Source organism: Polyodon spathula, chromosome 18 (genome assembly GCF_017654505.1).
Source record: "Polyodon spathula isolate WHYD16114869_AA chromosome 18, ASM1765450v1, whole genome shotgun sequence".
Lineage (NCBI taxonomy): Eukaryota > Metazoa > Chordata > Actinopteri > Acipenseriformes > Polyodontidae > Polyodon > Polyodon spathula.
The window spans coordinates 3,233,759-3,377,937 of NC_054551.1; positions in this window are offsets into that span (position 1 = coordinate 3,233,759).

Genomic DNA, 144,179 nt, shown 5'->3' on the forward strand with positions numbered 1-144,179 from the left:
GCTTGCACAGTGTTGGTGATGGATTCTCCTGCCTGTAGACACGGGCTGCCTGTAAGAAATGGAGAGTGACCCTGGTCTTCCATAGCACTCATTAGACCTAATGGTAATAACCAGAGAGTTTTTGGTTATAGTGTCTGCAGGCTTTGAGATGTGACACCTGAGCCTCGGAGACAAGATTATATAGGAGGAAAATAACCCTTTTTATATCTACCAGCTGTGTGGGAGTGCAAGACGAAGAATCAATCTTAAGGAACGCCTGTTTTAATAGAAGCAGGGTAGGCTAACCTAAATATGTAGGTGCCATTTAAGCATTGGTTTGGGCTGTTTGGAGGAATGACCTATGCATAGACTATAGATTTTATGCATAAAGTAATACAAAAATTACTCAATTCTGTGCTTTTCAAGCAACTTTTTAGATCAGAAGCTTCATGAAATAAGTTGTGTGTCAGTTTTCTGTGAACTTTGCCTAATAAAAGTGCTTGGGTTTTAAAGCAAGACCAGGTAAGATAGACGAACCAGTTGAAGTTGTTACATATATTATTGCAACTTAAATGCAAATGAGGCACATGACTTTAATTTCTGGTTTTTAAAAGCCTTTGGAAAGCCATTTTGTATTTATTCATTTATTTATTTATTTTATTTATTTATTTATTTCATTTTGAAAAACCCCCTCTGAATTTGAAATAAGATAGGAATAGTGCAGTGCAGTGTTTAACCCTTTCAGGACCAAGCATTTTTCAATGAAATGCTCCCCCAGGACCAGACGTTTTTTGGCTGTAGTTGACTCCCTTCCTATACAAATTCACTAAAAATCTATTTTTTTTATAGTAGCATCTTATAAATGGTGTCCTTTTTTTCAGAACACTCTGGGGAACATTTTAGAGTACTTCAGAAACCATATAAACTTTTTGCTTTTTTTCAACATAATATTTTGTTTTTTATTAGATTTCTTTCTTTTTAAGTTAAGTACTTTTTATTATGTATTCTTCTAGGAGATACATGTATAAAAATGTGTTCTTCTATGACCCAAGGGACCTTACCTTACTTCCTGAAAGTTTTGTTGAAAAATATTGATGTTTGGGCAAATTACAAGACACTGTTTCAACTGAGTGACTGCAATGACATAATCCATGTTTATTCTCAGGGTGTTTATAAGAAACAATGGACACTACTCTCGATTTATTTTCTCAAAATAAATATTTATAAATAATATAACAGTTATTAATTCCATTATTATCAGTAATAAGGAAAAAAAAAACATCTGATTACATTTTGTTCATGAAAGAGTATATGCTTATATCAACTTGTTTCTTGATATTTATAAATGTTGTAAAAACATATTAAAACACATGAAACAGAATAAATGTTCTAATATTACTGTACGTCAAATACGTCAGATTTATAATGTTTCCCCTATTTTATTATCTTTAAACAAGTTTCTGTGATGTTTTGTTTCTGCTTTTGTCTCTTCCTGCTGTAAACAGTCTCCGCCCTTTAGACACTAAATACCCCTCCTAGTGATGTCACACACACACACACACACACACACACACACACACACACAAAACTATCAGAAAGCGAACGTCAGTCCCTCCCCTATCTATTGATGTTTGTTTCAAGCCTGTACTGCAAAATAGGACGGCACTGTAAGTCATCAAAACAAGGGCTTTTTTTTATCGTGTTTACACGATTGCGGTCCTAGAAGGCAACTTCAGTATGATCATGTTAACACTGTGATGCAGTGTTTAGTTAAAATGGAACAAGCATTTTATCAAGAGAGTTGCTTTACAGAATGCAATTTTTCAACTCCTGTCTTGAGGGACACGTTTTTATTATCTGAAATAATATTTTATATTATTTAATAGTATTTTAAGTAAAACTCTTTCTGATTTATTGTACTGAGTGGTAGTTACTCCAGAATGCTAGATCATGCAATTATCTAATACTACATATTTAACATGACAAAATATGTAACTGATGCCAGAAATGTCAGCCCATTGTTTTTATTATCTGAGCAGTTTTTACATATCCCTTGCAAAATATGTAACAGTCTGTATGTGTCACACCTCTACTTTTGTTCACTTTAATAGTAATAATAATAATAAACTTTATTTTGTATAGCGCCCTTAAAAGCAGTCATCTCAGAGTTATTAGTACCGCAATAAATAAAAAGATTATGCATAAAAAAACCAAAATGTTTAGTTTTGCCTAAATTATGTTTTAATTAGCAAACTCCTGTATGCTCGAGTTATTTAAAATCTGAATGACCTCCAATAAGTTAGACCAGACTTTTGTGTTTGTTTATTTATTTAGAACTGGTGCTCCTTGAAAACAGGAAAAACATTTAAAAAAACCCCCCCAAAAACCACACACACATTGCTTTAATAGACATCTCTGTAACTTAATGGCTCTTGAAACTCTGTTTTTTGTACTCATGGGATTTAGAAGTCAAGAAATGATGGCTTGTGAAGTCTTGTTTACCCAGAATCTTGAGTCATATTTAAATTAGACACAGAAAATTGTGGAGAGTGAATGGCCAATATACAATCTGCTTGACATCAGGGGGTTGTTTAAGGTAGAACTACTAATTAAAAAGAACCTGTTGCCTTGTGCAAGTAAGTCCTGGTTAACAAAAATTATGAAAGGATTTTGTAGGTCACAGAAGTAATGAAAGAGATTTCTTGAACACAAAGATATTTCTGTTTTGAAGTATAAGGTGAACAGATATCGACACACATTGTGCTAAGTGAGTCTTGGGGGAGCTTTCAATCACATGGGCTGTCTTCAGTACTGTACATAAATAAGAATTGCATTGGCATGTAATTTTTCAACAAATTTTTGTTCTGAACATGCACAGTTGCAGTTTGATTTTAATGTTTCAGTAGATGGCAAAGTTATTTGCAAACTCAACATTTTGAATGATTTGAGCAGCTCTGTGCAACAGTTAAGATTTTTTGGAATGTTTTATACATGGTTTTATTTACTGTGTATTGCAAACTGTATTGTTTCATTAAGCAGTTAGGATTCTATTACGCTATACAGCTAGTGTTTAAGTTGTGAAGCCATGCCAGTGTCTTGGACTGTGGTCTGCTTCATCTTCTTTGTTCTGCTACATTTGTTGTACATGGCTGTTGTAAAGAGCAACAATGTGTCTGTTTCATTCCGTGGGGGTTTGATCACTGGTCTGACCTGATTTCTGGAATTTGACAGGCGCTTTGGAATTGATAATTACGAGTATGGGGTGGAGGGGTGGGAGAGAAAAAAGAAAGAAAAAACAGCTATATTTTGGACTGCTCAAGTGAAGAAAATGAGGTCTTCCTAATTCCTGTTTGATTTATTGTTTGATTTCCATCATTAGGAAAGAGTCAGTCATACCTTTTCTAATGTAAATTTCTAAAGAGTCCTGTTTGTATTCACACCAGTGTTTTATAAACCTCATATGCACCAATTGCCTCTAATTGTGTGCACAGTACACATACTACTTTTGTTTGTTTTGTTTTCAGATTTTCACGTTACAGATTTTGAAACCAGATTGTTTTCCCCCAAAGCATCCCAAACGGCACCCACGGTCTGTAAGCATAATCACTTGTGCCCAACTGTTACCCTAACGATTGTTTGTGCTTTCACTATTTTGAGGGAGGAGTGACCTGACTCAAGCAGGGGGTTTGCACTTGTCCATGGACGAACAAAATGGAAGTTTTATACAATTACATGCATGTGTGTGTTACATGTATTCATTGCCACGGACACTGATAACTCTTGCCATCTCTGTCCATGTATGGACAAGTTGCTGACAGCTGGACTTAAATATTCTGGAGACACTTGTACACTGCTGTAGTAATGATTGTATGTCCTATGGTATGTTTTAGGTGTCTGATTGGCTTCAAAGTGGATAAAGTGAAAGGACAAACCTGATCAGCTGCAATTTGACAATAAATTATTGTACAACTTTAAGAAAATGATAACCCCCAAACCATATTTAAGTAGTGACTGCCCTTGTTCAAGACATTTTGAATTCAGATACTTTTAACCTTGTTTGCAGCCAACTGCTGGTAAAAAAAAAAAAATAAATAAATAAATTAAGGTATTGAGGCTTTAAATGTCAGCTTGTCTGCAGCCAGCTTGTTAGCAGACAGATTCATCATATTTTATTTCCAGAGTTTTGCACTTCAGGAGTTTTTTGTAACTGGTGTTCTACTTGATCAAAATTCTTGATCAAGTCAGCCCTTATTAGTTGAACCCTGGCATGTGGTGTCTTCCAGACCTTCTACATTGATTTCTTTGAAATGTATAATGTTGTTAGTCAATAATAATTAATAAAAAAAAAATGTATATGTTTATATGAAAAGGTGGCTGGAACAGTAAGCTTGTTATTGCAGTGCTAGAAAATTGCGGAAGTGAAGAGGTTGCCAGGAATTAAAGAAACGATAGCGTCTGTGCACGTATGATCCACTCTCTACATGGCATTTCTTTATTCTTCAATAAGCTTTAAACAACAAACCTCAAAGCAAGAGGACTGCTTCCTTAAACCGCCCCTAGCTGGGTGTGCAGCAGAGGTATAATACTGTTTCACTGAGATAGTGGTGTTTTTTTTTTATTGCCTTGGCATGACTTTAAGCTGATTGATCAATGTCTAATAACCGGCTGTTATTTTCTGATTTATTCATTTTATGGCAATTTGGTGGCACTGAAAGTGATCCATCCTTAATAGAAGCAGACTTGGTGAAGTTTTGTGGTTATGAAGAATGTTGAAAAGCAAGGCTTGCATGTAAATGTTTTTGACTTCAAAAATTATGAAGTCCCTGAAGCATGTTTACCCAGGAAACCTGGAGGTAAAATGTCTTTCCTAATATATTCAATTGGAATAGGTTTGTCAGAAATGTTTAGAATGACTGCAACTGATCCACAAGTAAGGTAGACTTCTCTTAAGGAAAAGCAGTCAAACCTTAAAATTAAGCATTTTCATTTTAATTGCATATACAAAATAGATTAAGTCAGTAAAGGCTAATCTCATTAATATATACAGTTCAATGCAATTTAGATGGGCAGGACTATTACATATTCATGGAAAGCCTGTTTTGCATTTAAAGGATTGTTGGGTGTCTCACTTAATAATGTATGAAATGAACTATCACTGAACCAAGAATAATCCCCAGCTATTTTTGTTTATAAATTTTTTATGTAATCATATCATATAAAGCTAATCCCCCATTCGAATACAGTTTGCTTTTTATATAGTTTTAAACGATTTTGAACTTTTACAGTAGGTCTCATCACTTCTGAAATATACTTGGTACTGAAGTCAGCAAATTAATAGTAAAAAGGCGAACAAGAAATGTAATCCTAATTTTTTTTCTCGTTGACAGCAATTTGTCATTCCTTTTATAAAAATCAGTTCTTAATGATCAAAAAGCAAACATGTAATCCTATTGCTACAAAATTAACAAACTGCTGGCTAAAACAGAACAGATCAGCAAAAGTTGCAAACTTTGGAATTCCAAGGTGATTTTGAGAAGGCTTTCGTACCACAAGTTTAAATTTAGTTATGTCTAATACCAGTAAGTAAACAGCAGGCAGTTGCAGGGCCTGGGGTGCTTTCATCTAGAGCAAATCTAATGGGAACCATTTACTTAGTTACCAGTCTTGTACTTTGACTCATAAGGGGTTAACTTGTTGGAGACTCAGTTTTATAGTGGTCAATATTTAGCCATCAGATTCCATACATTTAATCTCAATTAGTGTTATTTGTCATTCCAGATCTGCTGGGGACAGCTGGAGAATTATATTATGCTCTTAACTAATCCTGTCTGCTTTCATTTCTCCTATTTTTAAAATGTATTTTTAATTTACAGAAAAAGGGTTATTTCTTTGCCTTCCGGTATTTCTTTATTTAAATTTGGTAAATAAATAAATAAATAAATAACAATAAAAATGCTGTTAAGACCAAATTCCCATTGGGCTTTTTATTTTTTATAGATTCTATTCATTTAGAAGTATTACTATGCCTGACAGCCGCTATAAGATTGTTAACTTTTATAAAAAATGTGGATGGATTGAATCTACCTATTAATCAACTAATGTCCCTAGATTAACTGATCAAAAATTTTAATATTGGGCTCCCGAGAGGCGCATCCTGTAAAGGTGCTCCACGTGGAGTGCAGAATGTGCCCTGTAGCCTGGACATCGCCGGTTCGAGTCCAGGGTATTCCATTGCCGACCATGGATGGGATTTCCCTGGGGGCGGCGCACAGTTGGCCGAGCGCCGCCTGGGGAGGAAGGTTTAGGGTGTCCTCGGCTCACCGCACACCAGCGACCCTTGTAGTCTGGCCAGTCACCTGAGGACTTGCCTGTAAGCTGCCCAGAGCTGTGTTGTCCTTCGATGCTGTAGCTCTGGGCTGGCTGCATGGCGGGCTTACAGAGTGAAAAGAAGTGGTCGGCTGATGGAACACGCTTCGGAGGACAGCGTGTGTTCATCTTCGCCGCTCCCGAGTCAGCGCATGGGTGGTAGAGGTGAGCCGAGCTTAAATAATAATTCGATATCCTAAATTCGGAGAAAATAATAAAAAATAATTGGCGACTACTAAATAAATACATTTTAATGGTGACAGCCCTTTATAAAAATAAAAACAATGGTGGACACTTTTTTTTTTACAGTTTTCGTCCTGCTTTGAGAAGTTCACACTTTTTTTTGGGGGTGTCCTGACAGTAAATACCCCAGTGCTTCTTGCAGCAGTGTTTAGGTGTTTTAATTTTATTTTTTAAATTCTTCTAGTAGACCTAGTATAACATAGCCAGACTAATGTACGATTTTGACTGAGTGTCTTTGCTGAAACCTAATTGAGGAATAATAAGTGGTGAAAATAATATTTAAAAACATTAAGGTGAAACTAAATGTCAAGATGGATAGTTTACTCCTGATTTATAACCACAGAAGTTATCTGGCCTAAGAACTCACAGTAAATCCATGTCTGTCTGGCTTAAGCTCTCTCCATGCACACAAGCATATTTTGAATGACACAAAAAAAAAAAAAAAATGAGAAGAATTAGAAGCTTAGAGAGTGGTTTTTCGCACCTGCTTTATACTTATAGCAAAAACTTTTCTTAGTTGAATCTTCCAGGGATTTTTAGGAGAAACCCAGAAAGTTGTTGTCAAAGTTTTTGTGGTTTCCCTTTTTAATTAAAATTGTTAAATAAAATTAAAAAGATGCCACGAAACAAACCAAAAAAAATGTAGATGATATTAAACTGATTAGTATTTGTCACTTGATATATCTACCTGTGGTGGTCCAGCCAAGGCAGAATGACTTTTGGTACACAATAGCTTACAGTAAGTCTGGGAGAATAACATAATGAACGTGATCGCCCATATTTGAATTCATTTCTACAACTTACATGAATTGACCTTATTTGCTGATTCGATTGCAGGATTGAGTGGGACTATGATTGAGTCCCAAGTTGCCAGTCTGTGTCAATATATTTATTGTTCTGATGAGGGATGCATAAATCAATGAATAATGAAATAGGAATAACAACGTTTATTAACTGTCTGTAGAGTATCGTATAGTATGTGATATTGAATGCTCTATCAAACACAAAGCTACACTAGAATTGGAAGTGTCACTTATTCTGGCATAGTAATTAATCAAGCAATACAGTATCAAGCTATATAGAAATAAAGTAAAGCAGGCCTTGCTGAAAAGACTTTATAATTGCCATTGCTTCTAAAAAGTTTTGAATCAATGGCTTTTTATTGTTTTCCAGGACCCCCTTGTAAATGAGGCCTTTGTCTCAATGGGTTAAATAAATATATATGGACTTATGATTGAAAAAGAAGGTGGTGAAAACCAAATACAGTACAAGGGAATGCAAGCTAATTACATTTTGGGCGCTGATTTTAGAACTGGTTTATTCTGGTTTATTTATTACAAATAAAAGGACTGATCACTTTAAACTGAGAGGCAATTTCCCAATTTTAACGAACTAACACATGCATTTTCCATTTTAAGTGCTTGTGCTCTTGAAACACATACATATATATATATATATATATATATATATATATATATATATATATATATATATATAATGTGTATATTAATGTGTGTGGTAAATTGAAAAAAAAGAAAGTGTTTCTAGATGCTAAAGACATTTTCTTATAGTATTTTTATAGAAATGAAGAATGAAAACAGAATTATGTATTGGAAAAGAAGTTCTGTAATTCCACCCCCCACCGCACTCAAACGTTTTGCAATGTACTGTAATGTACAGAATCTCTTTATCAGCCTCTAATTTTGTGGAATGATGGTCATTTCTGATCAGATTTCATTCTATCTTGACTTTAAGCCGAATGCTCAGTTTGATAAATCAGAAGAATTACTCCAATATAAATGTTTATCAGATTGTTTGTGCATATGTTGAATGTTATTTGACTGTGAAATTTGCAGGGTTTTTTTTTTTAGTCTAATGTACGCTCTTTTCTGCTGCCACAGGTTTTGTGCCTGTAGGGAGGTACCCCATTCTATGTAGCTCTGATGTCTATGAGGTTGATTTAAAGGGTACATTTTGCATTGGTTTTTATTATTTCTTTTTTTAAACCGCATCTGATCAAATTTGACTCGCACCACAAGCACATTTTATTCTCACTTCCCAAGGTCAAAAATGAGACATCTCTCCTAACTCAGTATCTATTTATCTCCAAATACAAATAGAATGCTCTGTTTGCATTGAAGGGAACAGAATAACTGGGTTTGCTTTCAAGGTTAGACAAGGAGAAGCAGGACTCTTCTTTTATACAACCATTTTTTTTCCTTTTTCCTAATTTTACCATTTTATTTGGAAGACCTCAGAATGATCACGCAATCTTTTTGAAAACCAAGTTTTTTTTTTTGTATTCTGTCTTGGCTAATTGTGGATTCCAAATGTTCCTGGTAGACCTGGGTTTCTTGAGACATGTTAGTTTCAGCATGGTAACACACATCCGCGCTTGTCAGTTTTTAGGACTGTCATGTTAATGAGCTCATTTAAAAGAAGGTAGTCAACCTTAACTGGCACTCTGTTCTTGACCCTGATGAAGATCAATGTAATAAAGTAAGGGGTTGGAATGGAGGGCAATGGAAGAGCCAGTCACCATACTTTGAGGAATGGGGGGCAGTTGGTTAGTTCAGTTCATGCAGTGTTAATCAGAAGTAACAAACCCTACAGAAAGGTTATTTTTGAAAGATTTGGATATTTCTGTACTGTGGTTTTTACATTTTGGACATATTGATTGTATCCACTAAAATAAGTTGGCATTTTGGGTCGAGTGAAAGGACGATTTTACATAATCAATTAAACGCTATGTTTGGGAAGAGAGTGAACATGTATACCTTTTAACATTAGAAGATAGCCATGCTGCGTGGACACTAAGGTGTAAAATATTGGTAATTTGGTATAAATAACATATGCAGATTGATAAAAACCGAGAAAAAAAAGCTTTTCAGTGATTGTTTGACAACAAAAAACTGCAATCATTTTTATGTACTGTATAGGTGAATACATTTGAAAATGCTCAGTGCACTTTCAGTTGAGCAATTAGTTTAATAGGAATGTTTAGGTCTGGAAGGAAAAGTCAACTTGGATCATATGTGTTTGAAGACATATTTTCTGAGGGTTCTGTAATTTCTATAGAAAGAGAATGAATTAAAGTTTTAAGCTTTGCAGGTTTTTTTGCGTTTCAGTTATCCCTCCCCCTCGTCAGTCTGATTTGAATTAGTCCATGGACAACAATTGTTGCTTTTTATAATGTTTGTTTTTCAGTCAACCTAGAAAGAAGTCAATATTTGAAAATACAAGGGCGATGGAAACAATTAAATTATTTCACAATTCATTATTTTATAAAGAAGGTTACACATTTTGCAAATTACAATTATAAACTATTCCACACACGTCTTTTATCTGCAAAACACCTTTTGGCTCAGGTTACAGCATTGCTTTATCGGGTGTCATAGTAGTTTGTGAGAGGAATATTTATGTGCTGTGGCCTCTGAAACCATCTCATGGCCCCTCCAGTGATCCACGACACCTATTTTGGGAACCAGAGATATGTCCTTTTCCCTTTCCAAGGGATAGTGTGCTTCTTTATATTCATAACACAGGTCTGTGAAAAGCAACCAAACACGTGTGAAATGTAGAATGGTTAAGTATGATTGTCGTTATGTGGCTTCATTCCAAAGCAAACCTCACAATGTGAAGTTTGAAGCTTTTCCCTGGTCAATTTCTGTACTGTTGATCTTAATTAAACAATTTAACCGGGGAATGTGACAGCTTGTTGTCGCTTGTTGACATCTTGTGAAAATCAATGCAGCCATATGTGATGCATAAATGTTTTGTTTATTTTTGTGGGGAGGGGGTAGTTCGCTTTGAAATCATGACTAACACTTTATTCACTTTCCTTGGTCTCTGTATGTGCCCTTCTTTCAATTGAAACACATTTCTAACACACACTCTACAGATTGATGTTCGTTGTTGCAGGTTTAAAGACTGTATTACTTTTTGTCTGTCAGTGTTACATGACAAATCTACAAGGTGCCGGGGGTTGAGACAATACTCAGGAGTGTGCCATCTGAACAGAAACCAGACACACTGGTCGGTTTTAGTGGGGAAAAAAATAGGTCACATACGCAAGAGATATCTCTGGTGAAATCCTTATAGGGGTTGGGGGTACATTACGAATGTCATTGAGACGCCTAATCATGCCAGGGGACCACTTTATCACCTGGGGTGTCCAAACGCAAACAGAGATGTATATTCTCAGGGGGAATTTGATGGGTCTCCAAAGCCTTGTCATAAATCAATGGAAGTGCTTCAACAGTCAGTCCCCTTCCAAGGTTTCTGTATCCAAAGCTGCCATTGAAGAATTTAGCAGACGGCTTCTTGTCACCAAAATAACTCCTAATGTCTGTGGCTTTCTGAGCAAACCCAAAGCCTGTGGGGGGAAAAAAAAAGAAAAGGCATTACATTTCTGGTACTGAGGTGTCAGTAACACAAATCTCTGGAAAGCTATCTCACTGGAATCACTGCGATGCCCCTGTAATTACCTTTTTTTGTTGTTGTATGGGGTATTGCACCGTGCACTCATCATATTCCTCAGATTTTATGCCATTTATACTTGTTGAGTTCTGCAAGCAACGTAGGAGCAAATTGAGTGGCTCACATCTTAAAGTATGCAGCTTCATATTATTATCATTACACTGTGTAACAAAAAAAATCACTATTTCCAATGGGAAAATGGGCAAATGTGTGTCTTTTCGTTCACATAAAGTCAGAAAAAAACAACATATGAATCCAAATTAACATGTATTTATACTAAAGTAATACAAAGATGACTACAAAAGATTTAGAAGTGAGTAGTTTTTTGAGATTTACAATGATACTGTAAGTATCATTGTAAATCTCGAAAAACTATTCACTTCTAAATCTTTTGTAGTGTAGAAGTGAGTAGTTTTTCGAGATTTACAATTATACTGTAAGTATAATTGTAAATCTCGAAAAACTATTCACTTCTAAATCTTTTGTAACTCATTCTAAATCTTTTGTATTACTTTAGTATAAATACATGTTAATTTGGATTCATATGTTGTTTTTTTTCTGACTTTATGTGAACGAAAAGACATACATTTGCCCATTTTCCCATTGGAAATAGTGATATTTTGAAATATCACTGTCCTGGTCACAAAAGCAAAGTTTGTGGGGAATAATAGCCATTTTCTATACTTTTGAGGCATAAGCAATTAGGAAATAACACTTACTACCCAGGAACAAAAATTGTGTTACATAGTGTATTATTATTATTATTATTATTATTATTATTATTATTATTATTATTATTATTATTATTATTATTATACTGTGCCTTTTACTTTATGATATTTGTGATAATTCGTTGTGGTTCTTTTTACAGCATCCCAATATTCTCTATATAAAAACTACTCAGAATGATGATTTCCAACATCATAAAAAGATCAAATGGACAACAATAAAACAATTAATTGTATGACAGAAACAGTATGTGCTGAAAAGAGAGGCCTTGGACTTAACTCCTCTTTTTCTAATTTTTTTTTTTCAATGGCCTCTTCCCTGAGATTAGTCCCCGTCAATCTGCATCGCCTTTAGAAAGACTGCATTACTATTCCTAGTCTTAAGCAACCTTTATAGAGTCTTGCATATCTAGCAAAACATTTTATATATGGGTTTGGATGACAAACCAGCATGTTTGATACAGTAGCAGTCAAAAATGTTCAGGCACTAGCTGAATCACAGCGTGCGTTTTCTCCAAAACAATTTCACCATTGTAGTCCAAAGAGACACTAAATCAAATATTACAGCAAGCTTGTTGTGCACTAAATTATTTTCTTTTTATATATAAATTGTCTTCAGGCAAGGCTATACCAATCAACTCCTTAAAGGCCATATATCAAAAGTATATAATTCAGCAACTATTGCAAAGAAGTTGTGGTGGGTGGAGGGGGGAGGTAGAAACAAATACGAAGAAGCCTTCTGGCCAAGTCCCACTGTGATAGTAGAATACATTTTTGGGTGTCTTGAGTTAAACATTTTGAAAGTTTTTAATGTATTGCCAGTGTTTGACAGGAGCCAAGAAGTGCCTTGCACTCTATGTAAGAGTGATCAGTGTTGGAGGAGTGTGCTTAAGTGACGGAAACAATCAATCACGTTGAGAGCAGAGACCTGTTGGAAATTAAGCTATCAAGTCTGTATGTTTGTTGATTATAACATAGGTATCCAGGAGACACAGCTCTTTTGGAAGTTGTGGCATGTGTGTAGAATTGTAACAATTTCACTGCAATATTTGGTTCACCCAGTAACAAGGGTTGTGGGGGTGTGGCTTCCAAGGCCGAGGAGGGTTTGTTTAACATTTTGGGTGGATATTTATGAAACAACCTTGTTGTAGTATGATAACTGGGGGGAGGGGGGTGGGGGGGGTCATGTTTTAATATGTAGGTGTTTTTTTTTTGTTTTTTTTTCTTCAAAATGCTTCGTTTTAACGGAAGTGAATGTTTTAAACTGGCTTACCATCAGCTTAAATGGTAGCACCACCACCCCATAAGACTTTCATACTGTCTGGTGGTAAAGGAGATTTATTTAACGCTAAACTGTCTCATGCAGTATATGTTATTTCCAAGTTGGAGTACTGCAGATCTCCATTTCTTAATGTGCTGAAAATGGTTTATATTTGTAGAAAAACAGTTTATTCTGAAAGAAAAATAATGTGTTCTCTTTCGCCCTGGGTATTATTGTATAAATGAAGTGGATGTTTTTGGTCAGCACACAGAGCTATCTGTAGCTTTTCATATCTTAGTGCTAGATTTAGTAATAATGGAATAAGCCCTTTTTATTTGAAATACATTTTAATGGTTCTGGGGGAATGAACTGACCCCCCCCCCCCCATTATATTATCTGCTAAAGGCCACAAATAATGGAATCTAATAGTTTTTTTTTTTTTAAATCTTGCCTAAATTCCAAGATTTTTATTAAGATAAAAAGCTGCAGTGAATTTCATTCATGGAAGAAAAAAAAAAAAACTTAAATGGCTTAAGGCAGCAGTTTTGAAAAACAAAACTCTGTGACCTTTACATGAAATGAGCATCACAAGCAAAAACATTGACAGTCTATGATGGGGGAGGGGGGGTCCAAAATAGGTATTTTAATATCAATGAGAAGGAGCCATGTCTTGGGCTCAAGTTTTAAAAAACTGTTTATTCAGAGTGAAAACCTCTTGCAATGACTTGAAACACAGTGACACCTTTCTGCTTTTTCTTTGCTAATGTGAATCTCGGCTCGCACAAAGATTAACTTACTTGCATTTAGGTGTTTTAAACTGGCCTTGTAGATTGGGATTCATTGCAGCCTGTACATCTTGGAAGCTGCGTGGACAGCTCAGATTTGTCCTTATTCAACTTGTGAGTTATGCTCTCTGGTTTCCGATAGGGTTACTGTGAAAAGGCTGTGGAGCTGCGTGTAGCAGACTGTCGGAACAGACTGCGTTGCGGGTTTAAAGTGGATTAATGTTAATTAAAGGGATGTTCAAACCCAGGGATCCACTTGCTATTTACATGCTAATGTACAACAGTCTGAGGAAAAGCGAGAAGGGTGACAGCCTCAGACATTATAATAATGGGGAATTGTAGAGTATGATAAGATGAGTAATTTAAAAAGAAAGTATCAAACTGAACATACACAGTGTCTTTCTGTTGCCTTTTCTGCCATCTGTGTGATAAAATAGAAGAAATTCAGCTTATTGTAGGTTATTAGAAAGCCCTGTATAATATGGCAGTATAAGCAGTTTACACATGTAGCTGAAATTGAACATGTACAGCAGTCTGCTCTGCATATGCTTAGCTACTGATAAGGTTATCCTGTCCATAAGTTATTATATATATATATATATATATATATAATATATATATATATATAATTATATTATATATATATATATATATATGTGTGTATGTAATGCAAATCAAAGTGAATTCTGTAACAACAATATTGTCCTCAGGGAAAGCACTGACATATGCTTTCATATTTTTCACTGTTAGGTGTTTTAATTTGATGTTCCAGTGTTCAAAAAATATGCACAAGCCTCACTAAAATAGTTATGTCGACTTGCTATTTAATACCACCTAAAAAGGTTTAAAATTGTAATTGTTCTGTTCTAGAAATGAGTTTACTTTATAGACAGCACTATACAGTATAACCTCCTACTGCTGCCTGAGGAAATCTGTTTGTCTCATGGTTTTGCTTTAATATAGTGCACACTGATGGCTAAACTAATTGAAGGATTGTACTTTGGAAAAAATGAACATTGTAGTTTAATCATGTTCTTTACTGCTTTTAAAGCATTTGCATTCCTAAGTGGGCCTAGCAGAGCTCCAAAGTTATGTTGTCACATGATTGGAAATTAATGGGGAGATTTCAGTAAAGGCAGATTTGGAGAACAATAATAACTTCAGGCAGAACCTAGAGCCACTCATAATGATTCTTAACACCATAAAAGCTACTTACTCTTTTAAAATGGGACATCCTATGGCACCTTTATTTAATAATTTTTAAATGATGAATTGAACTTATCATACAATAATGGTGTACAGTTATTGTAAAATCAAATGTACACGTTATAAAGCATATAGCAGAAGCTGCTACACATACTTACTTATAAAACGTTTCTCATAGTAAAAGAATAGCAGTGTAGCAAAGCACAATGAAAACACGTTAAAGCATTATAAAGTCCAACGAGGTATGGCAAAGCGTATTAATAAACCGGACAAACCAGGGTAAAATATGTTAAATGCACAGTATAATCAGGAGAAAAACACAGTAAACATACTGTGGTCAAGTTTTGTGAGTGCTGAAGCCTGCTTAGCTAAGGCAGGGGGTGTCAAGCATACAGCCCAAGTTCACATACCATCTACGATGGTTGCGTGTACGATAAGCCCTCCCATTAAAAAAAAAATAATAATATTGATGCAAATTTCAAGCTTCTTGGGCAATAACATATTCTCACATAATCCGAAGAAATGCTGGAAAAAGGCATACTTTCTATAAACTATGCAGGGCTGATTTTTAACTGTAGGAACAAGAAAGGTGTTTGTGTTAAGCACGAGATATCACAAAAACACCTAAAAGCCAGTGACGCTCAGAAAACCAGTGCTTTAATAACTTTAGTTGCCAAAGGAGATCAAGAAAGTTACACCTTTGCGTGTGACTAGTTAAACAAATCTGTAGTAGACGTGTTCCCAGGCTCACAAATTCTTAATATAGACGTTTCTATCACAATTTCAGCATCAACATTGCTTTAGAAATTCAGATTGATTTACTGTTTATATACAGTACTAGTGTGCTCATTTCAAATAAAAGAGAGTTGACAATTAAATGTTACTGACAGTGGTGTTATTGATTCGCCAGTGTAATGAATAACGTTGCAATACTGCACCGTGTGTTTTGCCTTTTTTATTTTAATGATGACTTATTGAATTTAGAGTTGTTTTTCTTGTTGTAAAGTATGTGTCATAGCTTGAACTTTTAAGTTTTTTGTGTGATGAAAGTAACAAAGCCAACTGTTCATGTTTGCTTGTTTTTCTGCTTTGATTATAAAGTAATAAAGTGGAATAGTTGTATGCCTTTGTCTTTATGGAGGTATTCACTTCAATGCAGGCCACTAAGATTTCAGTTTGCAAAAGCTCCCTTATTTTGAAAACTCAGTGATGACGGGTATGGGATACAGGTAAATTACAATTGCAAAAGAATCACGAAATATAAGTAGATACGGATCCAGTTTTTTATTTAACACTCTCCAAAAGGTAAAGACAAATAATATTAGTGACTGCTCCTGCTGCTTCCTGATACCTGGGACCTTTGCTTGAACCAGTGCATCAACATCTGGAGCAAATGGTTGGGCTGAGGATATCTTGAGAATTGAGTTACGTTGAGAAGAAAATTGAGATTTGTTGATATTCATGACGGAGAATGCTTGCTGCTTCTCAGGACACACTATTTCAGCAGCTTTTAGCAGCATTTTTTCAAAAACTCTCCATCTGAAAATGGTTTTGAAGAACCAGCTATTTCATGGGCAATCACAGAGCTCACCTTAACAGCAGCATCACTTATGTTACAAGCATTCGTAAACACTGATTGAAGCTTTTTCAATGATTGCTAATTCATAGTATTTATCTTCATGTAACTTTCCTGTATATTTATCCGATTTCTTGCCATGGTTTGCTTCATAGTGGCTTTTAATGTTGTATTCTTTCAAAACAGCCACGTTGCTGACAAATTAAACATGTTTGCTTTCCATTCCTGTCCACAAAGAAATGCAAAATTCCCCATTTCTCTTGAAACACACAGCACTCTTGGTCCAACTTTCTCTTCACTGATAAGATATGATGTCACTACAGAAATTACAAATCAGAACTAAAAACCTTTTTCTGGAATCACTGGCCTTGTAACTTGAACCATGATCATGGTCGCCGATGACAATGCTCATGCAGAGGAACTTGCTGGGGGCATGTTTGCACACGTGTTCTAAGTGGTTACGGTGAGTGAAATAAACAAAATGATGTACTATTTGTTGTTAAATACAATCATTTTGAGGTTTTGTGTTCATCTTGATATTTTTATAACTGTTACTTGGCCTGTGCCAGGGTATCAGATCAGGTCCATGATATAAAATGAGTTTGACACCTCTGAGCTAAGGGATCCATCAGGTTTAGTGACTTGCAAAGCCATAACATTAATTCTCCTTTGCATCTTATACACATGCTGCATTCAATTGGTTTTGAAAGTTGAAAATGGAGAAGCTGATTTGTCATAACTGTTTAATCTGTTTCACTTGGCTGACCCGTGAAAGCTGAATGTATTTATTTTCCCACTGTAAAATGCCAGGCAGTCTGACTGAGCCAGGAGAAAACTTTTTTGTATTTTTTTTTTTATTGATTGTGTACACTTGCACGATGGGTCAAAAACTGGTTTGTCATGGCTGTCCGTAAGATTCTTTCTGGATGCAATGTCCGTATAAACTAAGCTTGCTGCAGAGCCCATTGCTAACACAACATGCACGTGTATACCTGACAATTTTGCCTGTACACTGACGTCTATCCGTTAAACTTTTATTATCGTGAATCCTTAAATTGTCTAAAAAGAGAGAACAAAAGATAAAGTGGAGATCTATAATCCTCAAGGTAGAAACAGTTGATTAGATTTCTGTTTTGTAAAGTTAAGTGTTTTGCACAGGTTATTTTTCAATGGCATAATACAATAGCAGAAACTTCATGATTTCTCAATGTTTCATTTAATGCTGAAGCCGGGGAGAGTCAGCCTCAACCTGTTTGTGTATTACAGTTGCTCTCCTTTTGAATTCACACCAGTAAATTGCCACTGGATTTACAGTAAATAGTCACGGGTAGAAATCCAGTCTTTCTCTCCATAGTGTAGTTTTAATTTCATAGTTCATCAGTGTTTGCTCCATGGATGCTAACCGATTTTAATTCCCAGCCATTCAAGTCTGCAATTAAAGGCCAATTTGCTTTTAAAAAAAAAGTTAATTCATTACCTTCCCTAGACTTCCAAACACTATACCCAGGGAAGCTACCGTCCCAGTCTGGCCGTTCTGACTGTGATTGTCATTCATCTCGGCCCGGGGACAGGAACCCCTGAACACAGAGAGGCTAATTGAGTAATTCTGTCTTCTAAATGGAATATGCAAATGAACAGGTAAGTGTTAGAAATGAGAAATACAATCTAAGCATTCATATGAAGCAAACCATGCAGCTGTGAAGTATTGTTAGCGGAGCCTTCTATCCCCAAGGATTACCACAGCAATATTTCAATCAAAGAAACAATCATGCTTCTCTTTATGTGAAAATTGTTTTGAATAACAGGTCATCTGCCGATACAGAAACATGACGTAGCCTTGTCGAATCCGCAGCAGTCTATTGCATGTGAATTACTACTCAGGGTGGAGCAGCTCAAAATGACAAATCATCTTTTTCTTTTTCTTCTTCTTCTTCTTCAATTGTTTTGGAATTTACAGTAGCAAGCATCCATCTTTCTGTAGACAAAGAACTATAATTGAAGATATAAAGTAAAGCGGTTATTACTGTCCAATAGACTGAGCCCATGATTTGTGTAAACAGAAGGCTAGGTCACAGCACATTTCACAGCACCCATTCCGCTGCTGTTTTATCTGTTTTAGAATAACTTGCTGAATAACCATTTTTTCCCTGTTGGTCAAATGGCGAATATATTCTCCAAAATATTAACAAATACCAAGTGTTAAAATGAAATTTCAGTAGTGTTCAAGCATGAAAATCTATCTTGCTTCAGTATGTATGAACCTGGATCTTGTTAGGAAAATAGTTTGCAGACTTTAATTTTCCTTGTGGAATCCTAGACAATATTTACAAATTAGTGTGCTGAATTGCACTCCATGTTGAAGTGTAGACGAGTTACAGAGATGTATTCAATAAAGTGTTAACATGGACATTTAGAAATTCTTATAAGAACACAAAGCTTGCAGGTAGGTTTAGAATATTATTGCACAGTGTAATAATCTATTGGGTACTCTATGTTTGTTTTAATATTGTTGACTTCAGAGCGACTTATAACTTTTTTATTACTCATTTCGTTGGATTGTTTTTTTTTTTAATCTATTTTTTAAAAAGACCTCTGGTTAGAGCAAAACATTGCAGTCACTCTTCAAGACGTTTTATGGTGTTTCTGTAGCCTTTGGGTGGAAATTGAGACCTGGCTGGGTTTGAGCTAGAAAAATGATTTTAATCAAACTTGAGGATATTTCAAGTCTTAAAATAATTGGACAAAATACCTACACTTTCAAAAGTGTTTCTTTGGCTTTACCGTATTTTCTTAATGGCTTGTATCACAGGGTGTGCCTGCTCACTAACAGTTGTGGGTAATATCACATCTGTGAATTGCATTGCTGTGTCCATCCCTCCAAACCCACTAAATAAAGTTAAATTACCAATCTACATATAAAAAGATTTGTGCTGCATTTTCAATTGATTTCATAGGAGCCCTGTACATGAGAAGGGAGCAGGGCTAATCTCTGCTCCTATAAAGTATATTTGTTTTATATTATTATTATTATTGTTATTGTTATAATGATTATTATTATGATTTATTATGTATATAAAGGACGGCAAATAGCAAGTGTGTTATTGTTGATTTGAGTGGATGTTGTGTTATTTCAAAATACAATGCTTTCTTTGTTATTGTTTGGTTTGGATATGGTTTGGCAGATGGTAGCAGCTCCTATCTGCCAGATGTCTCGTGAGAATGTGGCTGGTGCCATTTATTAAATTATTGTTTAGTGTTTGTAATTATTTTGTTAAAATCACCTGCATGAAAGCCTGCAGCTCTCTGCACTCTGGGTGTGTGTTCAGAGGAGTGAAAGAGACTGCTAGAAGAGGAGAAAAATCAAAGATAAAAATAAGGAGGATCAGTGAAGTTTACTGCCCAGCCTGATCGTATTATTTTGTGTTTGCAATTTTGTTATGTCAGTGGCTTTTGTTTAAACCTTTTATTTTATTGTTGACTTTAATAAAAACAGCGACGCAGCGCTTGGCACTGCTGTTGCTTGTTTGTTTTTCTTACTGCTGCCAGCCTGACGTCACCACTGCGCCAACCCTGTCACATACCCACACCAATGTTATAGCCTTTTTAGAATATGTTGGTCTGTAATAAGCTGGCATTATACATGGAACTAAAAACCATGAACATCATTCAGAATGGCCAAAATATATATATTGTGTGTGTGTGTGTGTGTATATCTCCAGACTTTGATAGTTATTAAACGCATCCTAAAAGAATCATTTTTAAATATACACAAACAAATAATAAAATCCTTTGTGACGTCACATTTTGTCTTATCTCGTCCTTTTTTTAATTGCATGTCTAGATGTTTAAACTGTTCTTGGTCTGAAATTAATGTAGTTGTAGCTTTAAGAACTGTCCAATGGTTAGTCATGAAGTCCTAAGAAAGTGTTCTTGTGGATCATTTAACTTGAGTCAATATCTTTAATTGCTGTGTTACCAAGATAATGATCCTAAAAGCAATATCGGACTACTCTGGTTAGGATCAGGTGGCATTACATGCAAGTAAAATATATGTATTTATTAATTGTCTTAGGTTGGATATTTATCAGTAGGTCTGAGATGCCAAGCTATTTTTATCCAGTTTTGTCTTTCCTTTTAGGAATCCCCAGTAGTTTCATTAATGGTTATTTTCTAGGCCTATTCATTTGAATGGTGATTAAAATGTCACAGTCACTGTTTTCTAACTCGACAATGTAAACAGATATGATGGCTGGGACATAAACTGGATTATGCAGCAGTCGGCAAGCCCCACCAAAAAACTTTTATAATTGCTGTATGCAGTGTGAACTTCAAAGTCATTTTCTGTTATTTATTTATGTTATTTAAGTAGTTATACTGTATCAGTTATATTTAAACAAAATATATAAAGTCGGATTTACTATCCAACCTTGCCTCACTTATTTTCTTTACTGATTCATATCTTAAATATGTACTGCAGACTGCCACAGTGGAAAATGAAATGCCCCTGGGGAAGACTGTTGGTAACAATAGTCTCGGGTCAATAATTTTCTACTATAGCCCTCTTCTCTAGTCCTACTATACAGACAGACAGTTAGGAAATGTACAAAATTAGGTAAAATGTTAGTGTTTAAAAACAAATATATATTAAACATTTTCTAGAATGCAAATATACTGTAAATATGATTATTTTTATTTATTTTTAATTTAATCAAGCAATTTGAAAAAAAAGCACCCCCCCCCTCCCCTCCCCCCTTGAATTGCAAGAGATCATTATTCATTATCAAAAAAACACTATGATATTGTTCACCCTCATTTTGTCGGTTTAGCTGATTTTGTTTCATGTAGAATTCATGTCTAAATTATTCAGACTTGTCATAAAAATGATCAACAGTAATATCCCCAGAATCCTCACATTTCATAAACTGTCTCAGCTATATACATATATATACACACACATATATATTCTGTTCACTACTTTAAAGGTTAGGGAAATGGAGGACTCCGTTTCCTGAATCCCCACAGCTGAGAACTGTAATAACGAAAAGCATTTTGATCATTTTTAATTGAAGACTTTTGGCTCATGTGAGCTTTTCTGAAATTATGAGAAACAAAAATACTGGATTTAATAGAGTAAATGTGAACTCCTAAGAAAGCAGCTTTGTCATGCGTAGTGATGCTGAAAGCGTCAACAATAAAAGGAATTCTCTTACGGCCCAATAACGTTGATATCTTCATGTTCAAAGTTATGAAAACCATAAGCAAGTTTCCACATTTTATTTTTGTTTATTTTTTCATAAAAAGCTAATAACTTGTAACTGACAGAATATCGTGCCCCATTTGGCTGTCACGGAACTATTGACAGTTTTCATCTGATTTTTAATTAAAAGTATGTTCCCATTGGATTGCAGCTTCTCCATTAAGTCATATTCTAATGTGCTTTTACTGTAACAATATCAGGCACTGATTAATAGCCTACAGGTATGTGGCCCAGATTAACAAGTTGTATTGAATTACATGGATAATTAATTTAGATCTTGCACCCCCCCACCCATTCGTAACACACATGTACAGTATTTAATGCAAACAAGTAGGCTTACAACTAAAATAATAATGCAAGTGGTATTGCTGAAGGCAAAGCTGTTATACAGTCAACACTCGTATATACGACCCAATAAAATATTGACTTCAATGATGGTTAAACGTGTGTGACGCATATCTGATTATTTCGTTTTGGCCTGTTCCAAGCCTTGTCAAGGTTCGGCAACAGACAGACAAAAAAATTAGGGACCCCCCCCCCCCCCCCCCCCCCCCCCCCCCCCCCCCCCCCCCCCCCCACAAAAGAAACGACTGCGTTTTCAAAATAAGTAGGCTTCCATTTAGATGTACTGTATTGGTTTTGTTGGTACAGTGCTATACAACAGAATAAGTATTTTAATTCAGAACAATATGATTCTGAAAATATCCCTTGCCAAAACTAGAAACGACATGTTAACTGAAATACGGTACATACTTTTAAATCTTTTAAAAAAAAAAAGTTTCCAGAATTAAAACAGTATCCATTCATGATTCAGAATTGCAGAATGTAGTGCTCAATAGGCCCTAATGTTACAGTTCACTAGAAAGTGAAAATGCACAAAATCAACTGAAGATCAGACAAAAAATATAAAACATCACAGATATATATATATATATATATATATATATATATATATATACACATATATATAAAATGAAGATTGATTTTATTCTTGATGCAATGGCGGGAGAACGCGACTGACATGCATCTGGTTAATGGATAACTGAGTGCTGACTGTATTCTCATTGGAATAATTTTGATTCAAGAGACATGACTGTCTGTCGAAGTCGGTGGCAGGCTATGCAAAGTGCAAACTGTGATTGCTCAAGTGCCGCACCTACATGCCTCAGCCTTTTCTCTGTTCTCTATGAAGCACCATGAGTACTGTAATTATCTGCATGTACTACACACCCTGCAGATAATGAGTGATCTGCCTTGAATGACATCTGGCAAATGACATTTAATAGAGAAAAGTGTAAGGTACTGCATGCAGGCAATAAAAATGTGCATTATAAATCCTGTATGATAGATACTGCAATTGAAGAAGGAATCTAAGAGTTTTGTTGACTCCTAGACAATTTGGGCAAGCTATAAAAAAAGGCCAACAAGATGCTCAGATAGTCAAAAAAAGTCACTTTACTTTGAACTGAGTAGAGTGAGGCAACAGAAAACAGATCTGAAGGCACTCTAAGTGCAATATCCTCAAGATTCTTGGCTTTTATTCCCAGCGGGAGATGCAGGGTTAGAGTGGAGCCCCCTGTACCCTCGGTTGATTCCTCTTGTCTCCTTTGTTCAGAACCGTGATGGTATGAGTGCTATCCTGAAGTCTGACAGCCTCCAAGTATCCCCCCCAGCCGAGTTGACGAGTCCGGGAGGCTGAGAAAATGCTTCAGAAGGTTCAGGTTCACAATTCAGAGATGTACAAGTCTCTCCGTAGCTGAAAACACTTTACTTATACCCTGAGAATTTGCATTATATTTGATTTGTATCTATTTATTATCTCAAAGCGTTCTGTGTCATTATTTATTATTGTTTCAACACCCATTGACATTTTGGCACGTTTTAACAAACTTTACCCAGAGCTACTGCAGGTGCAGTTTGCAGTACAGAAGGCAAGCCCTGAGAATATACCTTATTCTGTGTCCTCTTCCTTCCACTGCTTTTAGCCGAATGTGAGCAAAAGGACATCCTTTCTCCCTTTGTATAGTAACTTAAAAACCTAATTGTTTTCTCCTCTGTCAAAATTGAAAAAAAATAGAAATATATAACATAATTTTACACTTATGGGTTTTATATAAAGCCTTAGTTGTGCAGTACATGCTTTAATAAAGATTATAAAATAATCAAATATTTTGATGTATTCATATGAATCTCAGAAATCCAAACCAGGCATTTACCAAGGCTTAAAGATGTCTGTCTGATTTTTGTTTTGTTGCGTTTTTTTTTTTTTTTTTTTTTTTTTTTTTTGTGCGACTGATCTGTGACCTTGCAAGCTCATTGGTGAGAAGAGTTAAAAGAATGGATTCAAAGTGCATGTGCATCAGTCTATAAAAAAAAGTTTCTTGTGAACGAGGCAGATATTCCTGTCATCAAAAAAAAAAAAAAAAAAAACCTGCTGGCTTTTATGTCTGAATTTCAGCTGTACTCTAGGGGGAATATTTACATTTCATACACTTTTTAAAAATTTCATGTAGCGCATTTATATTTGATCTGTTAAAAAAAAAAAAAAAAAAATCAAACCATCACTGTCATTCAGAGCTTATTTAAAGACTTTCTATGTATGATATTGTCATACCTCACTGGTCTTACCCAGTGCTTGCTATTAAAATATCCAAGTCATGTGGCAAAATGAAATTGCTGATGATATAAATGTTAGTTTCAAGATGTTGTTCCTCATGCTCTCAATGCAGGTACCACATAAACCTGTTTTGCAATCACAGCTGAGGCATGTTAGGAACAACAAGGCATTGGTGTTTTTGTTATATAGATAACCACCAACCCTAACGACTACTTTGAAGCACTACAGCTTTAAGTTTGTATGTATTTATTTATTTTGTTGTCGTTTCCTAGCAGCATTGACAGTTAAAATGAAAGACCGTCAGTGATGAGAGTTTAATAAAAGAAACAATGAAACAAATTCAAGCAAGTATTCTCTTTTTATATATGATTTGATAAACAGGAATACGCAATCTTTCAAACCAATCAGTCATCCTGATTAAATGCGCAAGAAACTGTTTAGCGTTTGCAAACTAGAATGCTAATATGGCCCCTTAATGTCATCTGTGCTGTAGTACAAAGCAATTTCCTTTTTAAAAATGAATGTTTACTTTAAGTTTCCTTTGATGCTAAAGCAATCAGCAGATTTACTGTCAATCAGAACATTTAAGTGTGATATGCATTAATAAAAAAAAAAAAAAAAAACTCATCTAGGGTTTTGGTAACAATAGGACCATGGGAATAACCCTAATCCTTAAAGCAAGATCAGGAAAGCAGATGCATAGTACCCCATATCTTAAAAAAAAGAAACAAAACAAATCAAAATACTTTTATCCATCAATACTAATGATGGAGTTTCTGACCGTTGTCACTCTAGGGGTACACTAGATCTGCTTTTTAACCATTAAAGCCTGTCAGCTGACAGCTGTGTCCTTCTTAGAATGTCAAGCGCTGGCTGTCTGTTGACTCAATGATGCTTTAAGACATAGAGTAGATGGTGATATGGGCACAAGCAGGCATTCTAAGTGGGATGCTAAGTAGCATTCCTGGAGCTAAAGTGTTAACTTTATCAGAATGGTGTTTGTTTGTATATATTGTGAGACAAGGAGCAGAGAAAGGGTAGTTCTGGGGAACACTGGACTACATCTCTTAGAAGGACAAGAGGCTGAAATGCTAATTTGCTTATTGTTTTATTGTTTAATTACATTTAATTGTCATATTAGTAATTATCCCATGCACCTGGCCGTCATTGTAAATTAGAGCCAGGTGCAGGGTATTTAAAGAGAGTAGCCAGGATGTTCTATGCTGCTGTAGTGTGAAAAGTCTGACTGTCATGAAAGGAAAGGAAAGATTTGCTTTTTGTGCAACGTGCATTTGTGATTGGAAAGCGTGGTTTTGTTTTAAATCAGTAAGCAGAGTAGGTTAAGGTTCCTGTGAGAGTTTAGTTTAGTGCTCCATATGGAGTTAGGTTTTGTTTTTGTTTGTTATTTTTCTGTGAAAATAAAAATAGCACAACCACGCTTTGAAAAACCTAATGTTTTGTGTGTGGCTGGGTCATTAAAAAGTGCTGCAAAAGAACCCGAAGGACTGAAATCCTTTACAATATATATAAACACACAGTTATTAATATTTCACACTCTTGGTGCAGAGAGGTAGGCAGAGGATCCTAATGACAAATGAAGCGTTCAAGTTCATTGCATTGAGATCCTGGGATTGTGGTGCCCATGGAGGATTTCTGGTCTCAGTCATACTCTTTTAAACCATTGACGCTCAATTCTGGCACAGTCAGGTATTGAATTTGTATATATAAATTGTATTTCTGACACATCTACAGTTATGGCCAAAGGTTTTGCATTACCCAATAGAATCAACTCATTTTGTTTCATCAAGTTGAATGAAAACCTGCATAATGTTATGTTAACATACTGAATTACATACTGCTTTGCAGTTTTCCATAAACTTAATGAAAAACTGTCAATTGAAAAAAAACGTGACATTTTGCAATCTAACATGAAACACTGTACTACTATTATGGCTTTCGGTAGACTTTTGCGGTATTAGTTTCTTTGATTACATGATTTTAAATAAGAGTAACATTAAGTTCACAGTCTCTTTGTTTGTTCTCAATCCTAAATTTCTAGGTAATGCAGAACTTTTGGTCATAGCAGTATATGTTATGGACACTTTCTAGGTTATTGTTGGAAGAAAAATAGCGCTGATGGTGGGTTAATAAAAGTTGGATTCCCTTCACAGCAAGAACCTTTAGCTTTAAAAAATGTTGTTTACCTCAGTCGTCGCTTTGGGGGCTTTTATGTCCTCTTTTCCAATAAATGCAGTATTTCAATAGAAAGCTGTAATTAACTGCAGTAGATTTAAAGATCTCTGAGGAATAATAAAAAAGTTTGGCACAGAGGATCTTCTTGGCAGTAGTGCAGGGTAATAGACCTTGCCTCTCCTGTTAATATAATTGGCCTACAAAGGTGTGTATCTACTGTGTTAGATCCCATTTAATTTCAACTTAATTGTCCCAATGCCCTAAAACTTTTTTTTTTTTTTACGGATTCATGTACAATTCTTTGGTCCTGTTGAGCAGTTTAAAGGTAAGATGGTTCCTCAGACTGCTGTCTTCTTCTTTCCTGTCAGCTTTTCTCCTTCGGTCTCTAGCTTTTTTCTCCTTTTTTTTCCCAGCTGGCTCAGCAGGCACAATGCATAAAATAACATAAGCATGGGAGAAAAAAAAAAGCAAGTCCTTCGACAGCCCCTTTTGTATCCCTTCTGTTCCATTTTAACAATGCAAGTGCAAAGGCCTAATTGCTTTTCTGTCCACTAGACACCTTTTAATTTTTTAATGTCTATACACACTTACATTTTTTTTTTCCCTCCACATTTCAAAGGTTCAGCTTTCCAAGTCATAAGAGGAGGCAGGGACTTTCAAACTCCAAGCTCAAACAGTAAGTACAAATAAATAAATAACATCAATAGTCATTGCTTCAGCGGCATAGCTTTTTATAATAATAAAACAGAAACACAAGGTTATTTTTGTGTGATGGTTTATCCTCAAGTTTCTGGGTTGTTTTTTTGGGGGGTTTTATGGCTTTACAGCATGAAATGACTGAGACTTGCTGTGTGAAAATAACACCGTAACACTCTGAGAAGTCAGTGGTTCATCTTTATAATGGGTGTTGATGGAAAAATAAACAAAAATTAATCTTTAATCCTAACCACATTTTGGGACTTGAGGATGCGGTACCATTTATGTGAAAGGAAATCTCTCCAGTTGTAACTATTGTAAGACTTAGATTCACTTCAGTTAAACTAGTTGTTTCTTGTTCTGTACATTGCTGGAAAATGGTGCACAGTGAAGTAAAACTCTTTGATAAATAGGGACCCTTCGGTACAGTATTAGATACAGTCCATTTCTTTAAACAGAAGAGACTGCTATTGTTTAAAATGTTGCTTAATACAGTACAACAAAATACATAGTGATCAGGTTTTTGTATTCCCAATATACAGAATACTGTTTTGTTACTAAAGACACTTAATTATTCAGAACATAGTTAAGTGTCACAATTAAGTGTCTATAGTAACAAAAAAGTATTCTGTATATTGGGAATACAAAAACCTGATGACCCTGTTCACCACATTTTTGTTAAGAATTTTACTGTAATATTCATCTAAAGTCTTATGTTTTAATGAAAGTCTATGCAGCTGTGTCTGTTTATTATCTGCTAGTGCATAACCGGGCAATTGCTTCTGAAAGAGTGGATAATTTATATGCTAATTCTTCTTTTTTTTTTTCATCTGATCTGATGTATGATTGTGAGCTACCCATTAAAAACAAACCCTCAATGTTTCCTTTTTCTTTTCCAATCTTGTATGTTCCCAGTTTGGTTTAGGAAATGTAATTTCTGTGAGCCGGGAATGCATTGTTTTGGTAACGTGAAATACATTCGGCACGCCTTGGCCTTGTTCAGGAAATATCCCAGCACCCCCCCCCCCCCCCCCCCCCCCCCCCCCCCCCCCCCCCCCCCCCCCCCACCCCCCCCCCCCCCCCCCAAATTTCATAGGTTATGGTTATTTTAATATTGCATAACATCTATGGAATTGCTATAGTATATAGGAAGTATCCATATGTGGATAAGGAGTCATTCTGTACAAGCTTTGAGACAAATCACCATTTGTAAGATTTGCATGGTCTTATCACAAAATCATACTGTCTGTATATCACTTTCAATTGGGAGACAATCTGAAGATCTCCCTCTCGTGACCAGTTCTCTCTTAATAGAGTTTTAGCTGGTCCCCTGTATTTACTATTGTGTGGTCTGTTTGCGGCAATTGACGATCTTCCTTCCTGGTTTCTCCTGTTACTATTCTGACTAGCTGCAGGTAACTTTGTTTAAAGCCAGTTTGTAACTCAGACCAGTTTAAAGTTAAAATTAGTGTCAATTAGTGAATTGCATACAAAGTGACAGGCAGGCACAATCTGACTCCAGCATTAATTAGTGCACTCAGGACTGATGGGTCTACCTCTCTGTTGTGGTCCTTGATCACTTCCCAAAAGTAATTAGTATCACACCAACTTGGGCTGGCTTGGTGCTGAGCTAGTGCCTCATTAACACACTTTCCGTAATTAGACGCAGCTAGAATTAGAGGAAAAGGGAAAAGGTTTTGATTACTGCCATAAAGAAGCACTTATCGTTTGAACCACACCAGAGACTTCATTTTGTTTTAATTTAATGATTTAAGAAGGAGGAAGACAGTCATGCATGGGATGTGATTACAGAAATTGAAAGTTTTGAGATTTTGATTGCCAGATAGCATGTGTTATTACTTTATGATTTAAATAAAAGGCTCAGGATTAAACTTTTTTTTTTTTTTTGTCTAACCCTATGGAAGCCAAATTGGCCTGACATAGATTTAATTTGACTGATTCTAACCCCTTAGATTAAGCTTTCTGCCTAAACAGTACCCTGTAGGCATCTGGGGAAAGTGTGACTATAGATGTCCTTTGCAAGATTATGAAAAATAAAATAAATCAAATGAAGAAATCCCACCAACATGAAATCTCATAAATTTATGCAACTCCCGAATCTACTCTGTGTACAATCTCTTCTGACCTGAGGATAATTCTTCCGGTAATAACACTGTAAATTTTCATGTGTAGCATACTTCTAAAAATAATAATAAAAACAAAACCATGCATATGAATATTAAGTTGTCCTAAAGAGGCCAGCAAGTGAAGGTTCATTGAGTAGAATTGCTGTTAAAAAAAAAAAAAAAAAAAAAAAAAGTTTGCATTAAAATTGCATAGGGCTCAGACATGTAATTGATATTCCACAAGGTAATATGTAAACGCCTTGGTGAAATGTTATTGCTGAAAGAAGCCTAGAAGTTACATTTTAGATCGGTGTTTAATAGATTATGAATGAAATGGTTTATGTAAATCTATACATTACATGGACGGCTGAGAAGCTTCAACCATGTATATATTGCCTTCTCTGTATGTCAGCCTAATGATAGCGATAGCCACCTTTTGATAGCTTGTTTTAATGCACTGTGATTCAGCTCAACTGGAATTAAACTTGTAATGCTCCTTTTTTTAAACATAGCATTAAATGTGCACAATGAATAATGAATTATGAATGATCAACTAATTTACAGAAAAGCTACCTATACAACGGTATACCATTATAAAATAATTGCTATACCAGCCTCTCCATGAAAATCACTCAGCCAGCATCTTTCTATTGGGCGACGATCTAAACAGCTCAAACCATTCAGATTTTTAGATGTGTGCTTGTATATTTGACTATTAAATGTCAAGAATATTATTATTATTATTATTATTATTATTATTATTATTATTATTATTATTATTATTGCATTTTTCTTCTAACTAGTTAGTCAAAATGGAAATTATATATACAAAAAAAAATACATAGGCCATGCTTCCTGCAAACAGGTTATTGGGGATGTCAATGCATTAACCTACCAAGAATCTGCTGCATTAGCTGAGAGAGAGCTGCTGAATATCAAATTAGTTTCAAGGTTTGGAGGAAAAGTAGGTCGGTCACACATGATCTAAGTACTGCTACTGAATATAGATTTGTTTTAAAAGCTGTACATTTGCTCTGTTGCATCACAAATGGCAGGACTATTAAATACAAAGGCTGAAGTAAATACAGCAAATCTTTTTGCCAGGAATACAGCATATTTCATATTTCAGTAGTGGTGTGCAATGAAAATGACACTGACTGTTTATTTATTTATTGATTTAGTTATTTATTTATTTTTAAGCTTTCAAACAACCACATATTAAGTCATAAATTGCATTTGTATATCTGGTACAGGTTTGGTCCCTTCCATTTGTTTCAAATATAAATTAAGTTTATTTCCCAATAATCTCAAACATGGGCCTCTGTATCTGGTTGGATAATGCTTTGGGTGGCCATATCATTTGTCATGCACAGGGCTGTATACTGTTGACCAACGATGTTGTCTCAATACAGTGACTCTCAAAAGTATTCACCCCCCCTTGGACTTTTCCACATTTTATTGTGTTACAACATGGAATCAAAATGGATTTAATTAGGAGTTTTTGCCACTGATCAACACAAAGTCCATAATGTCAAAGTGAAAAATAAAATCTACAAATTGTTCTAAATGAATTATAAATATAAAACAGAAAATAATTGATTGCATAAGTATTCACCCCCTTTGCTATGACACACCTAAATAAGCTCTGTTGCAACCAATTGTCTTTAGATGTCACAATTAGTTGAATGGAGTCCACCTATGTGCAATTAAGGTGTTTCACATGATTTCAGGTTTAATTTTGAGAGCCACTGTATGTACATCCTCAATTGGATAGGGAATAATCCATTGTCTCTTTACATTTGCATTGTAGCTATTGCAAAGCCTAGGCACTGGTTCTTGAGTCTTCTTGAGTTTGTTACTGTATGTAATACAGACAGACAGAGTGCGGTTGTGTCCTGCCAAGTTTTTTTTTTTTTTTTTTTACTTGGTGGTAAGTTTCATAATATCGTAAGACCATTTTTTCCCATCTGTTTTCAGTAAGTACCCTTGTTAAAGTGTCAGATTGCTGTCATTTGAATTCTCCTGGTGTGGTGCAGATGCTGTACATTTAGATTTTTTGCCATTGCAGGGTAGGCTATCAAAGTGTAGGGGAATAAACAAAATGAGATGCTATACATGAATAGTTTTTGCCCTGGATAAGGTTTGATATTATAAATGTAATAATGATTATTATCTATACACAATATGCAAAACAACAATTTCTTGGTTATTTCTGTTTAGTTTTAAGAAATTTGTGCATGGAAACTAATTAAGCAAGTCTATTCATTGATTTCAGACAGTGCCAGCTAAACAGGCTTGAATCCACAGTTTGTATCCTTGGTCTGGGGCCTTGAAAAATCATATGATAGCATGACATTACAATTCTGTTGGATTCACCTAGTTTGTGGTTCAGTGGCAGCCTGTTGGCAATTGACAAAAATGGAGCTGCAGAATCCGGAACCATTTAGATAATTGAAAACATCATAAAAGGTATGTTTTTCATATGAACAGGAGCCGGTTTATTTAAAAGGGAATTGCTTGCCACATGTACTAATACAAAATCAAGGCACTTCATCTCAGCCTTTTATTAGTCAAGTCTAAATTTAGCCTTGATAGTCTTTATCTGCTAGCTATTCAAGGATAGAAAAAAAAGTTAGAATGCAATAGCTCAGCTCATTTGGGATTGGAATCTACATTACAAAAGCATCACCTCTGTCTCTTAATTTTTAGCTTCTTCTGGTGTTAAAGGCATGGGGGTGTGCTTTGAATTTGAAGTGGATACAATGTAGGGTGCTCTTCAAGGTTGCTGTTGAGTTCAGCATTAAAGGCTGGCTTGTCATTGCATTGCAACATGCTTCATGGTGAGGGTTGATTTGATTCCCTACACGGAACAAAGCATGCAATGAAATTGTTGTGTTTTTTTTTTTTTTTTTTTTTTTTTTTTTTTTGCATTATGAAACCTATCTCTGAGATTCACTCATGATTCGTTGGATATTTTCACAATAATCACCTTGAATTTTATTGTATTTATGTAATATAAAAACAATATGAGATTTGTAACCTGGCTTGCATTTAAGGGGTTAAACTGCAGAATATAAGTGTGCTCAGTGACGAGCAAGAATTAATCTTCTATGTTTCATTTTAATGTCCTTTGTGGGGATGTCACCCACCCAGTGAAATACAGAATATATATTACAAATGGACAGTTGACTGCAAACTTGTAACCAAAGCGTCCTCTGAGGTTCAGGCTGGCTCGAGCCGACGACAGCCCATTTTCTCTCTCTCCTATAGCCTTTCTCAAGTAGTGCTCTGAGTAATTACGCCTCTTAAATTATGAGACCAGAGAAGGGATGCGCATATAAATCTGTGCATTAACTCTGGAGCTGGAAGGTGGAGCATGGAGCGTTCACTCTTCTACTCTCAATCTTTGAAGATTATGTTTTGAAATGAAATGGAATGACATTCAGTTTAAAGTCTAAGAAAAAAATGCCTGACTAAATAATATGTGTGTGGAGAAGTGCATCAGATGAGAAATAAAGTGGAGCGTGTCTACCAATACAGAGACACTACCATACATAGCCTTGAAAACCTGCCAAGATAGTGCTGCTCATTGAAACAGTGCCTGAATAACTACAATGATATGACCAATGCTGTACTGGCAAGCACCCCAGAAGTATCATCCCTGCTTGACATTTACAACAGCAACCAAAGATTTTTAAATTGGTAGCATTGGATGCATTGCACTGGATCCAGAACAAATGTCTGTATACACACAACAAGTCTTGCACATCATTATGTACGTTTACTGCATACATTACACATGGCAGGCTTTTGTCTTATTTTATTTTTTTAATTAAGTGTTAGGTAGGCTTGGAAATGGTATTAATAAGAAATTCTTGCATGCATTGCATCATGGGTAACCGGTAGAGCAGTGTTCAATCATCCTTGAAACTTTGCATGAATTTTGTAAGCATGGGTTGACTTATCCAGATATTTTATCTGAAAAATACAATAATGAAAGAAATACACTTTACAGTCTTTCTCTCTCTAGGTTTGCTTGGACGTAAAATAAGCTACTTGCGTCAAGTACATAAACTGTTTTAGTACTCTATTACGTTTTCAAGCTCTGTTCATTGTTTTGCTCCCAGGCTTGTTCCTAATGTTCTTGTGATGAAATGTGATTTTTCTCTCCTGGTTCCCTGTCTGCTGACATTTTACACTGGGCTTTTTGGATGAGACCAAAACAATGTTAATAGAAGATATTAAATGAATAACAAACAGGTTTTGCAACTCGTTTATGATTGTTTTTGCTCACAGAAAGGCCGTTACGAAGGGTATATAACAAAACGACTACATTACCCAAGGTCCTCGGATCCAGAAGACCTGAGGACCTTGGGTACGGAGGGAGAATATTAAGTTATAAAGGCTGCTGGGTTTATCTTTGACTCAATTCACCCTTAGAATGTAAACATTTGGGAATAAAAAATAGTTTTAAGTTGAATCTAATTGTTGACGTCTGTTCCTTTATATAAACAAATAGTATAGAACGACAGGTTTGGAATTAACCTCTGTATGATGTATAGACAAATTACACTGAAATATGTTATTCAGGCCAGATTAGAACCACAGTCCCAGAGCTGAAGGAGGTGGGTGGCAAAAACACACAAACCAGCTTATTTCTCACACCAGCCCGCCAACTCCCCACTACATCTTAATTTTTTGTTGGAGTAAGTATTCAAGGCAGATGATATGTAGGTGATCCAGAGAGACCTTCTGGCTCTTGCAAATTCATCTTGTCATGTCAGAGTGCAGTCAGGAGGCTGTACTTGCGGCAAAAGTTGTGATGATCTTGATGAATGAGACATCAAACATCACCAGCACTATACATGGGTAAAAGAAACAGACCTGGGCTGCAGCACATGAAAAACGGATGATAAATCTATATAAGATTAGTTAAATTAATGTTTCAAATTATGTCTCTATTTCCCCGAGCACTGGTGTAGAGGTCTCAAAACAATTTTGCTATTTAATGGGATAATTTGCAAAATAGAAGGACCAGAGATCCTATCATATTAATTGAATTTACAATTTTCGTTTTAACATTCTTCGTAGCTAGCTTAAAATATTATTTAAGGGAATGTTGGAGTGTAAAAGGCATATCAGTTATTGTAATGTCTTAATTCCCGGTTGTTAATTTTGATTTGTCTAACGCAGCATACAATCTAATCAACTTTTTTAAAAATATTTTATTTCCTGAATTGTTCCTGCTACTCCAGACATATCAGCAGTCATCTACCAGAGAGGGCCACTCCAACTGATGTAATTCGCACACATTCAGTGACTCGCCATTGGATAGCTCTGTTGCTGTACATACTGTATTGATTCACTGTTGATGAACTTTTTTAATGAAACCCCTGGAATGAGTCACAGCGTCTCCCGAGACCTGAGTTTATGATCCTCCTGCCATGCTAGAGAATTTCTTCTGTAACCCTGTCCCTCTATTTTCACATTTCATATTCTTAGTGCTCATGAAACCCCACTTTCTGAACCTTGATTGCTGGCTTTCTCTTACTTATTTGTAAATGTCAGCCTTTTGTGGTGCTCCTGTGTACTTCCCAATTCCAGTGTTTTAATTGGCAGAATATACAGAAAATATACATAAATACCTACCACATGGATGCAGCAGGGGTTTAAAAAGACCCTAAATTAATTTGAGTGATTGTACACATATACTGCATTTGTATAAAAAGAATAAGTCTATATAAATTGAACACCTCTCCAAATATCTAACTAGTGCTAAGAAGTTGTAAAGATGAAGGAAAACGTTTTTGGGATAACATTGGGGTGTGCAGTTTTCCTGATTTTGATGAATTTTGGAGGAAGTTTGATGCCTTGTTAGAAAACAGCACAATTTTATTTCAAATGTTTTAAAATACTGGTTTATACACTAGAAAGTGTACTTTATATTCAGTATATACACATTTTTTTTTAATGTTGTATTTCAGTTGATTTAATAGAAAACATGCACAGATGGCAATGCTGGCATAATACTGATACTAATAATAAAACCATATGGGGAGCTCTATACCTTTACATGACTGGCTGCTGTATAATATACTGCTGCGAAACAATAACACTCCTCTTCAGTCAATCAGTTTTGACCCAACATGACTCTACTTTGGATTTAAGTGAACAGTTTAGAGGTCTTGTCTGAAACTCACATTAGTACTCTATTAGAGAGGGAACAACTGGAAAGATAAGTAATTGCTGGCTTTTGGATCGCCTCCAGGCTTCCGTCTCCTAGTAGGCGTATCTACAAAATAAATGTTGCCTTCATTAGACTTGAGACCTATTGGAGGCAGATGATTAAAATTAGTCTGTGTATCTAGGATGGTATCCCAGCACATTGTAATAGTCTGTGTATCTAGGATGGTATCCCAGCACATTGTAATAGCCTGTGTATCTAGGATGGTATCCCAGCACATTGTAATAGTCTGTGTATCTAGGATGGTATCCCAGCACATTGTAATAGCCTGTGTATCTAGGATGGTATCCCAGCACATTGTAATAGTCTGTGTATCTAGGATGGTATCCCAGCACATTGTAATTGCCTGTGTATCTAGGATGGTATCCCAGCACATTGTAATAGTCTGTGTATCTAGGATGGTATCCCTGTACATTGTAATAGTTTGTGTATCTAAAATGATATCCCTGCACATTGTAATAGTCTGTATCTTATGATTGACCTTCATCAGAAACCGTCCATTGAAGATTCTGATTAAACCAACACATCTACACCTGTGGTCTTGATGAACTGATTTGTATGCCCGGATGCTAATTACCTGAACATACTGATAAACGTTTATTCTTGCACCTTGGTGGTTTATTGTTCTGCAGGAGGTCAGCATTTTTGTTCCTATAGTAGCAAAAGATGCAGGTGCATAAAAATGTAATGAGTGTGCATTTTGTGTGTGTGTGTGTGTGTGTGTTTTTTTTTTAAATTGTAGATATTTAAAAAAAAAAAAAAAAAAAAAGCTTTTGTACTTCAACATAATAAATGGTTTGGATACTTTCAAATAATACTCGATTATCCAACAGATTCAATTATTAAATGCATAGATTGGATAGTTGAATGCCTACAGATAATAATAATAATAATAATAATAATAATAATAATAATAATAATAAATACAAAGACAATGGTTACCTTCTGAAATAATTTGAAAAAATCTTTAATGTATTCCTTTTATCCAGTTTAATAGTAAACAGTAGCTCCAGGTTATTTGTATTATTCCAGACAAATACCTCAATTTTCAAGAGTACTGTAGAAGCCTAACATAGGGCACAATTGACTCTGTGTTAATGTCACTGTATGCTAAAATAAGTTAACCTCAAAATGTAAACAAACCTGTATGTTTCACTTAGTTTTGTTTTAATCTTGATTCCTATATTTTGGTTTTGTTTGTTTTTTAAACTTAAAACAGTAAATGCTTCAATAGATTTCTGTTCTTTCAGATGGGAGCAGAGTTTAATATTGTGAGATTGTGAGCGCCTCTGTGAATGGTGAGGAAGTAAACTCCCTCAGGCAAGAACCCTTTGTGTGCGACGTAAAGAAGCTTGTGTGAACCCAGTTAAATTTCTCCTTTGCCCTGTGAATGTTGGTTATCCTGTTACAGTTGGTTCTGTTGCTTAGGACCTGTTGGGAACATTATATATTTACAAGGCTCAAGTTAGTAAGACCATTCCAGTACAGTAAGTTCAGCAATGCCAGAGAAAGTGGGGATAGCATATTTATTTTACTATAGAACAGAGTACATCGCTCCCTCGCTATCAGGCTCTCGGTTATAATGCTCATGTCCCCCAATTCCATATGCTAGTGACTCATGTAATACTTCTACAGTAAATACAGTACTAGTGTTGTTCAAACTATAAACTTCTCAGTCTAACTTCCGTTTCTGTCTCTTTCTTTTGATACAGTATTTGAACTAAAGAAAAGCTGCACTGGCACTTTATAAGACATCTTATTCAGCATTCGTTTTATAACTAAATAAATATTAGGCCTATTGCGTGGTTATCTTACCTAATGTATTTACTTTTTTTGCTGCGAGAGGAGCTGCAGCTTTCTCCAGGAGATGAGATGCTTCAGCTTCACTCAGGCAGCCGAACCTGGGGTGATCCCATTCCCTCTTCCCCTCACCTGACCTGCTCTCTTTCTCGCACTTGGTTTGCTAGTCAGTCGCTTCGAATTGAACTCCCAAAAGCCGTTTAGCCAGGCTATTTATAGTTTAAAAACTACTAATTAAAATGATCCACGAGTGGGAATATTACAATTTTTTTTGTAAAAATATACTGTTGATTACATAGTGATTTATGCATGGTTAATTCACGGAGAGTTACATTTTCGCTTCACTATATGTGCATCATAGAGAGGGAGTTATTTTATTTTGTATTTTAATTAGGTGTGTGTTGTGTCCTGTGGCGCCCCACACCCCCCCCCCCCCCCCCCTCCCCCCCTTTGGTTATAATGCTCATATTGTGTGTGTCCCGAGACCCGTGTTATAGCGAGGGAGCATTGTACTTTAAAACTTTACTTTTTATAGGCACTTGTTAAAGAATTATGTCGGTAGTGGACCCTTGACTAAACACCTTTACATTGCATTAAGGAATTTAATGCCTTCACCATAGAGGACATTAATACAATTTACTTCAGCGTTCAGTGTTAAAATCGGCTTGACCATGTAGTACCTAAACTTTAGGAATTGAGTATAAACCACATGAAAGGATTCATCAGAAGAAAACATAACTTTTTTTTTTTTTTTTGCACAGCATTTTGTTGTTTCTGACCAACATTGATTTGAAATGATAGCCATGTACTGTCTAGATCCCTGTTTAAGAAGTCAAGCCTAGATGTTCAGTCAGCTATGAGATAACCGTACAGGTATAAAAGAAGAATGGGAGTGAGATCTATGTTAATGATCACATGGAGGCTAGGCTTTCTTTAGAGAAATAGACAGCAGCTCTGGAACTTGAAATTAGAGACTTCAAATGTAATATTATAGACTGTTTTGTAACCACATGTTCTTCCTCATCATACTGATAATAAAGCAACCATAAGTAAACTTTCTTAAGTGAATATACAGTAATTATGCAAGCAAATATGAATTTCCCTTATCTCTGTAGCCTGCTTTGTGTCGTCTTTACTTGCAGCTCAAATAATTAATGAGTGAATGCTTTAGCTGCGCATCAGTATTTAAACTAAATAGATTATCAACACGACTTCTAGTGATTGGGGACAAGCTAGATGGTACTGGTATTGCGCCACTTTGTATTGAATACAAAAGAAACTTGGCACCCATGATGAAGCATCTTCAGAATGATAACATTTCCAGACTTCTGAGAAGTACAGCAAAAAGCTATTATTCTTTTGGGCGTTCTCACCAAATCTTCTCAATACTGGAAAAGCTGATTGACAGTAAATCAACATATTACTTACACAGTATTTGTTAAATTGTCCAGTTTCCACTCTCAACTGCTGAACAGTTTTTTATAAGTACATTGCTAGGCCTTTTGATGACTTGAGTTAAATAAAATAAGCTAAAACATAATTTCAGTAACTACAAATACATGGTAGTTTCTTCTGAAGTTATGTACACGTAGCATACTGTACACTGCCCATACAACAAATGTATTTGTCATTTTAGTAGAAAATTGTATCTGTAATAACTTTTAGATTTAACCTGGTTTACCTAGTGTGTGATCTACTTCCCTGTTCTGCCATGCTGTGCTAAAATAATGAAGATTGTTTTAAAGTTTTTAGAAAATGGATTTGATTAAAAATAAATACATTACCACTTTCTGAAGCCCCTAACCTGGTTATACATATCTACTGTAGCTTCTAAAACCTTCAGTGTATTTTTTTTTTATTGAGTAAGTTTCTATAGTTCTTGATCAGGTTTAAATCTAAAATTGGCTATGTTGTTTATTGCATCCTAGGAGACAATATAGTGGAGTATTGCTGTTTGTAATGATGTGCCCCCTTGTAAATTGTATCTTGCCTTTTGCAAGAGTTTCTCATGGGGACATTTTCACCGAAATGGTATTTTGTTTTTTTGTGTATTGTTTTTTGTCTGCAGGGTTTGCGAAGCCAGACTGTAGACAGGCAGTTACATGTTTTCTTGTAATTGTGATAAACTACACTACTATTAACTCTGAATTACTGACCTAAGCAAAAATATAACACAGTTAGGAACTACAAGAAAAAGAAGATCGATTGAGATGAAATAAAACCTTCAGCTTCGTGTACTGCTAGTATCAGTTTTTTTCTTGGTAGGCTTATTATCAATGGCTGACATTTTCATCACTACTATATTATATTGAGACACAGCGAACTGCGTATTCATATTGTAGACAGATGAGTTGCAGCTATTGAACCGTACTGATGCAAAAACATATTGGGGTATGGAGCAATGAGTCATTCATTACTGGTACTTGCACACTCTTTTTCTGTGATCTCTGGCAATTCACGTATGCTATTCCATATATGCAAGTACACCCACTCCATCTTCCTTCGCTATACTGCAGATTCGGATATATCGCGGTCCTGGAGTTGGCTCCCCATTTTTGCTGAGTGACTGCGTATGCCTTAGCTGCAATTCCACACTTAGAAGTACTGTTCGTTTTATTTCGTAATGCACATCACAAACAACACTATATAAAACAATTAAAAACGAATCATTATTATCCTACTGTTATCGTTGACATACGTATTGCACAATAACACAAAGCACATTAAATATCTACTTTCTGAAGCGGTTTTTATTTTAGCCAGTGAGGTGTGACGTCAGTGCCCTAGCAACAAGCCTTCTATGTTAATGTTAGAAATGGATGGTGCATTTGAGAAACGAGAGGAAGATTGGAGACTGAAGTTGACGAGAAGCAATTACCTTCCGCTGTACGAATTAAAACGGTGTGCAGCTTTTTAAACGAAAAATGAGAAAAAATAGAATGCGTAGAGGGTTTATACTGGACGCTGACAACCCCATGATAAAACGAGGGAGTGGTTGTAGAGTATTTATTAGTTAGCCTGTTTGTTTTTCTATGCGTCTCTCGCTATATCGTGTCCCTCGATATATAGCGGATTTATTTTTGACCCCGGCACACGCAATACGTGGAGTGGGTGGTATATAGGGAATGTATTTTGCTGTTTGTTAATTTGTCTGTCCATTGGCATATAATAAACCATTCATCTACATGGAATGTGGACTGAAATGTTGAAAGTTTGTGAATCAACTCTTGCAGATTTTTCGAGGGTGTATATTTCTGGAATGTTTTGGGGGTTGACATGCTGAAGTATATTGAATTAAATATATGTGCTATCAGTACACTTTGCATGTATTGCAACCATTGTACTAACAGTGTATATTTTTGCTGATGTTGTCAATGGTGGCAAGATAGTACTGCCTTTTAAACAGCATCACATTAGCACTGATTTCACCTGGGATGAAGTGTATGTTCAATCATAGTTTGATCTACACAAACTATAAAGATCTAGACACCCCCCACCCCCCCCTAGTATGGTGTGTGTAAAGTCCTGCATCTTATGTAAAACGTAGTTATGGTCCTCACATTATAGTAAGGATAGTGAACTGTAAAATCCTATCTCTGTAATTAATTTTTTTTTTTCAAATAATATATATATATATATATATATATATATATATATATATATAATATATATATATATATATATATATATATATATATGGATGGATGGAAGGAAATAACTACCAGCTAGATTAACCACATTGTAACATAGGTAATAAGCTCAGGTCTTCTTATTAAAGTCATAGTAAGACCAGGAATGGATCGAACTGATATGGAATGGGAGTTGTATTTCCATCCCTGTATACAGATAGATATTTATATTGTAAGAAATAAGGCATGACCGGGTGTGTGATATACTTTAATATCATCACACCCCAGGTGCATTGAAAATCACAATGGTTTTTATGGTATATTCCTTCCCTTCCTGTGTCGCTTCAGATGTTTGTGATATATATCTCCCACCCTTTTTTTAAACAATCACCAATTTTTTTTCTGATGAAGTTCTTCTTGAAAATGAATTCATAACCAAATCAGCTCCGATGCCTCCATTGTCCTGATGTATTTTTGTATTGGTAAAAAGTAAATTTGAGATATTACTTGGACGTTCTCAATATAATTCTCAGTAATGCTCTATAATAAGCAAAATCGCGTGAAATTCAGCTATTTTACAGTTTACCCTAGGATATTTATGTCCCCCCTCTGCTCACTAATGATTGGACAGCTGCAAAACCATGGCGTATCTTTGAGATTCCCATTGGTTAAATTTACTCATTTTTATTGTGATAAAATTCCAATATGTCTGCTGTGTTTTTTTTTTTTTTTTTTAAATTCTAGTGGTGTTTGGATATCTACCAGTAATTTGCCTCTTTTTGAAAGGAAGTGCCAACCCATGATGATATGCTGTAATATCAACACCCCCACGTGACCTGTTCTGACCATATATTAATCTGGTAATCGGGTAAACTTCACAGTAGTACAATATTTCAAGAAATATGCAAACGTAACATTATTCAACAGGTTTAATTTGACTTTTGTGAAACAAAATCAGCTAATTCTATAGGCTGATGCAAAACTTTTGACCATAGCTGTACTATATTTAGAGAAACATATTTCAATGCAATGCCTGCATATCTCTAACAGTTATAGCTACGAAAAAGAGAGAAAAACATGCTGTTTTGTCTTTTGCCAGCTACCTCAAGTCTTAGTACCAGAAGGTCTTTGTTCAACAGCAGATTGTATTGGGGGTTGTCAGCTGGTATTTGTATAGAGGAGACCCTGAGGATCTTTCCTCTCGCGAGGGGGCAGTCTCTCATACATCACACTGTTTCTATTAGGATTTTGTTACATTGCCGTAGACTCATGATGTTTGAGCTTAATGCTTGAAACCTAGTGCCCCCCCCCCAGAGGTTTATACATGCAATAAACATCTTACACATTTTCTTTTAGGTAATTTAATGGAATTTGATGACTTACATTTTCATAACAAGTTTATCAATAATTGTACACTGTAATAATCCTGACTTTTTATAATGGTAACCAAAAGTAATAACAAACAACTAAACTTATTTTCATTCATTCATTTTGTTCTAGACAAAAGATTGAAGAGCTTGAGGCAGAACTCAGATGCCTTGAAGAGCTGAATAATATATTGGCGATGCGATTGGAGAAGCATAACGTCCAGGTACTGTATGTGTAAACTAATTCATGCTAACATTTTTTCTTTCCTTCTTTCTAATTTATAGTTGTGGCCCCTTTTTTCCCCATATTAACTATTGCATTTTGAATGCAGTAGTTCACATATATTCGGGACATACAATACAGTATTGCCTTCAATAGATGGAGCTGACCAGATAATCCAACAAATTAAATTAAGCTTAAATCACTTGAGACACTTGAAGAATAATTAATGGATATCTGATCCTGTGTCCTTAACGTAATGACTTTAATTGCCCTGATCAGGAATTGTTAAGCTTCTGTTGCTTGTGGTTCTGATGTGAGCCCTAGCCATGGCTAGGGCTGTAGGCTACCCAAAATGAACAGAGTTTGACACATTGTAACTATACTAGTGTAGAAAGTTTAGTGCTGTCATTGTGCTTTTCCAACAAGAAGGAAACATGTAATGCCAAGGGATTTTAGAAGCTAATTTATGATGCATGGTTGATGAACACTGTGTTAATATAACCTGGTTTGATGTTACAACAAATGGCCTGGTGGATACATAGGCATTCTTCCTTTAACCTCAAAGTGGGTAAAAACAAGCGAGTTGAGAAATCAATGTGATAGAGAGGATATTACTGAAGAAACATAAAGTAAATGTGTGAGAGGAAGTGGGCAGCGGAAGACAGTATTAACAAGAAGTGCAAAGTGAATGCCAATTATGGATCAAAGAGGAAGTCATGGTAATGCTTGTCTGGCTCTGTTCATGAGTAAAGACAGGCTGGTAGGATGATAAAGCCTGTAAGTGGAAATCGATAGACAAATGCACCCAAAACATTAAAAGGTGGAGGATGTTTTTTTAAATTAAGTTTAAAAAAGTAGGGAGTGTGGGAAACCAAGAGCTTCATCAAGGACAGTTTGACAGTCGGCAGATGTCATAGCGGAATTTGTTTGTTTCTTGACCACCCCACCCCCCCCAAACCCCACAAATAAATCAGTTATCAATTTAGAGCTATTTGGGGGATGAGGGTGGATAAATATGCAGTATAAATCCAAACTTTTGTTTGGCGTTTTTATTGTTGTTGATGTTAAGCTTGCTTTGGATAACTGCCAGATGTAAGAACTCTGGTGTCTGACGGTGTAGATCCTGTTGTTTTTTAACCTTCCTTTTGACTTGAACTGTCCAACACCAATACTTAATTATCCTAATTACCAAGCCATACCCAACTGCCATTTGGGCAAACCAATAATTTTTGTTTTGACACTTAAAGCGCTTCAAATCCATTTTTAGTACTGAGTGTCAGAGAAGAAGAAGAACCTGACAAGTGTGATGAGCAGAGTTTAAGAGCTGTTTAGTGCCTCTACGACTGTGTTCACTGGAAGACCTGTCACCCAGATTGGTTTTAATTGGGCTTCTGCTACAGAAAAATGAAAGCAGTGGGGAAAGTTATTGGCAAGTTTTATAGTGGCTAATGGCAGGCAGAATACTTGCTCATTCGCTGCAGAAACAGAATTCCTTGCATACCTAATACTTTTGTGATGATTTAATAATGATGAAAACTACAGAGCCTGTGTTGCTTGAGTGTTGATACATTACAAGCACAATTCCAAATATCTTGTTCAAGTCTGATTTGTTCTATAACCGACTTTGAATTCAAACTCTGAAGCAAAACATACACCATAAATATGTCATCATGCATAATTATTCTTTACAAAAAATAAAATAATAATTAACAATTCGGCATAAATTGCGATTGCAATGAATTTGTTAAATTAGTACAGTTTAAACTCCCTATAGAACTCCATCCCTGGTTCTAAGGATATTGGCTCTTAATTGGTTGTATAGTTAGTGTTCCATCAAGATACCACCTGAGATCATTTCAGAGAAACAAATGCCTAGACTGTCAGGTGCTCCTGCTGAAAAAAGCTGAAAAAAAACCCAAGCCTTAGATATAATAAATACGAATTCCCATTGGCTCAGTCAGGTACAGTGTCATAAAGGGAACTCGACGCAGCCTAAAGGTCAGATTCAGAAAAATATATATTTATTTTTCTTTTAGTAAAAGCCATCTGGTGCAAGACCCTCCTACCACAACACAGTGTTGCTCTTTTGCAGAAGAAAATCATTACATTCTTTTTTTAAAACCTTTGTTTGAATGGGAGAGCGGTGTAGTCATTTTGGCAAAATATATAGGATTCAGAACTTCTATTCTTGTTTTAATGTTTTATATACGGTGTTATTAATGAACATAAGATCCTTTATACTGGCTGGGGAGAATTTAGTTGTCATCCCAGATTCAGCTCTTGCATTGCCTCTGTTTAATGAAGATCCATTAGAAATGCCTTATATGGGTAGAAAATAAACAGTTGCATCTAATTGCATATGCCATCTGTCATCTCGTTGGCAAGTAAGCAAACCAACAATTAATGCAGCAAACATAACCTCCTAGTAGTTTAAGAATAAATTGACAAGCAAGAACTAAGAATAATGATGGCATACATTTATATTCCAGCCTGAATCCACACTTGTGTTCCTACCCACCAGCTGTTGTATTTGTAAAGATTTGTATGATTCTGTTGTTAGATGTGGTGATGTTTCAATCTTTGTATAGTAAAGAGAGACTATATGCATTATTGACTTGCAGCTGTCTACACCAGTGTAAACACAAAATATAGCAACAAAAAAAGTCTGATTTTGTAATGAAGATTCATTCCAGTTGTAAAAGGATACAACTATATTTTGAACACCCATTTTCTCAACATAAAGCAGCTGGTCTAAGTCATATTATTTTCATGGAGTGTCCTGTCCCCATTTGTTCAGGGACAGGAAATCTGAACTGAATTGACTTCATTATAAAATTAGCCAAGGCGGCAGCATTTTGCTCGGTCGGATGTTGACCTGTATTGGAATTTGTCCAGGACACTGACGTCAAAACCTTTGCTCTTGCTCAAAACAGTGCCATGAAATTACTAATGTACATAGAGTAGAGAGGACCTCCTGTTTTAACATGCAAATTACACACAGTAGCAGGACTCCTTTACACCATTCTGGGACATGGTAGCATTCTGGCCAAGAAGGCAGAACATCGTCTGAAGTGACCATAGCATGGCAATTTTTGTAGGCCTTTTCATTCATGAATCCATATACCAGCTCTGTTAGCATGGATGCATGCATGTTTATGCTGGCCAGTGCCACTTGAAGCGGATGTATGTTTTGTTAATGTACCATAGATGTACTGGACTTTTTATTTTATATTATTGGTAATGCTTCTATCATTCTGAGGTAATGGCAGATTTACTAAATCACTCATATTTGTGTATGTATATTCAGTATAACAGTGAGCAATAACATATTCTAGGATCTATTTATAGAAAATAGATCACTAATGCAATTTGTGGAACAGCTTTGCAAGTGATAGGGCTGTATCCTTTAATACTGTATTACAGCTTGTATGTTTCCCTGTAATTGCGATTTTGATGCTGGATTGTGAATGAGTTTTATACAAGCATCACTGATAATCAAATTCAATAATCTGATTTTACTTTTGAGAAACAGTTTGCTCAGCAGCAAAGGAAAACCATATGTTTATTTAAATATGCAAACACATGCATTGGACAAAATGTGTAGTATTTGTCATACTTACAGTAAACAAAGTTTAAAAAACAAAACAAAACTGTGTGCGTCTATATATATATATATCACTGACTCCCATCTCAGACACAGAACATTGCAGACATTGTTGGCTTCAGAGTGACATCCTGAACCAGTTTCCTGCTTGCTGGGCTGCTCGGTTTGGGAGGGCGACTTGATCTGGGTAGTGTCTGGGTGGTATGATGCTGCTTCCACTTAATGATGAACTTCACTGTGCAGAGAGGGATAATCAGCGCCTTTTGAAATTTTCATGTACCGTTCTCCTGCTCTGTGCCTCTCTACCACTTTATCCCTGACTTGTTTTGAAAGCTCCTTGCTTTGTTGGATCACTATGTGAGTTGCAGCTTGAAAGTCTTTATATACCTGAGAAAAATTATCTACAAGTTAGACCACTTTGAGTATACACAGGCTGAAACCATTTCACTAATTTTGTGACCTTTCTAAACAAATCATTTGCACCTGAGCTGATTTAGGGCAGCAGTACCAAAGGGGTGGAATACTTATGCAACTGAGATTAATCTGTTATTCTCTGTAAATCTTACTTATTTATATTTTATATAAATATTTTTTAACATTATCAATGTGGAGTAGTTTGTGTAGAGTCTACATGTAAAGTCTAATTTGAAAGCACTGTGGAGTACGTTCAGGTGCCAACAAAATGTGAATACTTCTGCAAACCACTGTATATTAACTTACCATTTGCTTGTTCTAATGGCTGAAGTTTTTAATGTGGGGAAAAAGTGGCAAGTTTAAATATGTTTTCATATTTCTCATTGCAGGAAAAGTAAATACAATTTATTTTATGAAACTTTTTAAATTGTGTGTGGTATATTGTTTTTTAAATGGAATTCCATTAAACTTCAATGTTTTCTCTTCACGTCAAGATCAAACAAATCAAATTCTTCCCTTTTGATTTTCATTTTTAACTTGCTGCACTACAGTACCTCACTTTTATGCACAGACATCTTAAGACATTTATTTTTGGTGGCTTCAGCTGTTGCTGAATTTTAGTTTAAAAGGAACCTTTTGGAAATTTAACAGAGGTAATATAGATATGTCATCTCCTGTAGTGCAGGGATGAAAATAAAACATTTTCCAGGTTTTACTACAAGCTTGATTTTAACCTAGTGCTTCGGTACATTAACAAGCTCAGGTGTGTCTTAAATGCATAGTAAAAACCAGGAATGGATCAAACTTTTGTGCAATGAGAGTCTTAGTTCCATCCCTGTAGTTCAGTGGAACTAAGCACATCTGCTGTTAAACTAAATTTACGAGCCACGTGTGGTGTTTCTGAAGCAAGTGTAGAAGCCAGGAAGCTCTCAGGGTTCAAGGAATATCTACTAAAATGGTCTCGCCCTGGGGCAAACAACAAATTGAAGATTTTGTGCTTCACATACATTGTTCCACTCCAACTCCTTACTAAAATGAACATTGATTGCTGTTACATTGGCTGTAGCAGAGTTATAGATTGTTTGTTAGTTCAGGTGGAAAAGATTCAGAAAGAAAAGTCCTGACAGAGGTAACACCAAACCTGAAACAGAACTTCAAAGTGACAGCAGTTGTGAGTAAAAAAACCTAGGCCAATTATTGGTGTTGGATACCTCCATGTCCTTTTTAGAAAGTGACATTTACAATGGAGGAAGTGACATCGTATGTTGTCTTGTTGAGACCCGTTTTAGAGCTACGGTAAGTTTCAATTTACGAGAATACCCCATCCATTTAACACATTGTAAACCATGGCATTAAACCTCATAGAAAAAGAGTACCGTCATACTACAGAAATTACACTGCAGTATTTAACTAATTGTGGGGTACAAAATACATCAGACTGCGCAACGTTGAACAATAAATCTAGGACATGGTCTGTGCTTTAATGAGGTACAATCAGAAACCATAAAAAAAAGGAAAATACAACCTTCAATATTAGTGGTGTCTTGGAAAGATCTTTTGTTACTCAGAACCTATGGTTTGTTTAGAAGCAGTAAATGATAAAATTTCTATAGGTATGGAATTGAACGCATGGTTTTCCAGTGCTAACTGATTTTCTGCATTTTAGCGGCTGATGTTAAAGGGATACATTTATATCATATCCACTTTCCTAATATTTAAATGTTTCCCTTTTCATTACTCTATTGTGAGTGTTTTTAATAATTCAGTATTGCTTTTCTGCATAGATCATTATTTGCCATGCTTACTTAAAAAAAAAAAAGTAATAAAAATAATGCATCTGATTTCACTAACTCTTGAGCGCCTGGGTTTAAAGAGGGCGCTCAATCTTCAGTTCTCCTCAGCTATTGTGGGGTTTTGCTGTGGTGGGGGGTCTTATTGAAAATTCTGAATTAGAGAAATTCTGAACAGGGGTGAAATAATTTTTTTTTTTTATGAATAAAGAAAAAAGGCCATTTTTGTAGGTGGGGAATTCCACAGTGCACAGATCTAAAGGGTTGTTGGAGTTGACAGATTCAAATTAGAATTGCTCTCAGAAAATCTATAGCTGATTTTAAAATGTGTATTAAACTGTCATCACAGAAAACAAGCTTTCTCTTATCTTGTAGATGAATCAATGGTGTTCAGACCTCAGTCCATCTGCAAGCCCATATTGCTTGGTTCATCTTGACTGAACAATTTTAACCTGGATGCTTGCTGTAGATGCACACATCAGTCTGAGAGAGAATCTTTCCAGGGACTGCATTTTAGGGTTTCATTTGTGGATTTCAGAATCATGTCCTTTATTATTATTATATCTTGTTTTAATCTATTTTATACGTATTATTCACTATATATTTACCCATTGTCAGAGTGCAGTACTGCAATTCTCCTTTGTCTATAAATATATTTTTAAAGGTCTCACAACTTGTTGTTCTGAATTAAAATAAAATGTGACAAACTGACTGGAAGTTGCATTTTTGTCTGTTTTGCTTTAAAATAAACTCTGGTAATAGTCTGAAACCTGTATGTGGCAGATCAGAGTAGTACCTGACGATCACTGTCTGACATGAAAACAAACACAATGCTATTAGTCTACTGTTTACACAAAAACAGACATTACAAGTTACTCTTCAAGGCAGTTTGCAGAGAAGTAAATGTCTAGCTAGAGTACATGCTATAGTGCCATAATGTTACCTTTGTAGAGCCTGGCTATAATGACTTGTGGAAATGGAGGGGAAATATGGACAATAGTTTGCCAACTGTACCAGTTTATTTTCTCTTGATGCATCTGGCCAGGAAACCCGAGCCATTAATAACACAACATTTTGTAGTTTTTGTGTGATTGTTCAGTGTAGGTGAATGGAGATGTGCAGATCTTAGAAGTAAAATGAAAACAAAGCAGAGTTTTTGTGGCAAAGTAGCTGATTATGTACAGGTGCGGGAGTAATGCAGTGCGCAATGAACAGAATTGTAATCCAGTTGAAAACAGGTTTTATTAATTATAATCCTGGTCTGGTGACCAAACAATAACTTCAAGCAATACACAACAATGTGTATATAAATAAAAGGGTTGCAATCCCAAATAATAAACACACGTATCTTTACCACAATGTACAAACACGGTTACCAGTCCTGGGTGCGTGTTGCAGTGCTCGTGGTGGCTGATGCAAGTTAATTTGGGTCAAAAGTGAAATGTTGTTCCGGGTTTTGTGCTAGCCCTTGGTGACAGCTCTGGAACGTGTTAGCCATCTAATAATAAGAAACAAACAATTATAGACAAACAAAACAAAACACTCACGGTACTTTTATTACTGGGTCTCTCACGGGTCCTTATACGTTTAACATTCAAACCAAAGTGAAGGAACAGATTGTGATTCTCCATCGCCTTTTATACTGTCACACATGACCCTTTGGTAAACGAGTGCAACCGCCTCTCCAATCTGTGGCTGCCACGTTGTTTTCCTTCCGGGTCAAGGCGTTATTGCAACGGAATCTCGCTCCCTTCCTGCTGGCCGACTTCCCATGAAGCCTGGGAAAGAACTGTCAGGCCAGCCTGTCCAAGGAACTCTGTTCTTGCTACTTAGCAGCCTCACAGGTCGGGAGGGAGATTAACAACCAAGAATCATTGTATTTCTGTCACAGTTCTATATTAAATATGCACTTTGTCAACAGGAAGGTATGGATGGAGAGGCACTGCTGAAAAATCATGTGGGTCAACTCAATTCAATCATGCTCATGCACATTCCCATCTTGTGACTGATGATTCTACAGAAGATTCTAAATACATATACAGTGTATAAAACCCATTTCGACAGGTGAAGGTGTAGGCTGTTTGAACAAGTAGTGAGATTTGATTCGAGAAACTGATTTGATTTTATTGTTGGTGAACAGGTCAGGTCATAGTTTATAGTGATACAGTGTGTTTGGGTTTAGACATTACAGCAGAAGTTTAACCCATGTCAGGTTTATGTCAAGATGTTTTAAAGATGACTGACTGTTGCATACTGCTTGTGTAGAAGAAAAGCAGAAGACTTTCGGTTATTGTTAAGTATCAAATCAAACATCTAACATGTTTCATTGTTCTGTTGATTAAGTTTTCAAATGTTCCTTTCATGTGCACTATTCATTGTACTCTCAGAACTGAAATGATGTAGCTGTTTATGTTAGTAACACAAGAGCAACAGCAGACTTTGCTGTGTAATATCCGTAATGTCGAGTTAAAATTCCAATTCCAACAAAAAACATTGCATGTTATATTTGTTCAACACTAGCTGGGTTATAAATCATCCATGATAAACATGTAAATCGGTGCATATGATGGTTCCTCATACACTTGCACTGCACTGCATAAAAATACTCAAATGCAATCAGAAAGCTCTACGGTAGAGGAGATTAGGAGTGTTCCTTGAAGTTTTACTAATCTTGTGCAAACCTTCATGGCAGTTACTGTGTTCACTTTGTACATTTGGGACAGACAGACAATATCAGGGAGGACCCTGATAAAAATAAATAAATAAATAAATACAGTACACATTTTCTGTCTTGCGCCTTATCAAAGTTATTCAGAAGCTGATTTTCACTTCACAACTTCATAATCATAAAGCCAGGGCACATTAAAATAAATATTTGACGAGGATCAAATAAAAGGATAAATTTGTTTGAGTGCCTCTCATTGCTCTAACAAATTAGTATTAAAGGAAGGAGACTGTGTGTGTGTAGCAAGAATGAAAGGCTGTTCCACAGACTATCAGGGTCTGCTGGCAAGGTAAGCTCTCTCTCTCCTGTCTGCCCTCCTTAAATGAATCCCCAGAGGGACTCCCCAAGCGATCCGCCACCACAGAACCTTCTGTTAATCCTTTCAGCTGGGCAGTGAGCCGAAACGAGAAGAGCGGTTCCTCCGGAGAGTCTCGCTCACGCTTCTTCTCTTGGCTATCTTTATGTAAAGATACTGTCAGAGATGGCCTTGGCATGAGTTTAAAACTGCTGTTTTGTACTTAAAGAAACAAAGAACTTACAGCAGCAATACTTTCTGTAAAGCAGTGTGTGTGTGTGTGTGTGTGTGTGTATATATATATATATATATATATATATATATATATATATATATATATATATATATATATATATATATATTTCCACAGCTGTATTTTTAAAGGCGCAAATACATTCTGTGGCATTTATAGATTTTTAGTGCTAAAGTAACTGTTTTGCTGAGTGTAATGTAAATAATATGATCTTTCCATATTTATAACATATCACATTCACCAGATAGATGGTAAGCGTAAACTGTTTTCCAGTACCGGTCCAGAGAGCTTTGTTACACTGTAGCCCCAATCATTCCTGTTTCCCGACAGTGTCTGTGCTTTGTTTTCTGCTTGTATCAAGTTTCTTGATCATTTAAACTAACAGAATAGAGCCCTGATAGTTGAAACAGATACAAAGTATTTCTGGTTACTTTGAACGATGCTGTTAATTTTGGGGTAGTCAGGTGCCTGTCAGTTACTATACACTTTCAGGGAGTGATACTCAGATTTTTGTAGTTACTTTGTTGCTTTGTTTTTTGTCTTGTATGAATTTAAATCTTCTAGGAATGTAGGAGTACTTTCGCTGACACCAGGTATTGACACAGGAAACTACTTCAAGAAGACAAAAGATTATTACCTTATTATTAGCTTATTACCTCAGAAAATAATTGATTGATTGTCAGTTATTATTATTATTATTATTATTATTATTATTATTATTATTATTATTATTATTATTATTATGAAGAGATGTTATTATGCTAATGTTCTTGTGTGAAGAATTGTTGGATCAATTCAGATTGATTAGCGATGCAGCAAACAGCACTGCTAATCCACTTATTCGTTTTTTTGATACAGTCCAGCCTGCTAAGTAGATAACTTTGCTTTCTTGTCATGGAGTTTTTGTCCTATGCAAGGTCAGGAGGATACCTAAGAATAGGAGGCTGAGAAAAACTTTGTTCACAGAGATCTCTCGTTATGTGCTTGGGAGCAGTGCATCTTGATTCCAAAGAAAGATGTAAGATCTGTATTTGACTTTCTGATTTAAACTCAGGAATCAAATTATTGCTAATAGCTTTCCTGACATTTTCACAAAGCAATTACATTTATGCAAAACCATCTTTCTGAAATTTTATAAATTGAAATAACCCTCAGAGATGCATTAGTAATACTGAAGCTAATTAAACTGAAGAATTATGCAGATGGGATTGAGAAAGTAGAAAGAAGGATGTGCTGTATGTTTTCAGCTCGGGATCAGAGTGACTATAGCATACATGCATTTGCAAATCTTTTCTTTTAACATCTGTTTGTGTGTTTGCTATCATCCCTTTTATTAAACCTGCCTCTGTCCTCTTTGTACCAAGGTCTGTCATTTTTATAATAAAAGCTGGATCGATGCTTCAATGTATTGGTTGTAATAATACCTTTTTAGTGCACATTAAAAGTTGTCATACTTTGCAGGATGTTCTGACTAGAACAGAGACTACAAATTATATATGCAGCATGTAAAGTGATAATGATGTATTGCAGCAGTAGTCTGTTTAGTTTTCCAAACAATTTTTTTTATGTACGGTATATTTTTTTGTCTCTTAAAAAATCATGGGAAGAAAAATCTGCTGCTGTTCTTTTAATGTGTCTGCACAACATGGACTGAAGGCACAGTGTATTTGAGTTATGCTTCCCTGTACTTTTTGTTCCCTCATATTGAAAGCTGCTGATATTTCAGGCCTCCAGGTCAAACGTGGAGATGATACAAAGAGGGATGATGAGTTAGTACTAGAGTGGATTAAGGATTGTCGAATGGCTTTACAATTTTAAAACCTACTAAACTAAGGTACGTTTTCATTGAGGGGAAGTCATAAGGGTTTTAATGCTTGTAGGTGGAAATATGGATTTTGTATTGTCTCATGATGCAGTGCAATATGGGATCAGCTACAGTAGCTGCATGTTACATGAATGGGCACAAATAATAAACACTTTCAGAGTTTATACAATTTTATAGATACCTTTCTGCCGTTTTGTCTTGCTGCCCATCAGCTTTCAATCGGCTTAGAAGAAAGTTTTATCATTTAAAATATAATTAAATTGGGATCTTGATATTGTGAAACCTGCACTGTGCCATCACCAATTTGGCAAGCCCTAGTGTGTCATCAATCCCCAGTGAAAAGCTCTACCTGTTCTGGAGTTTTTCCAAGGAAAGAAACTTCAACTAATTCATATCCATCCAAAAATCACTTGATAGAAGGCTGCATGGGGAAATGACACTCAGAAATGGCCAGCTGCTGCCTGTTCCTGGTCTATCAGTTGCTGTTGAGAAAGTTGAATTTGACGTGTGTTTGTGTCAGTCATGTGCGGTGCATTCTGGATGCCAGTAAACAGCTTTTAAAATGAAATGATGCCAGTTTCATTTTAAAAGAAAAAACAGTATTGTTATTGCAATTAAATATCTATTCATCTTTTAACTGCATAGTAATTACACAAAATATGTAGGTAAATAGAGATTAATGGAGTGTTTGTTTTACATGCAAACTATTTTATTAATGTTTACAAATGGGATTCTAGCCACTCATTTTAAATATGCTTAATTTTTTATAGTTTTTATAGTTTTCAAGAATAAGTTCCCCTTATTCTTGTTCTGAATAATTCAGAGAAGGAGGTGTCGAACTCCAAGCTAAAGACATTCTCCCACAATATAACTTCTCAAGATGCTTTTCCTGGTCAGATAAGTGATGTGTGGCAGTGGTTATAATAACAACAACAAAGAACAATGATGAGATTCATACATCATTTTGGTTTACTTGAATAATCTAAAATAAAGAAATTCAAGATAGTCTTGACATTGCATATAAATGTTGCAATGTTTACAATAGTGTTATTAACTACACATATCAATGTTGTTTAATTGTTATTACATAGAAAATCAAATATGCAAAAATGTAAATCCTTCCACGAACCCCATGCTCACTACTTCTCTCTGCAGCCATGTCTGTTGAATGGGGAATATAAGCATCAGAGCTTGAACTATAATAGGGTTACTATGATCTAATCAAAACGTAAAAGGTAATACATTTCAAATGAACCCAGCGAATCAGCAGCAGGTAGAGAATATACAGCAGCTCAAATAGCAGTGCAAGCAGCTCCAGGAGTGTATGAGTCCTGCAGACAGGGGCGCTGTTCCTGCAGAGAAGGTGGATGTGAACCTGTCTCAGGTGGTAATGGGTAAGTTTCACCCAATTAATCTATTTAAATGTATCTTCAGCAGCAGACAAATTGAAGGAATAAAGACTCAAGTCCTGCAATCCACAATGTAACGCAGGAAGGAATGTGGTAAAAGGTGACATTTCCAAAAAGACAAGTACTATAGGTAAACAGTGACAGGAGCTCTAAGCCATCTCTTAAAAGACTTACTACAACAACAGGTAGGCATGGATACTGTTGTTCTCCTACAAGCCGCTTTTGCACTGAAAAATGAATTTAAATTAGTGAGGTGCTTGATAGATGCACTTAATTTACCATGCAAGGTTGACATTCAAAGGCTCAATGAAAAGGACAAGACCCTAATCAATTACTTTCTGTGACTGCCGACAATGGAATCGTAAAGAAATCGCTTGTCAAGAACCACCATATTCTCTGGCTTGTCTCACAGGATTTAGAATGATGTAATCTCACCTGTGTCGCACATCCTTCTTGACGCAGTAGAATCGGAAGACCATCACGAAAAGTTTTTGGCTGCACAGTAGTGGATAGAAAACAACCCATATTGAAAATGGATGTTTTCTTGTGTGGTGCGATGCATGACTTTGAGAGAGACCTGAAGGCCAAATTTAGCGCATACAAATAGGTCCTTGACAGTTTTCATTGGATTTTACCCAAATGCAATCCGAAGGTTTGCTAGGAGTCTGGCTCTTTAGTCCACATTTTTAATGTGAGTTGTACTTGATGGCATTTAATAAATGTTTTTGCTTTCTTTCATGTATGACAGCTGGTCATTCATTTTGAATACTTTTTTTAATGGTAGTTAAAGCCCTAGTGTCTTACTGTAGAACAATACATCTGTCTGTTGATCCATCTTTTCCTTATATCTATGTAATATTTATATATCAGTCTGATTTTTCTGCCCATTTATGCCTATTCCTTTAGCATTAAGACTTTAAGATGAACCAGAAGTTTCAAGAGGGCTTTTGCTTACTATTAATTCCTATTAAGTCCTGTTCAGGTGTTTTATTTTATCTTTAAGATGTTCTTTCATTTTGGCTACACAGTCCTGATTTTTGTGTCTCACATGCTATATTAATTTTTCCCACCAACAATTTAATACATGATCTATTAGTATTGCTTGATAGACCCACTTGTGCTTGCCGTAATTCAGATTTCCCCTGCTTTAGTTACTGCTATCTCAGTTTTCATTCTCATATTTCACCCGAAGAATTAATACAAGCAGCAAGATCACAAGCTAAATATTTAATTGGAGTTGAGTGTGTTGCTGTTATTCATTTTCTCAGGGGTAATTTATTATCAGCTGATTTAGCCATATTTGTGATGGCAGGATGGTGTCTCATTAACCGCAGTGGGCCATGAATAAACAAACAAATGCTTTTAGTTGTAATTGGCAGTTCTTTTTACGCAGTGGAGGATGTCAAAGGATCAGATGTGTATATACTATTCCCTATGCTTGTGTTAATACCAGTATTTTCTATTTGTTGGGATACAGTACTGAAGCAACCTCATAGCTTTCACACATAAGCACACACCCACACACACACACACACACAGACCCACACACTCATACTCAGACCTTTTGATATACCGAGAGCTGTGACCATTAGAGATAATTGTATTGTGTGCTTTTTATAGTTTGTTTTATTCATGGTGATGTTAAGGTATTTCACCGCTAATTACAGGAGGATGATCCAGGGCTTTTATTACTAATTGGCGAGTCATTTCACTGTCCGTTTTAGGAGTAACTTGTGTGGTCATCTGATTGACCTTTACAGAGCCATCTTAGCTGTGTCTGTCAGTCTCAGTTACTGTAGTCCTGTTCATGCCAATCAGGTTTTTAATGTTAGCACTGAATTTTTAAAATGCATGCATATTTTTGCAGGATTTTTGATTATTCCTTATGCAGCCTTTGGCATAACTCAACAGATTATTGCATAAGAAATATTTGTCAGACTAATGCATGTATGTATAGTTGTACATCATGAACAAGCTGACAGATCCAGAATTTACTGTTGCCAGTGATGAATCATTACCTGACAAATTGAAAGCACGCTGCTAGTGTGCTGATGAGGAAAATTCCAGAGAATGATTTCTCCAGCCGACTGCTAGTCCTTACCTGATGCACAACCCACTTTCACATATTGAATATCAAATTAAAATGATTCACTGAAGAATCTGTTTCTTTAAAAAGAGCCTGCCAGTCCAACCTTAGGCAATAACATAAAAATAAATCAAAGCATTTTATGTTTGCAGAAAAACGTACAATTTAATATTTCACAAATGTTAGTCTGTGTTATTGATGGCAATGCAGTTTTGTATAGCTAAGGCCCATTCTTCAGCCGGGCCTTAAAAGATTACAGTTGACTTTAATTGAAGTTTGTGTGCTGCTATTTGAATTTGAAAGGAGCCATAATTAACTTATGTGGCTCAAGAGAACAAGGTTAGTGGGTGTCCTCGACAACAGATTTCAGACTACTACTAGCCTCTGAAGAGCCAGAACCAGCCCATCAGGTGTTCACTTGAGTTCACTGGGAGCCTGGCCAATAGGGGGTGCTGTGGTGAGGTGACTTTGTTTCAGAGAATTGTGCCTCCCTAACCTGCAGTTGCACCAGAACTAATATACTAGAATACAATGCAATTCATTAACGCTTGTGTTTTTTTTTTTTTTTTTTTTTTTAAGTCATTCCGAATGTGTAATGCAGTTGTTCAATGTGTTTTGATTTGAGTTCACATTGCATTATCCTGTTCATGTTGATGTTCCTAAGCAAGTTTCCTTGTGGAATGGGCATACCTTATAAACAAAATACCATCTAGCATGTACAACTTGCTCCAAGTTACGCAGAACACCTTTTGGTTTTATTTTCAGATTTTTCTTGATAGTACCACTGGCTTCAGGAATCGAAATTTGCATGTTGGCCAGAGTTGAGAAACATTAAGGAGAGGAAAATATTTTAGCAGATGCCTGCTTACTTATTATTAGCTGAAAGACTTTTTTTCCCCCAAGAGAAGCCTAAAATTGCTGATGTGCTTCTGAACTTGTAACAGGGTTATGTTAAAGACTGTCAGGTCTCAAATGATGTGCTTGTTAGGTCCCTTGCATTTCCATTCATGTTGCAGCTCTTCCGTGTGTGTGTTAGCTGTACAAATGTAGATCAAATCATTGGTTCAATAATTCATATGACCTAGTTTGCTAAGGCTTTCGGAAGGACTGTCAGCCAGATTTGAATTAATCACTGAACTGACAAAATGAATACATGTATTGACACGTATAACTGTGCCTAATTTACAGAAATGCCAAAATGAACAGATACTGTAGTTATTTAAAATCAGCCATCTAATTCAAACATTAATATGAAAAATGCAATTGAAATATGTGTTTATTTTTCAGTTTGTTAGTTACCATAGTTGAGGCAGTTAACTTTACAAAAAAAAAACAAAAAGGACAAAATCATTCAAAAGTAGAAGATTTCTTTTAACAACCTTTGACCTCAAGCAGGAACGCGAACATTCCTGGAGCCATCAAATTATTGCTAAGGATGACGTGTTCATGACATCTTTGTGACAGCTCTTGTGTGGTGACAGAACTGTCAAAGCTGTAGTGAAGAATCAAGGAAAAGACAGACTGAAGAGAATCGACGAGCTGTGTCCTGTGAGATGCCCACTCTGAGGGAATGATTTTTTACTTCCAAGAGCTAAGACGGGAGATTGTGTCATTCCTCTCTGTTAGTTATCTGCCTAAAATAAAAATGAACAACATTCCAAAGCCAAAACTTTGTAGTTAATTATGAATATAATATATATATATATATATATATATATATATATATATATATATATATATATATATATATATATATATATATATATATATACATACAGACGTGCTCAAATTTGTTGGTACCCCTCCACAAAAAACGAAGAATGCACAATTTTCTCTGAAATAACTTGAAACTGACAAAAGTAATTGGCATCCACCATTGTTTATTTCATATTTAATAGAAATCAGACTTTGCTTTTGATTTTTTATTCAACATAATATTATAAATAATAAAACAAATGAAAATGGCATGGACAAAAATGATGGGACCGCTAACCTAATATTTTGTTGCACAACCTTTAGAGGCAATCGCTGCAATCAAACGTTTTCTGTAGCTCTCAATGAGACTTCTGCACCTGTTAACAGGTAGTTTGGCCCACTCTTCCTGAGCAAACTGCTCCAGCTGTCTCAGGTTTGATGGGTGCCTTCTCCAGACTGCACGTTTCAGCTCTTTCCATAGATGTTCGATAGGATTCAGATCAGGACTCATAGAAGGCCACTTCAGAATAGTCCAATGCTTTGTTCTTATCCATTCTTGGGTGCTTTTTAGCTGTGTTTTGGGTCATTATCCTGTTGGAGGACCCATGACCTGCGACTGAGACAGAGCTTTCTGACACTGGGCAGTATGTTTCGCTCCAGAATGCCTTCATAGTCTTGAGATTTAATTGTGCCCTGAACAGATTCAAGGCACCCTGTGCCAGTCGCAGCAAAGCAGCCCCAAAATATAACCGAGCCTCCTCCATGCTTCACTGTAGGTATGGTGTTCTTTTCTTTGAAAGCTTCATTTTTTAGTCTGAGAACATAGAGCTGATGTGACTTGCCAGAAAGCTTCAGTTTTGACTCATCTGTCCAAAGGACATTCTCCCAGAAGGATTGTGGCTTGTCAATATGCATTTTAGCAAATTCCAGTCTGCCTTTTTTATGTTTTTCTTTCAAAAGTGGAGTCCTCCTGGGTCTTCTTCCATGGAGCCCACTTTCACTCAAAAAGCGACGGATGGTGTGATCAGAAACTGACGTACCTTCACCTTGGAGTTCAGGCTTGTATCTCTTTGGCACTTATCCTTGATACTTTTTCTACCATTCGCACTAGCCTTCTGTTCAATCTGGGGTCGATTTTCCTCTTGCGGCCACGCCCAGGGAGGTTGCCTACAGTTGGATGGACCTTAAACTTCTTAATAATATTTGCAACAGTTGTCGCAGGAACATGAAGTTGCTTGGAGATGGTCTTGTAGCCTTTACCTTTACCATGCTTATCTATTATTTTCTTTCTGATCTCCTCAGACAACTCTCTTCTTTGCTTTCTCTGGTCCATGTTCAGTGTGGTGCACACAGTGATACCAAAACAGCACAGTGACTACTTTTCTCCATTTAAATAGGCTGAATGACTGATTACAAGATTGGACACATGTGTGATACTAATTAAAGAAACTAATTAGTTTGAAATATCACTATAATCCAATTATTTATTATCTTTTCTAAGGGGTACCAACAAATGTGTCCAGGCCATTTTAGAATATCTTTGTAGAATAAACAATAATTCATCTGTTTTCACAGCTTCTTTGCTTTATTCTATGACATACCAAAGGCATGCAAGTATACATGATCAAATAGCTTTTAATTTCATCACTTTTGAGGAGGACTGAAGCATTATTTCAATGAGCTGTAAGGGTACCAACAAATTTGAGCATGTCTGTGTGTGTGTATATATATATATATATATATATATATATATATATATATATATATATATATATATATATATATATATATATAATATGAAAATATTATATAGGAACCATCTATAAAGGCCGGTACTTTATTGTAACAGGTCAATCTAATAAAAAACAACACAGCAGCACAATAAAGTTTTACTTAATGCCTAGTGATGAAGAACCTTGTCAGTAGATTTGGGAACATCAAAATCCAAGCTGTAAAAAGTGATACCAATTTATAACCTTATTGCCAGTAATTCCCTTTTAATATCATACTGCACATTTTAATCAAAAATAATAAATATATAAATATAGTGTCTCTTTGAAATGTGGGCTTCGGTAGGGATAAAAAAAAAAAAAAAAACTCTAAATTTGATATTCAAACCACAAATGAATTATGTATAAAAGGCCTTAAATCAGAATGGATGCTTTCAAATTTTAGCTTCAGTTCTCCTTGGCTAGAGTACTGAAAGAGTTGAATTTACAGTTTTTTTTTTCCTTTATAAATTGTAATTGATTCCTCCACAAAAAAAAAATATCTATCTAAAAATGTCTGCTAATGTCTATTTGAGAATTTACCCCATACTCTTCTTCCTGGCCGAGTACTGGGTGCAAATGTGTCCCTGCCTGAAGTTTATGAGAATCCTATTGCCCTGATGGTGGTGCTGCCCTCACATGACAAGTAATCACATCCTAATCCACAGTGTACATGAGCGCATTTCAAAAATACACTCTGCACTGGCTCTGGTTTTTCATTCTTGGCAGCCATTGCTCAGGAGAGTGCTTGAATTGAATACAAATGGAAACTACAATTCTCTCGGCCATTACTAAAGCTGGTCACTTATTTTTTTTTTTTTAAGGTGGTGCCTGAAGATTATTACTTCATTTCTGTATTGGCTTGTGGAGTAAGCTTTAGTGAAAGGCATCTGCCGGTGTCATGTGTGCCTGAATAATCATGTAAGAGATGTTACTGAATTGTTTAATGAAAAGCAAGGTATAGGAGCTCTGTTTGCTTTTTGCTTTTAGAAATATTTCCAGTCTGTGGCTACAGCTCTCTTTTTTTCCTCATTTTGGTATCCTAACCTTTTTGCTGGCCGTTCAGGTACCATGGAAACAGGTAAAAAGATGTTCAGACCTGTTTTAAATTATTCCCCGTTTGCGTCTTTTATATTGAAAAATAAATAAAAATGAGCACATATGTACAGTAATATTTAGAATATAATATATTGTGTATAATCTTCAATATGAACCTGATCGTCTACTTGATATTTAAATTATTCCCCGTTTGCGTCTTTTATATTGAAAAATAAATAAAAATGAGCACATATGTACAGTAATATTTAGAATATAATATATTGTGTATAATCTTCAATATGAACCTGATCGTCTACTTGATATGTGGACACTGGTCTGCCTTATTCCCCAATATACCATGTGGGCTTGCGGTGGTCAAGCCTTCAGTCACTATGCACCAACAGCTATGACCAAAAGCTTTGCATCACCTATAATTTACATAATTTATTTAACATCATATAATCAAAGAAACTACAAAATGATATTGCAAAAGTTTACCGGAAGCCATAATAGTAGTCCAGTATTTCATGTTAGATTTCGAAATGTCCCATTTTTTCAGTTAGTATAAGGGAAAACTGCAACGCAGTATGTAATTCAGTATGTTAATGTAATATTATTCCGCAGGTTTAATTTGACTTTATGAAGCAAAGTTTGTTAATTCTACAGGATGGTTACATTTATGATGCAGAAACTGTTTTCTCTTTCAAGTGTTGGAAAAAGGCTTGCTTACTTGACTAGGCCTTTGCTATGCAGTAGCTTGAGTCTTGTTTGTAAGGCGCCTTGAGATGCTTTGTACATGAAAGTTTCCTTAGAAGAAAGTATTGTGGTGCCACGTCAGTCACATTATGACAGCTTGGAATAAGGCAGCGTGAAGCACAGTTGGCTTCTGTCTGCCTTCTGACTGACATTCACCAGTCTGGAAGCAAAGCAACAAGTCTGATCTAGCAGACACCTGCTTGAGGTGTGGTAGCAAGTAAATCTGTCACACACTATTGAACTAGTTAATCTAGTACTATGTACTTAATGATTAGAATAGTTAGACTGTATGTGTGGTTTATTTGACTTGTTTTAAGCCAAAGTGTGCAGGGATGACAGTGATTAGTATTATTAAGTTATATTTTTGGCTACAATAGGCAAATGTTGACTTGCTTGTTACTGTTCAATGTTGTTTAAAGGTTTTAGATGTATGTGACACACATTTGCAGTTGTTGTTCCTCATGGTGTTTATAAGGGGTCATTCAATAATGTCATGATCTTTTGACATTAATCAATAGCTATAAGGAGATGAGAAGCAATCTGGATTTTATTTATAGAATGTAATGATAAATAATGCAGTAAATGAACTACCCGTGGTCTTTGTGAAGTTAATTACACCATGTAACACAATTTTTGTTCCTGGGTAGTAAGTGTTATTTCCTAATTGCTTATGCCTCAAAAGTATAGAAAATGGCTATTCCCCACAAACTTTGTTTTTGTGACCAGGACAGTGATGTTTTGAAATTTATCTATTTCCAATGAGAAACCGGTCTTTTCGTTCACATAAAGTCAGAAAAAAACAACATATGAATCCAAATTAACATGTATTTATACTAAAGTAATACAAAAATGACTACAAAAGATTTAGTATTTACTACTCAAAATCAATAGGTCTTTAGATTACCAGACCCTCTACCCACAAGCAAAAATGCATTACATTAAATCAATGTGTTCTTGTATGTAACAGTGATCCACAGGTCTGAAAAATGAGCATCCTCAAACCTCATGAATGTAATCGCTTTGTATTCTACCTGGCCTCCTTTTTAATTTGATCATTTCATTATTATTTTTCTCGGCATCAGGTTATTAAAATGTATTTTCTATAAATAACAAGGTAGGTTATGTTTTCATGATTCTGTGCAGGTCAGCAGAAATGTTGACTGATCGCTGAGTTCTCTTGGTTTTCTGCAGTACACCATTTATTTAGAAAGAATTATCTAGCATTAATATGACTTGTTTTGATGAAGAGCCAGACATTTTACTAGGAGCCTAGGTTGTGTTTATAGTTTGCTTCCACGCATAATAAATATGTTTTTAAGGAAGGGGAGGGAGGAGGAGGTGGGGGGGGGGGGGGGTTGCTTGCTTGACGAGTGTTTTTGTCTTTTCTTTTTGATTGATTGTTTGATGTGTCAAAAGTATTTTTAATCCCTTGCTGCCAATAATTCATTCCAATGTAAACCAAGGTGTATGAGCATATTAATTTATCGTATAATAATTTTGTGTGTGTGTGTGTGTGTGTGTGTGTGTGTGTGTGTGTGTGTGTATATATATATATATATATATATATATATATATATATATATATATATATATATATATATATATATATATATAAATATATAAAGAAAGCTGACAAAACTTTATTTCAGTAAATGGTGTTCAAACATAAATATACATGGATTAAAATTACCTTCTAACTTCAAAAGAAGCTGTATAACCCAAGAATTTGATTTAGAGTGACTCTAGCTTCAGAAGTGTTTCATACAGCTATGGCCAAACATTTTGCATCACCTTTAAGAATAAAAAAAAAATTGCTTCATAAAGTCGAATGAACCTTGCTCACTAAAGTTACATTAACACATGGCATTACATGCCACTTTGTAGTTTTCCATATATTCCATAAAGCGGCCAAAAACTTGAAATACTGTACTACTATTATGGCTCCCTGGTAGACTTTTGATGCAAAACTTTTGGCCATAACTTAAACTGTTTAATATTTTGTGGGTTAGCAGGATTATTACCTTAAGGTTTTTAAATCTGCTGGGAGCTTACCCAAACTTTCTTTCTTTTTTTTCCCCACCTTCATCAGAAATTCAAAATGAGATTCTAGTGCTCATTTCTTCCAATATTTTGTTTCCGTCTTCCTTTGCTTTTACTCTGCTTTGCTCTCCAAGCTTGTTTTGTTTTTTTTTCTCAATTGTTTGAAATTGTTTTGCATCAGTGTGTTTTACGTTTTTATTGGCTCGGCAAGCACGTGTAGATGACAACAGTTTAGCTTATGTGAATAGCTACGCAATAGTGGTAAGAAAATAAATGAGAGAACCTCAGTGAAGAGCATGGGTTAATTCCATATTCATGTAATTATTGATTCTTGAAGAGAGTCTTTTTGAGCACACTGTGAAGTGTGAAATCTTAATGAAAGCAGCCAGAGATCAGCATAGTTTTTGGTGTGATCTTTGAACATTTTAAATTGGTTTCTGTTCTTTAACGTACACTTGTCTTAATATCCTCTGTGGCACACTTCAGAGTTTCGGTCCAATAAGTTGTATAATAATTGTTGGTGTCTCTTCAAATAATTTCTACAGCGCCTGCCTAGCTGTACATGGAAGTGATATTATAATGATATGTCACAGTTTGAAAGCTGTGGTAGAAATTACACATTGCAGTTTATTGATGACATTGATTTTGCAGCAGTGTAATGCACACAAAAGACTAGTAATTTGCATGTAATTTGAGGTTGAAATGTCGCTTTGTGAATAAACCCTGCAATTGTAGCCCGTGCAAGATACCTATAGAGATAACAGATTTAAGACAATAATATTATGTCTCTGCTGAAAGATTATGGGATGTAAAAATGTTACATCTTGAACATGCTTAAACAAAAAAAGTGATTTCATTTTGTACCAAACCTGTTTGTTTTTAAGATGTATTTTGGCAACCAAGAAAATTGCACCATATTGCACCATGTTTTTCATGGTTAAACTATGAACTAATTATCTGGTCTAACTTGGTTAACCATTGTCAAACCATGCTTTGAATATGGAACCAAACCATACACGTTTTCATTATAAGAGTTCCATGGATAACTACGAAATGGTGGTCTGAAGAATGATTGAGAACTTCATTCACATAAAATATTTTTTAAATAGATGTTCACTTCCTATAAAATAAATTAAAAAATACTGTAACTGTAAAACTCAAGGCATCTACCTTCATTTGTTTGAATATACTTTTCATTTTGGGGGGGATACTACAGTCCCAGCAGATGAATGCTATTAATTATTTTTAGAATTATACAGGGTACATTTTGACTTTTGAAGGTTCAGAACACATTACTGAGGAAGGTTCAAACTTGCCATTGGTGAGCCTTATCAGGAGGATTGTGGGGGCTGTAGTTTCTTAATAGGCTCTTGTTTGCATGCATACCATACTGGTGGCATGCCAATTATGTAGAGCCATCCTTACCAGAAAAAAGGCTGGGTTGTCTGAGAGAGGCCTGGAATGCCATTGATTCACAAAGTGAGTGCAGCGCAGTACAAAACCAGACCAGAGATGACTTTTCAGCTGCCCAATGTTGGTTTTATAGTTCATGGATGTCCTAAAAGTGAATTAGTAGCAACAGTAGTGGTCTAAGTAATGACCATTAAACTTATATGTTACTTATCCCCAGGGGTAGATTAATACCGCTCCTTTGCCAGCAACACATCTATTTGAAACATATTGTAAAGATCCTTCTGAATGTCAATTCCATAGTACTAGAAATTTGATTTATACAACACATCATACAAAGTAGTCAGCTGTGATAATCACCTGCAATGCAACGTTTAATTTATCTTATCGACTTATGCATACTGATCTTGTGACTTGATGTATTACTTCTACCAACTGTACCTTTTTTAGCAAGGAAATGCAAAATGCAAACCTGCTGTTGACTTATAAATCTTGAGAGAACAGAATTTTTTTGGAATCTGTGGGAATGTATATTCTAAATAATGTATCATTTTCAATACAGGTCAATAGCTTTTGTGTGTTGCTTTTTTCCCTCCCAATTAAGTCATTAAATGAGAATAATTACCCTAAATTAAATTTTTGACAAATTAATCTAATTTATCATTCCTTTCTCCTTGAAATCATTGTATTCCACCATCTGGCATGAAACAGTAAATAAAAAAGGATGCTCATCCATCTCAAATGAACTGTGCATCTGAACAGTAGTTAGTCATGCTAAATCTGTCCCAAACTGCTGTTTAAACCCCAACCCGCAAGCTATAAATTATACTGAAGAGGCATTCTTTGTCATGCGTGTGCGTCAGAAACATGTTGACGGCTTCATGATGGTAGTGATTCTTCAGTCATTGCATATCCCTGGCAATATATATATATATATATATATATATATATATATATATATATATATATATATATATATATATATATATTCCAAGTCCGCTTGCCAACACAATTATGTACAGTGTGTGTGGGAACAAACCATGGGGGGGGGGGGGGGGGGGGGGGGGGTCTGAAATCTTTTGCTGCTATTCCAAACCCTCCTGGAAAATGAGATTCTTCTGTTGTAAATTGGATTTTAATAGCTTAATTATGTTTATTCTGTCTTATTATAAGTGGGTATTGTCACAAGGATTTTTTAATATAGGGTTACATCATACCACTTCTGGCGAGATAGGGTTACTGGCTTTCACTAGTAGTAATATGTTAGTTTCTGAGTTAGTTTGTCTCATCAATGATTATTGTATGCAGGTTTTACATTAACTGGATACCCCTGAATACCAACATGCATACATGTGTAATATTTGTAAAAGTAATTTTAAAACGTCACTAGAAATGGACACATACATTTTACATTACTTAAAAAATAAATAAAAATGTGCATGTAAAACAAATTAGGTCACTTTTGCGATCAGTTATGGTCTTCTGTTAATTTATAGACATGTTTATATAGTCTATGTTAAACAGTCTTCTGCAGGGCTGTTGTGCTCTACAATGAAGAACTTGCCTGGATCTGAATGGAGAGCACACAAATTCAGTGTGCCAGCCTGTGCCTTTTCAGATGAATAATGTGTGGTCTTTTTCAGTCAGTTGAACTATTGAGTGAAGTGGATCGTGTTACTGCTCTATAAAGCCTGTTAAGACAGGTTAGTCGATTTTCTGAGAATATCTTCAGTTTATGAACTGCTGCCCAGGAGTCTAATAGTAGCCCAGTCGACTCTTTTTATATTTCTGTTTAAGCTAACTGGGAAATCATTGACCAATGGGTTTCCTGTCAATTAATTTTAATTAGATGTAAACAAATACATGCAGTGCAGCAAACTGTTACCAGGTTTCTTGCATTCAACCTTACCGCCATCTTCTATTTCTCATCCATTGATGCTAGAAAACTAGCAGTTTTAGCATGCTATTAGAATTAAACCGCTTTTGACAGTATCATTAGTCTTGTATTTCTTGATAATCGAAACCATAGTTGAAATTGGGATAGATACTCAAATTCTTGGAAATCTTCTTGGGTCCTTTTCCAGCTTTGACAATAAATAATTTCAGCTCTTACACGTCCTTGTGCTAATTTTTCTAAGAGGACACTGGAAAGCAGTCTAGCCCTCTTTTCCCGGGACCGATCTGCATCTTTGATGCTGGCGCAACATGACTCTCTCCTTTTATCTCCTGCAGGGCAGTCAAAAGAGTTTCCACTTCCTGGTACACTGGGAGCTAGGAAACGAGCCGTTAGAGTTAGGAGCAAGACTAAGCCTGCGTTTCTCTAAATCCTCTTCCTCATCTGGCTCAGAGAGCTCCCCCTCTCCTAATACTGATACTGGTTGGGATTAATGGTAAATGGAGAAGCGTTTTGAAGCTATGAGTCAGCAACAGTACCTATTGACAGAGCTACTGCAAGGGACTCCCATTGTTTCAGTCCCCAGGGTTCAGGCTGCATCACCTGTGCAGAACCGTTTTCACAGTGTGCAATGTGGAAGCTGGTGCAGTTATTGTTACCCTGCTCACAAGCTGCAGGCGCAAGCTTTCAAGAGCCGGCATTCTACCAGGATTACTGGTGATCATGCACCATGGATACCTGATGATTTACCACCATCAGAGCCGGTTACTCTCTGCAGTTTTGATTCAGCCCCCCTCCTTTTCAAGGCATGATCGCAACTACGATCATGAATCCTCAAGACACTGTATTAGTGTCTTAGCAAGTGGTGACCCTACTGGTTTTTTTCTTGTCATTTTAAAGACAGTTTTTCTGCTTGGTTTTACCTCCGCTAAGCAAGCAGCTGAAATGCGAGCATTTTCAACAGTGAAAGTCTGTTTTGTTTTTGCGGAGGCTAGAACTAAGGTTACTCTCCACACTAATCCTATTTTTTCTCCCTAAAAGCATTTCTGCTTTCCATATCAACCAGTCAGTGGAATTAAATGCCTTCCATACACCTCCTTTCTAGTCTGACAGGAAGAATACATACATTGTGCCCGGTTAGGGCTTTGGCGTATAATGTTGACTACACCCAGAGTTGGCGGCAGTCACAGTAATTGTTTATTTGCTTCAGGACAAAGTTCCACGGACAAGCCCTGTCAAAACTACGGCTGTCAAGGTGGATTGCCGACATGGTCAGGATTGCATATGATCTAGCCAACCTGCACCCTCCAGAGAAAGTCACTGGTTACTCCACAAGAGGCCTCCCAACCTCTTTGGCATTATTCCAGGGTGCATCTGTCGCAGGTAATTCCAACGCTGCAGTATGGGTCACGCCTCATATTTTTACCAGGTTCTACTGACAGAACCATGGTTTTGGGACCAGAGTGTTAAAAGAAGCCAGTCACTCATAAAATATGTATGTGTTCTTCATAGCATGCAAGCAATTAAAATGGTTCCCCATAGAACAATAAGGGCAAATAACACTATCTATTTGCTGCTTATTTTCCATTAAGAAAGTATACATTGCATTACATCTTTTTTATGTGTACAGCATTAACATACTCTTTTTGTTGAGTTGTGGAAATTGGGTCGGTCAATTTCGTTGTCGAACCGTGAATTGCAACTTTGCATGACCTGTTCCTGAATCTTTTTGTAAATGCTTTTATTCAGGATTTTCTGTGCCAGTTTACACACACAATGAAAGAAAATCAATGTTGAAAGTATTCTAGCTGGTGGCATTATCAATACTCATGGAATGTAAAGGATTTATTCAAACTTCACTGTAGCAGAAAGAGAAACCCAAGGCTGCCCATGCTGGCATTTAAAATGTGTCGATTTGTATGTATTTGTTTTCAAAAACAGACTTTTTATTGGCTCAAAATAGAGGAATATAATTATAACAATATTGTATAAAATTATGCATTGAAACAGGAGCCCTAAACTGAAGTAATTAGTACCCAGCTCGGATTACCTTTAATGTGGCACCTACACCAGCTAAATAAGTATGAACTCTAAACCTATATACAATACAGTTCTTTGCTGTATGCAGGGATATGTTTTAGAATTTCCTTCAATGAAAATGAATATGCAGAGGAAATCAAAATGCCGAACAATAACCTTGGCTCAGATCATGTTGGCAGAGGAGGCTATACATCCATCTTTATTGTAATTATTAAATACCGCCCCAAAGTCTACCCTACTTTTTTGGCAACGAATAGATTTCAAGTGTATCTTGCAGGTTTTTTTTTTTTTATCACTGAAATGGATGCTGCATTGTTTATTAAGAATATTAGCATTGTTATTTATTTTGAAAAAAAAACAAAACATTTAATAGGCCACTAAAATGTGATTGATGTGGACCATCTTTTTGTACCACTTCACGCATGACGTTTCAAAACGCAAACAGTTCTCGACCTGTATGTCTGGCCTACAGGTTTGTGAGATAAAAAATAAATAATAATAATATGGTGAATACGTGCCTGTGCGGGGGTTGCACAGACTCTAACCTGTCAGGGCACTGGGTGCATGCCTTTCCAGGGAAAAATAGTGCCGTATTTCGCTCCTTGGTGCTGTTTGTACAAGTCAAAAGAGGGCACTTCACCGTGAAATCCATTCACCAAAATAATTCTGTCGTTTCTGGTGCACACTTTCTCAACAGTGATTATCTGGAGGGTAACTTATTTGAATATAGTTTGGGATTTAGAAGCAAGCAACGGTTGAAGTTCAGGTTGAGATTCATTTTTTTAATAAATATGTAATTGAGGTTTTATAGGAAACCACCATGAACTTACACACACTCACACACATACATACATATATATATATATATATATATATATATATATATATATATATATATATATATATATATATATATATATATATACACCCATATCTACCCAAATTCTGACTAACAAAAAATTAAATTTATTTAAAAAAATACTTTGATTCTAAACTTTTTATGTTGAACGGAACAGCTATTTTCCGATTGGTTGCAAAAGTGCGTATTGAGTAAACAGTAATGAAAATGGATAAAACTAGCTGCAGTGATCATGTGGAAAAGAGTGGATTGAAAGGTGGTCAAGAATCAAAGGAATTGCAAAGAAGTTATGATGCCATTTTTAAGACCATGGTTATCAGAAAAGCTGATTCATCCAGCAGTTATATTGCTGCTGAAAAATTTGTTGCATAAACCACACAGGTGGGGACAAAACAACTGCTATTGAACACACACTCAGAGGAAATAATTTTGTGGACTATAGGTTGTCTCTTTCTTAATTTCCTTGCTTACCCAACGAGTAAGTTACAGTATTTCAGCTACATTACTATTTTTGACAGGAACTTATTACTTGTTAACTCAATAATTGTGTATACATCATCAGGATACAAAAATAACTAAATAGTTGTTACAGCATTATCATATTGGAATATAAACCTGTATTTGTGGATTACAAACAAATATCTTAAATTAAGAAGTTTAAATTGACAACAGCTAAGGGCCAATCTCTTATCTACCATAATCCATCTCTACAGAGCCATACAGTGTTTGAATAATAACATATCTCATTTAGTTGCTGTGTGATAACCAAAATAAAGTTCAGTGTCCATTCTGTTTTTATCAATCTTGTTCTCAGATCTGCGTAAACAGATGTAGAGTGCCGAGCTGATGAACCAGCGCCTGAAGGTAGTGTTTAAGGATAAGATCCAGGAGTTTCACACTGAGTGGGTACCAGATCGGCATCGCCACCGAGAATCAGTACCAGCTTAGCTCCATGTATGCAGGGCACAAGGATGACCACCTGATCTTCAAGATAAGTAATAATACATCACAGGTTAAATAAAGGCAAATACAGTATCAATATTATGTCAGATTGCAACAGATCAATTACATGTGACAGTTACCATTGAAATGCAATGATTGGAACAGTGATTTAAAAGAAACAGTGTATAAGCAAGATATTTGTACATAAGTGACATACATGGATGGTTACACAGACCTTGATCTTAGACTACCTAATGTTAACAGGTAAGGTAGTATATTCTTGCAGATCAGGTGTGTTTTTGTGTAGTTTTTTTTCCCATTCTTACAACAATTGTGAACAGTATCAAATTTGAATTCCTACCTGCTCAATTTTTTAAATTTTATTATATGAAAATTGCACCTGTACTGAAACTAGATCACTATTATATAACATTAAAGGTAATAGGTTGAAAGCCATCACCCATTCCCATCATCCCTTGATACTAATATGCTTTTCATAACACCTTCAGGCTCATGTAACATAAAACATCAGGCATCTTTTTCAGTATCTCGGGACTTGGGTTATATTTTATATTTTTACTGTTTTGATATTTGTGGAATAAATTAGAATTGTGAGCTTTTGATTTTCTTATTAAAATTCGTATTAGGGTTCGACTATAATAAGAATAACATATGTATCGTTCTTTTTTCTATTATAATTAGGATCATAATCATAGGGTGTATACAGTAACTGTTTTTGTTTTCCAAAGGTAAAGAATATCAGTGGTATCTATAGAAGGGTGCCATCAGTGGTGAATATCTGTAAGATTAAAACATTGTCTGGAAAAAAAAAAAAAAAACAGCTGGGATAGATCATCTTTCATTTAAGACCATTACAGCATTTAGCTAAAAACTCAATTGCCTACTTGAATTAAATCTCTCATATGTTTTCAGATTTAAAACCATCACAGCCATCACAAATATACATTTACAGCAACTTTTAAATAGAAGCAAACACTTCTGGGAACAGAGGTATTTCGGGTTTAATAAAGCAACAAGGTGTTCTCTATTTCTGTTTTTTTTCCCCCTTAAATTGGAATGTAATACATTCCAACAGCACCCTGAACAGCCGTGTCTCTCCTCCCAAGTACTGGTTGCGTGTTTGTTTCCTCATGCTCCATTCTCTGGGACTGTATATGGATTAAAGCTGTCCTAAATTTGTTCGACCTTTGGCAACCTGTTTTGGGAGACGTCTATTGGCTTATCTAGTGGATTATCTGTTTATCTGAAACTAAAATAAGCTTTCTGTCTGGACAAAGATAGGTAGACACTTCAATACTTGTGAGTGTGATTATTTGTTCTTGTTTTAAAAAAATATTTAATTTTTTTTTTATTGTGCATGGGTCTTTCTTGCATGTACAGTTGCACAACAGTTGAGTGTTGGAAACAATCTAGAGCTTGACTGAAGAAAACAAAATGTTTTAAAAGCATTATAGACAAAGCAAACAGAAAACCAAAAGAAAAGCTGTTTTTATCAAGCTAACTACATGCCCATTAATATGTATATTGATTTAATACAGCTGTGTTCAACCTACATTTTATATAATATTGCAAGATGCCATGCTAAAATGAGCAGCCCCATCTTATTAGAGCATCCAAAATCAACAACTGCTAAGACTGTTCTCTCAGAAGCCCATCACACTTATTTTAATGCTTATCTTAAGAGTCACCATTTGCTTTGATCATGCTATAGGTTATGAGGCAAAGTTAACAACCCTTTGTCTCTTATGATCTCTTTCTCTCTCATTTGTTTTGCATTGCTGTATTATTTAAACATGATTTCATGGAGGTTTTGGTGGTCCAGTGGTTAAAGGAAATGGGCTTGTTACCAGGAGGTTCCTGGTTAAATTCCAGATCAACCACTGACTCACAGAGAGTGACCCTGAGCAAGTCACTTAAACTTCTTGTGCGCCATCCATCTTATTGTAAGCGACTCTGCATCAGCAGTTGTGGTGCATAGTTCACCCCCTAGTCTCTGCAAGTCACTTTGGATAAAAACATCTGCTAAATGACTACATAATAAAATGTGTTTAAGATAAACATATTTTTTCTTTATTTTATCTTTTTTTCCTGTATCAAGGTGTGAGATAAAGGAGTCAGCTGATTAAAGTGAAATGAGGGAAATTACTTAATTTCTTTTAAGACAAGGATCGCTAGTGTACGAGACAAATGCCGATCATTTTATGGCTAGCGATCTCTTGAGCTTATGTATCTTCAACTAACATAATTACACATCTGCTTTTTAGACCCCCCTAATGTTATGTCAAGTGTAAGATTTCAATTAATAATTTTTTGCTGGTTTGCAGAGTTTAAACTCTCACTAGTCAATGTAGAATGGAAGAAGTAGATCAGTAACTCTTGACATTTTCATGAGTTGATAATGATTCAGGAGTATTTCGGCATGGTCATTTTTAGTACATTTCATGGGCAAGGCGTGGCAAAAAAACAAGAATTCATGGAAAGGTCACCAAATGTAGATTCAGCTACATCAACATAACACAAGAATGTTTAAATGGTACACCAAAACCAATAATATAAAGACTATTGCTTTTGACTACCAAGTTAAAATGTTACTTTAGAGTACAAAACTTACAGTACGTACTTCAGACTCTGACATTAATTTCTGTTCGGAGTTGAGTCGGAATTATGTCATCTTCAATCTTGTGCAATGCATCTCTTTTGGAAAGGCATACAGCCTTAACAGATCTTCATCCCTTTCACCTGTCATTCTAAAATACCTACAATCTCTCACTGTCACATACCCGCACCTCTAACTTAATGTTTGAAATTCTCCCTTTTGGGTTCTCTGTTGGTTGAGAGGAGGGATTTTTAAATTTTTTTTTATGACTACTTTTTTTTTTTTTTAAACCTCTTGTATAAGAGGTACAAACTCAGCACATCTACTTAAATGTCAATGTATCCAATTGTAGTCTGTAAAGTATGAACAGCATCGACCACTTCTTGCAGTCAAAATGGCTGCGACATGATGAATCTTTCGTACAGCAAATAGTGAAGCTGCATAGGGTTTGTAGCTGTATGTGCTTGATGTATTGCATTAATCTGCGACAGAACTATGAACCAGATTTTAGAGTTTTCCACGATTCTGAAACAGCATGTTGTAAAGAAAGCTTCTGTAAGTCGGTGAACTTCTGTTCTCCGATGCATTTGTTCTGTCTTTACAGAAAACAACTCTAGCTGTGCTTTAGCTGTCACCTATTTACATGCTTGCTCGCTCAGCTATCTCATTGACTGAACAACATAACTACACGTAAATGCTGCATGCATACTCAGCCAAACAATTTACAGATATTCGCAGATTTGTATTATAAAGGAAGCGCCTGATTAAATGTGTTGTATATCCATTTCCAAGATTTCATGGAAAAATTCATGATTTCTGTAACCTTGATGACAAAATCGTGGCCTTAGGTGTAATGGTAGGTATTTTACTGTATGGTGTTTCACTAATTAAAACAAGTGTTTTTTGGGGGCATGGCTGGGATATATGTAGTAGTATCTTTCAACTCTGCTGTTGATTAGGTATTGGTTTTTAATTTATGAATGGGCTGATAAACTTCACCTTCCATTCACCTGTGCTGCTTCTTATCAAGCCAAATTGATCTTATTGAGTTATCTTCAACTTCAGATCATTCAGAAGGGCATTTTATTTGTACTGTCTCTGTACAAAGAATGCTACTGGGATTGCTAATGATGCCATTAAATCAGGTTTTGTTTGTTTGAAACAAATGTGCCTTTTCGAATGTATTAGAAAACAGCCAGCATGTTAATTGCTATAGGGTCATGGTATTAGCACTTCATTGACAAACTAGATAGCTGCAGACCTGAGTCATACACAAAATACACTTGCAATACAGTCTTTTTTTTTTAAACCAAATGTAAGAAAATGAATAAAATCTCTCAAATTGCTAATATGTGTTCAGGGCATAATATTTAAGCCCATGTTCACATTGAAAAACATTAGCTGTTTAACTCCATGTTCTACAGAAAATGTCAAAAACAGACTCTTCAGCACAATGGACAGCAACAGATGTGTTTACTGTGGACTGCACTCATAGTAAAGATTGCTCTTAAAGTTAGTATACATCTTAACACAGGCATTCAGCATATTGTAAGAGCAAAATAAAGAACAGAGCAAATATGTTCCTTATTTGACATAAGATAAATTATGCTTTTTCATTCACAATAGTAATCTACCCATCCTTCTACATTTCAATTTTGGACAACAGCTGGTAATCTTATAGTCTCAACTTTATTATTATTATTATTATTATTATTATTATTATTATTATTATTATTATGATTTTTAAATAGGTACTGTTTTGCTCTGGCCTACCAGTGTTTTGTTGTAATTCATTAGTTTTCCACTATCGTCACTAGTGTATGCAAAGCAGGTTCCTGACGTTGTTTTGCTTCAGTAGCACAGTTTTAGATGCCAGTTTGCGATTGATGGATGTTTGTTGTTGGAAAGGAAATTATTGACTGATGCGCACGCAGTTTTGCTCTGCGCAGGCAAGTCTCTTCCCTTTTGAACAACTGAGCTGATCTCCTTTGATCTACCTAGATGAGTAATTGAGTGTTGCTGGTCGTCTGTCACTTTTTTGCTTCCCTCTATGTACACCCAGTAGGTTGAGGCTGTAAACAGCCTTAATAGACTGGTTATTCAGAAAAAAAAAAAAATTATATCACACCTTTCATAGTGGACCACCATCAGAAAGCACTTTTTACAAGATACAAGACTAGGGTGTGTGAACTATGCATGAGTTGCAGAGTCACTTAACAAGGAGGTTAAGTGACTTGCTTAGGATCACATAATGAGTCAGTGGCTGACCTGGGATTTAAACCAGTCACCTCATGGGTATAAGCCTGTTTCTTTAACCACTGGACTACACAGCCTCCTGTGATATGCTTCATTCTCTGATTTTCAGAAAATGGAAAATTGGAAAATGAATCAGTGCATGTGGCTTGGAGTTTGATGTTAGGAGTATAGATTTATATAGTTGCTGTTATGAAATGCACAGATGAACTGTAAATTGAAATGTGTGGTAATCCTATTTGAAAAGTGGCACAGTACATGAGTCTATAACAACCTTGCTGTTTCCTTTTTAAACACAGACTTCTGTGTGCTGTGTGTTTTGCATGGGCTATAGATTAAGACACTGCTCCTTGTCAGACTCAACAACTACAAGTAGCTTAAGTACCTTTTATTATTTTGTCACACTGTCGCTTCAAAAGGTCAATTTTGTCAATCAATTTCTGCCACTGATTACTCAAGCCCTTTGTTGCCTTTGGGAAGACATTGCATATCCAAACAATCAAAGTAACATTTAAGTTCTGTATGAATTGCAGTCAAGGTTCGTTTTTAGAGAATGACATTAACCGAGAAACAAGTAAGCTGCAGTAAAAAATTAAGTGTTTTTTACCCCGGTTTTCTCCCCAATTTGGAATGCCCAATTATTATTTTTAATCCTGGTTCACCGCTGCAACACCCCGGCGACTTGGGAAACGGAGGCTGAAACATGCGTCCTCTGAAATGGGTTCCTGCCAGTCCATCATTTTTCTCACGGTGAAGCCACCAGACCTATAGCACCGGAGGACAACACAGATCTGAATGGCTCCACTGCAGACCCACAGGCACTGAATCAGCCACGTGGGTTGCTGGTGTGTGGTGAACCACAGATTGCTCAGCTGACCTAAGCCCTCCATACCCGGGTGGTGCTTGGACAATTGTACGGTGGCCACTAGGAACCCCTGGTCATGGTTGGCAAAGACACAGCCTGGATTTGAACCTGCGACCTCCAAGCTATGGGGTGCATCCTGCACTTCATGTGGAGCGGCTTTGCTGGGGGCCCTCTGGGAGCCATTCGAGAGCCCTCCTCCCCCCCCCAAAAAAGTGTTTCTTTGAATAGTGCTTCTGCTTTGACATTGAATTATTTTTTTCTTTTTTTGGTTTTACAGGCTTTCACAGAATAACATCTTTGCTCCTGTTACAACATTTTGGTATAACTTGAGCAGCGAATACATTTGACCTAATAATTAACAACCTATTGATTTTGTGTTCTGGTTTATTAATTGCTATACTCTGTGTTCTTGCAGACACTAAGATCAAAAGCAATGTTTGCTGATTTGCAAAACTTTTTACATCTCTCTTTCCAGAATGCAAGCACATATAAAATCAAGTTCTGCACATTTATTTATTTGTGTTTTTATTGTTCTGCTCCAAGAAAGACACAGTGCACTGCAGGTATATTACCCAAGGGCCTGCTACACCGTCAAACACTGCACATGCATTCATCATTCTGCAGGTGTGCCCTCCAAGCCAATGAAAGATTAAGATGAAGAGAATAGGAATTCTTATGAGACAGAAATGTGCACAAGAAATGAATCTGTGGGTTAAGGGATTATTTGTTTGCAGTTTAATATTTTGTAATGAAATCTCTCCTTGGTCCATGATGGGAGTCCATCACACTGGAGAGCAGGGTTCTGGGAGGTGAGCAGGAGGCTGGCTTTCTTTATTTAGTAGGTTCCAATTCCTGTAACAAACATTTATTATATCAGTACTTGACTTCACACATTGCAAAAGCTTCTGCTTTCAAAGGTCTTGTCTTACATTACACCCCTCAAGGGCTGAAGCGCTCTCTCTTCTTCACATGCTTGCAGCCTGACTGCTGACAATCAAAGGGGAAGAACTGTAATTTGTCAGCACTCTTAGAAGTATTAAAACTTTAAACCAATGATTTAGCGAAATGAGTTGGTTCTTTATCTGCCCCTCTATTGAATAAGTGCATTGACAGTGGGGTGTCTTCTCTTAGCCTGTTTGCTTACGTTGCATATTGCACACCATTCTGTATGTGTGTTATATCATTTGTTGAAGAACAAAAAATGTTAATAAAATCTGAAATGCTGTCTGTATCACTTTTCATATTCATTTACAAGCCCTGACATGAATGTTAGTGCTTGGATTCTATACAAGATAAGATTCAGCAGGTGTTTTGCAAGCTTTCCTAATGGATTTTTAAATTAGAATCTTCATATTAAGCCATACAATGTGAAATCTCCATACTGCCTGGTATTTGTAAAAATCCAGTGCAATACGATATATTATCTTGTTCCTAATTAAGTGGAATAATATGGTCAAGTTTCTCATCAGTGCTAAAATACAGCTAGTACTTCAACAGAAAATGTAGTCAATAGCCATTTAATGCTTTTCTTTGCATTAACGCAAGTCTACTAAAGCATTAAATCTCTGCCAATTTGAGATAGCAAATGTATTATCTGGGGGTTGAATAACATGCTCATCTATGAAAACAGAAGCCACACTGGGGAGGTTTCACGAGCAATTTTCCCCTTGCCTATCTAATCATTGTGTTTGTTGCAAAATAGTGTCCTTGTGGATTCAGCTCTAATCTAAATTTCCACGAACCGAGTTAAGTATCAGTGTTATTTATTTGCGAGTATTTTTGGCTGAAGGCTTGAGTTGAGCAGAACCTGCAGCAGTTCTGTGTTGAACAAAAAAAAAAAAAAAAACGTTTAGCAACATGATATTAGTAAAACTAAGTAAAAGTTGGTGGTTTCATTGGATGATCTAACATTCAGATAAAAAGACCTCTTGGTTGTGTACATCACTAGGGTGAAGTGATTGATTTAATATTATTGACAAGCATTTGGAGGCAAATTGCTTAGTCTGCAAGTGGTAGGAGTATATGTATTCAACACTCAAAAATCATTTGTTTAATTGAAACTTCGAAAGGCAGCTTTTCGTATACTGTTTGTACAGAGTCTTTGCTTTTATAATTTTATTTGACAGTGAAATTATCCTTTGCTTAGAATTTAACAATGCTATTTTCATTTGAAATATGCTTTTGGCTCAAGGGAGGGAAGATGCAAAAAAAAAAGCACGGTCTACTCTCAAGATTTTCAACAAAGCCTGTGTCTTTACATTTTTTCTCTCCTTGTTTTTTTTTCACAATTCTTTTTTTATTGAATTAGCCCACCACACACTTGTGTAAAATTGTTGTATTCTATTGCCAAACCCTCCTGGCTTGTTAATTAGAACTGAGGCAGTGGGAATTAGGATTGCTCCATTCTTTTTTTCTTTGTTATTGTGTTTTTGAAGATTATCTACTCCACAAAACTGATTAAAAAGCGATTATCAGAGCTGTGGCTCAGAAGGAAATTGGAAAGCTGTGAATGATTATCATTTTCTGTTATACTAGAGATAAATGTGTAGATCTTACACATTTAAAAGTATCCTGATACCCAATTAGAAGCCTGAAAGACCAGAGGGCCCTGTTTTAAGAGGCGCAAAGTTTCTGAGAGGAATCAAATAATTGTTTGCGATATCCAGTGAACAAGAAACAACTTGGCTGCAGGCTAGAGCGGGTAAATAATTGTTCTGAGTTGTATCTTGCGCTTAGTGGAACATTTACATATATAGTTTATTGCTGTCTTTTAAATACATACTGTAGATAGGGCTACTGATTTTCCATGCTGTTCGAAAAGTTCAATTTTTCAAAAATGACCCAATTCTTTTTTTTCCACCTTTTTTTTTATATCAATTTATTGATAATTAAACATGGCATTTGAACATAAATATAATGTTGATAGTTAAAATGAGCAAACTAATAAATAGCACAATTATTATTCTTTTTAAACTAAAGCCAATATTTTCAGTCAGACGCTTGGTGCTGTAATAGTAAGTAAACATCGCTTGGCTCATTGCTGGTATTAAAATAAGTAGGAATATATAATCTAGATTATAACAGTTTTCACTGTTGTGAGAATCCTATTTATAATCTTCCACTAACACTGCAGTTCAGTCTACAAATAAAGGTCTTTTGAAAAGACCAGTTTAGGTTATTTGTGTCATTAAAATGACAAAAAAATAAAGTTAAACAGTTTTGTAACAGTCCAGCAATGTCACGTAAGAGTGATCCTGTTTATAGTTTTACACAAACCGAGTTTAGCATTTTACTGGCAATAACCAGGATAAAATATGAAAGACTTCGATAAAGGCGTGACTGCTCTGTATCACCTGATTTGTACTTTTTAAATAGTGCCCCTTTTAATGTAAACGCATAATGGATCCCCACCAATTGCTACTTTGCTAATTCTGCCTTATTTGCTAAATTTAACAAGAGCTGTGTCTCCAGACAGAATGTCTTCATGAAACTAACGGTGTGTAGTGTAGTGACTACATCCTTTACACAGCGAAGCGATCAATTTCCTTTAAGGATTGTGTAGCTAGAAAAGTTACATAATATAATTTAATTAATAAACGGTCATGGTTTACATTGCAAGTTATAGCTTTACTAAAGGCAGGCAGAGTGGAAAGAAAGAAACTAAAGAAAAATGAAATGGGGGTGGTCTTCGGTTGGCTAGGGTGTTCTTGACTCACCGTGCACCAGCGACCCCTGTAGGCTGGACGGGTGCCTGTAGGTTTGCCTGTAGGCTGCCCAAAGCTGCGTTGTCCTCCGATGCTGCAGCTCTGAGGTGGCTGCATAGCGGGCCTGGCTGCACAAGTTTTGGAGGACGCGTGTGTCCGGTACGGTATTTTATGCTGCATTGTGTGGATACTAACAATATTTTTAAGCTGGTTTAAATGCAATTAATATGGATTAAAGGCATAGTATAGACAATACCTACGTTTTTCAGCATAGAAGAATGCAGTGCTTTGGCATTTTTTGTTGATGTCTTTTTTGCTTTCTTGTTCTGCATGTGTTTACAATCATTTGAATGACAGCTATCCCACCATCCTCATAGATAATCAGAAAATGTTTTAGCTCTGTCTTTTTTCTTTTTGTTTTTTCTTTAAACTTTGTTGGTGAAGCCACCATATAAGCAATCACACATGAATGAAGTTACATGATGAATTAACTCAACTTGGTTGGGTGTAGTGATAAAATAAATAAATAAACTGGAGTTGCGAGGAGAAAACACAACACAGCAAAATTCCATTCCCAAAATGCCAAATTCCGTTCCCAATGCCTAATCCTGTGATTCCGTCCATGACTCCGCGACCACAGAAAATCAGTAGCCGTACGTAGATAACATTTGCTTCTCTTTTTACACGTGCATAGAAAGAAGCACATGAACAATCCCACATACATTTTGTAAATGTTTGTAAACTTTTATTTCAACATTTTTCCAGGATAATTCTTTCCATTCATGAAGTTAGCCAGTAAAAATGCATTCTGTTGTGTTAAAATGATATCCGTTATGTGCTGGCACGATTATACAACTGTGTCATTCATAAATAACTATTTGCTGTTGACTATAAGAGTCCTTGTGCATAATCTTAGTATGCGTCTATTTAAATATTAAGTACCGCCTCTGCCTGTGGTCATTGCTTCCAGCACGCTGTTGGTTGATAGTATAATTATTTTGGAATCCTGAAATGTTTGCCATTGATATTGATTTTTCTGCCACTAGCTTGTTTTTATAACATTAATAATGTTGCATTTTCCATGCATGACAGGTTGGTAAGTGTGAGTACGATATAGATACAATACTGAAGTCTAAAAGGCAGCCTCCCTTAATCATACACTGTTGAGGGATATTCATGTTAAGTATTACAAATCCCCATATTAAAATAAACCTTAATACCCTTCTGTCAGGCGATTTGGTAATATACAACATTAATCTGTGCTGGGAAAGGTGTGTGATCACAAAGGCACTGATACAGGCCTGGCATTGTTTATGCATTCAGGAAATAATGCATTCAGAAGCTTAATGTACACCTCTCACATGTGCATTCAAGATTAGTCCCAATATATTTGTAATGTTGATTTAATGGAAAACTCTTCTACAACCAGATTGATACAAAAACAGTCTGCCATTAAGTCAGACTCTTCTGGTCTTAATTTCATTTTCTGACCATTTTGGTCATTACAGCTTTTTGTTTGTTTATGTATTTATTTATTTATTTTAAATATGAACGAACCCTTCTTATAACGAACACATGTTTTTAACGATCCCAACAGCAAGAACCGATTTTTTCAATGCAAAATTAGCCCGGTCACGTACAGGATAGACCCGGATACAACTATCTTACTGACTGACACTGAACTTTCTCCAGTGTCAAGTGTGTTTTTCTTGCTGTGAAAACAAAGACCATGGTTGACTAATTCAAAGACAACGCTAATTCAAAGATGACCCATTGTAGTACTAATCATGCATGACTAATGCAATCATTGCCTGTCCGTCATGTTCACACAAACTGCAACCAGGCAACGGGCGTGAGGAGTAATCTACGCTATATAGTTTTTTTTCAAGAGAAAGGATATGCAATAACTGTAATCAGCATGTAAGTGTACATTCTTGCCTTTTTCATTTTTTTACTGTTTCCTTTTAAACATACTATTAGCAGGGTGATTGCTCAAGGGAAATTAGTGTTGGTGTAATTTATATGTGGGAAACGTTTATTTTTTTTTGGATCAAATTGTTTAAAGACAGGCTCTCGATTGAAACTTCCTGCCTGCCCGTCTTCTGTATGTGTCCTCTGTTCGTTACCATCGCTGGCAGCGTCATGCGACCCATTTGTTTTACTTTCTGTTTTGTGTTTAATAAATCCTGTGCAGTCATTTCTCTCCGTCTTTCAATGTTGTTATCGACAAGTGTGTCACGAGTACCTGGTCACAATACTGTTTCAGTGTTGATCAGTGTGAAGGAATCTTCACAAAAGTGCTACATATTGATGTTCAATTCAAATTCAGAAAAATGCCAAACCCTGTTATAGTCAACACCCTGATATAACGAACATTTCTCCAGGTCCCCAGGGGACAGATATATAAAGAGGTTAGGACATATATTATACTATATCTTACATATATATAGATATATATATTATAATATCCATCAAAGGCACTGTCACTGAAGATCATTACTATTATTATTCATTGCATGCTTTATGTAGTCACCAGTGGCTGATGGACCTGCCGCTTATTAACGTAGGATAATAACACATTTCAACCTGATGAGGGAAAACAGAATTACAAAGTGAGTGTAATTACCCATCACTGGACTTGTGCAGATCATGGTAAAATTCACTAAAGAAAAGAGACCTGCTGGCTATTTTTTATATATGTAATATTCCTAATTGTGATTCCGGGTCCTGCAGAGTCAACTTTCTGGTTTGAATGATCGCCCTTCACCCCCCAACGTTAAGCTGAAAGTAACATTTTCACTATTCATTTCCAGTTTTATGCGCAAATAATGCCTGAGGGGAAATATCTGCCTAGGAGTAGTTGCTCAGTGCATTTAATAATTTAATGCTCCCTCTGCAGTTATGCCTGTGTAATGCTGGAATGTATTTTCTATTGTTTTGGCCAGGTTTACAGTATTTACACTGTTCAGAATGTTTAATTAAAATTTAGTTTTTAGAATTAATACAGCAAAAAAAGATTAGTTGGTACTGTAGCTTGAACTGGAAGACCTTACGCACTGTGATGCGGCTGCTGAACTGTGGGGATCTAAGTTGTGTCTTGGAACTAGGAGATCATTACCACGGAGTGCTTTGAACAAGAGTCTTTGAGCTCTGTGTTCTAATGCTGTAACCAAAAACAACAAATCTGTGCCAAGCACATGAAGAATATTGAATGGAGAAATCTCGCTTGAACATTGCTTGACAGCAACAGGATCTTGAGGAGCTGGCACACCCACAATTCATGGAAGTCTGCACCACCCCTAACAGACTGAAAGCCACCAGGTAGATAGAAGGTCAAAACAGCTGGGTTCAGGTAAGCAGAAGCAGGGAAAAAAAAAGAAACTTTGTCAAGCACAACCACCAGAAATCAAAACCTCCAACAAATCTGAGCCACTTCAAAATCTAGATGATCAAAAACAACATCAAGAGAACGAAAGGAACAACAACAAAGACCCTATTAACAGTGGTGGCCAGGCAGCAAAAAGAAGGGAGGTCATGATTGTTGGGGACTTCATATTGAGAAACACAGCAAATAACTACAGGAAGCATTTGGTTGCAGTTATTGCTGCTAAAGGTGGTGTAACCAGTTATTGAGTCTAAGGGAGCGATTACTTTTTCACACGAGGGCATTGGGTGTTGCATAACTTTTTTTAATAAATAAATGAAACAAGTATCAAAATGTTCTGTTATTTGTTCACTCAGGGTCCCTTTCATCTAATGTTAGATTTTGGTTGATGATCTGATAACATTCAGTGTCAGAAATATGCAAAAATGCAGAAAATCAGACAGAGGGCAAATACTTTTTCACGGCACTATCTATTGGGATGGACTGCACTTAAATAGAAAAGGGAACCAATCTACTTGGAGAAAAGATCCTCAAGCAGGTTCAGAAGCATTTAAAGTAGAAAGGAAGAGGGAGAAATCAACAAAAAAAACAGAAGGGAGACCACATCAAAACAAGGGCAACAACTCCGGTAAGAGAGCCATTAAATGTATTTATCTAAATGCTAGACGTATCAGAAACAAAATGTTAGAACTTTATTGACAAAGTATTGACAATGTCGACCCAAGGGACTTTTTTGACCTGCAAAAAGAAACAAGGACCAGCAGTCACAAATGGAGATTAGACAAAGGGGCATTCAGAACAGAATATAGGAGGTACTTTTTTACACAGATAATTGTGAGAGTCTTGAACCAACTCCCTAGTAATGTTGTTGAAGCTGACACCCTGGGATCCTTCAAGAAGCTGCTTGATTTGATTCTGGGATCAATAAGCTACTAACAACCAAACGAGCAAGATGGGCCAAATGGCCTCCTCTCGTTTGTAAACTTTCTTATGTTCTTATACACTTCATGAACCAGGCCAGCTCCTCTGAAGAGTAAACAAAAACTTTACCGGCCTACACCTGTAATTTTGCCCCTGCCTGAGTCAACGAATTGCATTTTGAGTGATCTTTCTTGTCAGCCTGTTCCAGAGGTATATATATAAGCCGTCTGACGGTGACTGACACGTTAGAGATTGTTTTTATGTGAAGCTTTTCTCTAGTGCATCTGTTGAAACATATAGCAGTAACCCCCACCCCCACACCTCTCTCCCCTCTTGAGACAGAAAGACAAGCTTGTTATGGAAGAACTAAGCGAGTGACTGCTGCTGTTGTAGTTGATAAGTTTATTCTGAAGAATGTAATATTTGTCTGTTACTTTAGAAGCAGCGTCTAACATGGTGGATAGCTCAGTGTACAGTAGATAAAGTACATGTAAACCCTAGGCTAATAGGAGAATCAGTTGATATACAAAATGTATAAAGTCTTTTTTGTATCTGTGTGACAGGCTGTGGCTGAGTGGTGACGTCAGGCCAGAATGAGGAAGAACACACAGGTAGCTGCAGTTGCAAAAAAACGCTCTGTGGCGCCATTTATTAAAGAACAAAAATAAAAATAAAATATTTAAACAAAAACACTGCTCACAGAGCAAAACAAAAAGATGAACAAAAACAAATCACAAACACAGTAATAACACGTAAGGTCCATTGGGGCAGTAGCCTTCACGGATCGTTTAAGTTTCAGTTTCCTTTTTGTTTTTATTTTCTTACTCTCCTCTCCCGCTCTCTCCTCGCTCTCATTTCGCCTCTCGAACACCCCACCCGGAGTGTAGAGAGCTGCAGGTATTTATGCATCTTCTGCACAAGATTTAATTATGAACATGGATGGGCTTCCTATCCACGCTGCAACATAAAATACAAAAACAAAACATAAGGCCCCACCGTCATTTACAAGAAATACATTTTCAAAGCAATAACAAAACAAAATGCATGGCTACGCCATCATATAAATCATAATACAAATACAAAATAACACAGCACAGGTGAGGGAGGAGGAGACCCCGTTCTAAAATGGAACAAACAATACATTTAAGCAGGGCTTTCCAAACCTCCCTGCTACAGGCTGTACAGTGTGTTTTGCTGAGTACATTGTGGGTCTGGACTGGTAGCAACATGGTTTTAAATTATAGTGGTGATAGAATTTGGTGATAGAGTTCCCTTCCAAGCAATCTGAGCCACCATTTCAAGTGATCTCGGTTCACTTGGTTTGATGTGGTTTTCAGAGCTTTTCACTCCAAATGAACTGAACCACATTTCTATCCACATCAAAGGGTCAAACCAACTAGGTGTGAAAGTGATTTTAAATTAAACTGTCTGATCAGGAAGTTCTTCATGTATATGCTGAATATTCCTTAGTTGTAGATTCTGGGGAGTTAAAAACACACAGCCTCCAGGAAACTCATAACGTGGAAGCCCTGACTACCATCACCCGCAGCTCTAACCTATAATCTAATAACACTGTGTAACAATTATTATTATTATTTTTTTTTGTTCCTGGGTAGTAAATGTTATTTCCTAATTGCTTATGCCTCAAAAGTAAAGAAAATTATTATTCCCCACAAACTTTGCTTTTGTGACCAGGACAGTGATATTTCAAAATATCACTATTTCCAATGGAAAAACGGGCAAATGTGTGTCTTTTCGTTCACATAAAGTCAGAAAAAAACAACATATGAATCCAAATTAACATGTATTTATACTAAAGTAATACAAAAATGACTACAAAAGATTTAGAAGTGAGTAGTTTTTCGAGATTTACGATTATACTGTAAATACAGTAATGGAGAACTTCAAGCTAATTTGCGCAAAGGTAGAGGTTCTGACCCCGTCCTGCACCTTTTTAATATCTCCTGAAGTTAAAGGTAAATGACGAGGAGAAGTCATTTAAAAATAATCAAATTCTTTAAAAAAAAAATGTTATGTTTTTCATCACAGAAAGGCATGTGTGGCATTTTTAACACACCATTTACAATGCCCATGGATTAGTTGCACTTGCTAGATCTTAGCTGCATTACTGGAACATGATTTCATGTGGAAGAAAGAACCTCTGGGTTCAGCTGATTTAATCAACAATTTGATTACAGTAGCAGAGCCTAATGGGATAGTCACTAATATATACTTAATTCCCTTTTTTTTGTCATCAGGAGGGTGGACTGCTTATTGTCTTTAGTGCTTAAATTAGTGTGTGTGTGTTATTGTTAAATCATTGCCAAAAAAAACTTGTGGGATTTGAGAACAATACAACAGCAGAAATCACAGAGAGAATGCTGGTACATACAGGACTCCAAACGCTATGAATGTAATCCCTGCATCTGGAGTTTCATAAACCTCAGCAACAACTGTCATCAAGACGATAAGCTAATGGGATTGAATGTTATTTTTGCTGTTGGCAGTAATTAGAGGTGTTTTTCTAAAGCACCAATGTAATGTCAGCAAGGCTACAGCTAAATTAGTAGAATATTTAACTGTAAACATCTACTTTTAAATTTATTTTACAAATTAAAAAAATAAAGAAGTTCTGTCCATGCTTGCTGCCCCTTCTCTATCGACTGGGCAATTGTTTACTGCTCTCTCGTGGCAGCATTACTTGATTAATTTGTTGACTTTCTCTTGCATATTGAACAGAAATAGCTGTTTTAATTCACCATTTTCATTAACCCTTTACACTTATGTGACTTGAGAGGAGAGTAGTCTCGAAATGCTCAACAGCATTCTTTTTTAAACAATAAAAAAAAAAAAAAAAAATTGAATATGTGCAGGCGAACACCTTTAAACGAAAAGTAAAAAACAAAAAAAATATTCTTTGTCTTTGTCTTTTTTAATTTTTAATTTATTTTGGTTTTATCGTACAAGTTCTTGAAAAAGTTTAGCAAAAGCACATGTATGTGACTTGTACTCATTATCAATCCTTAATGGGATGCTGTATCTTTAAAAGAAATTTACATCTGCTGTCATCTTTGGTCTATCAGATTTTTTGGGGGTATTTCAACAATGGTTTCATTATTTATTTTTCTTATAATTGGAGGTCTTAACTTTTTTTAGTGCCTCAAATTATTTATTAATAATAATAATAATAATAATAATAATAATAATAATAATAATAATAATAATAATAATAATAATTTCTGTCGCTCTCCTCCATTGTATCTAATTCATATGCAAGCTCAGGTGGCGATTTCAATTTACTCAGGCTTGTGCATAGACTGTTAGCATTAGACAACAGACAGCTGTATGACTAAACCCTCCACATTCTGTGAGGGGTCAAAACAGTATTGTTATCCAAGGGATCAAAGTGATTTTAATTAGATGGTCGAGATGCATTTTAACTGGTTACTAAGTGATTGTCATGAAATATTTTCCGTAATGTGAAAAGCCGAGGGACCAGTTATTAAAGATAAAAAATTGCTTTAGTACTTTTTAGTGTAGCCTTTGAGAAGCTATTTAATAAACTGATACTTGGATTGTAGGAGTGTAACATTTTAGTTTGGCCTTTTTAAATATCTTTATTTTTTGTAGATATATCTCTGCTTTATTTACCATATGAAACAGGCAGTAAAGCCAGCATAAACAAGGAACCATGTTTCATGTAATGTATGCTGGAATACATTTCCTGAAGTAGAACTGAATTCTTGGTGTTTCCAGAAACAATTTGCCTTTGGACAGTCAGGAGAGATTCTTTGAGCATGTGACTTTGCAAGATATCAACTCACCCTAAAGGTTTGGACAGCTGCTAAACTATAATTGTATTTATGTAAAGCATGCAGACGGTGTCTGTTTACCATATCAAAGTACCCAGTGCATCAGTATTATTTTCCTCCATGTACTTGTTGTAGTGGGGAAATGATTACATGTTCCTTGAACATATTTAAGCACTTTGCTTGCATTTTCTCTATGTTGCCTTGCGAGTCAAGATTAAATAGATTGATTTATGCTGGATTGATTTGAATTTTGTTGATCGTTTTTGGGAAGCACTGTGGCACATCGGAGTTCCTCTACCAGTCTTAAACAGTGTTGTAGAAACCTAATCACAAGTGTTAGCTAGGCTTTAGACAAGGAATCAGCATTGCATCACTGGGTCAAAATTAGTCCCTAAATCATAATCTGTGAGTTTGTCATGTTTTATAGATATTGCTGTTTGAGCATCGCTTGTCTAAAACAACCCCTCTTCCTGCGTTCATTAAAAATGATATTGACTGCTTGGGGAATATCTGTAATGCTGTTGCTGTTTATTGATCCCTTGTTTATTATATATACATAGTGTGTGTGGGGGGGGGGGGGGGGGGTGTGTGTGACTGAGGTCATGAATGAGCGAATGTCTGAACATTGGAAAGGCTTCTTATCAGCCTGACGTCAGCTGTTGGAGAATGTCTGAACATTAGTGTGATTATTGAACTGTCTTAAGGTTTGATTGAGGTCAAGCATAAAGCATGTGAGGCTGTTGTATAGAACTGGGATTTGATTGAAGTCTAGATTTGAGAGAGAATTTGAGAAGGGCTCCTCCTGTTTTGCCATGAAAGCCTTTGATCAGGATTTCATCTTTTTATCAGGGTTTTTATAAGATTGGAGGATCTTCCTGGCATCTAATCTCTTCCTGTGTCACATGAAGTGATTGTAGCTAAACTATTGTAATAGAACTGAGCTGCAGCGCAGGACATCATTTTGTATCAGGACTTAACAGCAACATTTACTTCTAAAGTGTTGCCTTTCAAATTCAAGATGTACCCGAGGCTTTCTACTGCTTCTGGTTGACAGCTTTTTTAAAAAAAATTCCTCCTGGGGTTAATTTCTCATCGGGTTACATCCCACTGAAGTATATCGATTACCCAAGAAAGTCAATGTCACAGACTAAAGAAATAGGCATAATAGGCACTGTCTTTGCAGCAAACACCACATTCTTAATAATTCAATTTTCTTCTAGTTTCGCTTTCAGACAGCTGGGTTGGTGTCTACGGTCTAACGTCATTGGACACGCCTGTAAACTGTGTATGTTTCTTTGTTCTGCTGCTTCCAAGCTGTGAAACCAAGTGAAGCGAGCATTAAACATGGTAAAACTAGAAATCATCACGCACTTGACCTTGCAGGTCGGAGACAAAGTGTTAGACGCCTCAGGTAGCAGAGAGCCTGGAGTTTGTGAATTTAGACTGAATGATTTCCATTAAATGTGCAGTGCTTTGTAGACCTTTCCTGAAAAGGGATCTGATGCTGCGAGTTCTTTGTCATGCATTTTAATACCTTTTACATTTCCGCAGACCTCATGAAAAGTATAATGGGTCTTGTAATAGGTAATAGAAAAGTGTAATAGGTAAAAAAAATACATATTGCAATTTTGTACTGTTTCCTAAATGTCTTTTTAACATTTTCAGTGTATGCAATAACATTAATTTAAGGTTCGATTTTAAATAAGTTATTTTTAAGGTAACTATAAAGAAATTCCTCCTGGGATGATTTTATATTTCCATTTGTTTTATTTCTTTATATATTTATTTCAGTATTTGGTAGAATAATAGGGCTGTAGAAGGATATGTCTTGGGAACTACTTGTACAGTATGCTTGCGAAGATCAACTTGTTAATTAAAGACCTTATTTATATTGTCGTGTCATACGCCACAGTAAGAAGTGTAGCAGAGGCTGGGTAAAAATGTATTGCTTAGATGTTCAAGCTGTTTGCATATTTTAATGATGTTCATTATTTAGTTATAATTGGCTGTCATGATAACAATAAAGTATGCAATGGTATCATCTGATTTTTAACAAACACACAGGGCCGTGGTTTTAAAGAGAGTTGGTACCATGTTCTGTTTTAAAACCCTACGAATATGGAACTCCCTAGTCACTACTTTTGTTTCTCGACCATTTTGAAAATCCATTATTCGTTTTAAGCTCTCTTGGGTACACGTCTTCACTATACTCCTGCCCACTCTAAAGACTCATCTTTATTGTGTGACTTACCAACAGAACATGAGCAAGGGAGGGGGGGCACTCAATATCACAAGATCATTACAGAAAGAGGATGATGTTGTTGAGCATAGTGCCAATAATTAGGAAGTAATAGATTGTTGGAAGCCTCTGTTTGATGTGATTGAACCATCTCAATATTTCTTCATGACATTTCATTGACCCTCTGTGCCAAACAGTTGGTCCATGCTACAGATACGGAGCTCTCCATTAAAAGTATTAAAGGCATACAGGCGCATGCAATTTATCCATTCTTCTGTTCAGCTCACTCTTGACTCGTGCTTCTCTTGGATATCCTTTCATTATGATCACCTTTTAATAGCGACACTGTCTCTAATCTTATTTGAGTAATAATAATAATAATAATAATAATAATAATAATAATAATAATAATAATAATAATAATAATAATAATGTGAAAGTGTGCTAGTTCAAGAATGTACATAGTTGTGGTTCAGCTTACTGATGGTAACTGGCACAAAGCCACAATGTAATCCATGTGTGTTTCTGTAATCCTTTATGAAGCTACAGCATTGCGAAAGGATATGTGTTCTGTTGGCTGTTCTAGCAATTAAGGTGGTTGCCCTGGTATTATCTGAAGGGTTAACCTAATGTAAAATTGTCGAGTTACAACCAAGTCACAGAAAACATTTGGTCGTACTGTATGGTTTGGCAGTGTGCAGTGGTGTGGTTTAGTCAGCTGGATAATGTAGTTCCTTTTCAGTCAGAAGTGCTATGAGCAAGTGGAATGAACAGATTAAAAATGTTTTCACTCCTGGAGCTTAGAAGTCCCCTCTGTTATTTAATTATAACCCAGCCCAATTAAACACATGACAGTGTATCATTAGTTTTGCGGTCAAATAATATTAGTGACTGTAATAAGGCTTTATGTTCATAAGAACTCATTTAGACCAGCACAGTTCTACGCAGCAAAACAGCATGCTGACAACTTTGGAAAACCTTCATTATTCATGTTTTAAAACAGATCAGGTGACAACAGATAGAGAGAGGTTTCTGAAATAACTTGCACTGGAAGTTTTCTTGAAATGTAGATAATTTACAAGAACAAAAGCTTCTAGTTACTATGGCTCTTGGTTTAAAGCTTGACTGTGTAACTATGTAGCAATTATATAGTCATCTCTAGAGTGTTTTAAGGAGACTTTCATATAAAGAACTTTGAACTTTTATGCCGGGAAACTGAATTTTTTAATCAGTCGAGCAGAGTTGCTAAGAGTAAAGAAGGACCTGGATATTTTTGAGTGTGCTGTACAACCTGAACAGCCTACCTTGTGCTCAAGGCCCTTGGGTTTCTGTTATTGGTGGAGTTCAGTGAGCGGTGTGTTTAACTGCCTACTTATGTTCATCTCAAGCAGTACAGCATGTATAATTACATTTCAGTTGATTTTTAAAACTGTTTCTTCCAAGTTTGTATTATTTTCACTTGGCAAAGCCAGGCGGGGAGGTACCTTTTGCTTTTTAAATGCGGGTTCCTCTTAGAAACTGTAAATGTCTCAGTTGCAGTACAATCCCTTTGTCACAAAGGCATGGTGGCAGTGTTGTACTGAACATGGGCAATTGCATTCATCATTCTTGGGAGTGGATTAGAAAACAGATATTCCTTATACTGTGCAGGTATTATACATATACTGTAGCATTTTTTTTTATATGAATTTCTTGTATTGAACATTTTAATGCTATAGTGCTACTTTGGATGTTAATGTATTATTTTGTGCTATGTTTTCACCCTGGACACTTCAATTTCACAGAGATTATGTAAAGCCCTTTATTGTAATGGACTGAAAAATATAATGTGTTTATATCTCTTTTAAATGTATTGACTTTTATTCTAGTGTTTTTTTTTTTTTACCTACGTATGTGTTTTTTCTGGTTTGCTTTTCCACTGCACACTGGAGCTTTAGCTTTAAAGTTTAAAGTTTTTGTTTTGTGAAAATATTTGAAATGACAAAATGGTGGACATGCTACCTTAGAAACTGTACAATTAATATATCCTATAAAATATAGACTATCACTAGCACCTGCCAACCTGGACAGGTGCAGCCATCCCTTACTGATCATCTAGCTTTCTGTCTTCTTTGTGTAAATGTTATCCGGTCATGCTCATCATAGTTCTTGGGTTCAAAAGGTTAAACATTTCTAATCTTGCTTTTTTGTTCCTCTACAACCTACCTCCTTGCCCAGAGCTTGACGGTTTAAAAGGATGCTTACGTACTCTGAACTGAAAATACTGCTGAAAGCTTGCATAAATGCCAAAAGTGTTTTTTTTTTTTTTTTTTTTTTTTTTTTTTAACGATAGTGTTAGTGGATATGTCATCTTAAATCCCAATTCAATTATAACAGTGTTAGAAAGCTTATAGAAGTCAAGCCTATTAAATAACAGTAGTTTTAAATATGTCAGTGCAGTGCCCAGTGGTTTTGAAGATTTTGTATTTTCAATCTGTTTTTATTGAATGGTGTTTTGTAATGGTCTCCATGCTGCTTTTATTATTTTATGCTGTTACTTTTCAGTAGCTAGTGAGCTGTGTCATCATATCTAGCAGAGATACTTTTCTGGCACTGTTCCTGGTATGTGAGAGTGTTATCACAGCACATTGGAGAGTAATTCACTGAACTGGCATTAATACAGCGGACGGTAATGTACTGTATGTCGCTTTGTGGTCACATCCAGCATGAGCAAGTCTCTTACGTTTGTTGTCGTCTGACAGCTGGCTGTAGGAAAAAGAAAACAAGATTCCATGGCCGCTTATGCTTGTCATATTATTATTTCACAACCTATGGGATTTCACTGTTTGTTGAAAATCAGAAGTTACATTGTAGAATTACAGAATATTACCCTTTGTGTGCATTACTCCCCACCCTTCCTTTGTCATGCAATTTCCAGTATGTTTATTAAAGCCTTCAAAAAAAAGAAAAAAAAAACTGTTGAAACCTTTAGCACTTCTTAGTCTGAGGGTATTTCTGATTTTATTAAGGGGGAAAAATTAGATCATAAATTACATTAATATTAATTTGAGCATGACATATACACGAGGCCTCTTGTTACATATTTTGAGAGCTTTGACATTTACCTGTAAGTAACTCCTGCAGACAGTCATGTGTTTGCAGTTAATGGAATAGCATGAACGTTCCTGTTCCACCCCCAACTTGGCATGTCAGCGAGATGTACTTCTCTAGTCTCTGTGATTTTTTATTTTTTATTCAAAAGTTCAAAAAGTTGCTTTATAAATATCAAACAATTGAGTTTTCTGAAGAAAGGGGTTGGAAATGGGAGTAGTGAAGGGCAATCAAGTGTCACTGCAGCAGAAGAAGTGCCAACAACAACAACAACAACATCAACAAAAAAGCCTGAAAATCTTGTTCTAAATGGCTTGCTTTGCATGGTTTCCTGGCAGATATTTTTGATCGCTTAAATATTTTTAACACATCATTCCAAGTGATGTATTTGTGACAAAATCTAAAGCTGGATCAAGAAGCGGTCTTTGTGGTACAATGGTGTAAACCATGGCATTCTAGGAGCATTTGTCAATTTTTTTTTATTTTACTGTTGGCTGTAAAAAAATATTATGTAGTCATTTTTATTGCTAGAACTATGGGGTCACAGTGCAGTGAAGCTTGAGAACCTCTGCTCTATGATAAGATAAAATTTTCATTCATTTTGTGTACAGTGGTTTAATTATTTATTTATTTATTTATTTATTTTTTAAACTAAGATGTTTTAGTTCAGTAGTTGTGGGCACCGTTTGTTAAAGTTGCAGTTTATCTGTGATCATTTCAAGCAATGAAAAAAAAACGTGTCTTATGCACTTGCTTTTAAAATGGATTCATAGTATTAATTCGTTACAATTGTTGAAAAATGAATTGTTGATTGCTACACTAAGTTTATGGGAGGCAACGTGTTTTTTTTTTTTTTTTTTTTTTTTTTTTGGTGTGTTTGGTGTTTTATTTTTATGTGAAACCAATGTCCCCTGTAGTGGATCTAGATTAACTATGACTGAGATACTACTGGCAATGTGATACTATAGTAATGCAATTAAAGGGTTTGTGGTCTTAAGCTGCCACTTTTTTATGTTTGGTAAACAAATGTCAATGCATGACAAAGACTAAATATATGTGGAAAGGGTATTCATTTAAAGGGTATTTAGTGTGATGGTGTAACTGTGGTTAAACGGTTAACTGATAGAGGATCTTCACATTATGTATATATAATGTTACCCATACAAAATATCAAAAGGCACATGATACTAAAATGATCTGCCTTTGTGGACAAGATATGGAGCAGCTGAGAAGGGTAGAGATGATGAGGATGTGAGACCTCCCTGGGGCTAGTGCATAGAATTTTGAGACTAGATAAAAATGGTAGTTGATGTCAAAAGTAATTGGAAAAGTTTTTTTTTTTTTTTGGGGGGGGCGGGGGGGGGTGTTACCGTGCATTTGGTTACTGGAAGCAAAATTCGTTTTATTTGAAGGCTGTTAATTAAAATTGTGAATTATTTGTATTCCCTAGCCAGTGTACAAAGGGAAATTATTATTATTATTTTTTTTAATGTAATAGTGTTATGTCTTTGAATGTTGGATTTTTAAATTCTCTCCGGGTGCCTAATTCAAATTTGTAACCAAGATGCAACTATTTCTGTGCTTTTAATTAATAGTGTAGGTTAATTTGCCTGATGATTTTATCAACCGTAAAATCAGTAATGTTTCTATCCAAAGTAATAACAGAGTAGCTAAATTGCAGTAAACTAATGGGTAATTTCCCATAGAGGCACAAATGCCTATTAATGGACAGGATGACTTTATCTGCTTGGGATCACCCCCTAGTTGACGGAGAGAGCACTAGCATGTAGGTGTTCCATGTGCTTCCAGTCAAATTGATTAAGGGACACTGCTTGCATCTGTATGGGAATAGCAGAAACCTTTGGAATCATATAGTACATTTATAGGAGGCTGGATTCTATACCTTACCTGTATGTATGTATGTGTGTGTGTGTGTGTATATATATATATATATATATATATATATATATATATATATATATATATATATATATATATATAATCTGTCTATCAAGAACAGAGTTTCCTTCCATCCAAAAGTGCAGGTTTAACCTGTTAAATTATAACATTCCTTTAATGTTATCCAAATATAAAGATCTCATAGAGTTTTTGGTATAGTAGCATTCACAAAGGCGATTAAAAAAGTATGAATTATAAAGAAAAGGTATTCTCATTGTTGTTAATTGATCAGGTAAAGTTGTTATAAAGTATAGAGTAAGGAAAAGTTTAAATATGAAAAAAGATGTCAATGCATACGAACATGCATTTCAAACCGTGTACAATTTAAGGAGTGTGTGACGTTGACATTTGTGTAGTCGCTACATTGATAGAAAGGGGGGTGAGGGGAAGTATGTTTAATATTGTAAAAGAATGCCTTAAATATTTAAATATTTTATTTAGTTATATAATGTGTTTAATTTCATTTATTTTTTTCATATTTTTGTTCTGTTTGATGTTGATTGTATCCCCCCGGGCTCTAAATGGTTGTGATCTTTTTTTGCTCATTGGTTTGCAGAGTTTTTCCTGCCACTGTAACTCAGATTACATCCAACTGTAAAGTTAACATGAAGTGAAAACTTAAATATTGTAAAATGCCTCGTAAAAATAAAACGGCAGAAGATTACACCCGAGAATTCCCCGACGACTTCTTTTTCGCAGAGGAAATTTCAGGATCCAAGGTGCTGGTGTGCAAATATTGCAGACTTACTATCCACATTGTAAAAGGTAAGATAGCCACATGAATCGTGGACCATACGAATTCAAAAACTCACTTAAAATTGAAGACTCCACCGCCAAAGCAGTGCAATCCAGCTGTCTCTTATAGAAACAGTTAATCGGTTTAAAAGAAAATGTGAAGATGAAAGTGATATTTCCCATGAATTTGTCAGTGCATTGGATACTGGCAGCCAAGACAATGCCCAAATCATCACTGCTGTACAGTAAGTACTTACCTGAAGTGTTTGAGAATGATGTTGAATATTCGAGCTAGTTGCGAATGATGTTACAGTAGCTGTGACAGTCGACGAGACTCCTGAGATGCATGGAGACCCCGCTGTTGCAGTACTGTTTACCTTGTATGACCAAAGTACAGAGGATTGCCGACTTACTGTAATGGCAGAGTTAGAGGTTTTTGAAGCCTGCAATGTTGTATCAATTGCAACCTTAATGCAGAAAGTTCTTTACAAGTTCAGCAAATCGTGGTCCGATGTGGTTTGTATATGCAGTGATTCTGCCAAGATCTCAAGAAAGCTATTCTAGAATTCCATGCATTTTGTCTTTGTGATCCATGCCCACTTCTTGATGGGACGATTAGAGCTGCAATTAATTCTTCGGACAAGTTTAAAGAATTGGTTGATTTTGTAATGTACTCGGGAGATATTTCCAAATATGCACAAGAGTTGAAGAGAAATTACTTTTATGTGTGCCGCGCAAGGGGAATGGAGCCTAAAGGGATTCCCAGTGTAACACAGAGCAGATGGTATTCTGCCGTTGAAGTGGTTTCTGCTTTAATTAAAATGTGGTGCCCATTTGTTGATTTTTCTTATGAGGGAGGAGGCAAAGTTTTTTTTTTTTTAAACTTCTCAGCATCAGAGAGAGTACCTGTGCAGTTTGGCTGAACAACCTCCAGAAAATTCCAATGTGTTAGCACATGAGTACTGGAAGGAAACACAACAGCAGTGGCCAGAAATGTCCAATGCTGTGCTACAAATATTGGACAGTGTGGAGAGGGCCTTTTCAACGATGAAAGTAATTGCAGGTCGCACAGATGACAAAAGAAGCAATGAAGATCTACAGGATGATCTGCTACAAGTTCAACCTATTTTTTCATGAATTCTGGTCTCTGGTTGGCTGAAAATTATGAAGGCTATATCCTCATGTGGCAAAATGCACCACCCCTGGGCTATTTATTTGTGTTTTATGTTGTATGTAGTGTGTTCATGTTAGTATGTATGTAGTCATTGGTATACAGGATATAAAAGGGTCTGTGCAACACAAGTGATTTAAAATGTATATTTGTATTTAGGCACGAGGATTGCACAGTACTTCACGTGCAGGTAAAATGTGAGCACGGGAAATTACACTAGATGAATTCATGTGCAGTTGTACCAAGACTCCAATTGAATGATTGATTATCAATTGAGACTCGGCACAGCTGCACAAAAGCAACATGTTTTCACTCACTCGAGGCTGTGTGTTCATGAGTGGAGAATGGGTGTGGAGAGGTGAGTTAAAATAAAGAAAGAACAATTGCTAAGTCGTGCTGGAGGGCTATGTTTTTGTTTGCCTATTTATTTTGGCTGCAAGTGTCATGTCCTGTTTTGGTGTGCTGTTTTTGTTTAAATCTTTTATTTTGTTTATTAAATGCTGAGCGCAACCAAGCGCTCAGCTTCACCAAACTCCGCATCTCTCTGTCCTGTCTGTTACTGTGCCAGGTCTGGCGTCATCCACTCAGCCAGCCTGGTGACACTTCAGAACCACAAATTTTTCAAAAAACGAAAAAGCTATTTTTTGTCACAGTTTTACACTGGTTAACGTTTTCTTTACATGCTTGAATGGGAAGCTGACAGCCCTACCAGTACTTGATACATTAGGAGAGGGTATATTTTGTTAATCAGACAGAATTTAGCTGGAACCCCCTGAACCTAGGGATGTATCAGCTGAAGATAACACCGTGTAACAATTTTTTTTTTTTATTTGTTTCTGGGTATTAAGTGTTATTTCCTAATTGCTTATGCATCAAAAGTACAGAAAATGGCTATTATTCCCCACAGACTTTGCTTTTGTGACCAGAACAGTGATATTTCAAAATATCACTATTTCGAGAGATACTGTATTTACAGTATAATCGTAAATCTCGAAAAACTACTCACTTCTAAATCTTTTGTAGTCATTTTTGTATTGCATGAGTATAAATCCATGTTAATTTGGATTCATATGTTGTTTTTTCTGACTTTATGCGAACGAAAAGACACACATTTGCCCGTTTTCCCATTGGAAATAGTGATATTTTGAAATATCACTGTCCTGGTCACAAAAGCAAAGTTTGTGGGGAATAATAATTTTCTCTACTTTTGAGGCATAAGCAATTAGGAAATAACACTTACTACCCAGGAACAAAAATTGTGTTACATAGTGTAATGGGCCAGAAGAAGGACCAAGCTCTGGAAATAACTTGTTGCTTACGCCAATGCTTCTATCAGGTATCCAGCGGACAAGGCAGTCAACCTCGGAGACTTTTTACCTTCCGATGATGATCTAAAGACTTTAAATAGACTTGAGAGTGTTTCAGAAACAGACACTGAGACCTCAGCTAATACTAGACTACAGCCAAGTAAACGAAGAACCACACACTTTAAATCAGTAAAAAATAATACAGTTGGATGAAAGCTGATCGACCAGCAAGGAAAAACTCTCCAGTGTGAAAAGGTGAACCCCTTGCATTTTTCAATACTGATCTGACACCACCACAACTGCTTGAGCTCTTCATTAATGATGAAATTACTTCATTTATTGTAGAAATGAGTCATCCCTACGTGCTTCAGAAGGGTAAACCTAATTTGAATGTAACTGTGGCTGAAACGTAAAATAATTCTGGCTATGCCCCTTTACCAAGGAGAATGATGTACCGTGAAACAGTTGAACAAAAAACAACACACTAGTAAGGGAAAGGGCACACTGGCCAAAGTAACAAACACAAGCTAAACAATCACTGTTGTTCTTAATAACGAGTACCTTGTTATTCTTTTACTATGGTAGCATTCACTCTTGTTCAGTATCGCTCACTTATTCTCTCCTAACTCTCTCCACCTAGGGAACTGAGAGTGGATCCTTTTATACTTGTGTCTGGAGCCTTAATTATCCATTAATTACCTTATTAAGGCTCCAGCCACATTCCCATGGGATTTTTTAGGGATTGGGTATTAGCCACATGTACACTGACTATACATTACATTACATTAAGACCGGCTTTTCTCAAATAATAAGAAAAATGACGGACGGCCTTTATCCTCCCGCACAGAAACACACACACTATATATATATATATATATATATATATATATATACACACACACACACACACACACACACACACACACACACACACACACACACACACACACACACACACACACACACACTAATAATAAGACAAATGCATAAATAGGCACAAGGGGAGGGCACCCCATCACAGGGCAAGAGGATAGACCACAATGTTAGTTCTGAAAGACCACAGTACATCAGTGTTCTCTTTGTCTGCACCAACCCTCTACCGTACCCAGTAAATGTATAGACTCCATAACAAACTCCTGGGAACCAAGTATTTTTCTTATTTCAGAACTGTTTTACAGTATATGATGCCCATAAATAATGAAAGACACTTTTAGTAATTTAAATATAACAAATTGATATAAAACATTGTTTCCTGCATCATGATAAAGTAACGATCTGTGCTTTTTTATCAAGAAGAAAGAAAAATGTGTTAGGCGTTTATGTGATTGTCCAATTTGCCTCAGAGTTTGTCTATTTGGTGATTGTGCTAAGTGGGGATATTAACAGATTACAGAGGCTGCTTAATTAAATTACCCATCAAACAACAGTAAGATTAATGCTATTACTGAAGTTAGAACACAATTGAATTAAAGCTTGTTACATTTTTCAGTTATCCACTTGCAAATATAGGCGACTTGCTAAAATAGTGAAGATAGCCAAAGGCACACTCTGAAGAATATATCAGCTTAAGCGATTTTAGTTAGCTTCTTATAATAAGAATGCCTGTGTAATGTTTTTATTCTTTTTAATTCTATTACTTAATTTAAGTTTTAACTTTTGTTGGACGTTTACTGTCCATAACCATAGTATAGGTCTGTAAGTGAATTGCAAATATTTAGTAACCTGACCCATGAACGTTTCAGGGAAAATTGCATGTAACATGCAGTTGAGTTGTTGATATACTCTGTAACATTACAAAGAGGTTGCAGATAATTTATGATATTTGCACATATTTGTAAAACTGACAGAGCTGTGAAGCATATTTAGATTAGATTGACTGTGTGCATTTCCAGTTCTGGGTCTACAAAGGACTAATAAGCTGTTTTTTAAAGCAAATCAAATTTGCGTTCAGTAATCTTAACACAAAGAAACCGCTTTTAGAGTTTGTGGATCCTACATTCTACATCATACAGCTGCAGTGTTTGTAGAGCTTGATCCCTGAATCCTTGTCGATTTGTGACAGCAATGTGTTTTTCCCCTTTGGTCACTGGGATGTGCTGGATGATAGTGTGCCAGTGCTGGATGCATAGCATGAGATTTAGCTGCATTCAGGAATGTCTAGATCTGGATGCCTCGTGTTCCATATGTGGCAATAAATCTGGAACATCAAATGGCTTTCACTCCAATGTGGATTATTAGATGATTTCTGGCTTTAAAAACTCCTGGTATTTGGTGGTCATTGTAAAGTATATAAAGCGTGGTTATCCTGATAAATTGTCAATTCTAATAAATTGCCAACTCCTTTTTTTTTTTTTTTGAATTTCCTCTCCCTTAGATGCATCATCAGGTAACATAATAAAGTTGTAGCTGGATGATCTTGTGTCCAATTTCCTTGAAGTTGGGCATGATGAACTTGGCTCAATGCCTGCAAAAAGATCTGTAATAAAAAAAAGTTGACTCTTTCCTTTATCGCCAGCTGCTCGCCATGAATGAGGGCATGCGCTTTGACTTTTGAGGATTACCCCACTGATCTTGCAGGTTTAAAAGGATATTTCTTTTTGGGGGGATTCAATCCTCTGTCAGGCAACAACAGATAACCATGATTGTGGCTGGATATTTTTATCTGTTTACTTTGGCTTACAGGGCCCTCTGTAAAATATGGCTGTATGAATAGGTGTTGTCTTGTATTGCGTAATGTTGCAAATGTAATGTAAATGTAAAGTTTCATTTCCTTCCATGATGTAGCATAGTAGAGGTTTTTATGACTCCTCTATGTTTTTTTAAATCTTTAGCACAGTCATCTCCTGCTGTAGGTTTTAAGAGGATAACACAAATGTGCATCTGTTTTTTTTTCAGCAAACGGCACAAGAGACGTATTTAGTGTACCTGGTATATAACCAGCAACAATCCCATGGATTTCAATTATTTTTACTGCTATATGTTTTTGAATTCATCCTGTTGCTGTAAATTAGTTTTTTTTTTTTCAAAAGCATTGGCTTCGAAAGGAGGCTGTGTTTTCACATTTCAAATTCAATTCCCAGGTTTCCCATTCTTTCCAGACACAATGCTTACTAGCGTATATCAAAAAGTTATTCGATCAGTGTAATCATGACTTTGTTGCAACTATAGAGTGGAAAATATGCCCTGGAGAGGACACCTGCCACTCTTTTAGACAAATAATTCAGTGTCAATACTTAACAGAAGTCCCCTTTGGAGTAGTGCCAAACATGTCATGGGTTTTTTGTATTTTAAGTCCTGTTCAGGTATCAAGCTGTGACTTGAAGAATCCGAACTTGAATCTTGGATGTTAAACACTAACTCAGGTCAGGTCTTTAAAACCCATGACGAATCTCCAGTACCCACTTACAGGTCGATGTGTTATTGGACCTGTCGGCTTCGAGTTCAGAGCTGTCCTTTGTGTTGATTGTAAAGCATGACAGGAGAGGTGTTCCTCGATGCCTAATCTTGACCCCTTATCACAAGCAGAGCTGATAATAAAAAGCACCGTCTAACTTTCCAACAAAGTTTTCCATTTTTTTCTGGAATTGTAGAAAATAATTATCTCGGATCACAGTGGGGCAAGGTGATAAGTGCTGAGAGAGCTTGCACTAGAAACTGTAACAAGGCATGATCTTTATTCTATATTGAGGGCATATTGGTTTTTACTCTCATGCCTTTTAGTAAAGCTCGTTTAAGCCATATTTACAGTTAATTCAAATGAACTCTCTGACAAACTGTTGTGTCTTACCCATGCATTTATCTGCTGAAAACCATCATCCAAGAGACACTTAAAAATATTTATTGTTCACGCTTTTTTTACCGAGCTTTCATGTCGCCACCGGGTATAATTTGAAAAGCCACTAGGCAGCTTCAGTGACAATATCAATTGAAAAATGATCACTTGTGCATTGATTTGAAGAACAGAAGAATCAGACTTTCCAAGTCATCTTGCAGCTTCTGATCCTCATATAAATGTCTGTCAGTCGCTGCGCAACAAGGAGAATGACAACCGTTCATCAAGAAGTGTCGCTGTTTATCATAGTGGGTCCCCGTGGCTGTGGTTCTAAATCCCATTTGTCGACAGCACAAATGCATGTTTTTAACATGCTTTTTGTTGCGGTGAAAAAGGGCATGTTTTGCCACCCAGACATTTAAGTCAGCAGCTCATGCAAAGGTCTGCTTTGGCTATATAAGGTCCAAAGCATGTTTTCAGCACCCATGGCTCATAGCAAAGTAGAAGCTTTGTGTGGCCTTGCTGGGTTAAAGTGCATCCTACAAACATTTGTGATCTTCTTTGGGTTTGAGTAGCATCCAGACAAGAAAGGAAAGCAGCATCTTATTGATTAGATACATTTAGTAACAGGTGGGGGATAGTAACATAAATGTTTTGACCATCAATCCTTTTTTTATGTTCACTAAATTGTGTGTTTGTGCAAGTGAGTTGAAAAAAAAAGTGCTAGCAATTGTTTTAAGTCCATTAAATACAGTATCTGTTATTGCCCGTTGGAAAATGTGTCTATGTTGTATACAACATATCCCCTTAGCGGTAAACACACATTCAGTGTTGTCATGCCTGGGACCATTTTGTTTGACTCTAAGCACCCTTTCAAAAGACATTCAGGTCCTGTAGTGTGTGTGTGTGTGTATGGGAGTTTTACATTTTTTGTAAACTGAATAATTAACTACAGTGCAGGAAAAACATTTAGATTTCCCTGTTTTGAGGTAAAATACATTAGTGTTATTTACATGTTTAGTCTATTCAATCTAACCTTAAATTCTTATGTATGTCTGGCCTCTTGTGTTGTTTACACTGGTAGAAGCGTTATCCTGAATGTCTGTCTGATTGATTTATAGTTTGGCCTGTAGTGTTTTATGGATAAAGGATGTACAACATCGCAAGATCTACTCGTCACATGAAGAACCCAATAATTAAAATATCTCTCGCATACAGCACCTGCAAAGGCATTAACCAAAACAATACCTTACTTTTACTTTTCTTGTTACATTTACATGTTTTGAAGTTTCTTATCTTGATCATGTTGGTCCTCAGTATGTTGGTAGCATTTTTGTGGCTTTCAAGTAGTCTTGTCCATATCCCTTCAAAGGCATTCTGACCTCCTATCTCACATGTTTACCTCTAGGCATATAGCAAATGGCGATGCACAACTGCTACGATTTTATAAAAATATTTAATTAGTTATTACCAGAACAGGAACTCCAGGCGGACTGATCTTAGGCAGTTAAAGAATGACTCATAAGAAAATGTTCATGTTTTTTTTGTTTTATTTGTTTGTTTAAAGAATAGAATTGTCTCTAGTTATCGCACCACTTAGAACCAAACTACTGTATGTCTATTAACCAGCATTTATTTCTATGAGAACCGTCTCCCTGTCCGGCAGTGTAATATGATGACCACACAGGGCTTTGTCTTCATAGTAAAACGTATCTATGGTGCATGCACTTTGCCGAGTTCATTTATTAAATAACATTTTTTCATAGCAGGGGTGTTCAAGGATTCCAGTTTAAAGCCGCATGTAAAATGGCATTTCTAATCAGTGCTGTTATACTGAATACAACCACATTGTGATCTCTCTGATTTTATGTCTTTCACTCAGGAGCTATGTCATTTTCGGCACCTAACAACTATCTTTAGGTAGTTTTCAAAAATTAATTGCTGTTGACATGCTTGCCTGCAAAGAATTGTTTGATACTGTAAATGCAGAATTTTTATATTTCGTCAAATAAAGAAATAACAAAACATGTTCTTTAATATATATATATATATATATATATATATATATATATATATATATATATATATATATATATATATATATATATATATATATATACACACACACACAGTGGCTCTCAAAATTATTCACCCTCTTGGACTTTTCCACATTTTATTATGTTACAACATGGAATCAAAATGGATTTAATTTGAAATTTTTGCCACTGATGAACACAAAAAAAGTCATAATGTCAAAGTGAAAAATAAAATCTACAAGTTGTTCTAAATTAATTACAAATATAAAACTGAAAATAATTGATTGCATAAGTATTCATCCCTTTTGCTATGACACACCTAAATAAGCTCTGGTGCAACCAATTGTCTTTAGAAGTCACATAATTAGTTGAATGGAGTCCACCTGTGTGCAATTAAGGTATTTCACGTGATTTCAGGTTAAATACACCTGTCTGGGAGGTCCCACAGTTGATTAGTACATTTCCTAACAAAAACTATATCATGAAGACGAAGGAACAGTCAAAGCAAATCTGGAATAAGGTTCTTGAAAAGCATCAATCAGGGGTAGGATATAAGAACATTTCCAAGGCATTGAATATCCCCCGGAGCACAGTAAAGTCCATTTTTAAGAAAAGGAAAGAATATGGCACAACTGTGAATCTGTTTAGAACAGGCCGTCCTTAAAAACTAGTAGGGGCACTAGTCAGGGAGGCCACCAAGAGGCCTATGGCAACTCTAAAGAGTTAGTCTTCCACGGCTGAGCCGGGAGTCACTGTGCATACGGCAGCTATAGCCCGGGTGCTTCACAAAATTAATCTTTATGGGAGATTGGCAAAAAGAAAGCCATTATTGAAAAAAAACAACAAATATCTGCTAGAGTTTGCCAGAAGGCATGTGGGAGACTCTGAGACCAAGTGGAAGAAGATTCTATAGTCTGAGACCAAAATAGAGCTTTTTTGCCTCAATGCGAAGCGCTATGTTTGGAGCAAGCCTAACACCGCACATCATCCTGAGAACACCATCCCTACCATGAAGCATGGTGATGGCATGCTATGGGGATGCTTCTCTGTGACAGGGCCTGGAAAGCTTGTGAAGATAGAGGGCAAAATGGATGCAGCAAAGTACAGAGAAATCCTGGAGGAAAACCTGCTGAAGTCTGCAAGAGTCCTGGGACTTGGGAGGAGATTCATCTTCCAGCAGGACAATGACCTCAAACATACAGCCAAAGCCACACTGGAGTGGCTTAAAAACAAAAAGGTCAATGTCCTGGAGTGGCTCAGTCAAAGCCCGGACTTCAATCCAACTGAGAATATGTGGAAAGAGTTGAAAATTGCTGTTCACCAAAGGTCCCCATCCAACTTGACGGAGCTTGAGCAATCTTGCAAAGCTGGTAGAGACTTATCCAAATAGACTCATGGCTGTAATTGCTGCCAATGGTGCCTCTACCAAATATTGACTCAAGGGGGTGAAGACTTATGCAATCAATTATTTTCTGTTTTGTATTTGTAATTAATTTTGAACAATTTGTAGATTTTATTTTTCACTTTGACATTATGGACTTTTTGTGTTGATCAGTGGCAAAAACTTCTAATTAAATCCATTTTGATTCCATGTTGTAACACAGTAAAATGTGGAAAAGTCCAAGGGGGGTGAATACTTTTGAGAGCCACTGTATGTGTTATGTTGATGTTGGGTCATTAACACCAGCTTTGTGTGTAGGCAGGATTTCCTTTGCAGCTAATCTCTGTCCTCTCTCATGGACTCACTCTGAGACTCGTGTTGACGTACATTACTGTAGGTACCAGCCACTGCAGTGGTTTTCCATTCTGGCCCTCAAGTATACCCAACAGTTCAGGTTTTCAAAAATAATTCAAAAAGTGAGAGCTACATGTGGCTCATTCAGGTAAAGTGCTACCAATGGGAACGCAGGATGAGACATACAGCTTGGACTGTGCCGGTTCACATCCGGGCTGTGCTGGGGACTCCAAAGGCGTCACGTTGGCTCTGACTCCTGGGATGAGGGATGGGAAACTGTCAGGGACTCCTTCTCCTGGTCGCACAATAGCAAACCGTACTAGCCCGATGTCAAGCACGTTCAGAATGGATAAATAGTAGGGCTGATCTCTGTTCTCCAGGATCGGTAACCTGCCCACCTCTGCTCTGAATTGCTCTGCATTAAAGTGATTCTGGCTTTAGGCTTGTGTGATCGGAAGATACTCGCACACCCTCAGAATGTTTGTGCTGTGTGGGGACTCACTACGGTGAGGTGAAAAAAACGTAACTGGACATTCAAAATTGTGGGAAATAAAAATAATTGGTCACTCTAACTCTAAAAAAGATTAAAAAAAACTGTAACTACATAGAATGCAACAGTGTGTGTCAAAAGAGAATGTTTGAATGGGGCTACTTTAGGACCAGAGTTTAAAACCACCCTGTGTACATCATGTATTAGTGATAGGCTCCAATCTGTCAGTAAAACATACTGTTTCTTCTTCAGAAATTGCTTGAAAACCTGCCAAGTTTCAGATGATTTTTTCGACTGATTTATTGTGGCTTCCTTTGAGGGAAAGAGGATGGCGACTTTAACCAATTATTTTTGAACTATTTCAAGTCAGAGTAGTGACCCATAGAAGGAGAAAAAGAAGCAGCCCCTGGAGGGCTATGTCTCCTGTTTCATGTTATTGGTTGGCTTTTTTCATTAACTGCAGTTATTGTCACACACTGTTATCTGTTGGGCCCATTCAAACTTTTGTATCTTGTTCGCTACAGATCTTAAAAGGAACTCTAATTAAATTAATGCATTTGGAATCATTTTCTCTTTCCTCCTAGTCCTCCAGCTTTAACAAATGCCTCTTGTCTTTTTATAATCAGGCTTAAAATATATATATCTGTAAACAGCAGTCTTATTATGCTGGCTTTAGTTACAATTAAAATTAAAGGTTAAATAGAGTTGCACAAAGAATTAAAAAACCGCAATAAAGTGAAAATTAACTGTAATTAGGCTCCAATTTAATGGAGCTCAATTGGATACATCTAGGGTCTTTGCTGCTTTCTTGTACTGAGCATTAATCCCTTATCGGACCATCTGCTTAACAGAGAAGGCTTACTGTATGCTGAGAGGAAGTTTCATATGGATGTTTTATGTGGTTGGATGCTTATACAGTAGCTCACATTATTTATTAGTTGCAGTTAGAGCTGGTCAAACAATCCATTTTTCTTTGAAAATATTCCCAATTAACCCTGGGCTTCTCTGAAACTCCCTAAAGTGTGTATCAATAAACAGTAGGAAGGCCCACAAAAACACAGTGAGACACAAAAATATAAATAAATGCATTTGCCAGACCCCGTGCAGTTATTTACATATTTTATATTATTACCCATTTTCTTGCATACTGATTTCAGACACAGGCCATCTATTTTACTGTGACTAGGGAGCAAGAACAAGCAAGCCTGTTACCACAGCAAACACAAGCAAGAGATCCATCACTTCCGTAAGACAAATCTCCATGTGCCATGTGTAGGCATTTAAGAGGCCCCTTATTGTATACAAGTACATGGACTGAAGGGATTGCAGGTGGCTGGAATACGTATCATTGGAAAGTTTGAAAGGCTTAAACAGAGATGCAGTTACCCAGAGCTGTGCGCTCAAAAAACATGTTCAGTGCTACATTTTAGTCTTAAATGTAAAATACTATAATTATTGTAGTTCCATCAAGAAGACTTAAATAACAGGCATTGATTTAGGTGCTCAACTAGCGGAATTTTATATTTCAACTTTTTTAAAGAACATTTTCACACAGAATAAATATCACTTTAAGTAAGACACTCATTTTCAAGTATATTGCTCAGAGCAGTTACAGGAATGTACAGTCTTGACATCAACTTCCTTAACTACAGTTACTTAACTCAACCAGATAGGGAGTCCTCTGTTTCTTAAACCTCCCCCTTGCTTGTTTTTTCTAAACCCACAATTCACCTTCAATGCATTATTCTTGTATTTTTAATTATTTATTTATTTATTTTTGTATATACTGTAAAATAGATGCTGACCTTAACTGGATAACACATACAGTATCTTCAAATGATTTCCAGGGATTACAGAAGGCAGTAAAACAACAAACTAACAGAAACGTTAATTAACTTCAGTCTCTATGGAGATTTTGTACCATCTCTCTCCTGTCTCCTACATTTTTTTTTCAACATATTAAAGCAAATCAAGTTAGCTGCTAGTAATCCCTATTTCTCATTTTAGGAGTCTGTACTATAATATTATTGAAATAGGCTTCACAATATCTTCTAGCTTAAAACCAGTATCACTGCCTCTTACTCTCTAAACAATCCAGGCATCTGCCATTTATCTGTGTGGTAACTCATGCATCTTAAGTCTGTAGACACTAAAGGCATTACATGAGTTGTATCACTATAAAGTCTCTACAAAGCATCTCTGAGGCCTGTGAAGCTCATTTTTTATATCATCATTATGAATGAAATTGACCATTTCTGGAAATATCAGCACAAATGTATTTTCCTCTTGACTTATATATATCTTGACTTCTGTAGCCATTCTTGTAAACAGCACACTAATGTGTAACATTGACATGAGAGAGTGACATTAGACACCTGCCTCTAACGATTATACAGTAGACTTTAGTCATCCAGGATGTGCACATGGCAGGAATTCTTTGCCACGATTCAGTTGTGTCTCTGGGAAACATTAAAATATTCTTGCAGTGCCTGTTTCAGCTTTTTAAACACAACTGAGTTGCATGCGTGTAACCCATGCCTATTGCATCTAAATTCATTTTATTTTCTGAAACCAAAACTCAGTGGCAAGCAGAATAATATATTGGATTTATTTTTTAAAAGTTGTATAAATATTTAAGTAGTTGTTTTGCAATTTAAAGCCCAGCTGTAGATCAAAGCAAGAAACCACGTGAACACATTTTATGAAGGAAATAAAACAATAGGTTTGTGCTCTCCTTGCTTCATGGGCTCCCCTGGGCTCGCCTTGCGGTAGCTGTGTTTTGTCAACAACTTGATAAAACAGTGGTTGTGTAGAGGTGATCGCTGAATATCTGTGTTAGTCTCTGGCCCGCTGCTGTGAGGACATCATTCCAAAGGTTGAAAACAGTGAAGGAGATCCCCAAGGCATAGCGACAGAGAGTGAGTGTGAGTGCACGAGAATCTCACTGTACGTAATTCCAGCTAACTCCACTTTCCTGTGGGATGTGCTTCTCACCTAAGCAAGCTGCTTCAGATGGCTGGATTTTCTTCTGGCCTTAATTTTCAAAATTCAAAAGTGATCCAATTTCAGTCTTTAAATTGTGCTGATAATATTGCACCCACAAAATGCTGTAATACTTTATTATCTATCATTTTAAACACTCATACATAGCTACTCAAAATACAGTTATAGACAAGTGTGGAAAAATCCAACGTTGTAACATGCTTTTCTATGTAATCATCTCCACATAGGAATAAACAAATCTACCTTTATAATTAGGGTTTCAGTTTTTACATTGACCGATTTCTCATCTAAATGTTTCTCTGTAGTAGTATTACTTAGTTTCTTTTTAGGTCTTCTTTAATTCTGTATTTCGAGGAATCCAGTTCTAAGAAGGCTGTGTTCTTGTGTAAGTTAAAAGACTATCAACTCTGTGCATCTGTCCTCATCTCTCTGGGTGCATCTGAAGCACATGCCACACATGAAAGTACATTCTCAGGCTGCCTTGTGCTTCTGATTGTCTGTCTAATCTCTGACCTGGTGCGACCTTCAGAGTTGACAGGGTGGTTCAGTACAATCTCTTATTTTGCTACATGGGTTCCGTAGAATATGTATGACAGTGACAAATTGGTTACAAGTGCATTTGTTGGTACAGGCCAGAGCATGTGTGTGACGGTATGTGGAGATAGTAGTGTATTAAGTGTGCTTACTAGTCAGTGGAACTGGATTCATACTCTGTTTTTAAGATCACGTTTCCCTACCACCTGTGTAGGGCTGCTTCTAAGTAGTGCTGATCTAGATTTTACTAAACCAACAGACCTAATTGCATAGTGTATTAGTTCACTTTCTCAAGCAATCTTAACATAAAGAACCATGCTGGATTGGGTCCAGAAATCCATTCCTAATGTAGCAAAAGAGTGCTCTGATAAATGTTGCAAACAGTCCTTAAGAAAGGGTCTAAAGAGGCTTCTGCTATAGATCTTACCTACATTTTGTTGGTTTACTGTGTGACCTTAGAACAATATCAGTAGACAGCAGCTGGGTATAAAGCCTGGATCTTGCAGTGAGGTCAGTAAAAAGAGATGATCATCCTGATTTTGGGATTAAAGATATCAAGGGAGATAACAATAACACAGAAACTGAGCCACTTTAATTATTACTGCCTTTGTTACAGTCCTCTCAACATGTGCAGTGTTAACCTGCAAATGTGCCAATTCAAAAGACAGGGAGGCAACAGTAACCAATGTCATTTCCAGAGAGGGCTCGCTTAGAGTAGCTCTGGAACTACAGACTGACTGAACTTCAATAATGTTTGATTGCTATGGTGAAAGCACTTACATTTACTGTGAACCGAGCTAGAGCAAACCATGTAATTCTTCAAAACTTTTAAAGCCATTTGTTACAGTTTTCAAACAAGTGCTGAAATTGGAGGGTGACATCCAATTCAAATTCCACAGAAGCCATCAAATTGCATGACTCAGGTCTCTTCAAGGTCCATGCTCATGAGAGTTTTTGTAGCACAGTGGACTGCAGCTCATAAATAGATAAAGGAATTTGCAATGAAACCTCAGTCTTCATTCTTAGTTATAAATCAAGAGCAAATTGGCTAAATGTTTTAATAATTGTATATTTTTCTGTCATGAGCCTGTCATCGCTTTCTTGTAGGTGCATTGCAGAGAATGGGCTTTTAACAGTACAAAATCTTTTAGTTCACTTTGTATTTTAAATGGTACAAAAATACATTATTGCAGACAAACACATCCTGTAGTATTAAACAGTTGCACCAAATGGATATTTATTCTGCTCCTGGACAAAGCATTTCATACATTGGGTCAGATAGATCGATGCTTCTCCATTCAAAGTGCAATTTTCACAACATTTGTGAAGGAATAAATGCAGCTTTTAGTCTGACAAAACCAAGTAAGACCTTAATACACAAAATGTTTTCTGTTGTGCTTGAATGTCTGTTTTAACCTTGGTATTGTCACAGCCTATAAAGATGACACTGGTTACATTAAAATCTAAAGATCAATACATTTACATAATTTAGGGGGACAAAGATATAGAACTATTTTCATTGAGGTGTTCTGACATATATCATATATATATATATCATATTATATATATCTATATATAGATATATATCTTATATATTATTTGTTATAGTTTGTAGATTTATTTACTATTGTCTAGCTTATACCAGCAAGCACAGGCACAAAATGTCTTTTAGTATATGCAATTTGTATAGCAGATGATACTGTTTGTGGGGCTGACAAGCTGATTTATCTTAGTTAGTTAACAAGAGACTCTTCCTTACAGTGCAAGGTCCTTGCTAAGAAAGCAAATTAAAGTAGAATGCTGGTTGTTAACTGAAAAATGGATGTAGACGAGGGTACATATTTAATTATACACTCATTTTAATGTATTCAGACTCCTCACCGCTTGTATATTACATTTTGTTTTGAGGATCGGATCTTAACTTGTTTTTATTAAGAAGCTGATAAAAATGTGTTGTCATTGACACAGTGAAATTTAGAAAAGTGTGGCGCTAGCTTTTATAATTCAGATCCCCCCCCCTTCCATCTCTCTTAGATCCTACAAACTTGTAAGATTTTTCATTTATATTCTGATACGTTGCGCTATATAATTTCTGTTATGATTACCGGGCTAATGGCAAATGTTATCATACATGTTGTGCTTGAGTTCATTCATTGGGGTGATTAGATCTGCAACATCAGACGGGGGCAATGGGGATTAAAAACCCTTTATTTTGATTGAATAGGAGCTTGTTAAAAACAGAGTTATGAAGTGAAAGCAGGTTCATTGAGGGGGATGGGAGGTTGATTGACTCCAATCTCATAAATATGGTACTAATTATAGTAATTTAGAATAAAAAGTGTTGATTTATCAATCAAAGGGTGCTTTTCATTTTGTGAAATGGATGTCAGCTAATGGTGGGTGACCTTTTTGTAATACAAGTATTACATTTAAACTGACTACGTGCAGTGGTGGTTTGATGCTTTGACACCTTCTCATTTGAATTGTGTTACTTGCCTGCATGGTTTGTGGGGAATGCCTCAAACCGTAGAATACAAAAACAAAAAACATTAGACATATTTGATGAAATTGTACCAGGAGGAAGATTGCTCTATTTGTCATGTGTCGGTAATGCGGCCTACAGATGCAAGTTCCACAAACTAAAAAATAAAATAATAAGTTTTGCTTGGGTGGCAGATGTTAACTTCTAGAAATGGTGTTGTATCAAGGCTACCAGTTTGTATTATGCCTTGCTGTCTTCACTAGGTAGCCTACAGTGGCAATTCGGTATAGTAGATAAGTGAGCATACCAGTGAAAAAAATACAAATACAAATGATTGCTCACATGTGTGCTTGCCCTTGATGGTGGCAGATGGCTTTTCCCTTTAGACTAATTAATCAGGACATGTTCTGGTCTGCCTCACACCCCGCTCACGTTCGAGTTGCGTGTGGAATTGTAGTCTGTACAGATATAGGACAGTGAAGCATCAGGCACTCATTAGTAATAACCAGTGCATTGCCCTGGGCTGACTGGGGTCAGCTTCATCACCACCTGTGAATGATTTCATCCAGTTTGCAAAACACATCAATTATGAGGGCTACCATTGTAAGATTGTTTGTTGACTGCCTTTGTTCATTTTCATTTTTCATTATTTATTTGTGGTGATTTTTAAGGTTTGTTATTTAATTGTATATGTTGTGTGTGTGTGTGTGTGTTGTATATATATATATATATATATATATATATATATATATATATATATATATATATTATACACTGATGCTAATAAAAACGCAACAGTCTAGGTTTTAAATCAATAGAGGCCACATACATAATGTTATTTACATTTTAAATAGTGAGCAGATAAAAACACCAGGAGCTCAGAGTTTGGTATTTGAGTTAAAATGACCGAAATGAGTTGATTAAGAATCACATTTTCTGTGATTTTGTTTGATATCTGTTTAAAACAGACCTCGGTGTTGCAGTTTTTTTTATGCATCTGAGTGTGTATGTGTGTATAATATCTTTATTTTAAAACAGTGGCTCTGAAAAGTATTAATCCCCCCTTGGACTTTTCCACATTTTATTGTGTTACAACATGGAATCAAAATGGATTTAATTAGGGGGTTTTGCCACAGATCAACACAAAAAAGGTCCATAATGTCAAAGTGAAAAATAAAATCTACAGATTGTTCTAAATGAATTACAAATATAAAATAATTGATTTTATAAATATTCACCCCATTTGCTATGACACACCTAAATAAGCTCTGTTGCAACCAATTGTCTTTAGATGTCACAATTAGTTGAGTGGAGTCCACCTATGTGCAATTAAGGTGTTTCACATGATTTCAGGTTAAATACACCTGTCTCTGGGAGTTCCCACAGTTGGTTAGTACATTTTCAAGCAAAAACTATATCATGAAGACGAAGGAACAGTCAAATCAAATCCGGAAAAAGGTTCTTCAAAAGCACCAATCGGGTAGGACATAAGAACATTTCCAAGGCATTGAATATCCCCTGGAGCACAGTAAAGACATTATTAAGAAATGGAGAGAATATGGCACAACTGTGAATCTGTCTAGAACAGGCTGTCCTCAAAAAATGAGTATCACAATAGCCCGGGTGCTTCACAAAACTGGCCTTTATGGGAGAGTGGCAAAAAGAAAGCCATTGTTGAAAAAACTCACATCAGATCTCGGCTAGGGTTTGCCAGAAGACATGTGGAAAACTCTGAGACCAAGTGGAAGAAGATTTTATGGTCTGTTGAGACCAAAATAGAGCTTTTTGGCCTCAAAGCTAAGCGCTATGTGGCGGCAGCATCATGCTATGGGGAGGCTTCTCTGCATCAGGGCCTGGAAAGCTTGTGAAGATAGAGAGCAAAATGGATGCAGCAAAATACAGAGAAATCCTGGAGAAAAACCTGCTGAAGTCTGCAAGAGACCTGGGACTTGGGAGAAGAACTTGGGACTTCATCTTCCAGCAGGACAATGACCCCAAACATACAGCCAAAGCCAAAGTGGAGTGGCTTAAAAACAAAAAGGTCAATGTCTTGGAGTGGCCCAGTCAAAGCTCAGACCTCAATCCAATTGAGAATATGTGGAAAAAGTTGAAAATTGCTGTTCACCAAAGGTCCCCATCCAACTTGACGGAGCTTGAGCAATTTTGCAAAGAAGAATTGGTAAAAATTGCAGTGTCCAGATGTGCAAAGCTGGTAGAGACTTATCCAAATAGATTCAAGTCTGTAATTGCTGCCAAAGGTGCCTGTACCAAAAATTGACTCAAGGGGGTGAATACTTATGCAATCAATTATTTTCTGTTTTGTATTTGTAATTAATTTTGAACAATTTGTAGATTTTATTTTTTACTTTGACACTATGGACTTTTATTGTGTTGATCAGTGGCAAAAACTCCTAATTAAATCCATTTTGATTCCATGTTGTAACACAGTAAAATGTGGAAAAGTCTAAGGGGGGTGAATACTTTAGAGAGCCACTGTATATATATATTTTTGTATAGCGCTTTTCATATTGGACCACCATCACAAAGCGCTTTAATGGTTATCTCATCCGCAGGGTGGAGCTCAAGGAGGTTAAGTGACTTGCTCAGGGTCACACAGTGCATCAGTCAGTGGCAGAGTTGGGTTTTGAACCGGTGACCTTCTGGTTAGAAGCCCTGAACACACACACACTCTCTTACCCTACTAATAATGGCTCTCTGGACAAAATATGGTTTCTTAACATTTAGTTTAAAGATTTTTTATTTTTTTCCCTTGGAACTTTAAATTGTTTTTAATGCTTCAGCAAAACAGTAATGTTCTGAGAGTTAAATACATTTTATTTTATACAATACGATGGATCGCCATTAGTATTTTTAAAAAAAAAAGTCAAGTCTGTTGCAGAGGAAGCTTGTATATTGGTGTACAAATACAATTTTAAAGGCCTGCTCAGTTTTGCGGTTAGATTATTGGATTTAGGATTTATCAAAATAAACAAAAGTTAGAAAAAGTGGCAATGCACCATATTGTGAATTGACATGACCACGAAACAGTAGACAGATTTCCCCATAAACAAGATTATAATGCTGCAATGCAGTGAATACAATTTACATTCCGGCTGTTTATATATAATGTTTTGTTTATTTATATTTCCAGCCATTCTTCCTTGTATGCAATTTCTTTTGTTGTATTTGTAATCCCCATCACAGAATGCATTACCATCCTAAACTCTGTTTCAGTGATACCGGTAGTATACTGAGCATCAGAAGAAACTTATCGTTATTATAACACATTTATTTTCGAGAAAAAAAAAGGTGTATAAATGATGGACACTGACAAAATGTTTTTGGTTTGTTTTTAATCACTCGATCAATCATCCTTGACCACGACACGCTTGAGTGACTATGACTGAAGCATATGCACTTAATCACCTAATTAGTGAGACAGTTGATTGGACACTGGATATGGAGTCATTTCAGCTGTTGAATTGCAAGCTTGAATAAAAGCAATAAAGAAAATCACAGAAAAAAACAAAAACAAAACAATATTCCAATTCTGTCAAGAAAGCAGCGCCTTCGTGCGATCGGCATGTTGAAGGCTGGACGAGGGCAGCGTACTGGGGCTCACTGTCTTCAGTGCTCACAGCCAGCAATTTCAAACCTGGTGAGACGGTATAACCAGACACACTCTGTCAATGCAGTCACAACGACTGACAGATCATTTTGCAGCATCTTTGTGATTTCAGTTGTTAATCAGCACAATAAAAAGTCACTGCACCTGCTCTAAAACAGAGTTTCATTTTTCGATCACATCTAGTAAATTTTATCAGATGCAGAAAGGTGGGACAGTACTCTACTACATGCTTTCGAACATATGAAACTTTCTCTTTGCCCTAACCTTACCTTAATTAAGAACTGATTTTTGAATCTTAAGCTCAGTATTCAGTATTCAGTAATCAGTATTCTGATGACATGACTAGGACTTTACAATAAAATGTAATTTGCACCAAGAAAAATAAATCTGTTAATGTTATCTAAGTAGTTCTTCAACAAAGACACTTTAACCATATTGGTTGTTTAATACTAGTTTTGAAAGGTTTACTTATTTGATTTGATTTAAACAAAAATGGAGCAGAATGCTTTTTCATTTACATATTTGAACATTCTGGCCCACTGTGTCTCAAAATACAATAGCTCCAATTGGAAAAGGCAAAAAAAGCTTAGCAGGATTCTACCTTGAACAGCTACTTTTTATATTGCTTCAGCTTTTCACGGGAAGTTTGTGTTATTATAAAACTGCCTTTTCAAAATGAGAATGCCTGTCAGACATTCATTTTGCACCTGAAATTATTTGCACTTTAGACAACTGGTACGGGAGTTGCCAAAGTATTGACTATCTTGAACAGTAGTTTGCAATCAAGCACACTTTTTTCAGGTGATCAAAACCCTGATTACACCAACAAATACTGTGGTTTATCCACCCTTTTTGCAGTAATTATAGATTTCGGCCAATTATAGAACCTATTACAGTTACAAGTAGCAATCCTTTATTTTGACAGCTCCAGGTTTGCTGTCCTAATGGATGACATGCTCTAATTTTAATTTGTATGGCGTCCCTCGGCTTTTACCAGTTTACACCTACCCAGAGACTGGCAACCGCAGTAATCAGCAGGAAGATGTCTGGAAGATGACACGATCATAATTACAGCCATTTCTATCCTCTGAAAAGTCCTATTATCGGCCAATTTGGAGCTACTAAAATGCTTGTTTGCGACCGTGCTCAGTCAGTAAAAAGCATTGTGCCATGATAAATGATGCTGAGCTGTTTGATGCAGAATGATATTTTTAATGAGCCTTTTCTGAGTTTACACTGTAATACAATTGCAGATATTCTGTGGGAGAAACAAAAAAGCTGTCCGGTTAACAATTTTAATGTAAGCAGAGCTGGTAAAAAGCAATAAGATTAGATTGTTTTTTTCATTTGTGCACTTTTTATAGTCCCAGCTTCTGTGAAAACTTGCAGTTTTTAAACTGCAAATTCTTAGGGAAATAAAACTTTGCCCCACACAACAGATGGCAAAACTGCCCCCCCCTCACTCACTTATTTTAATGCCAGTTGGCAAGAATGTTATATTTCTGATGAAGCAAAATTATATAAAAGTTACATCCTAATCTTGGAAAACGTGCATGGTTGTGATTCAAAGAAATACGTTTGCTGCGTTTTTTTTTTGAGAGATGACCAGCTTGCTGCTTTGGACTGAAAGCATGCTTTTGAGTGCAGCCTGCCATCTAAAAGAAATTAGTATACTGTTTTCATTTCTACATTGCTATTGCATTTAAAATAAAGGTTGAAGGACTAACAACAGTGCAGCATATTTCACAGGCATTTCAAATGTAGGGAGACAGATGCTCTTGAGGCTAACTTTGCAAACTGACTTGCAGGTGATATTCTGTACATGCAAATAAGCAGTCTAGCAGTATTTATGTCAAGATTATTGGGTTCAGAGGTAAAGTGATTCTACAGCAACCATTCTAGGAAATAAAGTATCTGATAATTACAGGACCTTCAAATTACTAATTGCTTTGTGTGTAATCAAATAGGTTCTTCTAACAATAAATAATGCATTGCCCTATTTATTTTAGTATTGCTTCTTTATTATCATCACCACCATTAGCTGGAGTTCTTTCCACCATAATCACACAATATAACAATTTTTTAAAATATATACAGTGAACAATATTCTCTACTTCCTACATCTTGAAGTAAAATGATAATAATAAAAAATAATCATGTAATCTTATGCATGTTAAATACAGTAGTTCAACTATTCAGAACTCCGGAAAATACTTTTATTTGGAGTTTATAATCTCATTAAACTGCATTTGCCAAAGTGGTCATAAATCTTGGAGTCACGGTTAGACAATAAATATAATTGGTTTAGGTTGAATGGCAAGAAAGAAAAAGAAAAGAAAAATCTATCAGTGTCTATATGCAATAAAAACTACATCAGAAGAAGCATTGAGCATATTATCTTTTTCTTAAAGTGTTCCGCTTTTTGATACAGACCTGTATTCTGACAGAAAATACATTGATTTGCTCCATAAACCTTGAGACATTTTTTTCTGGGGATAAAGCTGCTATTTTTAAATCACTCTTTGTAATTTCAGTCACACTATAATCACCCCAGCTGCAGGTGGCGAAGAAGAGTGTATCGCAAAAACAGGATTAATTATCTCATTTGGCCTTTAATCACTAATCAAGCTGAAAATTGCATGGCAATGAAATATGGAATATTAATAAACTCTACTGCTGATGAATTAAGGCAGCAAAAAAAAAAAAAAGAATTATTATTGCAGAATTTTGCATTTAGCTGCAGCATCCCCTTTCGTGCTAAATGTGACCTCTGGAACGAAAGGGGACGATCTGGGAAATTAATGAAAACAAATGGGACTTGAGTTTTGAAATGGAAATTTAGGTTGTGTGAATTATGGAACGGAACTATATTGCTACACCATAAGTGTAATTTACGGGGGGGGGGGGTTATGCACCCCCCTCACCTTTTCAATGATGGGAAATGTCCCCCTCACATTGCAGAAGTATTAAAACTTTTATTTCACAATAATGTATTGGTATACTCACTAGTCAGTATAGAAGTCAATGGAAGGAAATTCAGGATCAGTAAACAGTACATTTAAAACAGCTGAATGGCCTTTGAATCTTGTGCAAATAAATATAGAAATCAGTCAAAATTAGATGCACTACTAATAACTTTTTACACAATTATTGTACCAAATTAATCAAGCTATATTACCGTTTTCTAAATTATTTTGTGTTTTTAAATACATCACACAGACTCTCGCATCTCTGTCAATTTTCCAAAAACTCACTCTCACATTTTACTAAATATTTTTAAACTAATAATTAAAGAATTACATAACAAGTCATATTCATTATAATACAGTTATTCTTACATCTAAACAGGAACACATTTAAAGTTTGCAACTCATTGTCTGGAGCTTGGTACTATTTACATTAGGTTCAAGCAACATCTACGTATTTTTAGTGGATGGAAATATTTTTTAAAATCACCCTTTTCTTACACCAATACAGTACTGGCATCATTTTAATAGCAATTATGGTGAAGGATAGCTATTCTACTCCAGGTTTAATAGGTAAACTGAGATATAGCTGCTTTAGAGTGTGGATGGTGATTTAACTGGTTCAATTAAACTATCTAGAACTGGGTGGAACAAAGACCTGATGTGGAAGCAACTTTGGCCACCCCTGTAAGGCTCCGATCTGAGCGGAGCTTCAGTCCTCTTTGAAGACTAAAGTCATGGCTTCGTAATTCAATGACAGAAGCAACTAAATAATATAGCTATTTGCTACACTATTAAATGCAGTCTGCCGTCTGAAGATCTGTAGTAATTTGACATTTAATTGCCTCCCTATTAAAACTTTAACTTCATGAGAAATGACAAATTCAAAACATGGAAATACATGACTACATACATATTAAACTAGTAACAAGAAAACTTTTGCAAAATCTGTTTAAATAGTCGGCAAACATTCTGTAAAATGAAAATACATTCAGAATTGTTGAAGGTCCTTTCTCTGGGCTTCTTTATCCTATCCTCTGCAACCCCCTGATATGAGGTCAGATAATCTCTCCCGTTGGATAATTTTTTAGTGCTTCCAGTCAAATTAGATGTCTCATATTGGTTCTCAGTTAGACAATTAACTTTCCTGCCATGAGAGGCGTGGCTGAAGCTACTGGCGGCTTTTTTGTAATCATTACTGGGTAATAACTGTCTGTCTGTTGGTCAGCAATGAGCCAAAAAGGTGTCAATAACTCGTAATGTTTGTCCTGGTTTTGATTCCTTTGACCTTTTCTGCCACGCATCATCAGCCTGCAGAATAGTGCTGGATAAGACCACCTCCAACCTCTCTTAGCCATTCAGTTGAGCTGTTTTCCTGTCTTCGTAAATTGTATCAGTCTGTAATTGCTTGACATAGTTTAGTGGGGATAAGCATGACACAGGTGGCATTTATTAACTACTTAACACTTGGATAATTGGTCTCAGTGGATTGAACTTCAGAAACTGGATTTTCCTTTTATTTCCAAATGGTGCTTTTCCTGTGACAAACGGGAAAGGGCACCAGCGACCTGCTGATGCTGCTGTGGGTTTTATAATGGCATTAGCCTATTCTGATACCGTGTTCTCCGCATGGTACTATTTTTTAATCGTTTTTTTTTTTGTAATGTACCACCCTTGTTCAATCTAATAGACGTATTTGTTTCTATTTATTTATTTATATTTATTTATTTATTTATTTTTATTTTAGGGTGGGCTTTGTCCAATCTAGTTTAAATTGCATTCTGCTTTAGAAATTTTGACTAGTTAGTTAGTAAATTAATCATTTTCAGATACCATTAAATTTGAAGCAAAAAGCCAATTATATCACTGATTGACTTGCTTCGCTTTGTTACCAAAAGAAATCATCTGTACCTGATTTTATTAAAATGTATATGAACTGAAAGTTATTTATCTGTCAGTCAAACAGATGTTCATAGATTTTAATGAAGTGTTAAAGTAGTTCATAAATCGATTTTATTAAGGAAAAAAAAAATTGCTTTAATGTGAAACACTGTGACAAAATTATGAATGGATTTCAAGTCGAAAGAGCTTAGACTAAGCAAGTCAAATCCAGTGATAGTATGCAGAAGTTACATATTTGACAATATAATTATACAGGAAAAACTAATTAATTGCAATAATATGAAGTTACTATTAAACAGCATTGCATTTTTATATAGTACCAAATAAACATGTGGACATATTCTGTCTTCACTGGTGTTATATATTAACTTATTTTAGCTGGCTGGTTTACCTATCGGTTTTAGTGCTGCTTTAAACCGACCTACTGAATTGAGGTGGAGAAAATTGGAAATAATTGCACATCCTCCTCATGTTTCAACTTACCTTCTGCACAGCTGGAATTCAGGTCTGAGGAGGGCAATGACCAAAGGGGTTGCCTGTGGCTGCTACTGTACTGTCCATCCAATTGCCAGCAATGCAACTGGTGGACTAATGTTAATCAGAGTAGCCAAGACCATGGAATGAATCTTAAACCAAGATATGACATTCTAAAGGAGTGTGAGAAAACACAAAAAGAAACAAGTAATGTCCCTATGCTGTCATTTATAACTGTGTTTGATGCTGGTATAAACTAATTGACAAGACTTTGCGTAGAATTAAAAATACTTTTCTAATTCCTTGGTCTCTTTACAGCATTGGTCCATTGGTTGTTTATCTTACTGTGCACTCAAATATTGACAGTTTGTTTACATTCCCCAAAGGAGCGAAAAAGCCATGATTCTGCTATTATAAAGCAAAAGGAGGTTAAACATGCCAAGCTCTTGTGTGGCCCAGGAAGCAACTTTACTGTAAAATGCTGGATTTTTAGTCAAGATCTGTGAAGACAACATTATGATGAAGAACCAGTTATCATGATGAAAAATGGCAAAGCCAAACGTAATTATATGTAATAGAGTGAAGACATATGCTAAGGATATATGGAATCCTGCTTGTTTAATAATATATACTTTGTAATAGTGGATAGTCCTGTATTGTATATTGGTTTCTATTTGAAGTTGAAGTGTTGTTGGTGGCTTCTCACTCCCTTTGAATTTTGTATATGGGTATTGTGGAGTTTACTCTATGGAGCGTTCTAAACAGCACAGACATGCACGTAGGATTTCATGAGAACTCTGTTTTTAATAATAACAAAAAAAAGTTCTGAAAAGTGCCTCAAACAACTTAGTTTTAGATGAGTTATTTTGCCACTGTAAATGCTAGAAGGACAAAGAGAATTTGAAGTCACAACATGTCCCCTTTAGAGTACTCTCTTCCGACAGTAGAAAGCTACTGTCATGTCACCGACACTCGTAATAATAGGTTTTGCATGTGGAGCCTCACTAATGTGTTTACTTCAACCTTGTACATTTGAATATCCCCTGCCCCCAATCTCATTACAGAGCATTTGTGACGTCATGACAGAGATTGAATCTAAATCTGTCACTAAGAAGCCTAGACATCTTTTCCCAATCCTGCCTCGAGCTGAATTAAAAACATGAAATCTGAAAAGGAATCCAGCTTCTTTCTTTACGTCTGGTTTGGTCTGAACTTGTCAGGTTCCTCTGCAGAATAACTGCAATATGTTGTCAGCTCTGTAGTCAGTAATTGCATTTCACAGTGGCTGATATTTACAGCGTGAAAAAGAGATCTTTGTCTGTGTTATGAATCTGAATAGATACCATAATCCGGGAGAAGGATGTAATTTACATCCTAATCAATTATTATTAAAAAAAAAAAAAAAAAAAAAAGGTATTTTCTTACAATACAGTCCAGCTCTCCCGGAACGGAAATTAAAACGTCACATACTTACAGATCCAAAAATGCAATTCTGTTGATATACCATCAGATCTTTGCAGTGCTTACAGGAGCAGGACAAGTGCTTCAAGAAGGAATGGTGCAAGAGGAGACAAATACCCACCAATGACAACTTTACTGTCTAAAGTACTGTAGAAAGTGTTTGTACCACTATCAGGTGCACTTACTTTCCTCTGTCTGTTTGACAGTGATTATATTTGTGCACAGAAATGTGCGTATTGCCAGTGTAGGGTAGTAGGGCTATACATACAGTTTATCAACAATCTCTTACTAAATTATTTTTTATTTGTATTTAGGTTTTTTTTTTGTACTCTGTTAGCACACTTTTATTCCTATGTGTTTTGTATAATCCTCCTATACGCTTATTGAAACTGCTTGCTGTCCTTTGCTGTCTAATTTGACAGTACAAGTGAGTGATGAGAAGTTGAGGCTGACAGTTTGAACTGTTGTGGGTGGGCTGATAAAGGGAATCTCAAGGAGAGCTAACCAATGGAGATGGCCCGCAGTTGAGGTGCAGGATAATATCCAATCTGTATTTGACGGGCTGGATGGATGGTCAGAAAACTATAGTTGGCAGTTGGAAAGCCTGCAAACCGGCAACAATACATGTAATCGGACACTGGGACAAATCTACAGTATTTAATATTAATAGTCAATTGTCATTAAAACAAACTCGGATTAGACACATTTTCTACATGGTCCCCAACAAATGTAGCAGTCACTTATTGTAAATGACTTCTTAAAATATGAATTCACTTAACACGAATTTCCTGTTAAGTAAATTCCCAGGGAAGAAAAATGTGAATAAAACTAATCGCCCTAGTTCGAACAACAGAGTGTGAAGGATATTGGGGAACTATATTAATTCGCTTCCAGATTAGTGTCTCTCTGTTGTATTTTAGTGCTGTTTTGGGATCCTATGATGCACTTAGAGTTGCCATAGTGTTCACACATCATATCCTTGCAGACAAAATGGACCACCATACAGAAAAATGTTGCTGCAGATTTCAACATTCCCACAAGCACTTTCTCATTCATTCTGAAATAACAGGCTGCAATAATGCAGGCCTATGAACAGCAAACTCTGCAAGTCAGCAGCGTTTCCGATGTGCTCAGTGCCTGATGTTGAGGAGGCTTTGCTTTTTGTGGTTTTAAAAACGCCCGTTCCAGAATGAGACATTCAGTTTGCAAGTGCAGTTCATTTGCAGTGGGTGCTTTTTTCGATAAAGTGCACAATATTTGTGTATAATATTTTTCATTGTTCTGTCATTTTTTATTTGATTTCAGTAAAAACTGGCAAAAAAGTAGGCATTTTGCTGGTCCCTTGAAATTAACTTATTTTTAAGTTTGACTGGATTTTATTTTGAAAATCGCCTACTGTAAAGTTTCTGCTGTAGGTTGTCAATGACCTGTTTTTATTGTGATTTGTTATAGCTGTATATCCATTCAGTTCCTGATTGCTAGCCTGAAACCTATAGACTGCTCAATAGTATTTTGCAGTGTGAAAGTAAGACCCCAATGAGAATAAGTTGTTTTTTTTCTTAATGGTAAGAAACAAAAAGCCAGTTGAACAAGCTACCTTTTTAAACTGAAAGTTTGGATGATTGCAACTGTAAAAACTGTCATTTACATAAATAAAATATAACCTGAATATACACCAATTTGTTATGCTTTTGGCAATGGACCTTTTGCAGCTGCATATTTTACAGCTTGGTTTCAGGCAAACAATGCCCAGTCAATGAAGACAAATACTGTTGTTTCAGTCCCTTAGTTATCTCAGAAATACAGTGAGTTTCAAGAGCTGTTTTCTGGAGATACCCAGACCTTACCATTTAAAAGGCCTGCCATTCTTGATGGCTGGTTGTGTTTAGGGAGCATTAAAATGTTTAAACATATGCAGGTGGAGATTGATTTATCTGTTTTTGCCCCTTTCTTGAAATTATGACAAAGTGTCGGTGAGCCTTGCTGCACGACACTTCAATTTATCACTGGGGTCTGGTGTGAGAGGATGACAGACCATGTTGCATGGTGGTGTGATGACTTCAGCGCCAGCATTGATTCTGCATAGTACCACAATTGTATGTGGAGTCAGATGTCTGTAACAGTTGTAGCTGCAAAACTGTAGACAATTGGCTGCACCATAATGTGCTAGAACAACTATATGTTCCAGCCTATGCTGCCTCAATTTGTATTTTCAGTAGCTGCTTCAGAAAAACTGTAAAACAAGACTAGTTGCTTTATAGTATGGTATGAAAATTGCTTTGATATCAGGTGCAAATAGGTTATGAGCAATAGTGAAGTAGTTGTGTAGTGCTGAGGGTAATCTCATGACCTGATTCAGACAGTGGCTGCATTAGACAGTTTATTGCACAGCAAGGAGCTTGTGTCTGTTTTTAAAGTTACAGCACAGTGATAAAGATCACATATTAAAACCGCGACTGCTCTGGAGTTTACTGCACAAAACAGGGGTTTATGACCAAGATCAAATGTGAATTAATGGTTGTGTGCTGGTGGGTTTATTGCACTTGCGCAGAAGGTCACCACACAGAGCTAGGCTTTATGATTCTGGGAAGACCTGAAAGAATAACTCATGGCTCGTCAGGTTCTCCAAAAGTACTGTACAGGGATGCTCATAAAAGTAGCCAGCAATGAAACAATGATGGTTTTGACAGTGCTAATGTGGAGCACTCAGGTTAATGACTGAAATGTCGTTAATTAAGGAGCTCAGTGAGATTGGGGTTGATTTTAAGAGGTATATGCAGTGATGGGCTGTTTGCAAGATACTGTACAATGTTGCATTATGACCCCCTTCCCTTCCCCCAGAGAGAGTTAATAATTATCTTTGTTTTATGTATGGTGCTTCCCCTTTTTGCTACAATAAATGTATTAAGTATAGTTGCATTTGTTAAAAATCCATTATAACTAAACATTACTTATAGCAATTTAAAAGGAGGGTATTTAGCCTCCATATACAGTGGTGTGTGGCTTTAAAAAAAAAATTTTTTTTGGTTGAAATCCATGCCTTTAAGGCTCTAAGCTCAGTACCAGCATATTTAAGCAGGTGTAAGGCTAGTTACAAAGCTTCACTACAATTCACCTATCTTCAGGGCAGGGCTATGACCACTAAAGCTGTCTTCCAACTGTTTTGATCTTAAAAATCATAACTAGGCTCATTGCAATCAGTTTTTCCATGTTCTGGGTTTGATCTTGGGTCTCCAAAAGGCAGAGCAGTTGTCGACCCAGTATTCACTTCAACTGTACACACCATTACCCTGTCACTTTTTGGTCCTTCAGACCTGTCTCCTGTTGCATTTAAAAAGGTTGTGTTGACTTGTATAACTCAAGGTCTGTTTTTTGTTTGTTTGTTTGTTTGTTTTTTAGCAAGGTCGTGTATAGGATTTTAACTGCATGTTTTAGAGGAGACTGTAATCACAATTAAGGCTTATGATTCACTGGGGTTGGGGAGAGAACAAGTTCTAAGGGAGTAAAAGCATAAGGACTAACAGTCAGGGATCAATTCTAAGTCAAGTGCCGGTGTGTGCATCAGGCTTGTGTCTGCTTTCTAGCGTCATAGTATATATGTTCCTTGGGGGAGAATATAGCACCACAGCATGTGAAAAGCCTTCCCTGCTTTTATATACCCTAAGCATACCTCATTACTTTTTAAGTAAGAGAGGAGCTGTTAACCTGAGTGACCTAGGAAATGTACCCTAGATGGAAAGCACCATTGTATTGTAGGGAGAGTGTATCACTTAGAACAGCATCATCTTAAACGATTTTACTCTACAAGGCATTACACAATTAGACAATAGAGTACCTTGCCAAGAGATACATCACTCCTCAGTGTTTGCTTTTATGCCCAATTCAATGAAGAGTGGCCCTAATCTGTTGTTGCATTCAAGGAAGGGATAAGTACAGCGTTTGCATTATCTGTGATCTGAAATTGAGTTTATTAAATGGTTATATAGTGTGACCTTTTTGAGTGCCAAGTATTTGCAGCAAGACATTCATCTCTGTTCACGGGTGACAAATATTGAGAGGTGAGGGATGAATAGGGCTCAACAAAAGCCTTTTTCCTTGTTCTTACATCTAATTCATTCCTACTGGCATAAAAATCAGCCTGTATTAATGTAATTGAAAAATGATACACAAAGATTTGTATCCTCAACATACAGAAAACAGTGAGCTGTGCTATCCTGTACACTATGTGAAATTATAGGCATCTCTGAGTGTATGTGTATAAGCTTACATATATATAAAATATGTGTGATATCTTTGAGCAAATTGCTATTGAGCTTTTGGAAAAACCAACTGAAAATGTTCTACCAATTTAAGGGCAAGATGCTACACATTATATATGATTAGGACAACCTTAAATTGATATGGGCATCTATTTATATATATAAATGCCCACATTAATTTATATATACCATATTAGTTTGAATTGAAGCCGCACCTCAAATTTCCCACCCTCAATTTGAGGAAAAAATAAAGTGTCAAATAAATATACATTAACAAAGATACAACCTCAATTACGCATATGAAGGCAGTTTGCGTCTGTTAGCTATCACACAGAGCATTACAGTTCTGTGCTGCTTACTCACATCTGTTTTTCTGGCAGTGGCAAACGACTTGGTAGACCAAGGAAGATCACAGTAGTGGATGACTGAAGAATACTTTCAATGGTGAAGAAAAACCCCCTAACAACAGTCCAACAGGAGGGAACACTAAACATCAAAAGAAACTTAAAAGAAAGTAAAATTTACTAAATGTGATCGAAAAATTGCAAACTCTGTTTTAAAGCAGATGCAGTGACTTTTTATTGTGCTGATTAACAACTAACATCATGAAGATGCTACAAAATGATTTGTCAATCGTTGTGACTTCATTGACAGTGTGTGTCTGGTTATACCGTCTTGCCAGGTTTGAAATTGCTGGCTGTGAGCACTGAAGACGGTGAGCCACAGTACGCTGCCCTTGTCCAGCCTCCAAGCTGATTTCACGAAGGCTCTGCTCTCTTGAATGATGTGGCATATTGTTTTTTTTTTTGTTTTCTGTGATTCTTTATTGCTTTAAATAAAGCTTACAATTCAACAGCTGAAATGACTCCATATCCAGTGTCCAATCAACTGCCTCACTAATTAGGTGATTAAGTGCATATGCTTCAGTCATAGCCACTCAAGCATGTCATGGTCAAGGATGATTGATCGAGTTATTAAAAACAAACCAAAAACATTTCGTCAATGTCTATCATTTGCATACCTTATTTTATCTAGAAAATAAATGTGTTATAATAGTGATAAGTTTCTCTTGATCCTTGATGTGTGTGTGTGTGTGTGTGTATATATATATATATATATATATATATATATATATATATATATATATATCTATATATATATATATAGCGATAGAGCGTTGGAAGACTGATGTTACAGGTCCATTTGATTTAACTAATATTTTAAGGCTCCCCTTACACTTGTTGGCTGGGTGGGCTGGGTGAATTAATGTGCTGCTTGTGCACACCGACTTTTGATCTTTTTGTTTTATCTTTTTAATTGCTCGTCAAGGGAGGGATGGCAGTTATAGACATAGCAGCATTGCAATCCTTTATTCCCTGGCCAGTGAAAATTGCTCACATGGTCAGGTATGCTTCCAAAGGGAGAGGGAAGAGGGCGGGACTTCAACAGCCCTGTACTAGACATTAAGTACTTCTATTCTTTTTTTTTCAATTTTATTTAAGCAAGTTAAGATTTCATGATGAAAAAGGTGTTAAATACATAAAGCTTCTGTATACTATAAAAGACCAAATCCCTTCACATATAATCCTACTCACCAACCATATCATTACATGTGACGACGTTGTTATAGGTGAAAGGATTTTCCTGGTTTCTTCTTGGGCTGTAGAGATTTTATGGCCATTGAATGAGAATAGATGTCATTATTTACAAACTTGCAATAAAAGTTGAAATGAAAAAAAAATTGGACACTGTCTGTCTGTGAAAATACTGTCACCCTTGACACAGGAAGGTAAGGACAACATTTCAGGGATTTGACACTTCCATAGGTATAGTTTATCAGTTGCAGCAGCAATATAACATGCATGATCATCTATTCAGCCAGAAGTATCCTTTTTGCCATATAATAGAAAATAGCAGATTTATCAATGTTGGTGGATGTGTTTCTGCATATACTAAAGCATGATTTAATTAGAATACATACCATTACAGAAGCTTCTATTAGGCTATAGGCAATGTGAAAGGGAATGTTTTCTTTAAAATATATTTTTTCAGAGTAAAACAGGTTTAAAGGCATTGAATCGTAAAAGGACACTCAGTACCGTATCTACAGCCAAGCCCCACCTCTTGTTCGCAGTATTTTTTAATACCTCTTTATAGACTTGCATACTGATAAATCCTCTCCTGATCAGTTGTTTTATCACCAAACTCCTCAATAATGCGACCCAGGTCATTATTTTATTACTATAACATCTCAAAAAGCTCTGCAAATGTCTGTGATATTCTTTGAGCGCTGACCGTGTTATCTCTGTAGTGGAAAAAATGACTAGTAACCTGTGCTTTACGTCTTTTTAACCACAGTAACCTGCTTTAGGCGTACTTTTGATGCCTTTTGAAAATTACAGTAATGGACCAGGGGTATCCTGGCATTTCTCGAAATTAAAGGAGGGCCTAGGGATTGCCTCCCAGGCATATTTTCCAGTAGTACAGTAATCTGTTGGGTATCTGCCCGTCACATATCCACCCTAACCGTTTATCTGCCATGATCAATATCTTCAGCGACGTTAGTTTATTACTGAACAGAGAAGATTAGTTCAGAGATTGTAGACCCCATCAAAGTTTTCGTACACTGTGTTGCATGTGCTCCATGTGCAACCATTGCTGGAAGTGTCACATGAGCTGTTCAGTGTGTTGATATGTAAATAATCCTGTTAAATAGCAGGGGGTTAGCCAGGGGGTCATCTCAATCTCCTGCCTGTCTGCCTGTCACGCAGCGGCGAATGCATGCACCCATGTGCCAGTCGGTTACCTTGTTACAAGCATTAATACTCTGTATCTTTCTAAACAAGGGATTTAGAAGAGCTCCCTAATAAAAGGTGAATCTCAAAACAATAATTCTGTGAAATGTAGTAATTTGTTACAGCTGTGTATAATGCTATTTAAAACAGGATTAATTTATTCGACGTTTTACATATCCGCCCTTACTCTGGTCTCATTGCAGTCGGATAGGTGACAGATCACCATTGATTTTAGTGAGTTAGCTGCTTTCAGTGTTGCACTGTTCTGTGTAAGTGTGTTTAATTTGATAAAAAAAAGTGCAGTCATGTGCCATGAAAGAACATGGCAGTGTAATTTTTAAAGATGTCACTATTAGTATGGGTAACTGTTTAGACTGTAAAGTAATCTGTATTATAACTATAAAATAGCTCTGCTTGAATCCAGAGTAAGACTGACTTATTTAGATTTCTTCTTGTTTCTCTTTGTACCTGTCGGCACTGTTTAATATGTTATTATTGAACCTATGAGGCCCAGTCACCCTCACAGTGACTCATTTACATTCCACAACAAAGATGACATTTCATTGCGTACGCTAATCTGTCTTCAAGGCTGCTTTGCACCTACAGCAGTAAAGGGTCAGTTCAAGACTAGTCAGTCAGGGTTATTTATGGGATTGTATGCCGTGTGAATATCCTATTTATGTATGAACTAGCACTATACACCAAAAAGATAAAGAAACAACGATGTAATTTAGTTGGGAGCCATGTGAATTCTAGATGTCTGGGAATGTAAGACAACTGCTTGACAACTGTTGATTACATTGAGTTCATGTTTCTTTCTTTCTCTCTTTTTTCTCTTCTTTTGTTCTCTCTCTCTCTCTCTCTCTCTCTCTCTCTCTCTCTCTCTCTCTCTCTCTCTCTCGACTCTCTTCTGTGACTTCCTTAATGTGAATAATTGCTAAGCAGGAAGAATATTACATTTGCATATTGCCTTGAATGGAATTTGAAGACCCCCCTGCCTGATTTTAATAAACGACTCACATCGGTTAATTACATTTTTAGTCATGGAGAAAAATGTTTTTGTTGACACTAATTCCAGAATTTGTGATGGACTTTTTTTTCCCCCCGCAATTTGCACTTAAATGGTTTTAAACCCTTCACCTCCATTTGTTTAGTTTGCATTCAGAGCAATACAACAAATAGACTTCACTTCAGGAAACCTTCTATAAATATTCTAATGGCTGTCATAGCTGGTCTGGATATTATTGTTGTTGTTGTTGTTGTTGTTGTTGTTGGTATAATAACGGCATTGTTTTAGTTATTAAAATTATGTTGGCGATACTGTACATCCTAGCTTCATTTTAATTTTAAATGAGGCATTCTTAAATTGTGAATGAAGCATGCTGTTAATGTTGAGAAACAAGGTCTGAGCCAGAAGCCTTCTCTTGAGATAGTGTGAGAACTGCCTATAAATCTATTGAAACACACGCTCCCATGCTGAAACATATTAATATGTTTTTTTTTTTTTTTTTTTTTTTGTTACACTGTGTAAAGCAATACCATTTTATATACACCTGTGACTGGAGCCTAATTAATCGTTATTATTCAATTTACGACCACAGTCAACCAAATATTCCCCCCACACACACCATACGTTACACTGGCAGGGGCAGAGGCACTGGGCACTCCAGCGACGGCAACGCTGGCAGCAGGGTGGGGCACTCTGGCAGTGATAATGGTGGCTCCCCCCCAGCAGGACGGCAACGCCTCCCTTTTTTGGCTCTGGAGATGGCACCGGCTCTATTGCTCACCTCTGGGGATGGCTGCTGATCTCCTTCATCCTTTTTTGGTCAAGTAGCAACTCCATTTCACCCTGAAAGGGGCAGCGCCTTATATAGTGCCCGGGCTCTGCACAGGCAAGGCACCAGGGAAACGCTTCCTCCTCCACTTCATTTTTCTTTGTTTCTTTTTTTTTTTTTTTTTTTTTAAACAGCAATCCTGCTCTGATTCTCTAGGAGAGCTGTCCCACTGCTCACACCAAGCGTGGAAAGGATAGTGTCACTGGCAAGGCGTGTTACTTCCAGGAAGCAGACCCAGAGACAGAAGCTGCAGTTAGTGTGCATGTTTTAATAAAAAACTAGCAAACACACAAAACAAACAAATAGGCACAGTGGCCAAAGTAAACTAGTGAAATTTACCACAAAACTACTGCACATTCACTCTATAATAAATTTCACTAAACACCAACTTAACATAAACTCTACCATCAACACCCATGATTACTCTTTATAGACACAGCCCCAGCCACATTCCCACATGTGTGTCTGGCAGAGAGGAATGTAACCCTCTCCCTGCAAACCCAATATTCTCCATACACACCCACACATTACACTGGCAGGGCTTTCACTCTGCCACACATACACGCAAAATATAGAACTGGAAGGAATTTCAACCTGTGATTTTGCTTCAGCACTTGTATAGTATCTGAACTACAACTGGAAGATGCACACAGTTTCAAAATCTTGATTGTGAACAGTAGGAGTGCTTAGCCTCCTCACTGATAAGGTTAATGATTTCTGTTTGTGTTGAAGGTTATTATGGGCAATTAACATATAAAAACTCTGGTTTACGATGCAGAACTGCCCGAAATTGGGAAGCATACAACTAATGAGACCTCAGCAACAGCCACAGTAGAAGGCTGTAAGAATATTTGGAATAGTTGATAATGTATAGAGAATTTCATATGTACAGTAGGAGAGGCAAGATGTAATGCCCTACTCACTTGGCATACAACTGTTGCTACATCTGGAGCTGCGATAAACATTCATAGTCCTTTGCCTTTTGGTAATTCTTATTGTTCAGTTAACAAAGTCGCTTTTTTATTCCATTAAAGTGATTGTTCTAAAAGCTTTAAGTAAATAAGTTTGGCCTACAGTGGCAAATAATTTTCATTCTGAAATAAATCTCAATTAAGCATATTAAGTTTGCTGAGATGATGTATTGTTAAACAAGCTTTGCATAAAATAGTGCCTAGAACCATGCTGCAAATAATGCAGAGATTTTCACTCTCATATCTCATACACAATACAGTGTTCAACATTGATTTTTTTTCAAATAAGTTTACTATATATATATATAAAACAACAAGAGAAACAATTGTGTGATACTAGCATCTAATATGATGCCTACCAGTCTGTCAGCTCAGCTGTTAGTGTCTGGCGAACCAAAGTTAGTTTGAGTCTAATGTATCCTGACAATTTGTATACTGTTCCTCATTCGCCTTATTGTTGAGCATATGTCAGCTGCCCCATTGGGGAGAGACTAGTCAGAAAACCCCACAAGGGCTCATCATCCATTTGTACCAATAAATAATAACTAAAATACCATCTTTGCAGATTCCTTAGGGTAACCATGACTTGCCAGTATGTCCCAATATGTTAAACAAACGTTGTGTGACTTTTCTTTCAGTAACACATTATTCACAGACTATATTAAGGGGTGTTTTTTTTTTCTTTCTAAGACTGGCAGACATGGCCTATATCCTATTTGCAGGTGTCAAATAGTTTACATACATACATACATTAGAAGCTCTCCTGGTTGAGTGTTTTATAAGGTAATGGGTTTGAAGTGTGTGCCTGTAATTTTTAGGACTACCTGAAGAAGGCTTGGAGGGAATTCCTTATTTCTTTTGCATTAACTTGCCCCAACACTGACCATGGTGGCATTGAAATCCCATATGCACGTTTTTCTTGATTTGAATAAACAAACCCTGTTTAATTGCATGGTAGACTTGGGCTGTTGTCCGATGGGAGCAGAGACCACCAATTTGAAATCTGAGCTGAATTCAAACCATGAATGACTGACAGACAATGTAATACCCCCCAAAGGAGTTATAACACAAATGTACCCACAGCAAAGCTGTCACAAAAACATAATCTGGATGACATTATTTGAGCAAAGTACAAACAACCCCCTAATTTATTCAATTAATGAGCTAAAAATATACAAAAGCAAAACACTTTTTAAATAAAATTAATATTATATAAAAGAGAGGTGCTGTCAGCAAACAATGTGGGTAGAAAATCCTCCCGGGTCTGATGTTATTAGAAATTCTGCACCACTCTGTTCTTTCTGATTAGGAATGCAGAGACCGTTCTGAGAACGCAACCAAACAAACCACAGAACTAGGACTTTAAAAAAAAAAAAAGTGCACTAATGGATCTTATTTTGGTTACTGTGAGCATGCAACCATTCTTCTATTCCAGCTAATGAGCCTTGACAGAATTGCACATTGCAGTATGTTAATGTAGTTGTACGAGACCTTGCAACTGCCTTTAAAAATAGTGTTGAGCTTCCTTTGACCAGGGTAGCATGCTTGACTACAGCAGGTTGTTTACAGTGGTTTGACAGATTGATTATTTAGTAAGTATAGCTGAATGATTTGATTGGTGTGACCAGGATTGGAATCCCTATAGTCAACTTTGTAGATTAAATTGTTTTGCCTCAGACCTGGTTACTGTACTAATGAGCACAATGAACCCACATCAGAGATGGACATAAGACTCCTACTGCATAGCAGTTCGTCCATTCCAGTTTCTACTACAGGCTTGATTCGCCAGCATGTACAGGTAACAAGCTCAGGTGCTTTTAATTAAATTCAAGGGAAAACCAGGGATGGAACAAACTGCTGTGCAACAGTCTTTTTTTATTTTTTTTATCCCGGTACATCACAGAATCAACAGTTTGTAGTTTTGGATAGTAAAATAGTACACTGTCTAAAGAAATACTCCGGATTCAAACAGGGTTTCCCCTGGCTTGTATATTTTTCTAGTGTCTCTAGTGACTAATCCTTTCAATAATCTTTAATCGCTGGAGAAATTCAGTCGTCACTGCTGGTACAGAACTCCAGTCCTCAAGGTGTGCTACGCATCCTGTTTATTCCAGCTGTACCTTAAATTGCTATAATATAGATAGAGACAGATATATTGTGTAATACATTGCTCATGCATCATAATACAATGTACTTTGTTTCCTTGTTTATTTTACTTTTGCAATTATTCTGCCATCTAACATGGCAAAACACATAACATAGCACTAAAATAGAAATATTCCAGTATGATTCCACGTGCTTTTCATATAAAAAGTGCAGTATATTACAATTGATACAAGGCAGTAGCTCAGATCTTATTTAAAAAATATAAGCGTATGGTATAACGCAGTGCATAATTTGTACAGAAAGAGGTTATGAGGCGCAAGCAATGACAATAATACCGTTCATAAGAAGCGCTTATACAAAAGCATAACAAGTTTATTTGAATTAGTATTGTATGTATTTTGCCCTTCCACGTTTTTTGCTTTGTGTATATATTATTCTATGTTTTGTTATGGTTTTGCATTCATATGGTTTAAAATGAAATACAAAGTGGAAAGGCATACAGATGATGAAAAAAAGAAAACGATACACCGCACCCTACACAAATATTGGTTTGACCCATGGTCCGCACTGTAGTAATCTAACTATATCTAACATTATCACTGTATCTAACATTATCAGCGCTGTGACTGAAACAGAAGCTTGATGCAAAAAAAAAAAAAAAAAAAAAAATAGTTGTAGCTTGGTTTGTTTTTATTCTCTATTAATTAAATTCTATTAATTGAAAACAGAAGAGATTTTACTTTATACACATGAACTAAAATAAATGTTTCAAAGTCTGAATTCGGTCTGTTCTTCCTGGCAAAGTAATATGCAGGTATTGACGATGGCGGTTGCTATAAGTCGTTGTTTTGTACTGCCGTCTTTTGTTAAATTATCTTTTACAAAATCTCCACAGCCTTCCGTAAATGCAGTATTTTTCTTTCCTGAAATGTATTAAAAAAATCCTACGGGTCTGCGATGCTGTTTTGAGTTACATTCTGATATGATATGATAACAGGACCTGGTCATTTAATCATGATTTTTAGATTACCGTAAAAGCTGGTGTTTAAGTTGCACCGGTGTACTAGTGAAGCCTGAAGACTAAGTGAGTACTTTGCTAACTGATAAACGCGGGTGCTGCAATTCATGTCACTAATGTCATTAGTTTGTACAAAGCAATATCTACTGAGACAAAAAAATTCAGATGGTCGCGCTACAGTCGCTCAGCTGTTACTTCAATATGGAATGCAGGGCCTACACAATATGAGGGCCGAAGGCTATAGCCTGTTAGCCTATGGGTTAATCCGGCCCTGACTACATTAAGCCATTGTTGTTTTATGCTTGCTGTGAGTGTTAGAATGTAATTTCCTCAGGAAAACCAATTACTGGTGTATCATAAATTCATTGTGTTTTTTTGTTTAAATTAAATATGCATCTTTTTTTTTTACATAAAGAAATTAATGACTTTTATTACATTGTTATTCCTTTTGTAATTGTGAGGAAGCTGTTTCTCTTGGTGTTATAAGAAATAATGTATTTTTCTTCCCTGATGTGATTATATTGCTGCTTATGCGAGAATGGCGTGGGAAATATTTACTACTTTTGAGTAGCGAGTGCTCCCCTGATAAAGAAACTGTAAGCATTGATTCATACCATTCAGTGGTGAATGCAAGATTATGTTAATGTTGTTAAATTCTTCACTATTATGAAACACACCCCTATGGCAGGACAGTGAATTTGTTTGTGGGATCAGTCTGGTGCTGATACATGTGCAAAGGTGCAAATTTTTTTGCATGGCGATTCTGTCTTCATTTGATTTCATCTAGAGCAATAGAGCCATTTATCCCTGCATTATCTCCCTTTATTACATTTTGGTCAGAATTGTGTTTCACCTCCTTTCAAACCAACTAGAGTAAACATTTTTGGTTAACTATTCTTAACCATAAAAACGTATTAATATAGGAATTTGTATTCCTTACTATCGAGTATGTATTTTTTTAAAAAGAAAAATGCAATAAAACCTTACATTTATGTGTATATACTGTGAAAGCCATATAAGGCCTGTCCTGAAAATGTATTGTGTGTTTAAACACCAGTCTCTACAGAAAAGACCCGGTTGTTCAAACATAATTATAAATATGTACTATTTACTTCTGGTGCTTCTGTTGTTTATATCTTAGCAAAATGTCAAAATTTTGCTAAGTGTTTTAAATATTTTAATTTACATTTTTTAAATGCGTCAAATTATTTTGAAGCTATTCTCACAGTTAATAAATCTCACTATTTTTTCAAACACTCTTCCCAATCCGGTAGTATCGTTAAGTTGTGAGGATCGAACTGTGTGCCAGGCTTTCTCCGAGATATCATGGGCAATACAAATCGGAGATAATATTTTTGTCATTGTTGTTGCAGTAGGAGCTCTTTCTGCCACCCCGATTAAAGTATTATAAAAGTCATTAGTAAGCAGACTATAAATCTACCTTGCAATTAAATGTTCTTTTTTTACATGGATAAGAAGGGAAGATGTTGCATTTTCTTTTTTTTTTTCGTAATAGGAAGTATCATAGCCAAGTGCAGGTTCATCGACAAATGTATCTTGGATTTTATGCAAATGTGATTTGGCTGTGGCAAGGAGTTATTCTTTTGTGTGCATTGTGAATCTTTAGAACCTTAGGAATTTAATGTGGATGTGAATTTTTTCTCCCTTGCAGTTCAGCTCCTCTGTGTATTTCAGAGGCTGCAGAACAGTTTGGCATGAGAACAGTGTTTTCCAACGGGTACAGGAGTAGAAAATTAGTTTCCAAACCTGCTCATAATGCAGGGGTATGTACAATGTGTCTTTTAAATGAAAGGTAGGAGAACCAATGACTTTCTTTTAAATTGCTTGCTGCTTTAGGAGAGGCCCCAGCCTACAAAGTATAATACAAGCCTTGTAATGTACATAACAAGATGTCATGATTTATTGTGAGGTGTGGATCACACTGCTGCACCTGTATTTGTATGTATAAAAATACATTATTTCTATAGAGATTGATTGGCGGTTATCAAAATACCATGCATGGCTAACAGTTTAGATACAAATACCAGTGATCCATAATCAAAATTGTATTTCACACGTTTGCTGTCCAGGATATATAACACCTTAAAGACCTTTTTATTTTACTGTGTTACATGTTCCCATGTGTTGCTACAACTGTTTACGTAAGGTGTGTGTGTATATTGTTTTTAATTTTTATTTTTCCTCCTGCTCACTGGTAAATCCATCTGTTACATATGTGAGCAGGAGGATGATGGGAAATGTAGTTCTGAGAGGTCCATACGGGTACATGGGAAGCTATCTTGAGGCAGGGAGTGCAATTAAAAAGTTTTAAAAAGTGGTCAAAATGAAATATATATATAAAACCTTCATTGAAAGTGAAGTGCATACAGTAAGACTCATCTGCAATTCAAGTCAATAACCTAAATGATAACCCTAGAACTGAGATATCATGTGCCATACTATCCCATCCCTTCAAGCAGTGTTTAAGACGCTTATTCATTACAATAATAAAATGTCAATACTTTCACGTGTTGGTTTAAAGTATTTGACTAAGGGCTTCAATGGTTACTGTACAATGTATTCAGTCGCAGTCAGTATTGAACACAAAGATTAATACACAGTTGAATAGTTTATAGTATTCTTTATTGTGCAGTACAAAGTCTGTAGCATTTACCATTTGTTTCAAAAGTGAAAAAAAAATGATAGAGCTGTTTCCCATTGGCTGAAGTTAGAGGTGAATGAAAAAACAAAAATTAGCTGTAGGTGATGTATAATTTGAGGTTTACTAATAAATGGCAATAACTAATAATCAAAATGTGTTTTCCATTTTCTCAAAATTTAAATTAGTTTTAAACATATTTGCCCAAATTACCCTGCAGTGGTTTTAGATTTGAAATCGTCTTGAAGACAATATTGGTCTATCTTTCAGCATTAATATTTCATATGCCCTCCCTCTGCCACTTTGGATGTTTCCATTTCACTCTGTTAATATTGAGACATTTACAACAGGTATGTGGTGCTTATTCCTGTGGTAACTATCATAACAATTGGTTTCATATGACACTCTTTAGACTGGTTGAGTGATGTAAGTTTAATCATAGAAATTCATCAGTTCTACAGTATGTAACCATCCAGACTAACTTAGGTTGGGGGGGTTGTAAGTGTACATTAAAAGGACTAGTGGGATGGCATTATTATGTTAATTCATTACATTTAAAAAACATGGAACATAATAAAAAGAGAAGGCAGTCTCTTTAGATAAGCTACAATAATTATTGTCGTTAAAAAAAAATGCCCCTTTGACCTCAGGGCTATGCACAACTATTCGTTTACCGGCTCTTAAGATAATAATGTCAAACAATCAGTTCATATTCAAAAACAGAGGGGAAACCTCATCAAAACAAGGACAACAACTCAGGTAAGACAACCATTAAATGTATTTATCTAAACACTAGAATTATCAGAAACAAAATTTTAGAACTTGAAGCTACTGCACTAACAAGTAACTATGATGTGATGGGTGTTACAGAAACTTGGTTGTCTGAGAGTGATGGGGACGAATATAATATTTGTGGGTATACACTGTATAGGAAAGACGGGCAGGACAGAAGAGGAGGAGGGGTAGCGCTATACATAAGAAACAGTCTTGAAGCCCAGGTGTTAAACTTGGACAAAGAAAATAAAGCAGAATCAGTATGGGTCAGAATAACTGACAAAAATTCAAAGGGCATAATAATGGAAGCATGCTATAGACCACCAGATTCAGATGGTGAGCAAAATAATCTGTTATACAATGACATTAGAAATGCATGTAGCAAAGGAGAAGCCATACTAATGGGGGATTTCAATTTCCCCCATATAAAATGGGAAAACCCAGTGGGGAGCACGACGGATGAAATTGAAATGGTGGAAATGACAAATGACTGCTTCCTAACACAATTTGTCAAGACACAGACTAGAGGGGAGGCGTGCCTTGATTTAGTCTTTTCAAATAATGAAGACAGAATAACTAAAACAGAGGTCAGAGAACCACTAGCAAACTCAGACCACAACATGATCTCATTTGAAGTGCTTTTTAAAACCCCAAAAGTAATGACTAAGGCTAAGGTTTACAATTTTAGAAAAGCAAACTATGAAGGTATGAAACAGAGACTAACAGAAGTAGATTGGAGTAAAATAGAGAAAACCACAGAAAAAGGACGACTGTTCTTCAAAAATGTAGTACTAGAGGCACAAAACAATTACATCCCTAAAGTAGACAAATCTAAATGTAAAAATAAATTGCCAAAATGGTTTAATAGATCAATTTAAAAAAAAAAATCAGCGAAAAAAGGCATTTTACAGAGCGTTAAAAAGGGACCAAAAAGAAAGTACATAGAAAGAGTACACAGAACAGCAAACTCAAGTCAAAAAAGAAGTTAGAAAGGCCAAGAGAGAAATAGAAATGGACATTGCTAAGGGGGCTAAAACCAATTCCAAAATGTTTTTCCAATATTACAACAGCAAGAGAACATTCAAAGAGGAGGTTAAATGTCTAAGAGATACAAATGGCAAAATCATAGATGAAGAAAAAAAAAAATGGCAAATATATAAAATGATTACTTTTCACAAGTTTTTACAAAGGAGGATATGGACAACATGCCCCACATGTCATCCAGTTCCTATCCAGTTTTAAATAACTTTAGCATAACCGAGGCAGAAGCGTTAAAGGGACTAGGAGCTCTTAAAATAAACAAATCCCCTGGGCCGGATGAGATCCTCCCAATAGTACTCAAAGAAATCAAAGAAGTTATTTACAAACCACTAACCAAGATCATGCAACAGTCTCTTGACACAGGGGTGGTACTGACAGACTGGAAAATTGCAAACGTAATTCCGGTCCACAAAAAGGGAAACAAAACTGAACCAGGTAACTACAGACCAGTAAGCCTGACTTCTATTATATGCAAACTTATGGAAACTATAATAAGATCCAAAATGGAAAATTACCTATATGGTAACAGTGTCCTGGGAGACAGTCAACATGGTTTTAGAAAAGGGAGATCATGTCTAACTAACCTGCTTGATTTCTTTGAGGATGCAACATCGATAATGAATAATTGCAAAGCATATGACATGGTTTATTTAGATTTCCAGAAAGCTTTTGACAAAGTCCCTCATAAAAGATTAATTCTCAAAGTGAACGCAGTAGGGATTCAAGGAAACACATGTACATGGATTAGGGAGTGGTTAACATGTAGAAAACAGAAAGAATGGAGTGTGGTAACCAGTGGAGTACCACAGGGATCAGTATTAGGTCCTCTGCTATTCCTAATCTACATTAATGATTTAGATTCTGGTATAGTAAGCAAACTTGTTAAATTCGCAGATGACACAAAAATAGGAGGAGTGGCAAACAGTGTTGCAGCAGCAAAGGTCATTCAAAATGATCTAGACAAGAGTCAGAACTGGACAGACACATGGCAAATGACATTTAATAGAGAAAAGTGTAAGGTACTGCATGCAGAAAATAAAAATGTGCATCATAAATATCATGTAGGAGATACTGAAATTAAAGGAGGAATCTATGAAAAAGACCTAGGAGTTTTTGTTGACTCAGAAATGTCTTCATCTAGACAATGTGGAGAAGCTATAAAAAAGACCAACAAGATGAAAAGTGTTGAATTTAAATCAAGGGAAGTAATGTTAAAACTGTACAATGCATTAGTAAGACCTCATCTTGAGTTAAGTTCTGGTCACCTCGCTATAAAAAAGATATTACTGCTCTAGAAAGAGTGCAAAGAAGAGCGACCACAATTATTCCAGGTTTAAAAGGCATGTCATATGCAGACAGGCTAAAATAATTGAATCTGTTCAGTCTTGAACAAAGAAGACTACGCAGCAACCTAATTCAAACATTCAAAATTCTAAAAGGTATTGACAATGTCGACCCAAGGGACTTTTTCGACCAGAAAAAAGAAACAGGGACCAGGGGTCACAAATGGAGATTAGACAAAGGGGCATTCAGAACAGAAAATAGGAGGCACTTTTTTACACAGAGAATCGTGAGGGTCTGGAATCAGCTCCCCAGTAATGTTGTTGAAGCTGACATCCTGGGATCCTTCAAGAAGCTGCTTGATGAGATTCTGGGATCAATAAACTACTAACAACCAAACGAGCAAGATGGGCCGAATGGCCTCCTCTTGTTTGTAAACTTTCTTATGTTCTTACATAAAATGGGAGCAGAAGTGCTTCTCAAGCAAGTGCAATAAAAATGATTATTATTTTTTTTTTTAATGTTTCCTGAAATCGCACTTCACTGGTTCGTAATAATGTGGCTGCACCCTCTGTAGAACGTCTGCAGTTTTCTTTTTATACATTCTAGGTCTGTTGTCAATATAAATTAAATTTGGCCAAGCAGATCTTCCATTTCTAAATTGTAATTAAAAGTGGGTCTCTCTATCGAATATCAATTGAACTGTTGGTACGGGTTAGCATATGAGGGGCATTTGCAGTTGATAACCTAGAATAACTTTTACCTGGGTTTGAGTCGTGGGTCAGTGGCTGAAAGGCTGGTTTTCTCTGGTTAAGTTTTGTAATGCATGCAGCAGCTATTTTGTCATTTAGATAACAAGCGATACTATGAAAGTCATCTGAAACTGTGATTTTCTTAGCTCCATTCCCTATTCATGTTTAGGTCACTCTAGCAGTCCTCCGTTCCCCGTCAAATATAATAATAAGAGCCTTCAACACCCTACCACTACTAACATGCATATAGTACTCCCCAGTCTGTGGCCTGAAACATGGGAAAGATTAAAGGCCTTGACTTCAAGTTTCACCTGTATAATCCTAAAGAAAACGGACATCATAATTGACTTGAAAAGAACTGTTTGCCATGCAGGGGGAAAAATAAATCAAGAAACCAATAGATAATGTGTACTGGCCCTTTTTGTGCAGCCCATGTCGTCTCCTGTTTATAGAGCCATCAGATTTCTACTAAAGCAACAGAGACTTGTGGTAGCCACATGCCTGCTTGAAGTTTTGTTTATTCTA